Genomic DNA, 144179 nt, shown 5'->3' on the forward strand with positions numbered 1-144179 from the left:
AGCTCCTCAGCACAGAAACACAAAAAATTTTTTCTTCCTTTGTAAATCTAAGTGTTTTGAGCTGGAATTTCCTTGAATTTCTTAAAAACGGTTGAATTCGATCCATTATAGGTAAGTTAATACTTCATAGTGCTCTTAGATCTTTATGTATAAGCCCTTTATGATGCCTTTCCTCTTCAAAGATTAACATAACTGTCTTCTTTGTTACAGACAGGCTGCATTCACATTACCGTATGGGGGATGTATGTATGGCCGCAAGCCGTGACTCCACTCCATACACAGGGAAAAGTTAGGACATTCCCTATCTTTCACTTAGTACGGCCAGTACGCTGTGTATTTCAATGGACAGTTCGTGGGCATGCAGCCTAATGAGAAAAATGTCTGATTTGTGCCAAAAACACTTTTTATACATTGTAACAACTTAGCAAAAGTGGAGCGTGAGTATTTCCAAAGTGGGCCTTGTTTTGTTAAAACTTGTCAAAACCTTAGTCGTGGTATTGTGTGCCATAAATGTTCTACACATATGTCTGTGTATCACACGTGGCCCATACACATGTCTTGTAAAATGGCTATCTGCATCTGTGATTGTTGAAATGTGGCCATTTTTAGTTATAATAAAAGAAGAACCATGCTACTGGAGACCGGATGGGGAGGTGAGTAATGCACCATCAGTTAATCTGATGGTAGATTTCCTTTAACCGGTTAAAGGGGTACCACCAACTATTAAAAGCATAACTGTAAAGTTATAATGATTTTACCTAATTATTATATGTGATTCCTCCTTTGAAAACAAACAGAATGATGGCTACTTTGTGCTGCTCGTCCTTTTCTTTCCAAAGTTGTGGCATTTTCTGTTCTGAAAGTGTTTGACAAAAATCTTTCTCTCCATTGGTGAAGTGGGCATAGACTAATGTCTGTCAGCCTATGTCCTCAAGATGAGGCCAGTTAGCTTGCCCACAGATCCCATGATGCCTTGTGTTCTCTTGCAAAGTAATTTAGCATTAAATCCATTTAGCTTCCCACAAGTAAATTCACTGAACACTACACAGAGCACCTACAGGATGTATATGGTGACAGCCTGGCAGCTTCCATCTCATGGAGGAGCAGGGGACATGTACAGTACATACAGGATGTATATGGTGACAGCCTGGCAGATTCCATCTCATGGAGGAGCAGGTAACATGCACAGTACATACAGGATGTATATGGTGACATCCTGGCAGTTTCCATCACATGGAGGAGTAAGGAACATGTAATAAGTGGTAGAAATCATAAGTAAACTCGTTACATGAAGTCCATACCCTATGCTATGTGAGCACTAAGGGTAATAGCTTCTCTGCACAGAGCTGATATTGCCGATGACAAGGTGGGGGAAGAGCTGCAGCATGAGGAGCAGAGAGAGACAGAAAAAGTTCTGTAGAATCACAGACTGGAATGGAAGGACTGTTAGAGAGCAGGGAAATCTTGTACCTCACTATTCTGTGGAGGAGACATCTGTCTTGGAACACATCCAGCTCTGCTACATACAGAGAGAGCTCTGTCACATGACCTCCTCCGCTGTGAGCAGAGAGCAGCAGCCCCTTTCCTGCCAGGAGTCCGTAGAGTTTGGGCTTATCAGCACAGACAGATGAAGCAGCTCCTGCAGCACTGAGATAATCTGTGGGGAAGCAAGGAGACTGCTGCATATAGGTAACAAAGTTAATAGGTTTTACATCCCAAGAGCTATTGATTTGTGAAAAAAACCCTTTACAGTTCATCTATAAGCTATATAAAATTTTGATTGTAATGGTCCAACTTACATTCACTGTCCCAATGTCTATAGAAATGGATGGAGCCAGGTTGTTTTGGTTGTTTGTGGTCCCATCTAGAGATGAGCGAACATGCTCGTCCGAGCTTGATGCTCGGTCGAGCATTAGGGTACTCGAAACTGCTCGTTACTCGGACGAATACTTCGCCCGCTCGAGAAAATGGCAGCTCCCGCCGTTTTGCTTTTTGGCGGCCAGAAACAGAGCCAATCACAAGCCAGGAGACTCTGCACTCCACCCAGCATGACGTGGTACCCTTACACGTCGATAGCAGTGGTTGGCTGGCCAGATCAGGTGACCCTGGGATAGACTAGCCGCTGGCCGCGCTGCTCGGATCATTCTGTCTCTGGATGCCGCTAGGGAGAGAGCTGCTGCTGGTCAGGGAAAGCGTTAGGGTGTTCTATTAGCTTACTGTTAGGCAGGAGTGATTCTCAAAGAACCCAACAGCCCTTCTTAGGGCTACAATAACGTTCTACTTTTTTTATTTTAATTTGCATCTATTACCATTTTGTGAGGAATTAGCAGGGGGACTTGCTACCGTTGTGTTTAGCTCTTAGTGGCACACATATCCATAGCAAAGACCGAAGTGGGAAAATTCAGTAGGGGTTGGATTTCTATTAGGCACTAACTCAGTGTCATCTCATCTGGCATAGTAGTGTGCTTCCTTTGATACTTGGCTAGAAAATAGCCATAGGAGAATACAAACAGCTTCTTGAAGCCTACAGTAGCGTTCTATATATTTGATTTCTGGTTGATCTGCTGGTGGCTGTAGTTTCTGCAGTGCATGTACTTGCCAATTCTGAGCAATTTGTAGTGAGACTTGCGACCGCTGTGTTCTGCGCTTAGTGGCGCACATATCCATAGCAAAGGCCGAAGTGGGAAAATTCAGTAGGGGTTGGATTTCTATTAGGCAATAACTCAGTGTCATCTCATCTGGCATAGTAGTGTGCTTCCTTTGATACTTGGCTAGAAAATAGCCATAGGAGAATACAAACAGCTTCTTGAAGCCTACAGTAGCGTTCTATATATTTGATTTCTGGTTGATCTGCTGGTGGCTGTAGTTTCTGCAGTGCATGTACTTGCCAATTCTGAGCAATTTGTAGTGAGACTTGCGACCGCTGTGTTCTGCGCTTAGTGGCGCACATATCCATAGCAAAGGCCGAAGTGGCAAAATTCAGTAGGGGTTGGATTTCTATTAGGCAATAACTCAGTGTCATCTCATCTGGCATAGTAGTGTGCTTCCTTTGATACTTGGCTAGAAAATAGCCATAGGAGAATACAAACAGCTTCTTGAAGCCTACAGTAGCGTTCTATATATTTGATTTCTGGTTGATCTGCTGGTGGCTGTAGTTTCTGCAGTGCATGTACTTGCCAATTCTGAGCAATTTGTAGTGAGACTTGCGACCGCTGTGTTCTGCGCTTAGTGGCGCACATATCCATAGCAAAGGCCGAAGTGGGAAAATTCAGTAGGGGTTGGATTTCTATTAGGCAATAACTCAGTGTCATCTCATCTGGCATAGTAGTGTGCTTCCTTTGATACTTGGCTAGAAAATAGCCATAGGAGAATACAAACAGCTTCTTGAAGCCTACAGTAGCGTTCTATATATTTGATTTCTGGTTGATCTGCTGGTGGCTGTAGTTTCTGCAGTGCATGTACTTGCCAATTCTGAGCAATTTGTAGTGAGACTTGCGACCGCTGTGTTCTGCGCTTAGTGGCGCACATATCCATAGCAAAGGCCGAAGTGGGAAAATTCAGTAGGGGTTGGATTTCTATTAGGCAATAACTCAGTGTCATCTCATCTGGCATAGTAGTGTGCTTCCTTTGATACTTGGCTAGAAAATAGCCATAGGAGAATACAAACAGCTTCTTGAAGCCTACAGTAGCGTTCTATATATTTGATTTCTGGTTGATCTGCTGGTGGCTGTAGTTTCTGCAGTGCATGTACTTGCCAATTCTGAGCAATTTGTAGTGAGACTTGCGACCGCTGTGTTCTGCGCTTAGTGGCGCACATATCCATAGCAAAGGCCGAAGTGGGATAATTCAGTAGGGGTTGGATTTCTATTAGGCAATAACTCAGTGTCATCTCATCTGGCATAGTAGTGTGCTTCCTTTGATACTTGGCTAGAAAATAGCCATAGGAGAATACAAACAGCTTCTTGAAGCCTACAGTAGCGTTCTATATATTTGATTTCTGGTTGATCTGCTGGTGGCTGTAGTTTCTGCAGTGCATGTACTTGCCAATTCTGAGCAATTTGTAGTGAGACTTGCGACCGCTGTGTTCTGCGCTTAGTGGCGCACATATCCATAGCAAAGGCCGAAGTGGGAAAATTCAGTAGGGGTTGGATTTCTATTAGGCAATAACTCAGTGTCATCTCATCTGGCATAGTAGTGTGCTTCCTTTGATACTTGGCTAGAAAATAGCCATAGGAGAATACAAACAGCTTCTTGAAGCCTACAGTAGCGTTCTATATATTTGATTTCTGGTTGATCTGCTGGTGGCTGTAGTTTCTGCAGTGCATGTACTTGCCAATTCTGAGCAATTTGTAGTGAGACTTGCGACCGCTGTGTTCTGCGCTTAGTGGCGCACATATCCATAGCAAAGGCCGAAGTGGCAAAATTCAGTAGGGGTTGGATTTCTATTAGGCACTAACTCAGTGTCATCTCATCTGGCATAGTAGTGTGCTTCCTTTGATACTTGGCTAGAAAATAGCCATAGCAATAGGATAGGATTGTTTGGTTTTAAAAACTCAAAAAAAAACAAAAAACACAAAAAAAAAAAAAACCACAAAAAAACACAAAAAAAAACAAAAAGAAGTAAAAAAAAAAAAAAAGTTATAACTCTCATTTTAAAAATGTTTAACCCGAGGGCTAGGGGTAGAGGACGAGGGCGGGGACGTGGGCGTCCAACTACTGCAGGGGTCAGAGGCCGTGGTCCTGGGTGGGGTGAGACACCACCTGCTGATGAGGGAGCAGGGGAACGCCGCAGAGCTACACTCCCTAGGTTCATGTCTGAAGTTACTGGGACTCGTGGTAGAGCACTGTTGAGGCCAGAACAGTGCGAACAGGTGATGTCGTGGATTGCTGACAATGCTTCGAGCAATTTGTCCACCACCAGTCAGTCTTCCACGCAGTCCACCCATGTCACCGAAATCCCCACTCCTCCAGCTCCTGCACCTCAGCCTCCTCCCCCCCAGTCTGCCCCCTCCCAGGAAAATTTGCCATTTGAACCGGCATACTCTGAGGAACTGTTTTCTGGACCCTTCCCACAGTCACAAACCACTTGTCCGGTTGCTGCTGAGCAATTTTCCGATGCCCAGGTTTTCCACCAGTCACAGTCTGTGGGTGATGATGACCTTCTTGACGTAGTGGAAGTGTGTAAAGAGGTGTCCGACGATGAGGAGACACGGTTGTCAGACAGTGGGGAAGTTGTTGTCAGGGCAGGAAGTCCGAGGGGGGAGCAGACTGAGGGATCGGAGGATGATGAGGTGACAGACCCAAGCTGGGTTGAGAGGCCGGGTGAACACAGTGCTTCTGAGACGGAGGAGAGTCCTCGACCTGAACAGGTTGGAAGAGGCAGTGGTGGGGCCAGACGGAGAGGCAGGGCCAGAGCTGGTGCATCAGCGCCACTGTCAACTAGTGAAGCTCCCGTGGTGAGGGCTCTTGCGGCGAGGGCTAGATCTTCAGAAGTGTGGAGGTTCTTTAAGGAAACACCGGATGACCGACGGACTGTGGTGTGCAACATTTGCCAAACCAGGCTCAGCAGGGGTTCCACCACTACTAGCTTAACTACCACCAGTATGCGCAGGCATATGAATGCTAAGCACCCCACTCAGTGGCAACAAGCCCGTTCACCTCCGGCCGTGCACACCACTGCTCCTTCCCCTGTGTCAGCTGCTAGTCAGCCCCCTGCCCAGGACCCTGGCACAAAAACCCCATCGTCGCCTCCACGATCCTCCACAGCATCCACCAGCGTTCAGCTCTCCATACCCCAGACGCTGGAGCGGAAACGCAAATATAGTGCAACCCACCCGCACGCCCAAGCCCTTAATGTGCACATCTCCAGATTGCTTAGCCTGGAGATGCTGCCCTATAGGCTAGTAGAGACCGAGGCCTTTCGCAACCTCATGGCGGCGGCCGCCCCTCGGTATTCGGTCCCCAGCCGCCACTACTTTTCCCGATGTGCCGTCCCAGCCCTGCACCAGCACGTGTCAGACAACATCATCCGTGCCCTGACCAACGCCGTTTCTGACAAGGTCCACCTGACCACGGACACGTGGACGAGTGCTGCCGGGCAGGGCCACTATATATCGCTGACGGTTCATTGGGTTAACTTGGTGGAGGCTGGGACCGAGTCTGACCCTGGGGCTGCTCATATACTGCCGACGCCGAGGATTGCGGGGCCTACCTCGGTCCAGGTGTTTCAGGCCTACTATGCCTCCTCCTCCTCCCACCCCTCCTCCACCTCCTCCTCCGAACTACCATCCGTGGGCACGGCGCCATCAGTCGGTAGCTCTAGGCACAGCAGCAGTGCCGTCGCTAAGCGACAGCAGGCGGTGCTCAAACTGCTGAGCCTAGGCGACAAAAGGCACACCGCCCAAGAGCTATTACAGGGCATCACGGCGCAGACTGATCTGTGGCTGGCACCGCTGAACCTCAAGCCGGGAATGGTTGTGTGTGACAACGGCCGTAACCTGGTGGCGGCTCTGCAACTCGGCAGACTGACACATGTGCCATGCCTGGCCCATGTGTTAAATCTGATAGTGCAGCGTTTCCTCAAGACATACCCCAATCTGTCTGATTTGCTCACGAAGGTGCGCCGCATCTGTGCGCATTTCAGGAAGTCCAGCCCAGATGCTGCCACTCTCAGGGCAGCGCAGCGCCGCCTCCAACTGCCCGCTCACTGACTGTTGTGCGACGTGCCCACGAGGTGGAATTCAACACTGACCATGTTATCCAGAGTTTACCAGCAGCGCAGAGCGATTGTAGACTGCCAGATGTCAACTTCCACCAGAACTGGTAGTCAGGTCAGTCAGCTTCCTCAAGTCTACAATGAGGAGTGGACGTGGATGTCTGATATCTGTCAGGTGCTGAGTAACTTTGAGGAGTCAACACAGATGGTCAGTGACGATGCCGCCATCATCAGCCTCACCATCCCGCTGCTTGGCCTGTTGAAAAACTCTCTGGTCAGCATGAAGTCGGAAGCTTTGCGCTCGTCACAAGAGACGGGGGAAGTATATTCCCTTGTTGATAGCCAAAGCACCCTGAGGTCTGTTTCTCAGCGCATATCGGAGGAGGTGGAGGTGGAGGAGGATGAGGAGGAAGAGGAGGAGAATGTTGGCGAGACACAAGAGGGGACCATTGTTGAGTCCTTCACTGTTCAGCGTGTATGGGCAGAAGAAGAGGAGTTGGAGGAGTTGGAGGAGGAGGAAATGGACAGTCAGGCCAGTGAGGGGAGTGAATTCTTACGCGTTGGTACTCTGGCGCATATGGCAGATTTCATGCTAGGCTGCCTATCCCGTGACCCTCGCGTTCAAAGAATTTATTCCAGCACCGATTACTGGGTGTTCACTCTCCTGGACCCACGGTACAAGCAAAATCTTTCCACTCTCATCCCTGCAGAGGAAAGGAGTGTGAGAATGCATGAATACCAGCAGGCCCTGGTGCACAAGCTGAAACAGTATTTCCCTTCTGACAGCGCTAGCGGCAGAGTGCGTAGTTCTGCGGGACAAGTAGCGAGGGAGAGTAGGCGAGCAGGCAGCTTGTCCAGCACTGGCAAGGGTACGCTTTACAAGGCTTTTGCCAGCTTTATGTCACCCCAGCAAGACACTGTCACCTGTCCCCAGTCTCGGCAGAGTAGGGCTGATCTTTACAGAAAGATGGTGAGGGAGTACGTAGCTGACCATACCATCGTCCTAAATGATCACACAGCTCCCTACAACTACTGGGTTTCAAAGCTGGACATGTGGCACGAACTGGCGCTGTACGCCTTGGAGGTTCTTGCCTGCCCTGCCGCTAGCGTCTTGTCCGAGCGGGTTTTCAGTGCAGCTGGTGGCATCATCACCGATAAGCGTACACGCCTGTCGACTGACAGCGCTGACAGGCTGACGCTTATTAAAATGAATAAAGGCTGGATTTCTCAGAATTTCCAATCTCCACCAGGTGAAGGAAGCTCAACCTGAATAATTGATCCACTCCTCCTCCTCCTCCTCATTTTCCTCCTTCTCCTCCTCTTTGTACAGTAAAGCAGAGGAAAATGGCTATTTTTTGACAGGGCCCACTGGCTCTTGCTATAGTACTTCATGCATTTAATTTTTCTGGAGGGCCACCTACCCGGTCCTCTGTTTGAAACAATTTTTGTGAGTGCCACATACAGGCACTCAATCTATTCCATTTTTCTGGAGGGCCACCTACCCGGTCCTCTGTTTTAAAAAATTTTTGGGACTGCCACATACAGGCACTCAATCTATTCCATTTTACTGGAGGGCCACCTACCTGCTCCTCTGGTTTGAAACATTTTTGGGACTGCCACATACAGGCACTCAATCTATTCCATTTTACTGCAGGGCCACCTACCTGCTCCTCTGGTTTGAACAATTTTTGGGACTGCCACATACAGGCACTCAATCTATTCCATTTTACTGGAGGGCCACCTACCTGCTCCTCTGGTTTGAAACATTTTTGGGACTGCCACATACAGGCACTCAATCTATTCCATTTTACTGCAGGGCCACCTACCTGCTCCTCTGGTTTGAACAATTTTTGGGACTGCCACATACAGGCACTCAATCTATTCCATTTTACTGGAGGGCCACCTACCTGCTCCTCTGGTTTGAAACATTTTTGGGACTGCCACATACAGGCACTCAATCTATTCCATTTTACTGCAGGGCCACCTACCTGCTCCTCTGGTTTGAAGAATTTTTGGGACTGCCACATACAGGCACTCAATCTATTCCATTTCACTGGAGGGCCACCTACCTGCTCCTCTGGTTTGAAGAATTTTTGGGACTGCCACATACAGGCACTCAATCTATTCCATTTTACTGGAGGGCCACCTACCTGCTCCTCTGGTTTGAAACATTTTTGGGACTGCCACATACAGGCACTCAATCTATTCCATTTTACTGGAGGGCCACCTACCTGCTCCTCTGGTTTGAAAAATGTTTGGGACTGCCACATACAGGCACTATCCAAATTAAATTGTCTCCATAGCAGCCTCCACACGTTGTCTCCATTGCTACCTCCAAAAGTCGTCCATATAGCTGCCTCCATACATCGTCCCTTTATCAAACGAGGTGTGTCAGGCAGAAATTTGGGTTGTTTTCATGGATTCCACATCAAAGTTGTTAACTTTGTCGCCACCCTGCTGTGTTATCCACAAAATATACTGGCAAACTTTTACCATTTAGGGATATTATTTCAGCGCTTCTTGCGCATCTGTTTACATTCCCCTCACCCGGCATATCCTAAACTTATAAGAACGCTACTACACTTGATCTTATACAAAAGGTTCTTAGAAGTGCTGTTTGGGGAGTAGCCTAGAGACAGGGGCTTGGATTGGCGAAAGCTCGCCTGGCAGCGGAGCGCCAGCTCCATGCGCATCATGCGCTTCTTGCGCATCTGTTTACATTCCCCTCACCCGCCATATCCCAAACTTATAAGAACGCTACTACACTTAACTTGGTGCAGGCTGGGACCGAGTCTGACCCTGGGGCTGCTCATATACTGGCGACGCAGAGAATTGCGGGGCCTACCTCGGTCCAGGTCTCAAAGGCCTACTATACCTCCTCCCACCCCTCCTCCACCTCCTCCTCCTCCGAATTACCATCCGTGGGCATGGCGCCATCAGTCGGTAGCTCTAGGCACAGCAGCAGTGCCGTCGCTAAGCGACAGCAGGCGGTGCTGAAACTGCTGAGCCTAGGCGATAAAAGGCACACCGCCCAAGAGCTATTACAGGGCATTCCACATCAAAGTTGTTAACTTTGTCGCCACCCTGCTGTGTAATCCACAAAATATACTGGCAAACTTTTACCATTTAGGGATATTATTTCAGCGCTTCTTGCGCATCTGTTTACATTCCCCTCACCCGGCATATCCTAAACTTATAAGAACGCTACTACACTTGATCTTATACAAAAGGTTCTTAGAAGTGCTGTTTGGGGAGTAGCCTAGAAACAGGGGCTTGGATTGGCGAAAGCTCGCCTGGCTGCAGAGCGCCAGCTCCATCACAAGATCCAACTAACATAGTTGCAGCACCTTTAATCTACTACTAGTTCACTGCCTCCATAATAATAATAATCTTTATTTATATAGCGTCATCATATTCTGCAGCGCTTTACAAATCATAGGAAACAAATACAAATGTAATGTAACAGAGCACAACATTTGTATGGAACAACAGGAGTGAGGTCCCTGCTCGCCAGAGCTTACGGTTTATGAAGATGATGGGGTAACACGAGGTAAAAGAATATTTAATGGTCAAGCCATTCTTCTTAGGGAATAGAAAAAAATATAATAAATGGAATTGCTGTCGCTTGAAACACTCAGCCGTCATCTTATATACCAGGTCCAGGGTGAATGGGACTGCAGAGAAGTCTGGTGCCTGTTGGTTGCTGGATAACAAATGGGAGGACGACACAGGACGGGTTAGTAGAAGAGTTAAAACTTCATGCAGTTAATGAGTGTTATAGGCTTGCCTAAAGAAATGGGTTTTAAGAGCACGTTTGAAACTTTGGAGGTTAGGTATTAGTCTGATAGTCCGGGGCAGAGCATTCCATAGAATTGGTGCAGCTCTAGAGAAGTCTTGGAGACGCGAGTGGGAGGTCCGCACTAGGGTAGAGGTTAATCTAAGATCACTGGCGGATCTAAGAGCACGGGTTGGGCGATAGACTGAGATAAGAGAGGAGAGGTAGGGGGGTGCAGCATTATACAGAGCTTTATGGATGAGGGTTATTATTATTTTAAACTATTCGAAAGGAGACTGGCAGCAAGTGCAGCGACTGGCATGAACTGTAAGCATACATGGTCCCCTTATCAAACGAGCTGTGTCAGGCAGAATTTGGGGTTGTTTTCATGGCTTCCATGTTAACTTTGTCGCCACCCTGCTGTGTAATCCACAAAATATACTGGCAAACTTTTATCATGTAGCGATATTATTTGAGCGCTTCTTGCTCACCTCCTTTGGTTCCTCTCTGCCACCCATTGGTTTGAAGCCTGAGTCCATTTAGGGTATGTCGCCATGCCACTCTCTAGCCTGCCGCTGCTGCCGCTGCCTCTGCATGCCGTCCCCTATAGTGTCAGGGTCAATTATTGGATGTTTTAGATGCTATCTAGCTTCATTCTGTCACTCTGTCATGGCCATGCTGTTGCCCATAATTTTGGCATAATGGTGCGATTAGGCAGCCTCAGAGGCATCCATGCATGCTGCCCCTGCTGTTTCCTGTCCATTTCCGTGGTGTTTCCATCCTTTTCTGAGGTTCCCAGGTGTTTGGCCAAGCTTCCCTGTGCAGAGCCTTGGTCCCCTTGAAAAATGCTCGAGTCTCCCATTGACTTCAATGGGGTTCGTTATTCGAGACGAGCACTCGAGCATCGGGAAAAGTTCGTCTCGAATAACGAGTACCCGAGCATTTTAGTGTTCGCTCATCTCTAGTCCCATCCCATTGTATTGCAAAATAAAAAAGTTAACATTGGGTAAATGAGAAATAACTGTTGTCTGTCTGATGACTCAGGTTTCATTGGTTTACATGAAAAATTAGAGCCTAACACTTTGGGTGACTCCTAAAGGTTAACTTTATTTTTATAAAGTAAGCAGATATAGTTTGTAATAGCTAAGTCTCCAGTACCCGGGGCTACAAATGTTTGCTGATTTCCATAACTGTTTCAAAATTGCAGTAAAACTTTTCATAAGTTCAGATGCTAAAATATTTATTTTCAATTCACACCAGTTATGTATGAACTGGGGTAGTTCATCTCTCAAGGTTGTTCCTTGGAAACAAATAAACTCCAAGACCATTTCTGTGTATATTTAAAGGACATCTACCACCAGGAAGAAGGATTGTAAACCAAGCACACTGACATACTGGTGTGTGCCCCATCTGGTAGGTCTGCTCTTCTTTAAGCTTCATATGTCCTTGTTATTTAGAGAAAAAGGCTTTAAAAATCATGCAAATTACCCTCAGGCTCATTTGCATAATTTTAAAAGCTTTTTTCGGTAAAAAACAGGATATAAGAAGCTAAATGAAGAACATATCCTGCCAGAGGGGGCACACACCAGTATGTCGGTGTGCTTGGTTTACAACCCTTCTTCCTGGTGGTAGATGTTCTTTAATAGAGAAATAAAAAAATGTGTTACTGGCTTAGAAGTGATTACAAAAATGTTGATGGATAGGATCATTTATTTCAGGGCAATGGTATAATACTAGCTTTCATATCCTCGGCTTCATATGTTTCAATTATGCAGCATTATTGTACGTCTACTTATCATCACTCTATTAACCTGCACAGCAGATCAAGAATGACTTTCACACAAAGAATTTTTTCTCTATTATGGTGAAATTAGCTTTTTATTCAAAGAACTTTTTTAATCAGGGAGTTGCTGCCGCAAAATATTAAATTAGTAAACGTTTCAATAAATCTGCCTTTATTGTGCGAGTGATAAAAATGACCTTTGGGAGTAGCAATGAAAAGTTTCATGCAATATTAAAAGAAACTGTCTGACTTCTATTTATACTCGTGTACGGAGTCTACTGTGATGTGACTTACTTGGAGAAAAAAAACGTACCAGGGAGGCAACAAGCAAATGGCGAATCTGTGAAGCTTGTTGAAACATTTAGATGATTTTTAAAGGGGTATTCTCATGAAGACAAGTTTCTTACTTGTACTCTGGATAACAAAATAACACATTCTCATAAGAAAATGTAAATAATTTAATGAAAGCTAAGATATCAAAGACAACACAGATCATCACCATTTCCCATGGGGTTTGGTTATCCAGTAGATTCACTGGTATTAACAAAAATACAGCATTTTACAGTTGCCCCTGGTTTCTGCCCCTGTATCTTCTGAGTGTAGGTTCAGCAGCCATGTTGTCTGACACTGTGGAGCTGAGCTCTACTCTGCTCCCCTGCATTCCAGGATGATCTCCCACTGATACACACTGACTTCCTCCCTCAAACCACAGCAGCAGCGAGATGAGAGCTAAAAGCTACAGGCAGATAAGTTCTTTATCCTAAGAGGGGGAGGGAGGCGCATCAGATCTGACAGTGTGATAGAGCAGAGATGTAGCAGGGCTGACTGTGTCATTGGGGCACATTTACTTAGGGTCCGAACGCCACATTTCTGTCGGGTTTCGCAATTTTTTCCATTTCGCGCTGAATTGCCCCAGGTTTTTGGCGCACGTGAAGGGATTGTGTTGCATCGGTGCCGGCTTGCATGCAACACAAATTGGGGGCGTGGACGTCGGACAACCCGACTGATTGGGACAAAGCGCGGAATTTAAAAAGCACATTATGTTGCAAGATCAGCACTGACATACACTGGGAAGAAGAAGGCGAACTCCGGCAGATCTCAGCGGGGGAAGCGACACATGCAGGAAATCGAGTGCACGATCTTAGTGAATCGCGGCAGACTCGAATCCTTGTCGGACAACACACGGCGGGGATCGCGTAAGTAAATGTGCCCCATTGTGTGTAATGTGCAGATCTCTGATCTGTCTCATCTCTCTTTCTATGTGTCAGATACTAGCACAATGTTCAGAAGGAAAATAAAAGTGTATATAAACCTTGTACCCTGATAATCTAACCACATTGTCAGCACACAGCATCTCGCAGCACTAGAAGGCTCATAATGTCTTCTTAGACAGTCCCCGCCAACACTCTGGAATTTTACACTGACTATCACTGAGTGATAGGAGCTAGCACAGCAATAAAATTGAGAAACATTTTAAAGTAAGGGGTTTAAAATCTTTATTATGTAAAAATCACTAGGGGATTGAAATTTGAGAATTTTCTTTCATGGGCAAACCCCTTCAAGTATATCTATGTCTGGATCACTAGAGCCACTAAATTAATAGTATCCTTGCTAGATTCTGTCATGCAGAAAGCTTGATTGTTTACTTCCTGTCCATGGTCATGTGATGTTACACAGGTGCATGGCTCATTAGTATTACACTGCTCTGCTTACAACAAAGAGTGCACCTGTGTGATACCACATGACCATCCACCAATGTTTATAGGGAGTAAACGATGAAGCTTCCTGCTGCATGGACCAAGAAAAAAGCAAGCAGAGATCTAGGAAACGGTGAAGAATTGATGCAGAAAGTATATTGGAAAATATTATAACTTTTCATTACACAAACATAGAAATCACTTCTAACAAGATGATTGGAAATCCCTGAGGGGTCAAATGTCATGAGAGCTCTATGGAGAGGCGGGGGCTGGGGAGGGTGGGGGGTGGTTGAGTAGATCGGTCACCACCAGTTTTGAGACAACTGCAAAATGCAGAAAAAGGAGCTTCTGGGGTCTTTTGTAAATATCAAATAATATGACTTATTCTTAATCATGTACACAGGAGGAAAATGTATCTAGATATGGCACATTGGAGGGAATTTAGCATGACTCACTCACCTGATTCTGACGCTCACAATGACAATCCAGAACTTCTGCCTCATTTATTAGCTAATGCGGTAAAAAAAATAAATATATTATACCGGTGCACCAGCTTAAACTATTACAGTGTAGACTCCAACAGCCAGAGGTGGATTAAGAGGACCATGGGCCCTGGGCTGAATGAATATTATAGCCCCTACAAGTCTGGTGTCACTTCCTATATATGGTACTAGAATCAGCTTCTTGTAGAATCGAGGATGTGTCCCTTCTGCTACTTTCAATCTGTGGTTTTAGGTCCTTTGGATAATCTTCAATCATCTTGAAATGGCTCTTGTGTACATGCATATTGAGAGCAGGAACAGATGATGGGGGATTTGATGGGTGAAGGTCCTTCTCAGTATAAATTTGTTGGGTGGTTTTGGTGGCCAAGGGCCCCCTCGAAGACTTGGGTGCCAGTCTACCGCCCAGACTGACTATATTATAATCCATTATTGCCAACAGCTACTCAGAAATACTGCAGTTATATCTACGACACAGGTAATAAGTTCCCTTCATCATGCACCAGCTCTTGATATTCTTCACCTCCCAAACCTTGTACTACAAATACTAACACTCGGTACTTCTTGCATCCTTCTTTCATCCTGATGTTTATCCCGGCATAGATATTTTTAAATATGCTCTTTATTATCAGGTTGTGTCTATAATATTCCCATTAAAACACCTGTAAACTTAGCAATGTGTATTGAAAACAATAATAAAACTATACAATTTACATGAAAATCCATTGCAAATATTTGTAGCTAAATTTAAATGTAAGCTAAGGCTGTAGAATCTCATTAGGTTAAGATAAATCCACACGGTATAAATATATTCCATAAAGCTTTTAACAAAAGTTACATATAGCTCACTTGGATATATATGACAAAGTCTTTCTTCATGTTAAAGCACCTCAGACAGGGTCGGCTCCAGGTTTCAGTAGGCCCCTGGGCGACAGAGTCTTAGTAAGCTTCCCTAGTTTATCATACCAAACAGCCCCCCCATGGTTATTTTATATGAACCCTCCCTAACAGCCTATAGATTCATTAGATACAGCCCCCCTCACCACATGGATGCCTTATGTGGGCCCCCCCTCCCTAGGAGTTTTGGACCCCGGCACTTGCCAGGTATGCCCAGTGCTGGTGCCAGCCCTGACCTCAGATTTCCAGCACACATGAGTTGGTGCTCTGTATTCTAAATTTCCGGCTCATGCAGACTTAACAGAAATCAAAGAATGTCCACATTAATCAACAATTTAAAGGCTAAGTACAAATTAGAAGTCAATTATTTCTTTAAGTATTACAATGGACCAAGATTAATTCTCCAATAGATTTTCATTAAATGTTTAGCTAAATTTGTCATCTCTAAAAGATGTTTATCACTCTCATTGTTTGCAGAGAACTCCATCAGTAGTCTGATCTCTATCTTCCTTACTGGTTAAAAACACCCCACCAGCTTAATGTCAATAGATCATATTAATAACTTTTAAAGGGAACCTGTCATCAGCAATTGATCCAATAAACCACTGCTAGTATATTGTCAGGCAGTGTAACACCTTCTAGTTTTTGTTTCTTTTATCATCCAGTGTGGAGGCATCATCCAGAAAATCAACTTTGAAGTGAGATGTAAATTGGTTGTGTAAAGTCAAGGAGGAAGAGATTTTAATACTGAAGCCAAGGTGGGGGGCTCTGAAAGCCTCCTCCTCTGTAATTAAAGGGGTTATCCGGGTTTGAAAAATTTCTTATGGCCGGGCTGGGGAGGGTTATTTAAACACAATAAACATATACTTACCTCCTCCGGTGCTGCCGATGTCCCGCGCTGCGGCCCGTCTTCTCCGTGCGCTGGTTTCAGTACAAGGGCGCACAGGGAGCTTCCGGCCGGCCGGATGCTCCCATGCGCACCATCTCCCAGCGCTTACAACGCTGAGAGATAGGGACGGATGGGAGGAGCCGTCCACATCGCGGACCGGAAGCTCCCTGTGCGCGGCTTCCGTGCCCCTGTAAACAAACAGGGGCACGGATCGAAGGGACTGCGGCACAGGACATCAGCGGCGCCGGACGAGGTAAGTCCATGTTTATTATGTTTAACTAGCCCTCCCCAGCCCGGCCATAAGAGATTTTTTAAACCCGGATAACCCCTTTAACATTGGGCATCGGACTTCAGGAGATCTGGTTACTGATGTCTCTGAATGTAGGACTATTAATTACAGTGAAAGGGGCTTTCTGAGGAAGAGAGAGCTTGACTTCAGTGTTAAACTCTCCGCCTCCTTAACTTCATAGAAACAAATTTAAATCTCACTTCAAAGTTGATTTTCTGGATGCTGCCACCACATTGGGTCATGAAAGAAACATCTGGAAGTGTTCAGCTGCTTCGCAACATACTGGTAGTGGTTTATTAGGTAAATTTCTGAAAAAAGGTCCCCATTAATGAATTTTATGAACATTTTGGACATAAGAGGTACACCACAAGATAAATGGCTGTTTTTTGCTCTGCACAATTGAAAAATAACCTGTAGCGAGTGTGAGAAGAAACATTTGCAAAATAAAAACCAAGTGAAAATATTGAAGGGGTTGTCCATTTACAACTGTGTATAGGGTATAATTTACTCATTAGTGGGTGTCACAGTGGTTAAACCCCAAAGGATCACACGAAAAGGGGCCCTTTGTACCCCAAATGAATAAACTGGTAGGTCACACATGCATTCTACCACTGCATTCACTGTGTATGGTCGTCATCAGTGTCATAGAGATGGAGCAGAGAGAAAAACAGCAGGGCCCATGTGCGATCAGCTGCTCTATTAATTTGGGGTGCAACAGACCCTTGCGATCCAAGCTGGATCTATCACTGGGATCCCCATCTATCAGAATGTTAAACTCTATCCTAATGAAAACTTTAAAGGAAATTATTTTTAATAATAATAATAATTCAATGATAAAAGTTTTACCCAACAGTTTTTGCATTGCCTTTAATGTTTATATGATGGATGTATTTTAGAAATGCAAGTTAGAACCATCCCAGATGCTGATAAAAAAAAATTAGAGGGACAATAATGTATCTAAAAACTTTATTTGGTACATAGACATATTTAGAAAGCCACCAATGAAAAAAAACATTTTTATTAAATAATAATGTTAACCATATGAAACACAACATGGTCCCTCTTCTTCAGGCATCTTTATTGAAGATTTTCAGGCCGCAGAATATCATTAAATAATGGAAAATCGAATTTAAAGATTAAAAAGATTACGCTGCCATCCAAGAAAGGGCAGGGGATCTATGAACACGTTATGAGCGTAGCCTGCTGATAAATTGCTCTTGTAGAAGATCTTCTTGTGAATAGTTTTTTCTAGAAAACAAAAATATTCAAAATATTAAAACACTGTAATTAAAATATTAGAAAATTATTGTTTTTGTATTTTTATATGCCAACGGTTTTAGTACGATAAATATTCGGTTTCAAAGAAACAGAAAGAAATAAAAAATCATTGGAATGGATCCCAGTATTTAACCCCTTAACGCTGAAGCCACTTTTCACCTTCCTGACACGGCCCATTTTTTCAAATCTGCCCTGTGTCACTATAAATGGTTATAACTTTGGAACGCTTTAACATATCCAGATGATTTTTAAATTGTTTTTTCGTGACACATTGTACTTCATGTTGGTTGAGAAATTTAATCAATATGTTTAGTATTTATTTATGAAATAAATGGAAATTTGGCAAAAATTTTGAAAAAAACTATGTTTTCCAAATTCAAAATTTTCTACTTTTTGGAAAGTTGGTCATATCACTAAAATAACTTGATAACTAACATTTTCCATATGTATACTTTAACTTGGCATCATTTTTCAAACATCTTTTCCTTTTTTTAGGATGTTAGGAGGCTTATAACTTTAGGTGCAATTTTTCAGATTTTCACGAAAATCATCAAAACCTACTTTTGGAGGGTCAATTTAGTTAGAAGTGACTTTATAAGGCCCACATGACAGGAAACCCCCACAAATGACACCATTTTAGAAACTACACCCCTCAAAATATTCAAAACAACCTTTGGGAATTTTGTTAACCCTATGAACGTTTCATGAGGGTGAAAGATAAATGAAAGTGAAATTACAGAAATGTAATTTTATCGTACTATAGATTCATTGAACACTAAAATTTTCACCTTCACAATGGGTTAAAAAGGAAAATGCATTTTACAATGTTTAGGGCAATTCCTCCTGTGTATGCCAATACCCATTTTGTCACTGTACCCTGCTGTACGGGCACAGGGGGGCACTTGGAATGGAAAGAGCGTTGTTTCGTTTTTGGAGGGCAAATATGGCTGAAAAAGTTTTCATGTGACAGGATGCATTTGGAGAGCCATAATGGTACCAAAACAGTAGAAAGCCCCAACATGAGACACCATTTTGGAAAGTACACCCCTTGGAGAGTTTAGCAAGGTGTAATTTGTGTATTTGCCCCAACAGGTGTTTGATTCAATTAGGCCCCAAAAAGGAAAAAGGTGAAAATTTTCTCAAAAAAGTCACTTTTACCCCAAATTTTTGTAAGCCACAAAGGATAAAAGATGAGACAACCCCCGTAAATGTGTAGAACTATTTCTCCTAATCACAGAACTGCACCACGTTTGCATATAAAGTGTTGTATGGGTGCACAGTAGGGCTCAGAAGGGAAAGAGGGGCTTTGGCCTTTTAGAAGCCAGATTTGACAATCATCCTTTACATGTGTCAGGATGCATTTGGAGAGCCCTAGTGGTACCAAAACAGAGGGGAACCCCAACAAGTGTCACCATTTTGGAAAGTGCACCCTTTGGAGAATTTAGCAAGGTGTAATATTTGTATTTTCCCCTACAGGTGTTTGCTTCAAATAGGTCCCTAAAAGGAAAAAAGATGAACATTTTCCCATAAAAGTCACTTTTACGGCTAATTTTTGTATCCCATAAGGCATTAAAGATGAAACAACCCCAAAAAATGTGTACTAGCATTTCTCCCGAGTATAAAATTGCCCCACACATGCAAATAAAATGTTGTATGGGTACGCAGTGAAGCTCAGAAGGGAAAGAGGGGTGTTGGACTTTTAGAAGCCAAGTTTGACAGACATCCTTTACATGTGTCAGGATGCATTTAGAGAGCCGTAGCGGTACTAAAACAGAGCGGAACCCCAACAAGTGTCACCATTTTGAAAGCACACCCCTTAGAGAATTTAGCAAGGTGTAATATGTGTATTTGTCCGTAAAGGTGTTTGATTTAATTAGGACTTAAATAGGAAAAAGGTAAAAATTTTCCTATAAAGGTCATTTTACCCCTAATTTTTTAAAGCCACAAGGGATAAAAAAATGTAATAACCCCACAAAATGTGTAAACCTATTTCTCTCGAGTGTAGAAGTACCCCACATGTGTATATAAAATGTTGTATGGGCGCACAGTAAAAGGAAAGGGGGATGTTTGCCTTTTAGAAGCCAAATTTGACAGAAATGTTTGACATGCATTTGGAGAACCCTAGTGGTATAAAACAGGCACGAATCCAAAAAGTGACCCTAATTTTTGACTGCACACCCCTTAGAGAATTTCACAATGTGTAATATATGTATTTGCCCCTACAGGTGAATGATCCAATTAGGCCCTAAACATTAAAAAGGTGAAAATTTTCCTATAAATGTCACTTTACCCCTAATTTTTGTAAGCTACAAGGGATCATATATTAAATAACCCCAAAAAAGGTGTAAAACTATTTCTCCCGAGTGTAGAAGTACCCCACATGTGCATATAAAATGCTTTATGGGCGCACAGTAGAGGAAAAGAGGGATGTTTGTCTTTTAGAGGCCAAATTTGACAGAAATCCTTCACATGTGTCAGGATACATTTGGAGAGCCGTAGTGGTACCAAAACAGAGGAAAACCCAAAAAGTCACCCTAATTGTTGAATGTACACCCCTTGCGGAATTTAGCATGGTGTAATATGTGGTGTAGTGTAATACACGTGGTGAAATGAGCATTTTGAACATATAGGTGATGTGCAATGGAGTCCAAGATGGAAATTGCAATTATTTCTGGAAAGTTCAGTGCCCGTTATGTGGCGCCCGTTATGAAATAATGGAGGGGTATAGGGAGCAACGTGACCTAACAGTTGTTACAATTATTAATTTTACCGAAATTAATTCACAACTGGTTGGGCGTGAATTGTGAATGTCTAGTGCAGTGATGGCGAACCTTTTAAGGGCTGGGTGCCCAAACTAAAACCAAAACCCACTTATTTACCATCAAGTGCCAACTTGACAATTTAAACAGTAAATTTTTGCTCCATGTTCTTTCACAACAATCAATCGTATTGGACCCCTGAGTACATCAAGATAGTTGAAAGCAGGAGGGCAAATTCATACATCATTATAGCTTCTCTCCAGGGTCTCTCTGTACTGGAAGAATCATGTGGCCATCAAAAGATATTCTGGCCCTTCTCACTCTTTCTGCAGTTCTAATCAGTCAAGGATGTGTCATCTTAAAAGAGCATTGAGAGCAGCCGGAAGATTCCAGTCCTGTCTGCTAAACTCTGTCCTGGGGCAACAGCTTGGGTGCCCACAGAAAGGGCTCCGAGTGCCACCTCTGGCACCCGTGCCATAGGTTCGCCATCACTGGTCTAGTGTATAAGGAGGTAGAATATACCAGGGGACCAACTAAACTTTTGTCACTCTGGAGTTGTCGCAGGTCTCTTAGTAGTATGTAGTGTCCATCCTTAGTATATAGTGTCCATCCTTAGTATGTAGTGTCCATCCTAACTCCTCTTTTGTAACAGACTCTTTATTGAGTCCTACCTTTAGAAGCAGCAGAATTCACCGGGAAAATGCTGTCCTGGCAAAACACAGGAACATCTAAACCAGAGGTACTGGGGCCCCGTCCTTCTTGTCCCAATATTAGTTTCCTAATACCTTTCTCTTGAAAACGGAGAAATTATACAGCAGGACCTGCACATTGGAACAGCACGTAAGAGTTGTACAGCATAATCTGTACAATGTGCACGGCCAGCGCTTTTGTACCATATCTTCGTTTTAGTAGGGAATTATCGCCAAGTTTTGCTCTTATTCACCCTAGCGATGCCCATTGTGACGAATATTGCTGCTTTTGGCTGGACCAAATCGACCAGCCAATAGCGGCAAACATGGACAGAGGGGGGCAACAAAACCCCTCTGGACCGCAAGGTAAAATTGGTGGCTGTCAGGAACAGCCGCCACTCTGCCCCGATCACCGTGTCTACAGACATAGTGACCGGTATTACTGATGTCATAAGTAAATTCGCTTCTATTGGCTCGTCTGAATTGATGAGCCAGTAGCAGCGATCATGTGGGGGGGACGTAACCCTTCTGTTCCATGGGGCAGGATGGATGGCCGTCAGGAACAGCCGCCATCTTGCCCCGATCACTGTGTCTGAAACGTGTTGGCAAGTCACTACCCGCCGCACCGTTCTATAACAACGCACGTTGGCTATACAATCTTTATTTTTTAAGCAATTTAGACAAATAAGGGCTTATTTTTTGCGAGACGAGATGCACTGTAAAAATCACCTTCATTTTAGTGGGTTTTTAGCTTATTGAAGCAATTTTATTAACTTTTTACATGTGGAGGAAAATAAAATCATCAATTCTTGTTTTGGATTTTTAGCATTTTTTGGGGGGGTGTTCACTGTAGCATAACAATAATATATTATCTTTATTCTACGGATCACTACGATTACGGTGATACCTCATTTATATAGTTTATTTTATATTTGTCCAATTTTATTGAAGGAAAACTAGAATTGAAAAAATTGGATTTGTTTTAGTATTGCCATTTTTATAGCAGCATAACTAAAGTATTTTTTGGTTGACGGAGCTGGTTGTAAGCTTATTTTTTGCGTGACAAGTTGTTCTTTTCATTGGTATCATTTTGGTGCTTGTAACTTTTTCGGATAACTTTTTAGAACATTTTTTGTAAAGCAATTTGATAAAAAGTTTACATTTTTGGCAAGTTTTTGGGGTTTTTTTTTTACCACGTTCACCGAGGGGGTCCAATTATGATTAGGATTTATTGTACAGATTGTTACGGACGCAGCGATACCAAATAAGTGGGTTTTTTTGTGATTTAGTGTTTTTTATACTTTATTACTTGTGTACAGGGAAATGTGGTGTTTGGGGGGACTTTCACTTTCTTTTATTATTTATTTTTATTTTAAAAAAAACCTTTATTTATTTTTTTTACTTCTTTTACAGTATCTGACATCTTAGTTTGAACAAGTGATCTTCTGATCACTTGTTCAAGCTCTTTTACATGTTACACAGTGCAATACAGATGTATTGCACTGTGTAATGTAAGACACTGAGCATGCTGCGCATGCCCAGTGTCTTACAGCCGGGTCCTGCCAGAAGGCAGGGACCCGGCTTCCGGATGAAGATCGCGCAGCCCCGGGCACCGGCAGGCCCGGGGCTGCGATCGGAGCAGCGGACCCCCCCGGTAAGCGCCGCGGGGGGGTCCGATTCACCTTTACTAAACTTTAAATGCCTCTAACACGCCGCGGTCAGCGCGACCGCGGCGTGTTAGGGGTTAACACCCGCGATCGGAGAAATCTCCGATTGCGGGTGTTAGAGGCAGGTGTCGGCTATAATATATAGCTGACACCCGCAGCTTCTGGCCCCGGCTCCGTTCAGGAGCCGGGGCCAGAAGCTTGACGTAATAATACTGCATTTTGCGGGAACGCACCTCCCGCCATGCAGTACTATTACGTCAAATGTCGGGAAGGGGTTAATGTGATCGTTTGTAACATTGAATCGCCACAACTGAAAAATTGCTAATTATCTTAAAGGAAAAAAATATGTTTCTCTGTGATTTATCGGCATTAATTCTAAATATCTAAATTCTAAATCAGGCATAATAATACTGTTGTGGTGGTAAACATGACACTGGACGGAAGAACTCAATGGGGGTCATTTACTAAGGACTCGAATCGCGTTTTTACAGCGGGTTGCCCGAAAATTTCAGATTTGCGCCGATTTTCCTTCAATTGCCCCGGGTTTTTGGCGCACGCGATCGGATTCTGGTGCATCGTCGCCGGCGTGCACGCGATGGAAATCGGGGGGCGTGGCCGAACGAAAACCCGACGGATTCGGAGAAACCGCCGCATTTTAAAAAAAAGGTCGCTGGACACACGCTTACCTGCACCCAGCAATGGATCGTGAACTCCAGCGGACCACGGCGTACTTCAGCGCAGCTGCGACACCTGGTGGATGTCGGAGGAACTGCCGTAGTGAATCGCCAGATGACCCGAATCCACCGCAGAGAACGTGCCGCTGGATCGCGAATGGACCGGGTAAGTAAATCTGCCCCAATGATTTTACTGTTTTTCATCAAAATCCATCATGATAAACAAGGGGCACTTACCCCTAGATCCAGGCATTGTAAATGTGGTAATCTTCTTATATTTGTTATCCATGGCCTCCTTCCTTCTAAAATCAATTTTCAAAATTATGGTAGAGAGCCTGGAGGCCTCTTAGTGGTGTTACCTGACCCCCTGCGTGCTATAACTTCACAGGCTGTCCCAATCACCCCCCCCCCCCCCTCCCAACCCTCAGCACTTCACCTCTCCCTTTAGCCTTTGCATTATATCATCTTGCTGCAGCAGAGGAAGCTTCAGCACACAGTGGGAGGGGGGAAGAGCTCCTTGCATACTGTAACAGCCTGTGAATCTGTAGCATGGAGGGGCTCTGGAAACACCCCCAAAAATCCATACATATGTGACTGACCCTATGAACCGCAGCAAGCTCTCTCTTGCTCGGTCTCCTGTGTGTACTGATGTCTGGACATGTGACCCTGCTCTTATGTTGCAGAGTCACATGTCCCACCTGGCCAATCAAAACCATGCCAACAAAGGACATGTCTGTGGTTGCTAAGGGGCTGTTTTGTCTGCTCTATTTGGCTTTGGGGGTTGTGGGTGCTAATCCCACCAAATTCAAGTCCATACCCAATTTGGCAGGTCTGCTCATCACTACTCTGAATAATATCCATTTCCTCACCTAGTTGGAAAAAGAAGGCCTCTTTAGCTCTGGAGTCCTATCAGTATTTTAGTGCTAACCTAGGTTGCCATCTTGGATTTAAGTTGCCACATTGAAGCTAGCACCTTTAATAGAATTATTAGAAATTGACTAACTTTAATTAAGTTTTGCTTAATACAGGGTTAAAATAGAGAACTGGCACAGGGAAAGCTTCAGATACTGATAAGAGAGCACAGAATGTATGTTCTTTGCTTACATGACGGAAAAGAGAAACTTCTAGAAAAAGGGGTTTTAGAGCATCTGGCTTAAACACGCAGCTTATGACACATGTTTCTTCTGTATTCAGGAGCATGGTCATCTCTTGGGTGGGATAACCATTGTGTCAGAGTGTCTAAGCTGATAAACTATTCAACTAAAGTCCTGCATAAACAAGTTATTTAAGGAGTTAATAATCCTATAAAAGCCATTGGGCCACATTTACTTACAAATTCGGACAGTTTGCTAAAACTGCATTGTCTGTCTATAATGATGTGTGCGGCGATTCACTAAGATCGTGCGCCAGAACTCAATAATCTGTCTCCTCCCCGCAATGGTCCGACAGAGTTCACCATCTTTTTTGTGGTGCACCTTTAACATAGGGTGTGCTACACAATTTGAAAGTTAAATATGGCGCTCGGTCTGAATTAATCGGATCGTCCGATGGCACGCCCCCTAATTTGTGTTGCATGGAAGCCACCGCAGCAGCGCCACAAAAGGGTCGCGTGCGCCACAATCTCAGCCCAGACACTTCTTAAATACCTGTGCAAGCCGTTTTAGCCATGAAGAACGTGCACGGTCCAACAAAAGTGCAGCGCGACCCCTGTGTTATTATTTCTTGTTTTGCTACTTTACTGGGCATAAAAGTCCCATTTGAGTGGGTTAAATGTGGTAAATTTGATTTACAGGCAGTCCCCAGGTTACATACAAGATAGGTTCTGTAGGTTTGTACTTAAGTTGAATTTGTATGTAAATCGGATCTGTATATTTTATAATTATAACCACAGACAATTTTTTTTTTTTGCTCTGTGACAATTGGATTTTAAAAATGTTGGATTGTCACAAGAACCAGGATTAACAATAAATCTTCATTACAGACACCTGTGATAACTGTTATAGATGTTTACTGTAGCCTAAGACTAAAGTACAATAAATTACCAACATCCAGAGGTCCGTTATGTAAGTCTGGTGCAAGTAGGGGACCGCCTGTATAAGAACTTATTTTGTGTTGTAGTACAGGTGGTCCCCTACTTAAAAACATCTGACTTACAGACCACCCCTAGTTACAAACGGACCTCTGGATGATGGTAATTTAATGTACTTTAGCCTTAGGCTACAATAAACAGCTATAATAGGTAACAAAGGTTTCTGCAATTAAGCTTTATGGTTAATCCTGGTTCTTATGACAACGCAACATTTTTATAATCCAGTTGTCACAGAAACCACTAAAATTTTGCCTGGGGTTACAATGATAAAATATACAGTTCCGACTTATATACAAATTCAACTTAAGAACAAACCTACAGAACCTATCTTGTATGTAACCCGGGGACTGCCTGTATTTCCTTGAGTGCGGAAAACTATACTAGAGTTTCAAACTTGGAAGCCTGCCCAATCAGTGACGTGTACTTCCTGACCAGTCTTTGATAAAATAAGCCCACATTCATCCTGATGTGTTTCTTCTGCGATGAGGAACTATCATCAGTCAACCCAGTGAGATTAATAGACAAAAGGACTATGTAGGTTGTCACGGTGGTGAACTGCCTACTGCACGACAGGCCCAGTAAAAGCCTGGCAGTGACACTGACACATAGCTGTATGTGTGTTTGTTTTCAAGTGACTTATATATTTTTTAATTTTGAAGAGTTAATGTTTTAAGTATCACATACCTGGCTGTATGTACAGATAATAAGCTAATTAATAGGTGGTTTAAACAAGAACCAGAATTTTTCATTGAGCATCTCCATACGATACAATACGATACAGTACAACTTTATTAAACCTAGTTTATTAGTAATAAGAAAGTTATTTATGGCTCAATATGAGTAAAGATTTAAGATATCTTGACCTACACTCACCGGCCACTTTATTAGGTACACCATGCTAGTAACGGGTTGGACCCCCTTTTGCCTTCAGAACTGCCTCAATTCTTCGTGGCATAGATTCAACAAGGTGCTGGAAGCTCCTCAGAGATTTTGGTCCATATTGACATGATGGCATCACACAGTTGCCACAGATTTGTCGGCTGCACATCCATGATGCGAATCTCCCGTTCCACCACATCCCAAAGATGCTCTATTGGATTGATATCTGGTGACTGTGGAGGCCATTTGAGTCCAGTGACCTCATTGTCATGTTCAAGAAACCAGTCTGAGATGATTCCAGCTTTATGACATGGCGCATTATCCTGCTGAAAGTAGCCATCAGATGTACATTGTGGTCATAAAGGGATGGACATGGTCAGCAACAATACTCAGGTAGGCTGTGGCGTTGCAACGATGCTCAATTGGTACCAAGGGGCCCAAAGAGTGCCAAGAAAATATTCCCCACACCATGACACAACCACCACCAGCCTGAACCGTTGATACAAGGCAGGATGGATCCACGCTTTCATGTTGTTGACGCCAAATTCTGACCCTACCACCCGAATGTCGCAGCAGAAATCGAGACTCATCAGACCAGGCAACGTTTTTCCAATCTTCTACTGTCCAATTTCAATGAGCTTGTGCAAATTGTAGCCTCAGTTTCCTGTTCTTAGCTGAAAGGAGTGGCACCCGGTGTGGTCTTCTGCTGCTGTAGCCCAACTGCCTCAAAGTTCGACGTACTGTGCCTTCAGAGATGCTCTTCTGCCTACCTTGGTTGTAACGGGTGGCGATTTGAGTCACTGTTGCCTTTCTATGAGCTCGAACCAGTCTGCCCATTCTCCTCTGACCTCTGGCATCAACAAGGCATTTCCGCCCACAGAACTGCCGCTCACTGGATGTTTTTTCTTTTTCGGACCATTCTCTGTAAACCCTAGAGATGGTTGTGCATGAAAATCCCATTAGATCAGCAGTTTCGGAAATACTCAGACCAGCCCTTCTGGCACCAACAACCATGCCACGTTCAAAGGCACTCAAATCACCTTTCTTCCCCATACTGATGCTCGGTTTGAACTGCAGGAGATTATCTTGACCATGTCTACATGCCTAAATGCACTGAGTTGCCGCCATGTGATTGGCTGATTAGAAATTAAGTGTTAACGAGCAGTTGGACAGGTGTACCTAATAAAGTGGCCAGTGAGTGTATGTGCTCACTGTTGGGCATGAGTCAGTGGGTGGTCTAGGTAATAGGCATCTCTATGTAAATATACAAGAAAGACTATGGGGCTCATTTACTAAGGGTCCGAATCGCGCATTTTCGTCGGGTTTCCCGAATATTTCCGATTTGAGCCGAATTGCCCTGGGATTTTGGCTCACACGATCGGATTGTGGCGCATCGGCGCCGGCTTCTACATGACAGAAATCAGGGGTTGTGGATGTCGGAAAACCCGACGGATTTGGAAAAACTGCGGAATTTAAAAAAAAAATTGTGTCACAAGAATAGCACTCACATACACCGGGACGAAGAAGGTGAACTCCGGCGGACTTCAGCACAGCAGCGACTCCTAGTGGATATCGGGCGCACGACCTTAGTGAATCCCGGCAAGCTCCGAATCAAAGTCGGACAACGTGCCGCGGGATCGCGAATGGGCCGGGTAAGTAAATGAGCCCCAATGTGGCTCATTTACTCTGCACTTTCATTACAATTTGCACTTTTTTCTGGAATTGCAAGGCTTGGACAGGTATTTACAAGGTGTCTGCGCTGGTATTGTGTCACACGAGATGGTTTTTTTGGTGCAGCTGCGCTGGCTTCCAGAAATCGGGGGGCTGGCCTTTGGACGATCTGACTAATTCAGACTTAGCGCAGGATTTATTTAAGGTGAACTCTGTTGGACCTGAGCGGGGAAGCGACACATGCAGGATATCGGGCGCACGATCTTAGTGAATCGCGGCACAGTGCATTATTGTCGTACAATGCACTCTCGGTGAACACATACAGGCAAAGCTGTCAATCATATGCTATCCATCAGATCACAGCCCTCATAGACTACTATGGCTCTTGGTCCCGTCACGATGAGCACACGGTGCTTCCCTGCACTTCAGGTGGCCGCTCATCTGCCTATGGAGGGTCAGCAGTGAAGAGCGCTCACTCCTCCCACCTCCTCCTCCTGGCCTTGTGTTTGCCTGGGATCTGGTCCGGAACAGCACCTGGCTGTGTAAATGAGCCGTTAAGTATAGAATGCTGCCTATACATGTCCGAAAATGTAGAATCAGGACCCCATTCTGATTTATTCTACTGTATGAACTTGAACGCTGTATACATTAGAAGCTGTATACATTCTAAAACCTCACTTCCACTAACCACCAGTTTCTGCGCTACAGCCTGCACAAGCAACACCTCTAGAAGACAATGGCACGTGTTTAGAATTCAGAATAGTTTGTATTAATCTCAGTTAGTCTTAGATTTCTTTCAAGAAAGGCAAGAAAAATTAGATGCTGGTAATGACTGTTGCCAATGTTGCCTTGTTCATTTTCATTGGTATCTTCTCTTAAGATGAATAAATACAGCGCCAATCAAATTATGAGCTTTGGGCATTTATACCGAATCATTTTCCTCTTTCGTAATGGCCAAACAATTTCCCTCAGAGAATAAATCACTAGATTTTCCTAGCTTTTAGTTGGGGGTCATTGGAACGTCCTACAAAGTTTTACTATGATGAATGAAAGCCACTGAAAAGCAAGCCAAGAAAACTGACATTTTAGAAAATGTGGCCATGAATAACGGAGGCTTGATAAAAGATTGAATGACATTGTGAATTCAGGGACACATAGTTTTAGATTTACAATCCTCAGCGTTCGTCAATTACCCAAGTCTATTTGTAAATCTTAAAAGATAGGTTTCAGATAACATGATTAGCTGTGAGGATTCGGTAGGTCTTTGGTGGGTGTTATGACACGAGAAGTAAATAACATTTTTTAATGTATATTCAACTGCACTTGATTCATAGTTAAGTACATTTAGTCAGTGCTGAAATATGTCTATTGTGAATAAAAAGCTATAAATTATATGTGGGTGGATGCAATATTCAGAAAATGTTGTAATTATAGGATTATATGCGAAAAGGCTGTGTCCAAATCAGAGCGGAAAAAAACTCAGATACTGCACACATATAAAGGTATTGACAAACTACATATATTTGTTCCCTTTTTTTAAAACGTTAAGAATTGTTAATTATCATATCCTTCAGGGGTAGGTCCACTGGGGTCATGTTAAACTGCTATAATGTAAAGTACTTGCAACAATAACCCACATTGTAAATGGACCTACACTGTTTGTTTTCAACCCATAAGTGGGTCCATTGAGTGGCTTTCAGCCATTACAGTTTAAAGAAGGGAAGTATGCAAAAACGTTTTCCAAGGTGTTAAATGGAAAAAAGTCCAAGTAATCGTGATCTATGATCACATGTTCACAGACCTGCTCTACTCCTGGTGCGTAGACCTCCAGGAACGCCTTTCTTCACACCCAGGTGCAGTGGAAATTGATAAAGATGGCCAGAAGGTCAGAAACGCGTCAGATTTTATCCATATCTGTAATGCTGTTTTCCATGCACAAATAAAAGATACAAGTTTCGATATAAGCAAGTAAGAGTGCGGACCTCGTCTTTATCAATTTCCACTGTTAAATGGAAAATATAATGCCTTCTTTTGCTACCTTGAAAGGCAGCCCTCTTAACCCCAAGTATGATCTACAAAAAGTCGAAAGATATGGGGCGGGACTAAGCCAAACCAGTCTATCTATCTATTCCAGAAGAAACAGACTCCCAACTGTAGACAGCACTGTTTTGACCTGGTTGCGTCTCCTCAGTACAGCGTAGGGAACTGGATTGGCTGTGTGAGAGGCTATGGACTAGGGTCAGACAGTAGGTGTTCTCCTTATCGAGAGATTGCCAATTAAGGCCACCTTAAAGGCATTAGATTTCTTGTAGGTCATACTTGGGGTTAAGGGGGCTGCCTTTCAAGGTAGCAAAAAGAGGCAATGTTTTCCATTTAACACCTTGGAAAACGTTTTTGCATACTTCCCAGAATTCCCTAGTGGAGCATCTATGGCTTTAAATCTCTACATGCCTTTAGGGTGGCCTCAATTGGCAATCTCTCCATAAGGAGAACACCTACTGTATGACCCTAGTTTAAAGAAGGAGAAGATCCACTTTTTCTAAAATCATCCTGTATCCTATATCAAGTTTATTTATAATCTCCAAACAAGCAAAGGATATCAAGGTGATCGGGGCTCAACCTCCTGCTCCTAGTAGGATTCTGGAAGTCCTCATGATAGTTCCCAGCAGTTGTACCATCACCAATAACCTTGTTACTCCCCAATCTGTGGAGAGGGGACAACTTAAAAACTTGGGACAAAACCTTTAAAGGAGAAATTATCAATACATACATCATATGGACAAAAGTAGATGCCTTAGAGTAAAAACCATATTGTGGTTGAGAAGAAGTCATATCAGACTATAAGCTTTTGGAGTAGGTTGTCAAATGTTGAACTGAGTTCACATACAACCCTGACCTTTGCGCAGCTGATTGCAAGTGAGTTATCTACATAATTATCTGACCTTAGATAATTAATGTTCTTTTGGCTAAATAGAAATGAAATTGACCGTGTTAGTTTCTAAATATATTGTAGAAAACCTTCAAAGAAGAGTAGAGGCCATTCTATACACAAAAGGGGCTCTAATTCCATATTAAGACCAATGGTTCAGGAATAATTAATACAACAAGCTCATAGAGATGTTCTTTTGGCCACATAAGGTCTAAAGCTAGAAAAAGATATTGAAAAATATTTAATACCGTATTATGAATTTATATTCGACATTAACTCAGCATCAGCACACATTGTGTGCACATAATAAAAAACAGGGCTCTTTATAATATCCTCATTGAACACATCAGAACTCACACCAGAATAGAGAGTAATGGATGTAAATGCTCTGGTCATGGGTGAACTCTTACAAAATGCTGTGACATTCAGAAATGTGAAAAGATCAGGTAGTTGTCAATCTCTCATGCATAAGTATGTCAGGTGAAATGCATTATTCAGCAGAAGTTAACCATTTAACCATGACATTGTCATTTATTACGTGTTATACTGGTCTTTCAGCATGAAAAGTTGTCATTTATGACAGTTTCCATAGGAAGCATCTGATTCATCAGCAGTAAACGTTATGGATTCATTCATGTATTCTACATTCCTTTATTTTATTGACTAAATCACTCATTCTTCCACGTATTTATCCATGCAATTCTTATGCAAAATGAGAATTTATACTGTTTCATGGCAATGATTTATCGGTAAAAAGTGCTTCACACGTTCCTACATTTTCAACAAGCTGGGTTGTTATGTTTCTTCTTCGATGTTCTGGCTTTTCATGTTTAAAGGGCTCTGTCAGATGCAATCTGATTTTCAAGTAGAATGCTATAGTGAAAGAGAGTTGAGCATGTATGTCAAAAGATTAAAAAAATTTAAAAAAAATGAATAGTATATCAGGTCGGAAAAAGATGCAGGTCCATCAAGTCTGACGTATAAAATTATAAAAATCTTTTCTCCCCAGAACATTAGATTTTTTGTTCTACAGAAAGGCATTGAGGTCTCTCTTGAACGTATATATAGTATCAGCCATCACAACATCTTGTGAAGTTTATGGCGATGGTAGAACTGCCTCTCCTCTATCTGTAAAGGATGCCCCTGTCTATGGTGATGGTAGAACCTCCTCTCCTCTAGGTGTAGAGGATGTCCCCTGTCTATGGAGATGGTAGAACCCCCTTTCCTCTAGGTGTAGAGGATACCCCCTGTCTATGGTGATGGTAGAACCAACCCTCCTCTAGGTGTAGAGGATGTCCCCTGTCTATGGTGATGATAGAACCTCCTCTCCTCTAGGTGTAGAGGATGCCCCCTTGTCTATGGTGATGATAGATCCTCCTCTTCTCTAGGTGTAGAGGATACCCCTGTCTAAGGTGATGGTAGCACCTCCTCTCCTCTAGGTGTAGAGGATGCCCCCTGTCTATGGAGATGGTAGAACCTCCTCTCCTCTAGGGGTAGAGGATGTCCCCTGTCTATGGTGATGGTAGAACCTCCTCTCCTCTAGGTGTAGAGGATGCCCCCTGTCTATGGTGATGGTAGAATCTCCTCTCCTCTAGGTGTAGAGGATGACCCCTGTCTATGGTGATGGTAGAACCTCCTCTCCTCTAGATGTAGAGGATGCCCCCTGTCTATGGTGATGGTAGAACCACCTCTCCTCTAGGTGTAGAGGATACCCCCTGTCTATGGTGATGGTAGAACCACCTCTTCTCTAGGTGTAGAGGATGTTCCCTGTCTATGGAGATGGTAGAATCACCTCTTCTCTAGGTGTAGAGGATGTCCCCTGTCTATGGCGATGGTAGAACCACCTCTCCTCTAGGTGTAGAGGATGCCCCCTGTCTATGGTGATGGTAGAACCACCTCTCCTCTAGGTGTAGAGGATACTCCCTGTCTATGGTGATGGTAGAACCACCTCTCCTCTAGGTGTAGAGGATGCCCCCTGTCTATGGTGATGGTAGAACCACCTCTTCTCTAGGTGTAGAGGATGTCCCCTGTCTATGGAGATGGTAGAACCACCTCTCCTCTAGGTGTAGAGGATACCCCCTGTCTATGGTGATGGTAGAACCACCTCTCCTCTAGGTGTAGATGATGCCCCCTGTCTATGGTGATGGTAGAACTACCTCTTCTCTAGGTGTAGAGGATGTCCCCTGTCTATGGTGATGGTAGAACCACCTCTCCTCTAGGTGTAGAGGATACCCCCTGTCTATGGTGATGGTAGAACCACCTCTTCTCTAGGTGTAGAGGATGTTCCCTGTCTATGGAGATGGTAGAATCACCTCTTCTCTAGGTGTAGAGGATGTCCCCTGTCTATGGCGATGTTAGAACCACCTCTCCTCTAGGTGTAGAGGATACCCCCTGTCTATGGAGATGGTAGAACCACCTCTCCTCTAGGTGTAGAGGATGCCCCCTGTCTATGGTGATGGTAGAACCACCTCTTCTCTAGGTGTAGAGGATGTTCCCTGTCTATGGAGATGGTAGAATCACCTCTTCTCCAGGTGTAGAGGATGTCCCCTGTCTATGGCGATGTTAGAACCACCTCTCCTCTAGGTGTAGAGGATGCCCCCTGTCTATGGTGATGGTAGAACCACCTCTCCTCTAGGTGTAGAGGATGCCCCCTGTCTATGGTGATGGTAGAACCACCTCTCCTCTAGGTGTAGAGGATACCCCCTGTCTATGGAGATGGTAGAACCACCTCTCCTCTAGGTGTAGAGGATACCCCCTGTCTATGGTGATGGTAGAACCACCTCTTCTCTAGGTGTAGAGGATGTTCCCTGTCTATGGAGATGGTAGAATCACCTCTTCTCTAGGTGTAGAGGATGTCCCCTGTCTATGGCGATGTTAGAACCACCTCTCCTCTAGGTGTAGAGGATACCCCCTGTCTATGGAGATGGTAGAACCACCTCTCCTCTAGGTGTAGAGGATGCCCCCTGTCTATGGTGATGGTAGAACCACCTCTTCTCTAGGTGTAGAGGATGTTCCCTGTCTATGGAGATGGTAGAATCACCTCTTCTCTAGGTGTAGAGGATGTCCCCTGTCTATGGCGATGTTAGAACCACCTCTCCTCTAGGTGTAGAGGATGCCCCCTGTCTATGGTGATGGTAGAACCACCTCTCCTCTAGGTGTAGAGGATGCCCCCTGTCTATGGTGATGGTAGAACCACCTCTCCTCTAGGTGTAGGGGATACCCCCTGTCTATGGTGATGGTAGAACCACCTCTCCTCTAGGTGTAGGGGATATCCCCTGTCTATGGTGATGGTAGAACCACCTCTCCTCTAGGTGTAGAGGATGCCCCCCGTCTATGGTGATGGTAGAACCACCTCTCCTCTAGGTGTAGAGGATACCCCCTGTCTATGGTGATGGTAGAATCACCTCTCCTCTAGGTGTAGAGGATGCCCCCTGTCTATGGTGATGGTAGTACCACCTCTTCTCTAGGTGTAGAGGATGTCCCCTGTCTATGGTGATGGTAGAACCACCTCTCCTCTAGGTGTAGAGGATGCCCCCTGTCTATGAGAATGGTAGAGCTGCCTCTCCTCTAGGTGTAGAGGATTCCCCCTGTCTATGGTGATGGTAGATCCACCTCTCCTCTAGGTGTAGAGGATGTTCCCTGTCTATGGCGATGGTAGAACCACCTCTCCTCTAGGTGTAGAGGATGCCCTCTGTCTATGGTGATGGTAGAACCGCCTCTCCAGTAGGTGTAGAGGATGCCCCCTGTCTATGGTGATGGTGGAAATACAATATCCGTATCTTCCCCCAGATCTAGTCAAGAACTTCCTCATAGAAACCAATCAGATTAGTCTGATAGGACCGATCCATCATAAACCCATGCTGGTGACATGTCATAAGGTTATTTGCATTGAGATACTCAAGAACAGCATCTCTAATGAACCGCCTCCAACCCCCTCCTCCCAAAATGTTTTTTTTTTCACAAAACAGATGTTAACTCTTTTTGCCCTTAAACTTATTTTAAATATTGGCACCAAACTTTCTATGTGCCAGTCCATTAGAACAGAACTTGTCTGTCAGAACTCGCAAATTGTTCTGATGGGATCAGGTTTCAAGCTTCTTGCTGGAAAACCACACCCAGAGCTGCCTGTGATTGACAGCTCCATTTCTGATCCTGGGAAAGCTGGGTGTGTCTCTGTAATCGTTTTGCCTGCAGCTGCGGTTTGAGTGATGGACGGCTGAGCCAGTCAGTGCTGGAGGTAGTGTCTATTACTGCCTTATATTCTGTGCAGCCCTTCATTTAGTGCTGGTTATTGCAGTCTATCTGTGTATCTAGTGCTCTTGGGTTTCTTGCTATTCTGTGTACGGACTTCTGCTTTGCCTACTGACCATTCTATTTGCTATACGAATCTGTACCTTTGTCGCCATCTTGGTTTTGACCTGGTTTGTTTGACTCAGCTTGTCTGTCTGTATCTGTTGTTTGTCCCTCAGTATTGTTTATCTCCTAGTGTGACCCCATCTTCCTGTCTGTCTAGAGTCGTTTTCTGTTACCAGTGTGAACACTGACCTATATCTGTATTCTGGTTACCTGTCCGCTCCACCATCCAGCAGCTGCCAGATGAAGTAGGTTTTCCTGTCACTTTGAAGGGTCACTCAGGGACCGTCAGTTAGGTTCTTAATAGTGGGTTCGCCCTTTCCAGGGCGGAGTATCTGCTTTAGGCAGGGCCTTAGCCAGCCGGGATGTCGCAGGGTGAGATCCCCACCACCTACCTAGTCTGACAGCTAGCGCAAACCTTGGTTGTGGTTGCGGGGTTGATGGACAGGTACTGACATTGTCTTTAAAGAATCTTCAAATATTGAAAATACTGTTATGTCTATCAAAGTTCATAAATCCTTCAGTAGGCGGGGGTATATCATCTGTGTCTAGTGATTTATACATTTTAGTGGTTTTAAAGCATAACACTAATGTTGCATGGCCAAAAATTTTTAGCACAGCTATGGAAAGTAGTTTTAAACACTTCCAACAATTAATATGACATTTTGCTGGATTCTTCCTAGCCTGAGATGAAGCCTGGTAAATGTATCAGCTCTTCTTATAAAATCATCTCAAGGTTCTCCTGAAGGGGACAGGAACTTTCTGGTTGTAAACTAAGGCCAGAGAAGCTTAGTCCAGCCGAACAGGACACAGAATCTCAGACTGAAGCCTCTCCTCAGCATTATACAACACACATGTGACCTCAACCTGACAGATAAATTAAACATCAACATTACATCCATACTAACATGTATTACAGTTACAGCTAACTATACAGAAATTATTACACCTATGCACTGTTACACAGATAGACCTATAATGTAATACAGTCTTATAACTATAAAATCACTCTCCTCTCTCCAATCTGTTTCTTTTGTACATACTGGTTTGGCTTTAATCATGCATCATGTCATTAGGCTTCTATAAAGCCATGCTTGATGTTAAAGGTGCTGCCTTACAATGTAACAAAAGAGGCAATGTTTTTCTTATCCCATGCTGGAAAACATATTAGATATTTCCCAGAATCCCCCAATGGAGCACCAATAGCTTTAAGTCTCCACACACCTACAAGGCGGCCTTTATTAGCAATGTCTTTGTAAGGCTGCATTCACACTACCGCAAGGGGGACGTATATACGGCCGACGTATATACGGCCGATATACGTCCCCCATAGACGGCAATGGGCGCGTGGCCCCCTACGGGAGCGGTACGGTGCAGCACACGTGCGGCACCGTACTGCTCCGTGCCCCGTGAAAAAATAGGACATGTCCTATTTTTTTAGGGCATACGGCGCCGTGCACCATATATCCCTATGGAGAGGGGCGGGAGTGAGCAGCGCTCTCCACCTCCTCCTCTCCCCGTGCGCTGCCGTGTGCCCGCCGTGCTACGGTACGGCGGGCACCGGTCGTGTGAATCCAGCCTAAGGAGAACTCTTACTTCCCGACCCCAATGATGATAGAATTCTGTTGCAAATGCATTAATAAATCCCCCCTGATCAGACATAGGTGTTGGGTTATTCTATCTATAATTATATGAGATGAAATCCCTAACGAGACAACCAGAAAAATCTTTAATGTTTCTGTCTTTTTAGTACACTAAAATAGTACAATAGAATAGTTGTATGTTAAAGGGGTTGTACACTTTCTGCAAATAATTGATATGGTTTGTGTAATGAAAAGTTATGCAAGTTATGCAATTGTGTATGAATTCCTCACTGTTTTCTACATCTCTGCTTACTATCATAAAACATGAAGCTTTATTGTTGAGAGAAACCTGTCTATGGTCTTCTGATGTCACACAGGTGCACACGGTTCTGATTACTCTCTGTGATAATAACGTCTCGTGCACCTGTGTGACATCACATGACCATGGATAGATTTGTATGCACTGGAGATAAGCATAGAAGCTTTCTCGTCTCGGACCACCCGCTGACTTTAGACGTCAGCGGGAGCAGGACCTGGTCTCCGGTATCTCTGACCCTAGGGAGAAGGGAGGCGCGGTTTATTACCGCTTCTCCCTTCTCTGCTCCTCACAGCATAGCACTGAAGACGCGCAATGCACAGAGGAGCGTCCACCGGCTCCATAGTCTTGGCGGTCACGTGACCACCGCCGGGTCCACAGGGGTTAACCACAGCTGCTGGGTCTAATTAGACCCAGTCCAACTCTGATAAGAATCTCCAGTCACAGGTGGTGGTTTTCCTCTGTAACTGGGGCTCTTATAGAAGCCTCAGGTACAGAGGAAAACTTGTAAAAGAAAAAAAGTAAAAACAAAAACAAAAGTGAGGTCTTTCACAACCTCATTGGGGACATACAGTATAAAGTAAAATCACACACACACAAAAATATTAATAAATAAAATTACACACAAAATTACAATGACATTTCCTCATATAATAAAAATAAAATCCCCTCTACACAACAAAAAGCATCGCCATAGTCGCCCCATTTGCCCGAGACATTTAAGTATTATATCAAAATGACCGAAACAAATAGGGAATTCATTAATAATGTTCAGTTTAAGTTAATTTGGACATTTGAAAAAAAAGTACTATAAATTATTAAAAAGAATGTTTTAACTTTTATTACTTTTTTTTAATTAGCTCTATGTGTCCCGTAAAAAACACAGCAACATTTTTTAAGGTAGCACGCAAAACAAAAAGTTATGGCCCTTAAACCGGCACTTACAAAAATTCACTAAAAATGCCCAGTCACTAGAGCCTTTTCAGGCTGCCTTATTAAGGGGTTAAAGGCCAGAAAACAGAGGTGTATAAAACCGTGAGGAATTAATACAGAAAGTATATTGGAAAATTAAATAACTTTTCATTACACAAACAATATCAATTATTTGCTGAAAGTGAAGAATCCCTTTGAACATTCATAAATTTGCGCTGGCACGGATCACGGTTGTCAACCCTTTAAATTACAGCAAAATTACTTGGCCAGCGGCATTTAAAGGTATAGGCACCCATGATCAGTGTCGACACCAATTGCAGATGTTCACTAGAGATGAGCGAGTATACTCGTCCGAGCTTGATGCTCGTTCGAGTATTAAGGTACTCGAAACGGCTCGTTGCTCGGACGAGTATTTCCCCTGCTCGAGATCGAGCATTTAATTAAAAAAACACAGTGAAGAACAATGAAGAATAGAATAAAAACAGTGAACACAGTGAACACAGGATCATTTAAGTGAAAAAGACAGTGAAGAACACAGTGAAGAATAGATTACAGATGTTCGGCACATATGCTTACTTGTCGGAAGATACGCGCGGAACGGTGCGAACAAAATAGCATGTGAAGAACAATATATATGTGTGAAGAACACATTGAAGAACACTGTGAGCAGGACAGAGACACCGGGGAGCAGCACAGAGACATCGGGCAGCGGCACAGAGACATCGGGCAGCGGCACGGAGACATCGGGCAGCGGCACGGAGACATCGGGCAGCGGCACGGAGACATCGGGGAGCGGCACGGAGACATCGGGGCACGGAGACATCGGGGCACGGAGACATCGGGGAGCGGCACGGAGACATGAGGGAGCGGCACGGAGACATCGGGGCACGGAGACATCGGGGAGCGGCACGGAGACATCGGGCAGCGGCACGGAGACATCGGGGCACGGAGACATCGGGGCATGGAGACATCGGGGAGCGGCACGGAGACATCAGGGCACGGAGACATCGGGGAGCGGCACGGAGACATCAGGGAGCGGCACGGAGACATCGGGGCACGGAGACATCGGGGAGCGGCACGGAGACATCGGGCAGCAGCACGGAGCGGCACGGAGACATCGGGGCACGGAGACATCGGGGCACGGAGACATCGGGGAGCGGCACGGAGACATCGGGGAGTGGCACGGAGACATCGGGGAGCGGCACGGAGACATCGGGGAGTGGCACGGAGACATCGGGGCACGGAGACATCGGGCAGCGGCACGGAGACATCAGGCAGCAGCACGGAGACATCGGGGAGACTTCAGTGGAAGAAGAGCAGCGGATCCCGGGACAGCGTATCTCCCGACAAGTAAGCAGATGTGCCGAACATCTGCAATCTATTCTTCACTGTGTTTTTCAATTAAATGATGCTGTGTTCACTGTTTTTATTCTATTCTTCACTGTTCTTCACATCTGCTAACTTGTCGGGAGATAATATACGCGCGGAACAGTGAAGAATAGATTGTAGATGTTTGCATACATCTGCTAACTTATCAGAAGACCTTCTTTTTCAATTAATTAACACATTTTATTCCCGAACCATGGTCCCTTTGAAAAAATGCTCGAGTCTCCCATTGACTTCAATGGGGCTCGTTATTCGAGACGAGCACTCGAGCATCTGGAAAAGTTCGTCTCGAATAACGAGCACTCGGGCATTTTAGTGCTCGCTCATCTCTAATGTTCACCCTTTAACTGCTACCTGCATTTTCTGCGGCCTGTGGGGGCAGAATTTTAATTTTGTTTTTGGAGGGGGTGAATTTGAGTGCTGAACATGAACTTATGGCTGAAGTCCAATTTCGAGTTTGGGGACCTGAACCCGAAATGTTTGGCACAGACTGGAAGATTGTGTTTCAGGTCCTATGCACCACACAAGATGAGGTAATATAGAATATTATAGAATATATTCTTACAAGGTATGATCAGGCCTTTCTGCAAGCTTCAAAGCCTCGTGCATCCCTGCAGCAGACAACTTCCTGTTGATATTTCGGTACCTGCATTGTAACAGATTTCGATAGGTTGTTCTCAGGTCTCTGTTAAAAAAGGCATAAATGAAAGGATTGATCAGAGAGTTTGCATATCCCAGCCATAAAAATGTCCTTTCCATCCACAAGGGAATACAGCTGCACTCTGTTCCACAGATAAATGGTCTTGCAGTTGAAAGTATAAAAAAAGGTAACCAGCATACAGTGAAAGCCCCTACAATAATCCCAAGTGTTGTAGCTGCTTTCTGTTCCCTTTTAAAAATGGAAATGTTTTTTCTGTCATTTTTCAGTAATCTGGATAGATTTGTACATTCTTCCGATTCTTTGTGTATTTTTACCACTCCATTTGCCGCAATCATTCCTTCGCTTTCTTCTGATCGTGGGAATCCGGCAAACTTGTGTTTGGCTGCGCTTCGCTTAGCAGCTTTGAATATTCTGTAGTACATGAACAGCATAACCGACATAGGGATGTAAAAGGCAACCGCTGTAGAGTAAATGGTGTAACCAAAATCCTGACTGATCAAGCAGACTTTGTCGTCATTTACATTCTGAGCCCAACCAAAGAGAGGAGGTAACGTGATGGAGGCAGAAAGGAGCCAGACACATAGGATCATTTTGGCCATACATTTCCCGTTTTGCCTCACTGGGTAGGTCAGGGGTCGGGTGATTCCAAGATACCTGAAAATAAGCACAACAGTGTTAAATTATTGCAAATGTCTCATGTATCAGTTGCATCGTGACCGACGTGTGGTTTGTCTTATCCCATGGGTAGCTGGGGTACACCAAAGGCTCTACTTTTCAATTTACTTATGACATTGCTGAGAGTTTACAGATTGTAATATTATTAATTGAAGATGAAATGTAGCTCTGTAAAGTAGTTAACACTGGAGGTTAATCAGGGGACGGGGACCAACTCATTTTCTTGAATGTTGGACCTTTTACTATCCTACAGGTCACTTAACATTCATTGCTCTGCGGGCACATTGGCCTCTTGATAAAATTGGAAAGACTTTGATGATATTGGCCATGCATGATTATGCATGGATGGATACGTCTCTATAGTTAAATGCTTAATGTATTGAGTGTAATTATGTATGCACAAAATTTAGCAAAAAAAAAAAAAACTTTTTGAAGGTTGCCAAATTTGGAAAATAGATAGGATATGCCATAAATAATTACATAAACATAAATATAAACCCACCTCTGAGGATAATAGAATATTACATAAGATACATAAGAACATGTGGTATTCTTAATGGTGTGAATTGTCTTTGTTGGTGGGACATTTTTTATTTTTTGAGACTTTTTAGACACATCCTAAGACATATATGGTAATAAGTATGGGTCAATTGGACTTTTATTTGCACCTAAAAAGGTTCTAATTTGCTCAAAAATAGGGGGTGAAGAAGGTGCAAATCAAAGAAAACATCTGCCTTGCACAGATACCTTAGGAATACTGCAAAAGACTGTGGTGGGATCAAAAGAAAAATGCAAATAATCCCACAATGGGAGCAAAAAATGTGCAAAAATGAAATTAAAAAAAAATTAAAAAAGTAACATGTCCACCAAGGTGTGGAATAATCTTAAACATGCGCAAGAGAAATGGCTGGCCACCAGAGTTAAATCTCAATTCCATATAGCAAAGGGTCTCTAATGCATAGGTCCATGTAAATCTTCAGTTTTTACTTAACATATTTTCAAAAATATATAAAAGTCTGCATGGGGGATCAGGTGCAAATTGTTGAAAGGGGGGAGGGGATTTGCCAGTTTTTGACTTCAGCACTAGGAAATAATTTAAGAAAATGTGGTAGGGTGCGAAAACTTTCCAAATGTACTGCATTAGCTACCCTAAAACTGAAAAGCCTATAGTTCTGCTGCCACTTTGTTCTAGTAAGCAGTAGGGACACCAGGGCAGGCGCCAACACTATCATACCCAGAGCTGTAGGGGGGCCCACATAACCAGGCCGGCACCAGCACCTGGCTAACTTGGGCAAGGCCGGGGCTCTGGGGTATTGGAGGGGCCCACTCGGAATCTAAAAACTCACCTGTCCTGGTTCCCCCGAAGCGGCGCTCCACATGGTATGCGACGGCTCTGAAGCCGGCGCACATGATGATGGTCTTTGGATCACGTGTGCCGGCTACAGAGTCTCCTGTTCCCTAAAATATTCCCTATTTCCTTAATTTTTAATGCCGCCATGTGAGTTCACTTTAAATGGTCCCACTGAGGCTCTGTCACCTAGGGGCCTACTAAAACCATGGAGACAACCCTGAGGGGCACAACCGTCAGATACTTGCCAAATTGACACAGGTGGAATACCGGAGCCGCAATCTTGCTGTATTCCTAAGAGCAAAATTACGCCCTCCTTTACTCCTTTATTCCAGGTTAGTAAAAATGTAAATTAGATAATGTATTAAATGCTTAAATCAACTAATAAATATTCATTTTCAATGTCAGTATAAAGCCTATTCAAACAGATATTTCTGATAGCTAATATTAGCTAAAGTGTTGAATAGACATTTTCCCGAGAGATTTAACAGGTTGATATACACAACAAAAGAAGTAACGTGCTAACATTTCCTGATTGTGTCACAGCTGACAAGAATCACATTGGCTAATTCATCAAAGTCATGTCTGAATAAAATGCTCATTACCATACGTGTTCTCTCTTTAGTTTCTACCTGGCATAAGAACAGTGGGAAGCCAGGGAGACAAGAAAAATATTACTGGATACTGAATATATAGGAATAAGGCCAAGAATTCAGGCCACAGAAGACAGAATAAGAACATGACTTTCATGAAGCTCATTGTAATCTGCTGAATATACAGTAAGGAAGATGTATAGAATTTCTATATATAGGTGTGAATTTGAAATATCAATCTTATTCACTTAGAAATCATTGTGGAGTTTATAATTAAAGGGGTTATACTAAGTTTGACAGTTTTCCCTAAATCGCAAGAATTGACCCTCATCAATCAAAATAACAGGGGTCCCTTTCCCAGCACGCGCATTGATTCTCCATTCAATACTATGGCAGTGTCAGTAATTGCTCAGCGCTCAACAATGTCCAGCGCTACCATTCACTATGTGATGTAGATAGCGCTGTGCTAAGAAATTTCCAACATTCCTATAATATCGAATTGACGCATTTGACTTGCATCAGTTTGTGAGAGAGCGGGACCCCTGTTCTTGCAAGCCCCTGGGATCCCCATCAATCAGAATTTTATCCCATATCCTGTGGATAAGGGATAACAATTAAAACTGATACAATTGTTTAATGGCATATTCCATTTCCCAAAGTGCATTCTTAAGCTTAAGGTAAACATTAACATTGTCCAAACATACTGATTTACCCTGGACAAATAGTTGCGGGAAGAAAAGGGTAGAAATGTTAGGCTACATACGCAATACCGTATGCTCGCCTGGCCATGCAGGAGAGGAAGAGGGGTGACCAGTGGTCACTGACCACTGTTCACCTCTCCGCTCTCCATTGCAAACAGCGCTGTCCGGCTGTATGTACGGTGAAAGATAGAGCCGGCTCTATCTTTTCCCCATGTACGGTATGGTGTGACCCATGTGTGGCACTGTACCGCTGCCGGGTCGCAATAGCTGTCTATGGGGACATATATCCTGTCGCAAACTTGCTTGCAGTGTGAATGGAGCCTTACAGTTCAACATGCCCTAACACAAGACATGTTTGGCAGCAGTATACTCCATTGTCTCCTCTCAGGTTTGGAAAGGGTAGCCATATACAAAAAGATTCTAGAGTAGGCACTATATTCTCCTAAATCCATAATTTCATATTGATAGGTAAGTATCGTTCGCTTTTTGTTTTTGGATGGGAAAAAATGCGAGGAGATAAAAACAAAGTTGGATGTTGTTTATGGGGACACTTGCCATCTATGACCACAGTTCGATATTGGTTCAACGAATTTAAACGTGGACGACCAGGATGCCCGGCAGACACGGTTACCGAGGAAATCATTCAAAGAATCCACGACATGATAGTCGTTGATCCACAAACTAAAGTGTGCAAAGTAGCAGAGGCCGTAGTTGTGTCGACCGGAAGGGCAATTAATATTTTATATAATAAGTTGGCGATGAAAGAATTGTCGGCCCGATGGCTGCTGCGATTGCTCATGGTGGACAACAAGCGGATGCAGCTGTTAACTTGGAAGCAGTGTTTGGAGCAAAGTCAGTGAGATCCGAAGGAGTTTTTGAGTCGAGTTGTCACCGTTGATGAAAGATGGATTCATCATTACACACCAGAAAATAAGCAACAATCAAAGCAATGGAATTCTCCCGGTGAATCTGCTCCATAGTAGGCGAAGACGGTCCCATCGGCCGGGAAGATCATGGCGACGATTTTTTGGGATGTGAACGGCGTCATCCACATGGATTTTTTAGAAAAAGGAAAAACGATCAGTAGACAAAACTACAGTGAGTTATTGGACCGCTTAAACAAAAAATTGAAGCAGACACGGCCGCATTTGGAGAAAAAGAAGGTGATGTTTCACCAAGATAGCGCACCAGCACATTCATCCAGAGTTGTCACCGCCAAACTGCATGAATTGCGTTATGAATTGCTGCCGCACCCCCTGTATTCACTCGATCTGGCTCCCTGCGACTTTTTATTGTTCACTAACATGAAAAAATGGCCCGCGGGAAAAAAAATTAGCTCAAAAGAGGAAGTCATCGCTGAGACAAAGGCGTATTTTGGAGAGTTCGATAAATCCTATTTTTTGGAGGGGTTAAAAAAATGGCAGGAACGTTGGGAGAAGTGTATCTTTATAGAAGGGGACTATGTTGAAAAATATAAAAAAAAATGTTTTTTTAAATGGTGTCTTCATTTCTAACACAGGTACTTATTGAACCGTCCTCGTACATACACCATGTTCTTGTTTTGTACATATACATATAAGTTATCAAACTGAAAATCACACACTACGGAATTAATTTATAATGGTAATTTTGAGATAATTTGAAAACTGGAAAAACATATAATATACATTATAAACCCCCCACCAAAAAACTAAAAATGAAGGTCTTTTTAAAAATTTTTTTTATTTTGAGCTATCCCTTTGTGTCACTAAAAACATGGTATAAAAGGTATTGAATGAAAAAAGGAAAACAAAGAGAAAAGATTGAGATAAATGACCCCCTAAGGGTCAGCACAAAAAGAAGGTGACAGATCCATTTGTTTAGCACCGATGATGCTGGGGAACCAGTTTTTTTCCTCCAGTTTGATATTGTGGAGCCAGGTGTTATGTAAAGCCTTTCATTTTTTTTTTTTTTGTGGACATGAAAAAAAAATACAGACCAACAAAATCATAACAGATATAAAAAAGGATGTGAACAAAAAAACTGAAGCAAAGCAGAAACATAACACAACGGACACATCAGTGTAAATCTGCCTTAACTTTTCTTCTAATTTTAGATTTCAAAATATCGAAAAAAAAGAATGTCTGATATCCTTTGGAATATTGACAGGCTGTTACAGTGAGCAAGAAGCACTTCCCCCCTCCCACTGTCAGCTGAAACTTCCTCTGCTTTTGTGAAATAAAATCAGGCAGCAGTATGGGGAAGTGCAGGGGGAGCAGAAGAGGGGCTCTGGTAACACCCCCTGGAAAACTTCAGGCTCATAATTTTAATTTTAAAATGATAGAAGTTGATTTTAGAAGGAAGAAGGCCATGAATAACAAATAAGAGAAGATCACCACAGTCTCGGTGCCTGGATCTATGAGTAAGTGTCCCTGGTTTATCATAATGGATTTTGATGGTAGATTTCCTTTAACCCTTTTACGAGCTGAGCCCTTTCCATAGCCGGTAAGTCTTTGCTGCATATCGCAGCAAAGACTTACCGGTAACACCCACGATCGGTGCTAGCACCAATTGTGGGCGTTAATCCGCAAATTGCCGTTGGCAAAGCTGCATGGGCACCGCCTTCTTGCCGAGGATCGTCGCTCCCCGCGACATCATCGGGGAGCGCCGATCCATCACCATGACAGCCTCGGATCTTCCGAAGACCTGAGGCTGTCTCGTTTTTACCCTTTCATTACAATGTGGTATTAGCACATTGTAATGAATGAGGAGGAAAATCCCAATACTATGTAGTATGTAAATGTAATTGTAAATGTAAATGTATTAATGCCAGAAGATGGCAAAATAAAAAAAAGTCTACATGAGATTTTAATTTTTGTAAATGTATGAAAACATGAATGCATTTTTAATTTTTTTCACGCTTCCCAGTACATGGCAGGGAATAATAAATACCATCTCTATAAAGTGCAATTTGTTACGCAGAAAACGAGCCCTCACACAGCTCTGTACGAGTCAAAATAAAAAAGTTATAGATTTTTGATTGTGGGGAGTGAAAAATGAAAATGAAAAAAACAAAAAAGGACAAGGCCCTGAAAGGGTTAAACATAAACTAAGCTGTATGTTAAATTGTGAACATCAACTGAATAAGAGCTTTACTTCCCAGACTTGAAGAAGGGGCTATAACAGTGATGGCGAACCTTTTAAAGATCGAGAGCCCAAAATAAGACCCAAAACACACTAGCTTTTCCCAAAGTGCCAAAACGGCAATTTAGGCAGTAACAAACTTATTGGTACCAGAATCTTTGAGCTCCAATCCGACCCTGTCTACAACTTTTCACTCTTCGGACAGGACCAAGCAGCACAGGATGGGCCACTTTAAAATAGCAGGGCACAACTTGGACTACCTGAGACTGCAGGAAGGTGTCATGTCTGGCAAACTCTGTGCCTGGGAGACAACCCGTGTGCTCACAGAGAGGCCTCCGAGTGCAATCTCTGGCACCAGTGCCATAGGTTCGCCACCACTGGGCTATAAGATCTTCTTGTAAGCTATTTATCCATTTTAACCATTTAGAGACACTAATAAAAATACAATTAGGATTATATCTAACTTCACTAAGATTATCAGAGATTTTTAAAAAATCATAAAAAAGAGCCTGTGGCTAATAAGATCACATCTGTTGGACCTGCCCTAATATTAAAGATCTCTGGAAACAAGTTTTCATATTAATTACAAGATTAAGCAATAGACAGATAGACCCAAGTCCAGAATTAGCTTTGTTAAACATTGGAATAGAATTGATACCAGAAAAATACCAGCAGATGGGCAGTAAGTGAAATCTTTGCAGCTACTAGAACAGAGATATCCTCTAAATGGAATAATCTGGAGTCATCGGGGATATGAGATTTAATTAAAAGACTAGCTCCATACCGTATGCATGAATACTCACTTGTAGAAAAGGAGGTGAGAAATATAGCGCACCTCATGGAAAAATGGGAATGTCTAAAAGGACAGCAATCCCTGCTAATCAGGAATATAAACAATCATTTTCCATGGAGATGTTTTGAAATTACAATTGCTATAAACCTTTGCTTTTTTTTCGTTTGATGTCTTACTTTTGGGACTTTTGGGATATAATTTTTATATTCTGATTAATATATTTCTACAAACAGACTAAGGCTACATTCAGAAGGCCGTTGCCCACCGTACCATAAAATGACAGGCATATGGTGGCGCGCAGGGAGAGGAGGAGGAGGGAGCACCACTCACCCCCGCCCTTCTCCATAGGAATCTATCTTTCGTCAAAAGATAGGACATGTCCTATCTTTCTATGGGGTACGGAGCGGTACGGTGCCGCACCGGTTGGATGCCGTTAGCCCATTGCTGTCCCGTTTTTAGGCTGTTTTTAAGCAGTTCGTTAAAAAATGTGTGCGTTTTAAAAACGCATGCGTTTTTTTAAAAAACATATCTGTTTTTGATTGTTTTTTCCAATTATCTTAATGAGGATAATTGGAAAATGTACAAAAACGGTCAAAAAACAGATGCGTTTCAAAATGCCACGTGCGTCGCCGGCCTAAAAGGAGATGCAAATTGACCCTTATTAAAGTTGTACTTCGGGACACTACATATACACAATGCGGCACATTTACTCAGAAAGACTGAAACTTCACTAAAAGTGCTTTTTCCATGTATAATGCTTGGTGCGACCGATTCATTAAGAACGTGCGCCAGAAATCATGAATGTGTCGCTTCCCCGCACTGGCCTGACAGAGTTCACCTTTTTTGTGGTGCACCTTTAACATAGGGCGTGCAATACAATTTGCAAGTTAAAAATGGTGCTCGGTCCGACTCTGTTGTGCCGCATGGAAGCCAGCGCAGCTGTGCCACAAAAAGGTTCGCGTGCAACACAAAAGCAGCGGAGATACTTCTTAAATACCTGTGCAAGACATTTTAGCCATGGAGAACGCACACTGCCCGACTAAAGTGCAGAGCGACCCATAGTAAAGCCCGTTCGACACTTGCGAATGTGATGCGATGAACTCGCATCACACTCGCAGCGCATGCTGCCTGGATCACTCGGCCCGAATGCTGCAAACCGAAACTGAACTCAGCATGTCAGTTCACTCCCGGTTTGCAGCGTTCGGGCCGTGCAATCTGGGCAGCATGCGCTGCGAGTGTGATGCGAGTTCATCACATCACACTTGCAAGTGTGGAACGGCCCTAAATGTGCCCCAATGTAATTACCATGTTCCCAGACTGCTGCTACTACTTTAAGCGGCCAAACAGGGTGCTGGGTGTTAGACCGCCTTCTATCTTACATTTTTATCACCTATCCTAAAGACAGTTTCTGAGAAACCAACACTAGTAATTTATCCATGTTGCATTCTGAAACACAACGCAGTCGGAACAGGGAGGTTATGGGCATATGATATTTCATAAGAAAGCTCCCGGTGTTTTGCATTGTTTACAAGGTACTTATTACCAATCGGATGAGTTTCTATTGAAACACATATGTGATGGGGTTGAGCCCCCTCCCTGTTCCGTCTGGATCGCAGTTTGAAATACAATCCAAATGGAACATGTGAACGCAGCCTGAGGATTTGGACAACTAGGAACATTTTTCCTGTGTTACTCTTCTGTATCTGCTTCTTGTACAAGTTCTGCAGCCAATAACCACAATGTACAATTAATTCTCTAATTCATTTCCTGCTGCTAATAGCAGCCTTTCTAAGCATTCTTTCGTGTTGTACATTGTTTCTATGCCAAAGTTGTTTCCATGACAATTCAGAGTTAAAGAAATGCTTATTACATGGACTTAATTTTTTTCAGAACATATATAAATATTTTTTTAAACGGTTTTTATTAACATTTGCATAATATCCAACATACAGTTGTTGTTAATTTGCATTGTACACGTCTTTCGCTAATTCACTATTCCATTTGCACTTTATGAGAATATCTCATTATTGCTGGTGCTTAAATGACTCCAGGTTAGTGTGGTTAATGACATGTAATTATGCCATTTAATAATAACTAAAAAAAATAAATATTGCAGGATATATACAGTATACAGTAACTTTAAAAAAAGGAGTACATTAACTTGGCTACCCAAGAGGATGGTCCGTAATAATAATAATTCTTTATTTATATAGCACACACAGATTACACAGTGCTGACAAATCAGTCCCTGTTCCCATGGGGCTCACAATCTAAACAACCAACCAGTATGTTTTGGAGCGTGGGAGGAAACCAGAGGACCCGGAGAAAACCCATGCAAACACAGAGAGAACATACAAACTCTTTGCAGATGTTGACCTGGGTGGGAATCGAACCCATGACCCCAGCACTGCAAGTAGAAGCGCTACTCACTCAGCCACCGTGCCATACAAGGGTGTCGGCACTCCAGGTAGTGGTGGTCAGTGAGCTGAATGAACTTTTGGGTGAAAGATGCTATTTTTGTGTTTTTTGGAAGAGAGGAAGGGGTTTGGCCCAATTGCAAATGTGTTTCTAAAGAAATACATCTGATCGGTATAACGGTTTTACACGTTAACAATGCAAAACACTGAGGGCGCGTTCACACGTTGCGTTTTCATTGCGTTTGAAACGCATATACAACAGCTGATGTGAGGTAATTTGCCTAATTACATTACCGTTTACGTTTGTAAACGCAATGTTAACGCATGCGTTAACAAAACGCATGTGTTAACGCAATGTTAACGCATGCGTTAACATCGCGTTTACGATGCGTTTTGTTAACGGATGCGTTAACAGTGATGTAATTAGGCAAATCACCCCTCCTCAGCTGTTGTATATGCGTTTCAAACGCAATGAAAACGCAGGTCAAAACGCAACGTGTGAACGCGCCCTCAGGGCACCTTCCCACGTGGCGTTTTTCTTGCGTTTTTAAACTCATCTAGAACGCAAGTTGGAGGGGGGTTTGCCTGAAACGTATGCGTTCCCAATGAAACACGTGCTTTTCAATGCGAATGCATATGCCTTTTAGTCAAGCCCCCTCCTCCTTTCATTTTGGATGCGTTTAAAAACTCCACGTGGGAAGGCGCCCTAATGGGGAGCATTTAAAAAAAAATTCTGGCTTTTTTGAGACTTGTGACACATGTGGTGTTTTTGTTGCGTTTCAGCTGTGATTACGAACTCATTTATTCCGCATGCATTTTTCAAATGTTTGCTTGCGTTTGCGTTTTTTTTAAAACGCAATGACTGATGTGCGTTAATTACTTGCAGCTGTGTCTCTTGGAATTTGTAAAAATGCAGGCATCTACTCCCTTCTGTTTGTGCATGTAAGCACATGCGTTTCAAAATGCAAACCACAAATTGCTGCATTTTCAAAAACGCATTAAAAACGCACCTCAAAAAATGCAGACAAAAAAAAAACACACAAAGGAGAAAGTTAGTGCAAACAGTTAGTGCAAGACGCATATACCAAAACTTTATCCCTTACCCAGAACCATTGTCTCCAACCAAGCAAACCACCATCTCACCAACAACCAAACCACATTAAAACTCCCCCACTCAATTTCATCACAACATACAACAATAGCCACAGCAACATCAAACGCATTCTGACTAAACACTGGCCCATTCTACTCAGTGATCCTCATCTCAAACTCTCCCTACCCAACCGTCCATCAGTCACATTCAGACGAGCCAAAACCCTCCGCAGCATACTCGCTCCCAACAAACTCAAGATACCAACTAAGACCCAATCCACCACCTTTCTGACACTCAAAGGATCCTACAAATGCGGCACATCCAGATGTCTATGTTGCCTCAACATCCAACACAAAAGAAAGTCTTTCACCTCAACCACCACCGGTGAGTCTTTCGAAATTGTCTCCTTCCTCAACTGCCACTCTTCCTTTATCATCTACCTGCTTGAATGCCCATGCAACCTACAGTACATCGGCAGAACCACCCAGCAATTACACATCCGTATGAATAACCACAGGTCCAATAGTACAAACGGCTTTCTGAAACACAGCGTCTCGAGCCATTTTGCGCTCAAACACAGCAAGGACTTCAGTGACATCAGGATCACCCCGATCGAAGAGATCCCCTCCACCACCAGCAACAGATTCCAGAAACTCCGACAGCGAGAATCATACTGGATCTACAAATTGGACACCCTCTCCCCCGCTGGTCTTAACGACATGGTCGAAACATCATTCTAACCCCATGATCCACACCTCCTCTTCTTCTGGATTCCATCATTGTCGCTCTTTGTTTACCCTCTTATGGAAAATTGCAAATTTTAAATTTTAAAATTTTAAATTTGTAGATTGATTTTTAATTTAATTTAATTTGATTCATTATTAGTATTTTGTATCTATTATTTTATATTTGTATTGTTAATTTTATTTCATTTCAATCTAATTTCATCATTTATTATACTTTACCATTTAACTTATTTATGTATTTCGAAAGTCAACTAGAATTACAGCCTAACTTTTATTTTAACAAGAATTACTTGTCTTGTCCCAATTATCATTCATCATTTGGTCTTCCATTGTCATCCTGTATCTTTTCCTTACTTAACCGGTTCACTACTCATTTAACCATTCATCTTACTCACTACTTACTCTTTCCTCCTTTTGACTGTTTTCTATCACCTTCCTTTTGATAATTTCTTGTTAATTCCTTTACTCCTCCTCTTACGCGCATCCCCCCCACAATCGTTCCTGTCTCCCATGTCTTTCCATCCATCATCTCCTCTTTCTACTGCATCATTCACTTCATTTTCACTTCATTTCTTCTATCTTCCCCAATAATTCATCTTCCCACATCTTCAGTCTATCCTTTTACTCTTCTCATCCCCATACATACACACATTCCCTGCTCTCAGCACATTACATTACAGTTACTTCAAACTCACCTTGCGCTCAACCCATATCTCCGTGCCGCAACCCGCGCAGGCGCACTGCCCCCGCATCTTCCTCAATCAGCCGCCTGCCACACCAAATAAAAAACCGCGTGTCTACCCGGCGCGCTTTCTGTCCATCCCACGCCGGTGTCAGCACGCAGCCTCCCTCCCCGCTACACCGTTTGCAGCGGTAAGTAAGCGCCACTTTCTATCCCACACACTGCTTTCACTCCATCGGTCTCTTATGCTTTGTTCTCTCATCTGCATTCCCTTCCTCAGGATTGGATCCCTAGGCAGCACAGTATCTGCCCACAACACCGCAGGTCACACTGCAGGTACCTCTCCCTTCTCTCCTCCACACCGACTTTACCACACTCTCATATGTTTACTGCTTGTTTAATAATTTAATAATTTAATAATTTATTAGTTTATCTATTTATTAATTTATTTATTAACCAACTGATGTACCACACTCTGTTTATTCATTTTTTTATTGAATCTAATTATTTAATTATTTAATTATTTAATTATTGATTTTACCATCCTATTTTTAATCCTTAGCTCACTTGCTCAGACCCTCGAATATATTCACATTCACTATTACAGCCCACTACCCATCTACCGGTTCCTTTGTATTAGTGTATATTTTATTTCTATATCTGTACATTTCACAATATTTGTATTTTTGTATTTTTGTACTTCTTTATTTATGTCTGTGTCCACTAACTCATTAACTAACTAATTATGTCACCTCATGTTCTTTTACCATGTAACCCCACAGTGCTTTGACCTGATGAAGACGCCATTACGGCGTTGAAACGCGTTGTCACTTTTCCAATAAAAATAACCAAAATCAATAATACACTTTGGATGTAGCGCGTCTCACTCCTCTAACCCCGTTTTTTCTCTATTTTCTCACAAAGGAGAAAGTTAAGACACTTTAACCTAAAACCCATTGAAAAAAACTTTTGATGCTGTTTCACAAAGTTCGGCATGTTGTTTTCTATGTTTCCAGAAGTGAAAGTCTGAAAACATCTCAAATTTTGCTTAAACATTTGAGACTTTTGTGAGACTTTTCAGACAAAAGTGTCAAAAAAACAAATCACCTGACTCACCCGCATCATTTATCAAAACTAGAAGCACCCCAGGGTGCTTGTAACTGATTGCATTGGTTTCTATAGAAATCCATATAAGATTGGGCCGCACCCCTCACTGTTCCGCCTAGATTGCCTTTTGAAATGCATTCCAGACGAACATGTGAACGCAGCCTTAAACGGCCAGTGCACAGGGGGCGGGCATGCATTAACATCCCGTGTACAATGCGTTTTGTAATGTTAACAGTAATGTAATTAGGCAAATCACCTCTCCTCAGCTGTTGTAGTGCATTTTAAAACGCAATGAAAACGCAACCAAAGCGTACGGTGTGACCGCGCCCTTAGGAATCTTGTGGACAAAAGTTTTTTTTTTCTCTCTGGCCGCTAACTAAGGCTCTCTTGTCCTTTTTGAGGTCAGTGTGTCTACAGTATTTTCAGGTTTCTGAGTTGTATGTGCACAAAGACAGTCTGCAAGTCATCTGTATGTCATCTGTTTTTGTGCAAAAAACAAAAAAAATTGGCAGGTAATTGCTGCATGATTGTGCTGGCCCCCTGCACACAAGGAGGACGTGTGCTAAATGGATTTTCTACAGGTAGAACACATCCTCGTTTGCTTCTGTAGACTCATGAACAAAGCGGTGAATTTTTACAACCCAGCAGAGGAGCCGTCTGCCTGAGACGCAAAAGATAGAGCAGGTTCTATTCCTTCTAGTTTTTGTGCCCTTTATAGTTATTTTTTAATTGTCATCAACTCATCTGTGAATCACTTATCAAGGGTTTCTGTTCCATATACCTGAACACGTCTGCAAATACCGATGGCAACTGATCCGCAAATATGACACCTGTGTTTCTTCACAGGCCCCTCTATGGGAGGACTTCATTTTCTGGGACACTAGGCTCAAATATGGCGGGGCACATATACTAAGGGACCGCATTTCCGTCGGGTTTCCCGACTATTTCCATTTTGCCCCGCCTTTAACAGGGGATTTTGGCGCACGTGATCAGATTTTTGTGCAATCGCGTCGACTTTCATGCAACACAAATCGGGAGGCATGGCCGTCGGACAACCGGACTGATTCGGAGTAAGTGTGGGATTTCACATTTAAATTGTGTCGCATGTAGAGATGAGCGAACATACTCGTCCGAGCATTAGCGTACTCGAAACTGCTCGTTGCTCAGACGAATACTTCGCCCGCTCGAAAAAATGGCAGCTCCCGCCGTTTTGCTTTTTGGCGGCCAGAAACAGAGCCAATCACAAGCCAGGAGACTCTGCACTCCACCCAGCATGACGTGGTACCCTTACACGTCGATAGCAGTGGTTGGCTGGCCAGATCAGGTGACCCTGGAATAGACTAGCCCCTGCCCGCGCTGCTCGGATCATTCTGTGTTTGGATGCTGCTAGGGAGAGAGCTGCTGCTGGTCAGGGAAAGCGTTAGGGTGTTCTATTAGAATAGTGTTAGGCAGAAGTGATTCTACAAGAACCCAACAGCCCTTCTTAGGGCTACAATAACGTTATACATTTTTTTTTTGTTTGCTTGTGGCTGGGCTTGCTGGCATTAGTAGTGCAGCTAGTACCATATTGTGAGGAATTTGCAGGGGGACTTGCTACCGTTGTGTTTAGCTCTTAGTGACACGCATATCCACCTCAAACACCAAAGTGGGACAATTTATTAGGGGTTTGATTAGAATTAGGCAGAGTCTGCTGATTTATTTTTTTTTTACCTTTATTTCATTTTATAGCTCAAACTCATCTTGCAAAGCAGTGTGCTTTCATTGTAGGCTACAAAATAGCCATAGGAGAACCCCACCGGCTTACTTAGGCCTACAATAGCGTTATATTTTCCTTTTTTTTGTTTGCTTGTGGCTGGGCTTGCTGGCATTAGTAGTGCAGCTAGTACCATATTGTGAGGAATTTTCTGGGAGACCTGCGACCGTTGTGTTTAGCTCTTAGTGACACGCATATCCACCTCAAACACCGAAGTGGGACAATTTATTAGGGGTTTGATTAGAATTAGGCAGAGTCTGCTGATTTATTTTTTTTTACCTTTATTTCATTTTATAGCTCAAAGTCATCAGGCACAGCACAAAATCTAGTTGTGTGCTGTCAGTGTAGGTTAGAAACTAGCCATAGCAATAGGATAGCATCGTTTTGTTAAAAAAAAAAAAAAAATTAAAAGTTTACCCTTTTCATTTGGAAAATGTTTAACCCGAGGGCTAGGGGTAGAGGACGAGGGCGTGGACGTGGGCGTCCAACGACTGCAGGGGTCAGAGGCCGTGGTCCTGGGCGAGGTGAGACACCACCTGCTGATGAGGGAGCAGGGGAACGCCGCAGAGCTACACTCCCTAGGTTCATCATGTCTCAAGTTACTGGGACTCGTGGTAGAGCACTGTTGAGGCCAGAACAGTGCGAAGAGGTGATGTCGTGGATTGCGGACAATGCTTCTAGCCATTTGTCCACCAGTCAGTCTTCCACGCAGTCCACCCATGTCACCGAAATCAGCACTCCTCCAGCTCCTCCACCTCAGCCTCCTTCCCCCCAGTCTGCCCCCTCCCAGCAAAATTTGGCATTTGAACCGGCATACTCTGAGGAACTGTTTTCTGGACCCTTCCCACAGTCACAAACCACTTGTCCGGTTGCTGCTGAGCAATTTTCCGATGCCCAGGTTTACCACCAGTCGCAGTCTGTGGGTGATGATGACATTATTGACGTAGTGGAAGAAGTGTGTAAAGAGGTGTCGGATGATGAGGAGACACGGTTGTCAGACAGTGGTGAAGTTGTTGTCAGGGCAGGAAGTCCGAGGGGGGAGCAGACTGAGGGATCGGAGGATGATGAGGTGACAGACCCAAGCTGGGTTGATAGGCCGGGTGAACACAGTGCTTCTGAGACGGAGGCGAGTCCTATAGCAGAACAGGTTGGAAGAGGCAGTGGTGGGGCCAGACGGAGAGGCAGGGCCAGAGCTGGCGCATCAGCGCCAAATGTTGCCCGTAGTCAAGCTCCCGTGGCGAGGGCTAGATTTTCAGAAGTCTGGAGGTTCTTTAAAGAAACACCGGATGACCGACGGACTGTGGTGTGCAACTTTTGCCAAACCAGGATCAGCAGGGGTTCCACCACTACTAGCTTAACTACCACCAGTATGCGCAGGCATATGAATGCTAAACACCCCACTCAATGGCACCAAGCCCGTTCACCTCCGGCCGGGCACACCAGTGCTCCTTCCCCTGTGTCATCTGCTAGTCAGCCCCCTGCCCAGGACCACGGCCCAAACACCTCCCGTGCGAAAACCCCATCTTCGCCTCCACGATCCTCCACAGCATCCACCAGCGTTCAGCTCTTCATACCCCAGACGCTGGAGCGCAAAAGGAAGTATAGCGCAACCCACCCACCCCAAGCCCTCAACGTCCACATCTCCAAGTTGCTTAGCCTGGAGATGCTGCCCTATAGGCTGGTAGAGACCGAGGCCTTTCGAAACCTCATGGCGGCGGCTGCCCCTCGGTATTCGGTCCCCAGCCGCCACTACTTTTCCCGATGTGCCGTCCCAGCCCTGCACAAGCACGTGTCAGAGAACATCATCCGTGCCCTGACCAACGCCGTTTCTGACAAGGTCCACCTGACCACGGACACGTGGACGAGTGCTACCGGGCAGGGCCACTATATATCGCTGACGGCACATTGGGTTAACTTGGTGGAGGCTGGGACCAAGTCTGACCCTGGGGCAGCTCATATATTGCCGACGCCGAGGATTGCGGGGCCTACCTCGGTCCAGGTCTCAAAGGCCTACTATGCCTCCTCCTCCTCCCACCCCTCCTCCACCTCCTCCGAATTACCATCCGTGGCCATGGCGCCATCAGTCGGTAGCTCTAGGCACAGCAGCAGTGCCATCGCTAAGCGACAGCAGGCGGTGCTCAAACTGCTGAGCCTAGGCGATAAAAGGCACACCGCCCAAGAGCTATTACAGGGCATCACGGCGCAGACTGATCTGTGGCTGGCACCGCTGAACCTGAAGCCAGGCATGGTTGTGTGTGACAACGGCCGTAACCTGGTGGCGGCTCTGCAACTCGGCAGACTGACACATGTGCCATGCCTGGCCCATGTGTTAAAACTCATAGTTCAGCGTTTCCTCAAGACATACCCCAATCTGTCTGATTTGCTCACGAAGGTGCGCCGCATCTGTGCGCATTTCAGGAAGTCCAGCACAGATGCTGCCACTCTCAGGGCAGCGCAGCGCCGCCTCCAACTGCCCGCTCACCGACTGTTGTGCGACGTGCCCACGAGGTGGAATTCAACATTAACCATGTTATCCAGAGTTTTCCAGCAGCGCAGAGCGATTGTAGACTGCCAGATGTCAACTTCCACCAGAACTGGTAGTCAGGTCAGTCAGCTTCCTCAAGTCTACAATGAGGAGTGGACGTGGATGTCTGATATCTGTCAGGTGCTGAGTAACTTTGAGGAGTCAACACAGATGGTCAGTGGCGATGCCGCCATCATCAGCCTCACCATCCCGCTGCTTGGCCTGTTGAAAAACTCTCTGGTCAGCATGAAGTCGGAAGCTTTGCGCTCGTCACAAGAGACGGGGGAAGAAGATTCCCTTGTTGATAGCCAAAGCACCCTTAGGTCTGTTTCTCAGCGCATATCGGAGGAGGTGGAGGAGGATGAGGAGGAAGAGGAGGAGAATGTTGGCGAGACAGAAGTGGGGACCATTGTTCAGTCCTTCACTGTTCAGCGTGTATGGGCAGAAGAAGAGGAGCTGGAGGAGGAGGAAATGGGCAGTCAGGCCAGTGAGGGGAGTGAATTCTTGCGCGTTGGGACTCTGGCACATATGGCAGATTTCATGCTAGGCTGCCTATCCCGTGACCCTCGCGTTCAAAGAATTTATTCCAGCACCGATTACTCTGTATTCACTCTCCTGGACCCACGGTACAAGCAAAATCTTCCCACTCTCATCCCTGGAGAGGAAAGGAGTGTGAGAATGCATGAATACCAGCAGGCCCTGGTGCACAAGCTGAAACAGTATTTCCCTTCTGACAGCGCTAGCGGCAGAGGGCGTACTTCTGCGGGACAAGTAGCGAGGGAGAGAGGGCGAGCAGGCAGCTTTTCCAGCACTGGCAGGGGTACGCTTTACAAGGCCTTTGCCAGTTTTATGTCACCCCAGCAAGACACTGTCACCTGTCCCCAGTCTCGGCAGAGTAGGGCTGATCTTTACAGAAAGATGGTGAGGGAGTACGTAGCTGACCATACCATCGTCCTAAATGATCACACAGCTCCCTACAACTACTGGGTTTCAAAGCTGGACATGTGGCGCTGTACGCCTTGGAGGTTCATGCCTGCCCTGCCGCTAGCGTGTTGTCCGAGCGGGTTTTCAGTGCAGCTGGTGGCATCATCACCGATAAGCTTACACGCCTGTCGACTGACAGCGCTGACAGGCTGACGCTTATCAAGATGAATAAAGCCTGGATTTCTCCAGATTTTCATTCTCCACCAGGTGAAAGAAGCTCAACCTGAATAATGTATGCACTCCTCCTCCTCATTGTCCTCCTTCTCCTCCTCTTTGTACACTAAAGCATAGGAAACTGGCTATTTTTTGCCAGAGCCAACTGGCTCTAGCTATAGTACTCTATGTATTTAATTTTTCTGGAGGGCCACCTACCCGGTCCTCTGTTTTAAGCAATTTTTGGGAGTGCCACATACAGGCACTCAATCTATTTAATTTTTCTGGAGGACCACCTACCTTCTCCTCTGGTTTGAAAAATTTTTTGGATTGCCACATACAGGCACTCAATTTATTAAATTTTTCTGGAGGACCACCTACCTGCTCCTCTGGTTTGAAAACTTTTTTGGACTGCCACATACAGGCACTATCCAAATTAAATTGTCTCCATTGCAGCCTCCACATGTCGTCTTTTTAGCTGGCTCCACACGTTGTCTCCATTGCTACCTCCACACGTCATCGCCATAGCTGCCTCCAAAAGTCGTCCATATAGCTGCCTCCATACATTGTCTCCTTATCAAATGAACTGTGTCAGGCAGAATTTTGGGTTGTTTTCATGGATTCCACATCAAACTTGTTAACTTTGTCGCCACCCTGCTGTGTAATCCACAAAATATACTGGCAAACTTTTATCATCTACCGATATTATTTCAGCGCTTCATGCGCATCTGTTTGCATTCCCCTCACCCGCCATATCCCAAACTTATAAGAACGCTACTACACTTGATCTTATACAAAAGGTTCTTAGAAGTGCTGTTTGGGGAGTAGCCTAGAGACAGGGGCTTGGATTGGCGAAAGCTCGCCTGGCAGCGAAGCGCCAGCTCCATCTCAAGATCCAACTAACATAGTTTTAACTGCAGCACCTTTAATCTACTACTAGTTCACTGCCTCCATACATCGTCCCCTTATCAAACGAGCTGTGTCAGGCAGAATTTTCAGGTGTTTCACCAGATACATAGTGGAACTCGGCCCATCTGTCGCCGCCATGCTGGAGACCTGAAGTTGCAATCATAGCAGCTCAATATGGATGCCCCATACTGTCGCTCTTAATCATGGAACCATTTCCGTAAAAACAATTAAAAATAGAACCACTATGCTATTCCATTATTCCTAGGTGAAATATTCAAACGATCCGGCCTGCTTTGAAAATTATAATTTTTTCAAAGTAAACGCTTCTGGCCCCCAGGCCCATTTTGGGTGGGGAGGAGCCGAGAGACAGGGGCTTGGACAGGCGAAAGCTCGCCTGGCAGTGGACCGCCAGCTCCATCCCAAGATTAGGCAGCCTCAGAGGCATCCATGCATGCTGCCCCTGCTGTTTCCTGTCCATTTTGCCTCCACGATCCTCCACAGCGTCCACCAATGTCTCATTTCAACTTTCTATACCCCAGACGCTGGAGCACGAGAGGATATGCAGCACATCATCCCCTTATCAAACGAGCTGTGTCAGGCAGAATTTTCAGGTGTTTCACCAGATACATAGTGGAACTCGGCCCATCTGTCGCCACCATGCTGGAGACCTGAAGTTGCAATCATAGCAGCGCAATATGAATGCCCCATACTGTCGCTCTTAATCATGGAAGTCGTCTCCATGGCTGCCTCCACATGTCGTCCCCTTATCAAAAGAGCTGTGTCAGGCTCATTTTTCGGGTGTTTCACCAGATACGTTATGGAACTTGGTCACTATGTCGCCACCATGCTGTGTTATCGACTAAATATACCGTCAACCTTTTGTTCACATAGGAAATCATTTCACCTCCTTTGGTGAAACCTGAGTCCATTTAGGGTATGTCGCCATGAGACTCTCTAGCCTGCCACTCCTGCCGCTGCCTCTGCATGCCGTCCCCTATAGTGTCAGGGTCAATTATTGCATGTTTTAGATGCTATCTAGCCTCATTCGGTCACTCTGTTATGACCATGCTGTTGCCCATAATTTTGGCATAATGGTGCGATTAAGCAGCCTCAGAGGCATCCATGCATGCTGCCCCTGCTGTTTCCTGTCCATTTCCGTGGTGTTTCCATCCTTTTCTGAGGTTCCCAGGTGTTTGGCCAAGCTTCCCTGTGCAGAGCCTTGGTCCCCTTGAAAAATGCTCGAGTCTCCCATTGACTTCAATGGGGCTCGTTATTCGAGACGAGCACTCGAGCATCGGGAAAAGTTCGTCTCGAATAACGAGTACCCGAGCATTTTAGTGCTCGCTCATCTCTAGTCGCATGCCAAGCACTTACATACACCGGGAAGAAGAAGGTGAACTCCGCCATACCTCAAGAGGGAAGCGACACATGCATGCCCCAATGTGTTGTGAAAAGCCATTTATCGACATTAAAACTTAAGGATATGCAAATACAGGGGCTTTGTTTGTGAGCTAGTAGTCTCAGGCTGTATCTGCAGCATTGCAAAGGTTAAATTTTGCAGCAAGAATGTACAGCAATGGTGATTCTAAACCATTTTAAACTGCAGTTTTCTACGCAGCATGTGGATATGGTTTGATGCTGCTAGAATCCCTTCCAATTAACTGTGTCTGTAAATAGATTCCTATGGCCAGGGATACATGGTGCAGAATTGCTGGTGGCTATGCTGTAATGTTATGTTCCTGTAATGTTACATTCGATAGCCACCAACAAAGTGAATGATGCAAAAGAACTTTATAAACTGCACCATTCCAATGGCTGTGGATTCTAAGTGTGGAGTTTATTGTATCTTAATTTTTCGACAGTTATCACATCTGACCCAAGGAATTGTTTTGTTGTACTTTTGGATTGGATTTTGCTGTAGTTTTTTGATCCATAGATCGACTCAAAAGGATGGAAAATATCCATCTGATTTTTTTACAGTATGATTCCCAACAGATATATTTTTTCAAAATAGTAGCTGTCATTCATCCCATAGCCATAATCTTTAAAGTGCTTTAGAATTTGATGGCCCTATATAATATAAGTAAAGATTATTATTATAGCTGAGAAGGGAAGATGGTGCGAGGGAAAATTTGTAAAAGAATTTCTTAAAAATTATGAAACCGGATAAGAGCTTTTTTAGATCTGTATTTTAGAGAAGAAGAGGACAACTGCAGCAATATTGGTTCAGACCGATGCAATTCTTCTGTAAAATTTGTTAGAGCTGCAACAAAGTGAATCTGGCAAAATTTGCCAGAGGAGCAACAGGAACTGAACTGACATGCTGAGTTCTGTTCTGGTTGTCACGTGCTGCGAGTTGGGCGAATCACACACGCTAGAGTGTAAATCTTTGGGGGTATCTGCGCCGAGGATCAGGAGCAGCGCAGAGCATTGGGGGTGAGCATCGCCGGAGGGTGAGTATTAAGTTGTTTTTTTTTTATGTGCTTGGCTTACAGGGGGCAGGCTGGCTGTATACTACTTGGGGCTGGCTGTATACTACTTGGGGCTGGCTGTATACTACATGGTGGCTGGCTGTATACTACTTGGGGCTGGCTGTATACTACTTGGGGCTGGCTGTATACTACATGGTGGCTGGCTGTATACTACGTGGGGCTGGCTGTATACTACTTGGGGATGGCTGTATACTACTTGGGGCTGGTTGTATACTATATGGGGGCTGGCTGTATACTACTTGTGGCTGGCTGTATACTACATGGAGCTAGCTGTATACTATATGGGACTGGCTGTATACTACATGGGACTGGCTGTATACTACATGGGACTGGCTGTATACTACATGGGGCTGGCTGTATACTACTTGTGGCTGGCTGTATACTACATGGGGCTGGCTGTATACTACATGGGGCTGGCTGTATGCCACAGGGGGGTGGCTGGCTGTATACTACATGGGGGCTGGCTATATAATACACCCTCGGCTTATACTCGAGTCAATAGGTTTTCCCCAATAGGTTTTTGGTTGTAAAAAATAGGGGTCTCGACTTATACTCGGGTTGGCTTATACTTGAGTATATATCTCAAGTAGCTGTACTGCCACAGTCTATACATGTGTACAGTAACATTCCTGAACTTGAATCTTATGACTTATTGCCCATATTTTGAATGATTTTCTTTGCGGATTTTCCATGTCACTGTTTATATAAAAATATTTATAATCCTCTGGCACAATACTAAATTTCCTCGCTATGGTCTATTAGGACATGTAGAAGGGTACTATTTCATGTATCTCGGTCCATATAAATAGGAATTCTGGAGGTGATTGGAGGAATATTTAGGTGATTGCTTTTCAGAAAACAAGAAAGAGCTGGATTGTCTCGACCAGGATGCACCAGGAAATGCACTAATGTGTGTGTAAGCAACCACAGCATGTACAGTGCTTTAGGGAAAATGCAGTTATGACTTTTTAAAGTGTAAAACATTTACAGAAATATAAAATGACCAAAAGAGTCAAGATAAATATAAAGGTAAAATCCCAGGTCTGCATTTTTTTCATTTCCCTCTAAAGGGAATTAACGTTATGCAATATATTTACATGAATCCCATTTAAATATGCAACTCACCCACAAAAAACAAATTCTCATATAGCTACTTCTAAGCACACAAAAAAAAATCTTACTACTTTATGGTAATTCTGAAATGGGAAATGCCTGTGGTCCATGGCCATGGAGGTGTAAAGCTTATTCATTACAGCTTCGAGTATTTGCCACATCTTGTGTATAAATTAGAGCCAATGACCTGGGATTGCTATCGCTGGTTCCATTATTGACCAGGGCGTCTTAAGGAGGGTGTTGTTTAGTCTAAGTCGTAATGAGGTCATGTTTTTTCATTACTCCCTTTAAACACCTCCTTCGTGTTCTGCCATTGACTGACATAAAACCTGATTACGTCTTCTCCTAAACAACCCTTCAACCTCAGCTGTCAATAGAAGTCGGAATAAATTCTTCAACTAAACCAATTTTGCCATACAGTTCCTTTTATTCTTATTAAGGAAAATGTATTTTCTAGACATCAAGACGTGTCACCTTGTCAAGTGCTTGGTTTATAAGATGAAATAATCACTTCCAAAATCTCTGCAGAATTTCCTTGTCACATTGCACCGCTGTCCTGTTGAATGCAAAAAAACTGCTGCCCAAGGCAATGAGGGAGACATCTGATAGCATGGCCATCAAAGAGTAAAACTGCCTAAAGGGTCTATAATGCAGAGGTGTTCCTTATCTATTCCTTAAACATTAACTATTTAACTCTATATTTGTAACGTGACTATTATGTCAATTTTGAACACCACATTGACCCAATTGTTGAAGGAAATCTACCATCAAAATCCATCATGATAAACCAGGGACACTTAACCATAGATCCAGGCACCGGGACTGTGGTAATCTTCTTATATTTGTCAGTACTGGGTTACAATATAGCCGGTTTGGTGGTAGACAAGGGCCCAAGCCTTCTATGGGGCCCATGGCCACTCAAACTAACCACCAAATTTTATACCGCATTTTTAGGACTATAAGGTGCACAAACAATCCTTAGATTTTTTCAGAAATCAAAGGTGCGCCTTATAGTCCGGTGTGCCTTATATATGAACCGTACTTACAGACAACAGCTGCCTTAAACTGTGTACAGGTCTGCCACCTGCTGGTTATTCATCCTTATAATCAGGTGCGCCTTATAATCCGATATGCCTTATATATGAACCCAGATGTTTTAGCAGGCATTTATTGATGGTGCCCCTTAAAATCCGGTGCACCTTATAGTCTGAAAAATACGGTACTCAGAAGGACCTTCACCCAACTTGTTATACATCTGTTCCTGCTTTCAATGGTCCTCCAAAGGTTCTGAAACTGCAGATTGCAGGCAGGACGCATCCTCCATTCCCCCAAGAAGCCTGATTCTAGTACCATATGTAGGAAGTGACTCCAGACTTATAGGGGCTTTAATATTCCTACAGCCAAGTCCCCATGGTGGTCTTACTCCACCCCTGATATTTGTTATCTATGGCCTCCTTCATTCTAAACTCAATTTTTAACATTATTCTTATAAGCCTGAAGGGTTCTGTCGCTTCACAGACTGTGAACAGGGGATGAGACAGTATAACAGCCTGTGAAGCTACAGAACAGATGGCTCTGGTAACGACCCCTGAGCCCTTCTGGTTCATTATCATTAATTTGTGATGTACAGTGTGTAGTTGTACGTAAAGCAAATAGGAAATGTTAACACTTACTCCTACCGACTTCCTGAAGATGCAGTATTAGAAGTACTCATTCACAACATCAGTACAGTACATACAGTATGTAGCTGAATTTATCTGACTGTGATATACAGTATGTAGCTGTGTATATGTGACCATTGATGTACAGCATGTAGTTGTGTATATGTGATGTATAGTATGTAGTTGTGTATATGTGATGCATAGTATATAGTTGTATGTATGTGACCATGTGATGCCATGTATAGTATGTAGTTGTGTATATGTGATGTATAGTATGTAGTTGTGTATATGTGATGTATAGTATGTAGTTGTGTATATGTGATGCATAGTATGTAGTTGTGTATATGTGATGCATAGTATGTAGTTGTGTATATGTGATGCATAGTATGTAGTTGTGTATATGTGACCATCTGATGTACAGAATGTAGTCACTGCTGGTTACAAGGTCTCTTATACACTACTAAGTAGTTGCATATCTACATTCCAGGTTTATATTGGCCCCTTGATTTTTGAATAGTTATGTCACCAGTAATGTGTATCTCACAGATTTTTGGGGCCAGGGGTTCATTTGTTGGTTTTTAATATATTTCCCCATAAAACGAGTAACAAAAATGTGAACATAATGTACAAAGGAGAAAAAAAGTCCCACCTTTCCACGTCCATAGTCATAACAGCCATAAGTTTAGATTTTAACAATAGCGCAGCTTAAGAATGTATTTGTTAAGCTTATTAAGCTTTAGGATTTCTTTTTGGGAGCTACATTAAAAAAAACAATTACGTACACTATTTTTATTTATGCCATTTACCAATCACAATACCTATGGGGGCAGATTTAACAGAAGACAAGACAGTACACAAATAGATAGTTTTATTCTGATTTATCAAAGTGTCTGATCCTGTTTGTTAACGCTGTCTACTTGCTGTCTGTACCAGACACTAGTTGGCTTAGTTTATGCCTGAAAACGGAGCCAAAATTCTGGCTCATTAACAGAATTTTTGGTACACCAACTTTTTTCCTAAAAAAAAACACTCCACTCCACTTGCTTCTAATTTTTAACATGCTTTGAACCCCGGACAAATGTGATAAATCACCAACATTGGGGCTTATTTACTAAGTGCCCACTGATCACATTTCCGTCTGACTTTTTTGGGATTTGCACTGCTGTGACAGGGATTTAGAAGGGGATTGTGTCGCACAAGATCAGATTTTGGCGCAGCGGTGCCGGCTTTCATGTGACAGAAATTGGGGGACGGCCAGTCAGACGATCCAACTGATTCGGACTGAGCTCAGAATTTAACCCCTTAACGCTCTGCGTTATACACTCACCGGCCACTTTATTAGGCACACCTGTCCAACTGCTCGTTAACACTTAATTTCTAATCAGCCAATCACATGGCGGCAACTAAGTGCATTTAGGCATGTAGACAGGGTCAAGACAATCTCCTGCAGTTCAAACCGAGCATCAGTTTGGGGAAGAAAGGTGATTTGATGCCTTTGAACGTGGCATGGTTGTTGGTGCCAGAAGGGCTGGTCTGAGTATTTCAGAAACTGCTGATCTACTGGGATTTTCACGCACAACCATCTCTAGGGTTTACAGAGAATGGTCCGAAAAAGAAAAAAACATCCAGTGAGCGGCAGTTCTGTGGGCGGAAATGCCTTGTTAATGCCAGAGGTCATAGGAGAATGGGCAGATTGGTTCGAGCTGATAGAAAGGCAAGAGTGACTCAAATCACCACCCGTTACAACCAAGGTAGACAGAAGAGCATCTCTGAACGCACAGTACGTCGAACTTTCATAGTATCATAGTATATAAGGCTGGAAGGAGACGCAAGTCCATCAAGTCCAACCTTCAAGAATTAAATAAATGTTTTATCCCCATAACCCGTGATATTTTTTCTCTCCAGAAAGTCATCCAGGCCTCTCTTGAACATGTACATAGAGTCGGCCATAACAACCTCCTGCGGCAGAGAGTTCCATAGTCTCACTGCTCTTACAGTAAAGAACCTTTGTCTATGGTGATGGTAGAATCGCCTCTCCTCTAGGCGTAGAGGATGCCCCCTTGTCCTGGTCACAGGCCTAGGTATAAAAAGATTTTTGGAGAGATCCTTGTACTGTCCGTTCAGGTATTTGTACATTGTAATGAGGTCTCCCCTCAGTCGTCTTTTTTCTAAACTGAATAATCCCAAATTTTGTAATCTGTCATTGTATTCTAGTCCCCCCATTCCCCTAATAATCCTGGTTGCTCTCCTCTGCACCCGTTCCAGCTCTACTATATCCTTTTTATATACTGGTGCCCAAAACTGTACACAATATTCCATGTGTGGTCTGACCAGGGATTTGTATAAGGGCAGAACTATGTCTTTATCATGAGAATCTATTCCTCTCTTGATACATCCCATTATTTTATTTGCTTTAGCAGCAGCCGCCTGGCTCTGGTCACTAAAATTAAGTTTACCATCCACCAATACGCCCAAGTCCTTTTCAGCTTCAGTTTTACTAAGTAATTGACCGTTTAGAACATAATTATACTTTTTGTTTCCATGGCCCAAGTGCATAACTTTACATTTATCTACATTAAACCTCATCAACCATTTCTCTGCCCATCCCTCAAGCTTCCACAAATCCCTCTGTAATGCTAAACTATCGACCTCAGTATTTATTACTTTACACAGCTTAGTATCATCTGCAAATATTGAAATTTGACTGTGTAAACCCACTACAAGGTCATTAATAAAAATATTAAAAAGAAGTGGCCCCAATACTGACCCCTGTGGCACTCCACTGGTAACATCAACCCAATCTGAGAATGTGCCATTAATGACCACCCTCTGTTTTCTATCACTAAGCCAATTACTTACCCAGATACACAGATTTTCTCCTATTCCCAGCAGTCTCATTTTATATACCAACCTTTCATGTGGCACGGTGTCAAATGCCTTTGAAAAGTCCAGATATACAACATCCACAGCGTCCCCCAGATCCAGTCTTGAACTTACCTCCTCGTAGAAACCAATCAGATTAGTCTGACAGGACCGATCTCTCATAAACCCATGCTGACGCTGGGTTATAAGGTTGTGCACAGTGAGATACTCCAGGATAGCATCTCTAATAAACCCCTCAAATATTTTCCCCACCACAGCAGTTAGACTTACGGGTCTGTAGTTTCCAGGATCGCTATTTGATCCTTTTTTGTATATTGGTACCACATTTGCTATGCGCCATTCCTGTGGAACATAACCAGTCCTCAGTGAATCTTCAAATATTAAAAATAACGGTCTGTCTATCACCGTACATAATTCATGCAGAACCCGGGGGTGTATGCCATCTGGCCCAGGTGATTTATCTATCTTAGTGGTTGCGAGGCGGCGCCGTACCTCTTCCTGGGTTAAACTGTTGACATTATAAAAAGAATTTACATTATTCCTCATTGTGTCTTCCACCAGGGGATTTTCCTGGGTAAAGACAGTTGAGAAGACGACATTCAGTAGATTGGCCCTTTCCTCATCTCCTTCCACCATGACCCCCATGTTATTTCTAAGGGGACCCACGCTCTCTGTTTTTAGTTTCTTATCATTTATATACTTGAAAAATAATTTGGGATTATTTTTGCTCTCTATTTTTTGTCTCTATTTTTGCGGCCTTTATCTGTTTTTTACAGGATTTATTTTTCTCTCTATAATCCTGTAATGCCTCATCGCTACCTTCACGTTTTAGCACCTTAAACGCTTTATCTTTCTCGCGTATTGCTTTCCTTACAAGACTAGTTAGCCACATAGGCTTTTTCTTGTTCCTTTTATGCTTTTTCCCATAAGGTATGTGTTTCTCACAGGACTTTTTCAGAATATATGAGAAAAAGTCCCATTTTTGGGGGGGGCTTTTGTCTTTGAGAGCATTATCCCAGTCTATGCCTTTAAGGTCTTCCCTTAGTTGATGAAAATTTGCCCTCCTGAAGTTTAGAGTGTTGGTTGCCCCTTCACTAACGTGCTTAGTAAAGCGTAATACAAAATCAATGATATTATGATCACTATTCCCCAGGTTCCCCCCAACCTGTAGTTTTGATACCCTATCAGGTCTGTTGGTAAGGATAAGGTCCAGCAGTGCCCCCCCTCTTGTTGGCTCCAGGACTAGTTGCGACAGGTAATTGTCTTTTGTTGTTGACAAGAACCTGCTACCTTTGAAGGACCTGCAGGTTTCTGCCCCCCAGTCAATATCTGGGTAATTGAAGTCCCCCATGATAAGTACTTCACCATGCTTTGAAGCCGCATCCATTTCACTTATCAGCATTTCCTCTGCTGCCTCCATTATATTTGGAGCCTTATAACAAACCCCTAGTAATATTTTATTTTTATTTTTCCCTCCTCTTATCTCCACCCATAGGGACTCCACATTTGCGTTACTGATGTCATCTCGCAAGACGGGCTTGAGGCAAGAATTCACATATAAACAAACCCCTCCCCCTTTTTTATTTATACGATCCTTTCTAAAAAGACTATAACCATCTATAGTAACAGCCCAGTCGTAGCTACTGTCCAGCCATGTCTCGCTGATACCCACTATATCATATTTCCGTTCCAACATCAAGAGTTCCAGTTCCTCCATTTTGTTTGTGAGGCTTCTGGCATTTGTGTACATACATGAGGCAGATGGGCTACAGCAGCAGAAGACCACATCGGGTGCCACTCCTTTCAGCTAAGAACAGGAAACTGAGGCTACAATTTGCACAAGCTCATCGAAATTGGACAAAAGAAGATTGGAAAAACGTTGCCTGGTCTGATGAGTCTCGATTTCTGCTGCGACATTCGGATGGTAGGGTCAGAATTTGGCGTCAACAACATGAAAGCATGGATTCATCCTGCCTTGTATCAACGGTTCAGGCTGCTGGTGGTGGTGTCATGGTGTGGGGAATATTTTCTTGGCACTCTTTGGGCCCCTTGGTACCAATTGAGCATTGTTGCAACGCCACAGCCTACCTGAGTATTGTTGCTGACCATGTCCATCCCTTTATGACCACAATGTACCAAACATCTGATAGCTACTTTCAGCAGGATAATGCGTCATGTCATAAAGCTGGAATCATCTCAGACTGGTTTATTGAACATGACAATGAGGTCACTGTACTCAAATGGCCTCCACAGTCACCAGATCTCAATCCAATAGAGCATCTTTGGGATGTGGTGGAAACGGGAGATTCGCATCATGGATGTGCAGCCGACAAATCTGCGGCAACTGTGTGATGCCATCATGTCAATATGGACCAAAATCTCTGAGGAATGCTTCCAGCACCTTGTTGAATCTATGCCACGAAGAATTGAGGCAGTTCTGAAGGCAAAAGGGGGTCCAACCCGTTACTAGCATGGTGTACCTAATAAAGTGGCCGGTGAGTGTATATCAGACGCTGAGTGCAGTGACTTAGCGCTCAGCGTCTGATATATCGGACACAGAGCTGATGCCGGTTCAGCTCAAGATGTTTCTGATAGTTTAAGGGGTGCAGATTTGAAAATGGGTTGATTATATAGGGGGGTTTGATGTAAAATATGTAAAATTTCATTCAAAACGGTATTTATGCCCAAAATAGTAAATTCTGAAAATATGGAAAATGTTATTCAGCAACTTATTTAGTTGTTAAATCTATCTGCCTGAAAACGCAATGATTTTGAATTTCGAAAATGGCACATTTTTCAAAAACATTCATCATTTTTCCTTTTTTTTGCAAATAAATGCAAAACTTATCAACCAACATCTAACACTAAAATGAAGTACAACATGTGGGGAAAAAACTATCTCAGAATCACTTTGATAAGTAACAGTGTTCAAAAGTTATAATCATATAAAGCGACGCAAGTCAGAATCCAAAAAATGGGGTGGAGCCTTAAGCTAGAAAATGGCTGCGTCCTTAAGGGGTTAAGATTCAAATTGTGTCGGTGGACCGAAGCAGGGAAGCGACACATGCAGGATATCGGGAGCACAATCTTTGTGAATCGCGGCACAGTGCATTATACGCGGATCTCCAGCAGCCGGGTAAGTAAATATCCCCCCATTGTGTTTGTTTTGTATTTGTTGTCCTGCTGATGGCAAAAGCAAATCTATTAATTAATTTGTGTAATTACTTCTTTAGTAATTAACCACTTGCTACCACTGATCTGGTAGCAAGTGCTTAGTAGGTGGCTCAAAATCTGTTAGGATGTCAATAGGTAGCGCATGATTCACCTAAGAATCGTGGGGGGAAAATAATCCCTCAATAAGGTCCCTACTTGCTGCTACATACCAGCAGCATACAGGGAGGGTAGTACTGCAATTATAGCCATTTCACTTGATTAATTTAGTTATCTCTGCTGGGACCCTGCAGCGCTATCCATGCTGGGAGACACCCAAGGGCCTAATGAAGAGCTCCAGGTGCTGTGGTACTCGACAGTAAAAAACTTAAAAATAACTATATTTTATTTAACCAATGTATAACCATGCAAAAAACATTATCCAAAAAAATTATCAAAAAAAACATAAGCCCCATCTCCTTAAGTGGACCCTGGCACTTGCCTGAAAAAAAATTGGAATGGTGGAATATCTAGTGAAATACACATTGAATTGAGAACAAATCCAATGATACCAAACCTGGCCTTCTACCCCCATCTCAACTTTAAAATCTTACATGGAAACCCCCATTTTTTATTGATGATTTGGATTGCATAGGAAAAATTGCATTGATATGACCTATGTCTTTTCATGACAGGTGGTGCTATAACTGTCGAAAAACAAAATATGTGCAAAAACATTGAAAAAAGGGGAAATTTCAATAAATACAAATCCAAAATTTGAAAATAGATGTATGCAATATTTTCTAAAAGCTACTTAATGTTACCAAATTTGAGAACTTAATGTGAAGCATCCGATATAAAACTTTGAAGGCGACGAGAAAAATCCTCATTTTCATAATCACGGGGACTTCCATGTCATTGTTCCTGGGTTATGCTGAATGTTATATCTAAAAATTACATTCCCCACCTCAAACCTGTGGGGGAGTTGGGGGGATACAGAGCCAACTTTAGTATAATTGGTTAGATTTTGAAGAAATATTGACATATTTTTTAGTTTTTTGATCCACTTTGTATTTCTCCAGGAGATGAGGGTAGGGGGACAAGTTTGGTTTCACTTTTAGATTTTTAGATTTGTAGTTTTTCAACCCAATATGTATTTTTGTAAGATATTCCACTATCCCAACCTTTTTGTTACACCCTGTACACTAATTATAACTTTGCATTTCAAGTTCATACTGCAGCTTGCCCCTATGAATAGCCATCCACGACTGGTCTCAGCTCAGTGCCTGGTGATAGTTCCAAAGACACAACAATATCCATAGAAAAGGTTCAACCGGAACATGACAAGCAAGTAGTCGATAGTGGTGTTAATAACTGATTCCTTTTTGTTAAAATATTGCCAACATCAAAGTGGGAATAGCTTACCCACACATTTCTACTCTACTAAGTCTTAACCACGGTCCTACCTTTCTACAGAAGAGTTGAAAAGCATGGGTCAACAATTTCCAATTTGATGTTGGCTTTATTTTAACATCACTAATAAAGAGGAATCCATTTTAAGACCACAATCAACTCATATGCTGGTCGAACCTTTCCTATGGATATCGTTGAGTCTTTGGGACTATCACAAGGCACCGATCTGAGACCAGTCATGGTCATAGGTTGGAGTGAGGAATCCATTTTAAAACCACTATCGACTGCTTGCTCGTTATGTGTTGGTTGAATGTTTCCTATGGATATCGTTGAGTCTTTGGGACTATCACCAGCTATGTTCTGAGACCAGTCATGGCCATAGGTTGGAGTGAAGAATCCATTTTAAAACCACTATCGACTGCATGCTCCTCATATGATGGTTGAACCTTTCCTATGGATATCGTTGAGTCTTTGGGACTATCACAAGGCACCGATCTGAGACCAGTCATGGTCATAGGTTGGAGTGAGGAATCCATTGTAAAACCACTATCAACTGCTTGCTTGTTATGTGTTGGTTGAATGTTTCCTATGGATATCGTTGAGTCTTTGGGACTATCACCAGGTATGTTCTGAGACCAGTCATGGTCATAGGTTGGAGTGAAGAATCCATTTTAAAACCACTATCGACTGCATGCTCCTCATATGATGGTTGAACCTTTCCTATGGATATCGTTGAGTCTTTGGGACTATCACAAGGCACCGATCTGAGACCAGTCATGGTCATAGGTTGGAGTGAGGAATCCATTGTAAAACCACTATCAACTGCTTGCTCCTCATATGATGGTTGAACCTTTCCTATGGATATCGTTGAGTCTTTGGGACTATCACAAGGCACCGATCTGAGACCAGTCATGGTCATAGGTTGGAATGAGGAATCCATTGTAAAACCACTATCGACTGCTTGCTTGTTATGTGTTGGTTGAATGTTTCCTATGGATATCGTTGAGTCTTTGGGACTATCACCAGGTATGTTTTGAGACCAGTCATGGTCATAGGTTGGAGTGAGGAATCCATTTTTAACACCACCAATGACTGCCTACTCTTCATGTTGGTTGAACCTTTTCTATACTTGTCTACAATTCTTCAGTGGATCTATGGTTTCCTTATCTATTGAAAAGGAATCTTGAACAATGTGACCCAAAGACATGTTATTATAATTGTATATCAATTCATGTTATATAAGAAATGTGCCAATATTTTTAACAAAATTTGAAAGTCACAACTAGATATTTAGCTGTCTTGCTGAGAATGGCTCGGAGATCATGTGATTTTGTTAGAAGATCTAAAGCATGATGTTTCTATAACATTTAATCTGAAGACTGACAGGTCATCCGGAAGAAGCCCAATCCCATCTGTGCTGAGTAGTAACATATAATACATGTAAAGGAAATTAGCAGGTCTGTCAGATAGAGCTCCACAGGACAGATGAGATTTCGTCTGAGGTCTGACAGGGAATACTGCCAGATTTAGATGGCAGCAAATTTATTAAAAAGAGAAAAATATGTAACAGTCAGTCATAAAAATGTAGAGTTAAGATGTCATTATTGATAGATCACATTCATATTTCAAGAGGAAGTACATTTGAAAGTCATCATTGTAACTTGAGAGCTTAAATGCTTTATGTCCCTTTTTATTACTGGATAAGTATATGCACAAGAAGTCAATAGCATCAAATAAAGAGGGCAAAATTAATGGTTATGCAGTTCTCTCTATATTAAAATGCAACTTCTGTGTTCTAGCCCCAGGGGTCTTTGCTGCAGGAGGAGGTGATATAGGTTGTATCCTCCTAACAGTTTTAAAGCTTATTTTATTAAATATGTTAACGCAAAGCATACTACACAATTTTTTTGGTGCAACTGAACTATGGGGCCAATGTACCAAGAATAGAGCGTAATATGGCAACAGGGCCACCACTAGAAATTTTGGGGCCCCTGATTGGAATATTTTTGTGGACCCCCCCACCACCACCAGCATCCAGTCCCACATTGATACATAACATTTTATACATAATTTTTTTTACCAAAACATTTTTAAAACATAACAAGCTAGACTTTTATTCTACTGCATGTTCTACTGAGTATATAGATAGCTCCTGCATGTGCCCACTCGGTATATAGATAGTCCCTGCACGTGCCCACACTGCATATGGATAGCCCCTGCATGTGCCCACTCAGCATAGAGATAGCCCCTGTACGTGCCCACTCAGCATATAGATAGCCCCTGTACGTGCCCACTCAGCATATAGATAGCCCCTGCACGTGCCCACTCAGTTTATATATAGCCCCTACACGTGCCCACTCAGTATATAGATATCCCCACCAGTGAACAGTCAGCTCCCCACCAGTCCACAGTCAGCTCCCCACTAGTCCACAGTCAGCTCCCCAACAGTTCAAAGCAGATGGCCCCCTTTAATGAAATTTCCACCCAAGATGTCCCCTTTTAATTAAGTGTCCTCCCAGATGCCTGCTTTAATGAAATGCTCCCCCCTCCCCCGTTAATGTAATGTCCACAGCAGGACCCTTTTGAAAAAAAACAAAAATCACCTTTCGGCTTCTTTTCCCCGGCCCTGCAGCTCTGTCTTCTCCTTCCGTCCCCGGGCGCATCACTATGACGCCCTCCGTGTCGCGGCTGTGTTAAATTATAGTGTAAGGGCCCGCGCGGTGCATACACTATGAAGTCCTGTGGCCACAACACTGCCACATCATAGTGATGAGCCCGGGTCAGAGAAGATGGAACCGCAGGGCCGGGTAGAAGAAACCGAAAGGTGAGTATAGAGTTTTTTTTCCTAATATAGGGCCCAGGAATTGGTTGGCTAATGGGTACTGTGAGCCCCTCAGGCCCTCCTTTTGATTGAAAAATTGGGGGTACCTTGAACACAGTCCCACTAGATCCCCCATGAGGATGTGATTTCCAGACTTGTAGGGGCAAATAGAAGTTGCACCTGTATTTTTCCTGGAATTTATTTGTAGGACATCAATCATCAGTTTAGTGATGGTAGATGTGTCCTGGTAAGAAACACTGCTAGTGCTATGGGGGGAGTGCATACATTAAAATACTAGGCTCCCTGAGGCGCTCAGATGACGTAGCCTGTGTGCCCCAGACTGCCTTGGGCCCTGGGCTGTATGAATATTATATTCTTATAAATTATGTGTCTCTGTCTCTATTACATTAATGTCCAATTAAAACTTCTATTTGCTGCTAATCCCTCCCAATATTTACTGTAATTAAGATAGAATGATGTTCATAAAGTGTAAGTTCTTACTCCAATATGAGTCATCAGAAAACCCCTTTTCAAGAAATGCAGTCGCACAAATGAAACGCATTGCAGTCTCTGTTATCTCATTATATCCAAACAATGTGTCAGTCTCGAAAATTAGGTCTGAGTCACTTAATCGAACCAGAAAAACAATTGGACAGGCTTCCCTCATTGTCTTGCCCATGGAGATGCTGCCAAAAACTGAGTTGTATTGATTTTCTAATAACCAGATCTCTGAATCAGCATTTTCATTCTGTACAATTATCTTGTCTGTACAACAGGTTTCTTATTAACACATTGACCCACATTTACTATTAGTGAGGCGACCTGTACTATGTGCAGTCTTCAGCAATGTGTAGGGTCCCCCAGATTATTGAATACTGGTGCACGGTCTTCATTAATCGGGTGCACCCTGCACTGCTTAGGAAGTGGGGAACAACGTTTTTAGGTCACCTTTAACATAGAACGTGCACAATTCTGTTCAGTCGCTGTAATAAACGTGGCACGAGCCTAGTCGGCACCGGAACAGCCCGGGTGCAGAATTTTGTGGCACGGTGGACACAGTACAAGCCATTTGCATGTTATTTTAGTGCAAAGTCAGACAGAAAACTTTCACAAACCAATGAATAAATGTTGGCTATTAAAGTAAACTTACCATGAGGTAAGTACATGTGATAGTAGATTTCTCCTGCCTGTACCCTGATCTGTAATTTAGTAATCCTGGGATATAACCTAATGTGTTAAAAACATTATTTTAGTAATATTTAAATTAAGTGCAGAGGTTACTGGAGCATGTACTAGTCTTAGATCCCAGTGCCCAGGCAGGCTAGTACACGCCCCAGTAGTCTCTGCAGTTAATTTAGATACAGGTATATGGGTATATGTGTAGAAAAATGAAAAACAAAAAGAGATGCCAACAGAGCAGTCAGGCAAATTGGGTCAAAACCAAAATGATGAAAAGGTACAGAATCGTGAGACAAAGAATAGTCAAAAACAAAGCAAGGGTCAGAGTACACAGCAATCACCGCAATACAACAAGTAACAAGAGCCCGGGTTTTGCCAGCCCTGGCTACAGTGATAAGTAAGTATATATATACTCACTCAGCCCCATGATGAGCAACAAGATTCCTCTGCTCAGAACAAAGCAAAAGACCTACTGTAGGTAATCCAGCCAAAAGTGGATCAAAGAGTATGACAGCAGATATAAGGGATTTGGACTGACAACCCTATATATCTTCAGAAAAGCATCTGTAGTGGCAGGACACAAACAAGGACAGTGAACCCTGATACAGAGACCCCCAATCTGTCCCTACCTACCCCCTAAACGGAGGCCAATAACTGGGCGACGTTCCCTCCCTGGGTAAGGTGAACACTTAACAATACAGACAAACAAACACAATAAGGCAAGGTATACAATCCGATTCAGCAACAGCGGGGAATAACGGAAACCAAATCACAATCCAAATAGAGTAGTCGAGACACAGGCAAGAGATCAGAAACCAGAACTAGAGAATTGAAGAGAAACTAAAGAACACAGCAAGATAGCAGTTTGACCAGCAAGGAGTCAAAGCTGAACTGGACACTTATAGGGAACCTAGGCCCTGCCACATGTGGAAGGAGTAAGCAATTACAGATCCACAGTGTTAACTCTGGCAAGACAGAATTAGTGAGGGGAGTGGCAGATATCAGGTCAGACGGCCATAGAACCTAGTTCAGACTGCAGGATGATGATAAACTCAGTGTCTCCTAATCCTACCAGCACAGGTAGAGGAGACAGCAGGCGCAGACGTGACAGCAACATTAAACCCCTACATTTATATGATGATTGGGTTGAGTTAGAAAAGTTATCATATGCAACATATGAGGCTTCCTACTTGAATGACAATTAAACTGGCTTGTTTTTACAGATACCAATTTATATGATTAATAGATCTGCTGCCCCCAAATTAGGGCAAAGGAGGTATGTGAAAAAAAATGAAAATAAAAAATCTAGTTTAAGGCAAAAAAAGCTTTTATTACAGACTTTCCTTCTACCAGAAAATAAAATGGTGTCAGCTGACAACGGAGAATTATGGTGGGGATGCTGCACATACAAAACTGTCTGGGTGATTTATCTAAAATACTGACTAAGCAGAACATTTCAAATAAAGCAATTACTTTATTTTTAACTTTCTTAATGCTGTGGATGGTTGCCATGGAAAACTCGCAGAAATGGTTTTACCTACTATAAATCATAAAGGGCAAAGACAAACAATTACTATATACTGTACATTCGGGCTCAGATATAGAGGTTTTCATATTTTTATGGTTAACATAAGGCAGAGAACGGGATAGATTTGTCTCCACTGTGTGAGATGTGCTGTATACCTGTCAGCTATTTACAGTCATACATACAGTCTAACCAGCCAATGTACTGGACAAGATGAAGAACAATAAAAATCTATTGTTTTAGACATCTGCCAAATCAGCATTTCTTAACTGAAAAGGAATGAATTACTGGAACACATTTCCTTTTGTTGTAAGTTGTTCTTGTTTTCATATTGTAGAACTTCATCTTATTTTTAGGTGATTATAATAGAGGGTATTATGTTGCCTCTTCTCTATTAATAGCTTTTTGGGATATGCTTTACAACAACCTTGAGGATACAGTGAAAATTGCATTTCAAATCATTAACCCCATAAGGCCCTTTTTCGTTTTTGCGTCTTTATTTTTCACTTCCCCCCCCTTAAAAAATCTATAACTTTTTTATTTTTCCGTGTTCAGATGGCTTGTTTTCTGCGTAACAAATTGCACTTCATAGTGTTGGTATTTAACATTCTGTGCCGTATACTTGGAAGCGGGAAAAAAATTACGAATGCAGTGAAAATGATGAGAAAAAAACATTTGCGCCATTTCTTGTGGGCTTGGATTTTACGGCTTTCATTGTGCGTCCCAAATTACAGGTCTACTTTATTCCTTGGGTCAGTATGATCACGGGGATACCAAATTTGTATAGGTTTTATAAAGTTTTCATACATTTACAAAAGTTAAGACCTCCTGTACAAAAAAAAAATTCTTCATTTTGCCGTCTTCTGGCGCTAATAAGTTTTTTATACTTTGGTGTACAGAGCTGTGGGTGGTGCCTTTTTTGCGATTTTGATGATGTTTTCAATGCTTCTATTTTTAGGACGATACAAATTTTTGATCACTTTTTATTGAATTTTTAATATTTTTCAAAATGGCAAAAAAATGCCTTTTGCGACTTTGGGGGCTATTTTCCGTTACAGGGTTAAACGCAGTGAAAAATAAGTATTATATTTTGATAGATCAGGCATTTTCAGACACGGTGATACCTAATTTGCTTATGATTTTTACTGTTTATTTATATTTATATGACTTTAAGCTAAAGGGGGGTGATTAAAATTTTTCGTTTTTTTTAATATAACTTTACTTTAATTTTTTACTTATTATTTTTTACTATTTTTAAGACTCCCTAGCGTACTTTAACCCTAGGTTTTCTGATTGGTCCTTCCATATACTGCCATACTACAGAATGGCAGTATATAAGGATTTTGCACATCATCTATTATAATGTGCAAATCGCACATTGTAATAGATAGCCTAAAACATGATAGCCTCAGATCTTTGTGTGACCCGAGGCTGTCATGACAACGGATCGCCGATCCCTGATGATGTCACTGGGAGCAACGATTGGAGCCAACAGTGATCAAAGGGTTAACACTAGAGATGAGCGAGCACTAAAATGCTCGGGTACTCGTTATTCGAGACGAACTTTTCCCGATGCTCGAGTGCTCGTCTCGAATAACGAGCCCCATTGAAGTCAATGGGAGACTCGAGCATTTTTCAAGGGGACCAAGGCTCTGCACAGGGAAGCTTGGCCAAACACCTGGGAACCTCAGAAAAGGATGGAAACACCACGGAAATGGACAGGAAACAGCAGGGGCAGCATGCATGGATGCCTCTGAGGCTGCTTAATCGCACCATTATGCCAAAATTATGGGCAACAGCATGGCCATGACAGAGTGACAGAATGAAGCTAGATAGCATCTAAAACATCCAATAATTGACCCTGACACTATAGGGGACGGCATGCAGAGGCAGCGGCAGCAGGCTAGAGAGTGTCATGGCGACATACCCTAAATGGACTCAGGCTTCAAAGCAATGGGTGGCAGAGAGGAACCAAAGGAGGTGAGCAAGAAGCGCTCAAATAATATCGGTACATGATAAAAGTTTGCCAGTATATTTTGTGGATTACACAGCAGGGTGGCGACAAAGTTAACAACTTCGATGTGGAATCCATGAAAACAACCCAAATTTGTGCCTGACACACCTCGTTTGATAAGGGGACGATGTATGGAGGCAGCTATATGGACGACTTTTGGAGGTAGCAATGGAGACAACGTGTGGAGGCTGCTATGGAGACAATTTAATTTGGATAGTGCCTGTATGTGGCAGTCCAAAAAAGTTTTCAAACCAGAGGAGCAGGTAGGTGGCCCTCCAGAAAAATTAAATAGATTGAGTGCCTGTATGTGGCAGTCCAAAAAAGTTTTCAAACCAGAGGAGCAGGTAGGTGGCCCTCCAGAAAAATGGAATAGATTGAGTGCCTGTATGTGGCAGTCCAAAAAAGTTTTCAAACCAGAGGAGCAGGTAGGTGGCCCTCCAGAAAAATGAAATAGATTGAGTGCCTGTATGTGGCAGTCCAAAAAAGTTTTCAAACCAGAGGAGCAGGTAGGTGGCCCTCCAGAAAAATGGAATAGATTGAGTGCCTGTATGTGGCAGTCCCAAAAAGTTTTCAAACCAGAGGAGCAGGTAGGTGGCCCTCCAGAAAAATTGAATAGATTGAGTGCCTGTATGTGGCACTCCCAAAAATTGTTTAAAACAGAGGACCGGGTAGGTGGCCCTCCAGAAAAATTAAATGCATAAAGTACTATAGCTAGAGCCAGTGGGCCCTGTCAAAAAATAGCCAGTTTCCTCTGCTTTAGTGTACAAAGAGGAGGAGAAGGAGGAAAATGAGGAGGAGGAGGAGTGCATAAATTATTCAGGTTGAGCTTCCTTCACCTGGTGGAGATTGGAAATTATGAGAAATCCAGGCTTTATTCATCTTAATAAGCGTCAGCCTGTCAGCGCTGTCAGTCGACAGGCGTGTACGCTTATCGGTGATGATGCCACCAGCTGCACTGAAAACCCGCTCGTACAAGACGCTAGCGGCAGGGCAGGCAAGAACCTCCAAGGCGTACAGCGCCAGTTCGTGCCACATGTCCAGCTTTGAAACCCAGTAGTTGTAGGGAGCTGTGTGATCATTTATGACGATGGTATGGTCAGCTACGTACTCCCTCATTATCTTTATGTAAAGATCAGCCCTACTCTGCCGAGACTGGGGACAGGTGACAGTGTCTTGCTGGGGTGACATAAAGCTGGCAAAAGCCTTGTAAAGCGTACCCTTGCCAGTGCTGGACAAGTTGCCTGCTCGCCTACTCTCCCTCGCTACTTGTCCCGCAGAACAACGCACTCTGCCGCTAGCGCTGTCAGAAGGGAAATACTGTTTCAGCTTGTGCACCAGGGCCTGCTGGTATTCATGCATTCTCACACTCCTTTCCTCTCCAGGGATGAGAGTGGAAAGATTTTGCTTGTACCGTGGGTCCAGGAGAGTGAATACCCAGTAATCGGTGCTGGAATAAATTCTTTGAACGCGAGGGTCACGGGATAGGCAGCCTAGCATGAAATCTGCCATATGCGCCAGAGTCCCAATGCGCAAGAATTCACTCCCCTCACTGGCCTGACTGTCCATTTCCTCCTCCTCCAACTCCTCCAACTCCTCTTCTTCTGCCCATACACGCTGAACAGTGAAGGACTGAACAATGGTTCCCTCTTCTGTCTCGCCAACATTCTCCTCCTCTTCCTCCTCATCCTCCTCCACCTCCTCCGATATGTGCTGAGAAACAGACCTAAGGGTGCTTTGGCTATCAACAAGGGAATCTTCTTCCCCCGTCTCTTGTGACGAGCGCAAAGCTTCCGACTTCATGCTGACCAGAGAGTTTTTCAACAGGCCAAGCAGCGGGATGGTGAGGCTGATGATGGCGGCATCACCACTGACCATCTGTGTTGACTCCTCAAAGTTACTCAGCACCTGACAGATATCAGACATCCACGTCCACTCCTCATTGTAGACTTGAGGAAGCTGACTGACCTGACTACCAGTTCTGGTGGAAGTTGACATCTGGCAGTCTACAATCGCTCTGCGCTGCTGGTAAACTCTGGATAACATGGTTAATGTTGAATTCCACCTCGTGGGCACGTCGCACAACAGTCGGTGAGCGGGCAGTTGGAGGCGGCGCTGCGCTGCCCTGAGAGTGGCAGCATCTGGGCTGGACTTCCTGAAATGCGCACAGATGCGGCGCACCTTCGTGAGCAAATCTGACAGATTGGGGTATGTCTTGAGGAAACGCTGAACTATCAGATTTAACACATGGGCCAGGCATGGCACATGTGTCAGTCTGCCGAGTTGCAGAGCCGCCACCAGGTTACGGCCGTTGTCACACACAACCATGCCTGGCTTCAGGTTCAGCGGTGCCAGCCACAGATCAGTCTGCGCCGTGATGCCCTGTAATAGTTCTTGGGCGGTGTGCCTTTTATCGCCTAGGCTCAGCAGTTTGAGCAACGCCTGCTGTCGCTTAGCGACAGCACTGCTGCTGTGCCTAGAGCTAGCGACTGATGGCGCCATGCCCACGGATGGTAGTTCGGAGGAGGAGGTGGAGGAGGGGTGGGAGGAGGAGGAGGCATAGTAGGCCTTTGAGACCTGGACCGAGGTAGGCCCCGCAATCCTCGGCGTCGGCAGTATATGACCAGCCCCAGGGTCAGACTCGGTCCCAGCCTCCACCAAGTTAACCCAATGTGCCATCAGCGATATATAGTGGCCCTGCCCGGCAGCACTCGTCCACGTGTCCGTGGTCAGGTGGACCTTGTCAGAAACGGCGTTGGTCAGGGCACGGATGATGTTGTCTGACACGTGCTGGTGCAGGGCTGGGACGGCACATCGGGAAAAGTAGTGGCGGCTGGGGACCGAATACCAAGGGGCGGCCGCCACCATGAGGTTGCGAAAGGCCTCGGTCTCTACTAGCCTATAGGGCAGCATCTCCAGGCTAAGCAATCTGGAGATGTGGACATTAAGGGCTTGGGCGTGCGGGTGGGTTGCACTATATTTTCTTTTCCGCTCCAGCGTCTGGGGTATGGAGAGCTGAACGCTGGTGGATGCTGTGGAGGATCGTGGAGGCGACGATGGGGTTTTTGTGGCAGGGTCCTGGGCAGGGGGCTGACTAGCAGCTGACACAGGGGAAGGAGCAGTGGTGTGCACGGCCGGAGGTGAACGGGCTTGGTGCCACTGATTCGGGTGTTTAGCATTCATATGCCTGCGCATACTGGTGGTAGTTAAGCTAGTAGTGGTGGAACCCCTGCTGATCCTGGTTTGGCAAAGGTTGCACACCACAGTCCGTCTGTCATCCGGTGTTTCCTTAAAGAACCTCCAGACTTCTGAAAATCTAGCCCTCGCCACGGGAGCCCTCGCCACGGGAGCTTCACTACGTGACACATTTGGCGCTGATGCACCTGCTCTGGCCCTGCCTCTCCGTCTGGCCCCACCACTGCCTCTTCCAACCTGTTCTGCTATAGGACTCTCCTCCGTCTCAGAAGCACTGTGTTCACCCGGCCTCTCAACCCAGCTTGGGTCTGTCACCTCATCATCCTCCGATCCCTCAGTCTGCTTCCCCCTCGGACTTCCTGCCCTGACAACAACTTCACCACTGTCTGACAACCGTGTCTCCTCATCGTCGGACACCTCTTTACACACTTCTGCCACTACGTCAAGAAGGTCATCATCACCCACAGACTGTGACTGGTGGAAAACCTGGGCATCGGAAAATTGCTCAGCAGCAACCGGACAAGTGGTTTGTGACTGTGGGAAGGGTCCAGAAAACAGTTCCTCAGAGTATGCCGGTTCAAATGCCAAATTTTCCTGGGAGGGGGCAGACTGGGGGGGAGGAGGCTGAGGTGCAGGAGCTGGAGGAGTGCCGATTTCGGTGACATGGGTGGACTGCGTGGAAGACTGACTGGTGGACAAATTGCTCGAAGCATTGTCGGCAATCCACGACATCACCTGTTCGCACTGTTCTGGCCTCAACAGTGCTCTACCACGAGTCCCAGTAACTTCAGACATGAACCTAGGGAGTGTAGCTCTGCGGCGTTCCCCTGCTCCCTCATCAGCAGGTGGTGTCTCACCCCGCCCAGGACCACGGCCTCTGACCCCTGCAGTAGTTGGACGCCCACGTCCACGCCCTCGTCCTCTACCCCTAGCCCTCGGGTTAAACATTTTGAAAATGAAAGTTATAACTTTAATTTTTTTTAAACTTTTTTTTGTGTTTTTTTTTTTTTTTGTGTTTTTTAGTTTTTAAAACCAAACGATGCTATCCTATTGCTATGGCTATTTTCTAGCCAAGTATGAAAGCACACTGATGAGATGACGCTGAGTTATGAAAAAATAAACGTAAAATAAAAAGGAAATGGCAGACTGTGCCTAATTGAAATCCAACCCCTAATAAATTTTCCCACTTCGGTCTTTGCGATGGATATGTGCGTCACTAAGCGCTAAACACAGCGGTCGCAAGTCTCACTCCAAATTCCTCACAATTGGCTAGTATATGCACTGCAGCAAGGACAGCCACCAGCAGATCAACCAGAAATAAAATATATATAACGCTATTGTAGGCGTAAGTAAGCCGTTTGGATTCTTCTTTGGCTATTTTCTAGCCAAGTATGAAAGCGCACTGATGAGATGACGCTGAGTTATGAAAAAATAAACGTAAAATAAAAAGGAAATGGCAGACTGTGCCTAATTGAAATCAAACCCCTAATAAATTTTCCCACTTTGGTGTTTGAGGTGGATATGTGTGTCACTAAGAGCTAAACACAACGGTAGCAAGTCCCCCTGCAAATTCCTCACAATATGGTACTAGCTGCACTACTAGTGCCAGCAAGCCCAGCCACAAGCAAACAAAAAAAAAAAAAGTATAACGTTATTGTAGCCCTAAGAAGGGCTGTTGGGTTCTTGGAGAATCACTCCTGCCTAACAGTAATTTACCTGCACACTAACGCTAACCCTGACCAGCAGCAGCTCTCTCCCTAGCGGCATCCAGACACAGAATGATCCGAGCAGCGCGGGCAGCGGCTAGTCTATCCCAGGGTCACCTGATCTGGCCAGCCAACCACTGCTATCGACGTGTAAGGGTACCACGTCATGCTGGGTGGAGTGCAGAGTCTCCTGGCTTGTGATTGGCTCTGTTTCTGGCCGCCAAAAAGCAAAACGGCGGGAGCTGCCATTTTCTCGAGCGGGCGAAGTATTCGTCCGAGCAACGAGCAGTTTCGAGTACGCTAATGCTCGAACGAGCATCAAGCTCGGACGAGTATGTTTGCTCATCTCTAGTTACCACATATCTTATGTGGATGTAGAATTTGTATTTCTTTACAAACTGGGGGTTCATTTAAATCTCAGGACCTTGACCTACTTCAAAGACTCCTCATGAAAGGGTACCCAGATTTACTAAAATGTGTTAGCTAAAAATCGGAACCAACTCCTTACGCAAGTTGAAAAGACTGAGACCTCTCACACATGTCCTTATTACCATCTTCAATAACATGGATGGGGGAACGGAAGAAGATTCTTTCCAAAGACTGGAACATTCTTATGATAGATTCAGACATTCAGGATGCACCCCTATTGACATAGAGAAGGGGTAAGTGATGAAAGAACAGACTGGTACATAGCCACTATGTGAACCCCATTGTGAAGACATGGCTACCCACTCCACTGGGTGTTTCAAGTCCAGTGGACGTAAATCCTACCCAATTTCTCATGATGGTAAACAACTTGTATCTGAATGTTAATATCAATGTTTAATATTAATAATTTCATTACAGGGAGTTATCTATAGGGCAGTCTTGTAGTGTGGTATTGAATAAATTATATGACCAGCCGTAAGTTACGCAGACAGGTGGAGTAGCACATTGGTGATATTGAACACAAGAGGGAAAGCCCCATCACCCGAAACACATTCATTCCTGTCCTGTAGACGACTCTGTGTTTCTTTACAACTAGATCTTACTAACACCACTAAAAGAAGTATTTTCTTTTTTATTTATGGTCCTTTATACATTTCCTAACTTAACCCCTTCCTACCCCAACCCTTTTTCATTTTTGCATTGACAATTTTTGCCACTGTCTTTAAAAACCTTTTTTATTTTATTTTTTAGGGTTTGTTTTCTACGTAACAAATTGTACTTTCTAGTGGTATTTCAAGCCATGTAAAGGAAGCTGGAAAAAATGTAATTGTGCTACAGACGGCACCTGTCCTGTATGAGAATACATCCTCAAGATACAAACAAACAAACAAACAGATTTTAATAAATTAAATTATTGACTTAGGGTGTTTTGCAGAGTGTCATTATCAGAACATGTTTTCATTTGTACCAATTTTTGGACTGCATAACCTTTTGGTCTATTTAAATTTTATTAGTTTCAAAATGGAGAAAAAGTAGTGAATAAGGCATTTGGGTGTTATTTCCCATTACAGGATTCAACTTCAGGAATAATCACTTCAGCTATACCTAACATGTTTTTTTTGTTATTTATTATTATATCAGTTACAGGGAAGGGAGAGGGGGGGGGGGGTGATTTAAACTTTCCATTGCTGTATATGTAGACCACACTTGGGGGGGTGATTTCTTCTACAATATACTGCAGTACTAAAGTAGTATTGCAGTTTATGGTGGTTTTGATGAAGATCCATTATAGTGTGCCACCTGCACACTGTGACAGACCTTCAGAAATGACAAGCCCAGCAGTCTTTGCATACTCCAGACTTTGATGGCCACAGACCAACCCTCCCCAAAGACAAATAGGGGAGCGACAATCCCTGCAAGATAGCTGTGCCCTTGCGCCACAAGAATGTAAATGCTGCTGGGTCCCTTAATGATGAAATTTATCAAGTTGACACCAGTAATTGGTACCAGTACTGGTCACTGGTGTTACCAGTGGGTGTTTTATGCATAATGCAGCAAATGCCCACTATGTATGAATAAGGCTTAGCTTGCAAGCCCTCTTTAAGCAACCTTAACAGCACTGTGACATACTAATGCGACACAGGTCAATAAGGTATTAAATACAAACTAATTGATTTACTTTATACACCTAATTCACTATTTACACCATTGTTACAAAATACATTAAAGGATACAGGTACATTTGATTGGCAACAAAATAGCAAAACATATACTAAGTGGGGAGATCTATCAAGGCTTGTATGCCTTTTCTAGTGCACAAGCATTGAAATTATTGCAATTCATTGTGTACAGTCAAGAATTGCGATTATTTTCCTCTAGTAGACATGCAGGGGAATTGATGGGGCCGTGCCAGACTAGCTATAGCCTGTGCCCATTCAGGGCAAGGATATATCAGGAGGCTGTAGCAACCCTTGTTTCTGTGTAGGAGTGGAGTTTACATCATACATTGGTCCACGATGTGCCAGACCCAATGATTCTACTATAAAAGTTCTTATGTATCCTAGGAGTCCATGTTCCAGTTAATATAAGAGTGGCAGTACATAAAATCCTAATATCCTACACTTTGTGTAGTCGCCTACATATGTGAAAGTTGCCGGCTGATTTTATTTCTATACCAGGTAGGGTTGGGTGCAGGAATAAATGCTGCGCGGGACCCTGCCTGATACATCAAGAGGCTTGAGCTGGATGCTCGGCAGGGCAATGCTACAACAGTGCACGAGCACCGTATGACAAATAACCGCCTTTATCTCTGCTAAATTTTTCAGTAGAAGTCATTAGGGCACATTTACTAAGGGCCGTCTGCTTGCACTGTTATTTAAAGAGGACCTGTCACCCAGAAATTGGGCACTAGGAGCTGCTTACTAAAGTAAACAGCTCCCAGTGCTAAAACAAATGCAGCGGTGTTACAATGATGAAACTTCCGATAACGCTATCTAACACCGCTGCAGAGTACAATGGAAACGCCGGACCGCTCTAAAACCGGTCTGGCATATTCATAAAGGGGTGGTCCGAGGCGCTACCTCTTCCCTGGACCGCCCTGCTCACTCCATGGCTATCGGTGACTGCCACGTGTCATGCGGCAGTCACTGCCCCTAATCCCTCCCACAATCCCGCTTTGAGAACGGTCCAAAGTTTATACTGTACTCTGCAGTGTGTTAGATAGCGTTATCGGAGGTTTACAATAACGCTATCATTGTAACACCGCTGCATTTGTTTTAGCATTAGGAGCTGTTTACTTTAATAAGCAGCTCCTAGTGCCCAATTTCTGGGTGACAGGTCCTCTTAAAGAAGTGTCTGCACCACACTTGTGTCACACTTGACTGTTTGGTGGCGCAGCTGCACTATACCCTATGCAACACAAATTAGGGGGTGTTCTGATGCTCAGTCGGACCTTGCACCACACTTAACATGCAAAGTCCCACAGAATTGTGTTGTAACAAAAAGGAACAATAAAATAGTACTTTTATAAATTAAAAAACAAAGGGTAGTGTTTTTTTTAAAACAAGAGGAAAAAATAACTCCCACATAGAGTTATTTTTGCTTCGAAATGTCCAAACTTCTACCTTTCATAGGAAAAACTAGTGTGAATTGCAGAACAGAACATCCATTGTATGAATTATATCAATTCAGAAATCTTTTGGGCCGTGTAGATGAAAAAGCCCCATTGTTGTTATATTAAAGACATAATTTCCCTCTGAAACTCTGGGGATTATCTTAATTGATCAATGTGCTATGTAAAAACGTGTCTTTTAAGTTGCAGTGGCAGAATTTATACGCCATTTCCTTGCTAATTTACTTCACTCACAATTATATTAAAAGTTCTTTCTTGTGCCGTGTACTGCGAAGCTGAAAAAAAATTCCAAATGTGGAAAAATTCCACGTTCTTGTGGGCTCAGTTTTTACGACTTTGACTGTGCGCTCAAAATAACACCTCAGCTTTATTCTTTAGTTCAGTGCAATCGCGGTGATACCAAATTTATACAAGTTTTATTGCGTTTTACTACATTTTCAAAAATTAAACGAATATGTTTAAACGAATATCTTCTGACGCTAATAACTTTTTCATACTTTGGCGCACGGAGCTGTGTGAGGTGTCATTTTTTGTGAAATGAGACGTCGTTTGCATTGCTATCATTTTGAGGTCTGTGCGACATTTTGATCATTTTTTATGTGATGTAAAAAGGTGTAAAATTCGCATTTCGGACATTTGGGCGCCATTTCCCGTCTCGGAGGTCACCGCCGACCGTAAGCGTTTTTATATTTTGATAGATCGGCCATTTTGGTATGCGGCGATACCTAATGTGTCTGTGATTTTTACTGTTTATTGTGTTTTATATCAGTTCTTTCGAAGGGGGGGGGGATTTGAATTTTTAATATTTTATTAATTTTTTTCTTTTTTTTCTTTTTTTTTTTCTTTTTTTTTGACTAATTCTTAGACCATCTAGGGTACATTAACCCTAGATGGTCAGATCATTCCTACCATATTCTGCAATACTTCTGTATTGCAATATATGGCATTTTTGCAGCTCATTCATTACAATGAGCCACTGGCTCATTGTAACGAATCTGCAGAAGCCAGATAGCCTTGGGTCAAACGAAGACCCGAGGCTACCATGGCAACTGATCGCCGCCCCCCGATGATGTTCGGGGGCGCGGCGATCGTAATAAAGATGGCGGCGCCCACGCGCCGCCGCCTTTTAAATGCCGCCGGCAATGAAAGGGTTAATAGCCGCAATCGGTGCAAGCACCGACCGCGGTTATCAGCGGTGGGGGTTTGCTGCAATATGCAACAACCCCCACCCTTGTATGAAGAGGACTCAGCCCGTGAGCCCTCTTCATACATTCCCTATACCTCTGCGCCGTAGAGCTACGGCCGCAGAGCGTTAAGGAGTTAAACAGGAATCGTCATTGTTTACTTCCTGTGAGGTCATGTGATGTCACACAGGTGCACGACTCATTATAGCACAGAGAGCAATCAGAGCTGTGTGTTATAACGAGCCGGGCAACCGTGTGACATCACATGACCAGGGACCAGTTTTTAAATTCTGATGTAAATCTGTATATAACCATGGACATACTGTAGGTGGGTGAAGCAGGCATCATAGACATATTCCAGAGTCCTGGGAATATCTGATACTTTCCATCAAAGTACTGAAAATGGTACTTGCCTTATTGTGAAAAATGGAATTACAATTGCTAGAACATTTAACCTCTTACGGACATGTGACGTATATGTACATCACACATCGGCTCCCCCTGAATGGAGAGGGCTCATGGGCTGAACCCTCTAAATACAAGGTGGGAGTTTGATTCATATTGCAGCAAACACCCACTGGTGCTGGCACCGATGGTAGGTATTAACCCTGTAAATGCCTCAGCAAAGCTTCCGGAGGCATTTTTATCCCGGAGGCATGTGGGCACCATCTTGGATTCGATCGGCACCCCCTGTGAAATCATCGGGGGGCGGTGATCAGTTACTATGACAGCCTCAGGTCTTACAAAGACCCGAGGCTTTCTGATTTTAACTCATTCGTTACAATGTGCGATTTGCACATTGTAATAAATGATGTGGTAAATCCCCATATACAGGGGTCCCCTACTTAAGGACACCCGACTTACAGACGACCCATAGTTACAGACGGACCCCTCTGCCCACTGTGACCTCTGGTGAAGCTCTCTGGATGCTTTACTATAGTTCCAGACTGCAATGATCAGCTGTAAGGTGTCTGTAATGAAGCTTTATTGATAATCTTTGGTCCCATTACAGCAAAAAAATTTGAAACTCCGATTGTCACTGGGGCAAAAGTTTCAACTTACATACAAATTCAACTTAAGAACAAACCTCCGGACCCTATCTTGTACGTAACCCGGGGACTGCCTGTACTACCATACTGTAGTATGGCAGTATATGGTTGGATTAAACAGACAACCTAGGGTTAAAGTATCCTAGGGTTCTGAAAAATAGTAAAAAAAAAAAAAAAAAAAATAAAAAGCTAAAAAAAAGCAAATCACCCCCCTTTCCCTAGAATTGATATAAATATAAATAAACATTAGAAATCACAAACATGTTAGGTATCGCCGCGTCCCACAATGTCTATCAAAATATAACAATGCTTTTTCCTGGCATTTTACCTCCTAACGGAAAGTAGAACCCAGAGTTGAAAATGCCACTTTTTTGCCATTTTTAAAAATAATAAAAATTCAATTAAAAGTGATCAAAAAGCTATATGGTCCTTAAAATAGCTGCATGGAAAACGCCATCAAAAGTCACAAAAAATTATACCACACACAGCTCTGTATACCAGTATGAAAAATTTATTAGCGCCAGAAAATGTAAAAAAGAAGATTTAGGTTTTTTCGTACAGGAGGTTTAAATTTTTGTAAATGTATGAAAACATTATAAAACCTATACAAATTTGTTATCCCCGTGATCGTACCGACCCAAAGAATAGAGTAGACCTGTCATATGGGGCACACAGTGAAAGCTGTAAAATCCAAACCCACAAGAAAATGAAGCAAATGCGTTTTTTCACTAATATCACTGCTTTTGTAATTATTTTTCCCGCTTTCAGTACACGGCAGAGAATATTGAATACGGTCACTATGAAGTGTAATTTCATACGCAGTAAAAAAAAAAAGCCATCACACAGCTCTTTACATGGAAAAATACAAAAGTTATGGTATTTGGAAGGTGGGAAGTGAAAAATGAAAATGCAAAAAAAGGCCTGGTCGTTAAGGGGTTAATGCAGTAAAAACGATAATCTTTATTTATATAACCCGACTGTGTTCTGGTTTACTTTACAATTTGGGAAATAACAAACAAGGAAATAAATCAAAGCAAATAAAGAAACATTGAGACAGGGGAAAGACAAACATAATGGAATAGTAATGGTGCCAACTTTTCCAGGGGACAAACCAATGTATTGGCAAGGGGAATACAAATAAAGCTTTATCAGCCGGACTGACATGGATAATAGTGGATCGACTTTTCTGAAATATATCCTGTGTATAATACATAGTTTCAACAAAGAAGGTTGTGACTATGGAAAGAACATTTGTATGTTTAGTTGCGTATGCTACTATTTTTTTTATATGTGTCATTTGTGTGAATTCCAATTTTCCATGATGAAAGTGGGCGCTCAGATTTACCCATTTCTTTCCTTCTATACCACGATAATGCATGTTATAATAGTAAGAATGCATAGGAAACAGGTACACTAGCTGTGTAGTAGTGGACAACATGGATAAGGGTGGGTAACAGTGGTGTAACTAGGAGAGACAGGGCCCCCTAGCAGACTACTGCATGGGGCCCCATAGCAGGCTACTGCATGGGGCCCCCCTTCCCACTTAAAAAATATACATATTAGTATACTCACACATGCGAGTTACAATCACATATAAATACACTCATGTGCATATACACACACATACAGTGCCATATGCAACCTACTCACATACAGTGTATACAGACACCATATATACATCACAGATACTGCATATATACATCACAGTATATGTTGTATACATATTATACTGGACACGTGCAGTACAATATAGATATAATGGTGCCCATCCTCCATTCTTTATTGTGTCAGGTCGGATGACGCGGCCCCCTGACACTGCGAGCCCCATGGCTGCTACCGCTGTAGTTACACCCCTGATTAGGTTGGTAGATGGGCGGTAGTTGCGGTAACATAGAAACTCACAAGATCTAGCATTCTAGAATCCTTTACTCCTCAAAAACATTCCTCTGGTTAATGTGCCGGAGTACTCTGGGGGATAGTTGAGGAAGAATATTGGTATGAAGGGGGAGATGCATGGAGAGCCACCTTCTTGACAGTTGGCTTTGATAGAGTAAGAGGCATAGTGACGGGACAAGGCTGAGCTTGTGTCCATGTACTCCGGAGGGGTAAAACACTGACTGTCCCAGGTCACTGGGAAATATTCCAATATGTTTTCCAGTATGGTATAAGGAAAACATTGCTTCTTAGCTATATTTTAAGGCAGCTCCCTCAACATCAAGCAAGGTAGCCTTTTCTGGCAAAGTCTCCGTAAGGAGAGCTTTCACGTCCCAGGCACAGGTCACCTGCATTTCAAATACTTCCTTGTAGATCCACCAGTATTATGCTGCTAAAACACATTAAAGACTACCCCTTAAAGATGAATAATATAGCACTATATAGATTGGTTCTGTATTATGATTCTATGTAACTCTCAAGTTGTATGTCAGAATCTCTCGGAACGGTCTGTTGGGTTTAAAGCTTGTCAGCAACACCCAGGGTTGCCTTGCTGGGAGCTGATTGACAGTTGGCTTTCATTATCTAATCCATGGTAAGTTGACCTGTAGGTTGAGTGATGCAGGGCTTAGCTAGTCAACTGCGTGGGTGGCTTCCATAATATGTATAAAAAGTAAACCCTCAGTTCACTCAGTGCTGGTTATACTTTCTTCTGTGACTTGCAGAACTACTGTCTTACTACTGTGGGTTTTTTTTTTACCTTAAACGCTGAACTTGTACCTGAGCCTTTATCCAGCACCCCAATCTTAACTGGAACCTGTATCTGAGCCAGTATCCTGAACCCCAGTCTAATCAGGAACCTTGAACCTGTATCTGAGCCTGGATCATGCCTGATCCAAAACCCTAATAATGCGGAACTCTGTATACTGTCTGTTTTGTATTCTTCCTCATCTGGAACCCTGTATCCTGTATGACCCTGAACTCTCCATTGTGCTTGATCCATGAACCTTGTAACCTGCCAGTTCAGGAATCCTGAACCCTGTATTATGCCTGATCTGGAACCTTGTACCTCCAACGTGATCCAGAACCCTGCACCTTGGATCTTTCCTGAGCCTATTATTGTCTGCATATTTCTCTGACCATGACATTGTAGAGAGGTAACATACACTTGCAGCAATGGTGACTAAGGCAACTTCTGATTTTCACAAAGTTCCAATTTGCCTTAGATATGCATTGTGATATTTGGACATCAGTACATACAGTAACATAGGAAAATAGCATTCTGTATAATTCATTGTTAACATTTTTTCTTTTCATCCTTCATTTATTTTTTAAATTTTAATAATAACTGCTGCTTTCTTGCACGGGAAATGGTATGGATTTTGGATAGCTCTGACAGACTGCTGGGAATAACCACTTAATAAAAATCACAACATTTTTGCTTTGTGAGCCATGACAGACTGATTCAGCTTCTTCTCGCAGCATACTCTTAAGTATTCAAGGTTGTTGGAGTTATAATATATCACAAAAGAAAAACCATTAAGAAAACTGAAATAAGGAATACAATGTACTACCTGTCTCTTACGTAACGCGGTGGGGGATAATAACTCTAGAGAATAAAAACTTAAAGAAAATCTACCATTTGATTTCATGCATTAAGAACCAAACATACCTTGAGAAAGCTGTAGCTACACTGATGCAGAAACAAATGTTGTTTAATCTCTGAGCTGAGTGGTTTTGCTGAAAAACCAATTATAAATTCAGGAACTTGGGAAAGCTGGATGCCTACATAAACACATTACATAAGGAACTGTCCAGACAGAACTAATCAACCTAATCAACCTCACTCATACACGGCAACTGGGGGATGGTGCAGCAATTGATTATTTCTGCCTCACAGGGATAACATAGTGATTACATCATTCTCTGGTGCAGTGCATAACTAATGTGAGAGGGTAATCTCTTAGCCAGGCAAAGGAGGGAGAGAGCTTAATTATCATAATGTTATTATTGTTTTTTCATCAAAACCACTCAGCAAAGGGATTATACAAGATGTGTTTCTGCATCAGTGTAACTACAGCATTCTCAAGGTATGTTTGCTTCATAATTAGAGATGAGCGAACATGCTCGTCCGAGCTTGATGCTCGGTCGAGCATTAGGGTACTCGAAACTGCTCGTTGCTCGGACGAATACTTTGCCCGCTCGAGAAAATGGCAGCTCCCGCCGTTTTGCTTTTTGGCGGCCAGAAACAGAGCCAATCACAAGCCAGGAGACTCTGCACTCCACCCAGCATGACGTGGTACCCTTACACGTCGATAGCAGTGGTTGGCTGGCCAGATCAGGTGACCCTGGGATAGACTAGCCGCTGGCCGCGCTGCTCGGATCATTCTGTCTCTGGATGCCGCTAGGGAGAGAGCTGCTGCTGGTCAGGGAAAGCGTTAGGGTGTTCTATTAGCTTACTGTTAGGCAGGAGTGATTCTCAAAGAACCCAACAGCCCTTCTTAGGGCTACAATAACGTTCTACTTTTTTTATTTTAATTTGCATCTTTTACCATTTTGTGAGGAATTAGCAGGGGGACTTGCTACCGTTGTGTTTAGCTCTTAGTGGCACACATATCCATAGCAAAGACCGAAGTGGGAAAATTCAGTAGGGGTTGGATTTCTATTAGGCAATAACTCAGTGTCATCTCATCTGGCATAGTAGTGTGCTTCCTTTGATACTTGGCTAGAAAATAGCCATAGGAGAATACAAACAGCTTCTTGAAGCCTACAGTAGCGTTCTATATATTTGATTTCTGGTTGATCTGCTGGTGGCTTTAGTTTCTGCAGTGCATGTACTTGCCAATTCTGAGCAATTTGTAGTGAGACTTGCGACCGCTGTGTTCTGCGCTTAGTGGCGCACATATCCATAGCAAAGGCTGAAGTGGGAAAATTCAGTAGGGGTTGGATTTCTATTAGGCACTAACTCAGTGTCATCTCATCTGGCATAGTAGTGTGCTTCCTTTGATACTTGGCTAGAAAATAGCCATAGGAGAATACAAACAGCTTCTTGAAGCCTACAGTAGCGTTCTATATATTTGATTTCTGGTTGATCTGCTGGTGGCTTTAGTTTCTGCAGTGCATGTACTTGCCAATTCTGAGCAATTTGTAGTGAGACTTGCGACCGCTGTGTTCTGCGCTTAGTGGCGCACATATCCATAGCAAAGGCTGAAGTGGGAAAATTCAGTAGGGGTTGGATTTCTATTAGGCACTAACTCAGTGTCATCTCATCTGGCATAGTAGTGTGCTTCCTTTGATACTTGGCTAGAAAATAGCCATAGGAGAATACAAATAGCTTCTTGAAGCCTACAGTAGCGTTCTATATATTTGATTTCTGGTTGATCTGCTGGTGGCTGTAGTTTCTGCAGTGCATGTACTTGCCAATTCTGAGCAATTTGTAGTGAGACTTGCGACCGCTGTGTTCTGCGCTTAGTGGCGCACATATCCATAGCAAAGGCTGAAGTGGGAAAATTCAGTAGGGGTTGGATTTCTATTAGGCACTAACTCAGTGTCATCTCATCTGGCATAGTAGTGTGCTTCCTTTGATACTTGGCTAGAAAATAGCCATAGGAGAATACAAATAGCTTCTTGAAGCCTACAGTAGCGTTCTATATATTTGATTTCTGGTTGATCTGCTGGTGGCTGTAGTTTCTGCAGTGCATGTACTTGCCAATTCTGAGCAATTTGTAGTGAGACTTGCGACCGCTGTGTTCTGCGCTTAGTGGCGCACATATCCATAGCAAAGGCTGAAGTGGCAAAATTCAGTAGGGGTTGGATTTCTATTAGGCAATAACTCAGTGTCATCTCATCTGGCATAGTAGTGTGCTTCCTTTGATACTTGGCTAGAAAATAGCCATAGGAGAATACAAATAGCTTCTTGAAGCCTACAGTAGCGTTCTATATATTTGATTTCTGGTTGATCTGCTGGTGGCTTTAGTTTCTGCAGTGCATGTACTTGCCAATTCTGAGCAATTTGTAGTGAGACTTGCGACCGCTGTGTTCTGCGCTTAGTGGCGCACATATCCATAGCAAAGGCTGAAGTGGGAAAATTCAGTAGGGGTTGGATTTCTATTAGGCACTAACTCAGTGTCATCTCATCTGGCATAGTAGTGTGCTTCCTTTGATACTTGGCTAGAAAATAGCCATAGGAGAATACAAATAGCTTCTTGAAGCCTACAGTAGCGTTCTATATATTTGATTTCTGGTTGATCTGCTGGTGGCTGTAGTTTCTGCAGTGCATGTACTTGCCAATTCTGAGCAATTTGTAGTGAGACTTGCGACCGCTGTGTTCTGCGCTTAGTGGCGCACATATCCATAGCAAAGGCTGAAGTGGCAAAATTCAGTAGGGGTTGGATTTCTATTAGGCAATAACTCAGTGTCATCTCATCTGGCATAGTAGTGTGCTTCCTTTGATACTTGGCTAGAAAATAGCCATAGGAGAATACAAATAGCTTCTTGAAGCCTACAGTAGCGTTCTATATATTTGATTTCTGGTTGATCTGCTGGTGGCTGTAGTTTCTGCAGTGCATGTACTTGCCAATTCTGAGCAATTTGTAGTGAGACTTGCGACCGCTGTGTTCTGCGCTTAGTGGCGCACATATCCATAGCAAAGGCTGAAGTGGCAAAATTCAGTAGGGGTTGGATTTCTATTAGGCAATAACTCAGTGTCATCTCATCTGGCATAGTAGTGTGCTTCCTTTGATACTTGGCTAGAAAATAGCCATAGCAATAGGATAGGATTGTTTGGTTCTAAAAACTCAAAAAAAAACAAAAAACACAAAAAAAAACAAAAAACACAAAAAAACACAAAAAAAAAAAAAAAAAAGTAAAAAAAAAAAAAAAAGTTATAACTCTCATTTTAAAAATGTTTAACCCCAGGGCTAGGGGTAGAGGACGAGGGCGGGGACGTGGGCGTCCAACTACTGCAGGGGTCAGAGGCCGTGGTCCTGGGCGGGGTGAGACACCACCTGCTGATGAGGGAGCAGGGGAACGCCGCAGAGCTACACTCCCTAGGTTCATGTCTGAAGTTACTGGGACTCGTGGTAGAGCACTGTTGAGGCCAGAACAGTGCGAACAGGTGATGTCGTGGATTGCTGACAATGCTTCGAGCAATTTGTCCACCACCAGTCAGTCTTCCACGCAGTCCACCCATGTCACCGAAATCCCCACTCCTCCAGCTCCTGCACCTCAGCCTCCTCCCCCCCAGTCTGCCCCCTCCCAGGAAAATTTGCCATTTGAACCGGCATACTCTGAGGAACTGTTTTCTGGACCCTTCCCACAGTCACAAACCACTTGTCCGGTTGCTGCTGAGCAATTTTCCGATGCCCAGGTTTTCCACCAGTCACAGTCTGTGGGTGATGATGACCTTCTTGACGTAGTGGAAGTGTGTAAAGAGGTGTCCGACGATGAGGAGACACGGTTGTCAGACAGTGGGGAAGTTGTTGTCAGGGCAGGAAGTCCGAGGGGGGAGCAGACTGAGGGATCGGAGGATGATGAGGTGACAGACCCAAGCTGGGTTGAGAGGCCGGGTGAACACAGTGCTTCTGAGACGGAGGAGAGTCCTCGACCTGAACAGGTTGGAAGAGGCAGTGGTGGGGCCAGACGGAGAGGCAGGGCCAGAGCTGGTGCATCAGCGCCACTGTCAACTAGTGAAGCTCCCGTGGTGAGGGCTCTTGCGGCGAGGGCTAGATCTTCAGAAGTGTGGAGGTTCTTTAAGGAAACACCGGATGACCGACGGACTGTGGTGTGCAACATTTGCCAAACCAGGCTCAGCAGGGGTTCCACCACTACTAGCTTAACTACCACCAGTATGCGCAGGCATATGAATGCTAAGCACCCCACTCAGTGGCAACAAGCCCGTTCACCTCCGGCCGTGCACACCACTGCTCCTTCCCCTGTGTCAGCTGCTAGTCAGCCCCCTGCCCAGGACCCTGCCACAAAAACCCCATCGTCGCCTCCACGATCCTCCACAGCATCCACCAGCGTTCAGCTCTCCATACCCCAGACGCTGGAGCGGAAACGCAAATATAGTGCAACCCACCCGCACGCCCAAGCCCTTAATGTGCACATCTCCAGATTGCTTAGCCTGGAGATGCTGCCCTATAGGCTAGTAGAGACCGAGGCCTTTCGCAACCTCATGGCGGCGGCCGCCCCTCGGTATTCGGTCCCCAGCCGCCACTACTTTTCCCGATGTGCCGTCCCAGCCCTGCACCAGCACGTGTCAGACAACATCATCCGTGCCCTGACCAACGCCGTTTCTGACAAGGTCCACCTGACCACGGACACGTGGACGAGTGCTGCCGGGCAGGGCCACTATATATCGCTGACGGCACATTGGGTTAACTTGGTGGAGGCTGGGACCGAGACTGACCCTGGGGCTGCTCATATACTGCCGACGCCGAGGATTGCGGGGCCTACCTCGGTCCAGGTGTTTCAGGCCTACTATGCCTCCTCCTCCTCCCACCCCTCCTCCACCTCCTCCTCCGAACTACCATCCGTGGGCACGGCGCCATCAGTCGGTAGCTCTAGGCACAGCAGCAGTGCCGTCGCTAAGCGACAGCAGGCGGTGCTCAAACTGCTGAGCCTAGGCGACAAAAGGCACACCGCCCAAGAGCTATTACAGGGCATCACGGCGCAGACTGATCTGTGGCTGGCACCGCTGAACCTCAAGCCGGGAATGGTTGTGTGTGACAACGGCCGTAACCTGGTGGCGGCTCTGCAACTCGGCAGACTGACACATGTGCCATGCCTGGCCCATGTGTTAAATCTGATAGTGCAGCGTTTCCTCAAGACATACCCCAATCTGTCTGATTTGCTCACGAAGGTGCGCCGCATCTGTGCGCATTTCAGGAAGTCCAGCCCAGATGCTGCCACTCTCAGGGCAGCGCAGCGCCGCCTCCAACTGCCCGCTCACCGACTGTTGTGCGACGTGCCCACGAGGTGGAATTCAACACTGACCATGTTATCCAGAGTTTACCAGCAGCGCAGAGCGATTGTAGACTGCCAGATGTCAACTTCCACCAGAACTGGTAGTCAGGTCAGTCAGCTTCCTCAAGTCTACAATGAGGAGTGGACGTGGATGTCTGATATCTGTCAGGTGCTGAGTAACTTTGAGGAGTCAACACAGATGGTCAGTGGCGATGCCGCCATCATCAGCCTCACCATCCCGCTGCTTGGCCTGTTGAAAAACTCTCTGGTCAGCATGAAGTCGGAAGCTTTGCGCTCGTCACAAGAGACGGGGGAAGAATATTCCCTTGTTGATAGCCAAAGCACCCTGAGGTCTGTTTCTCAGCGCATATCGGAGGAGGTGGAGGTGGAGGAGGATGAGGAGGAAGAGGAGGAGAATGTTGGCGAGACACAAGAGGGGACCATTGTTGAGTCCTTCACTGTTCAGCGTGTATGGGCAGAAGAAGAGGAGTTGGAGGAGTTGGAGGAGGAGGAAATGGACAGTCAGGCCAGTGAGGGGAGTGAATTCTTACGCGTTGGTACTCTGGCGCATATGGCAGATTTCATGCTAGGCTGCCTATCCCGTGACCCTCGCGTTCAAAGAATTTATTCCAGCACCGATTACTGGGTGTTCACTCTCCTGGACCCACGGTACAAGCAAAATCTTGCCACTCTCATCCCTGCAGAGGAAAGGAGTGTGAGAATGCATGAATACCAGCAGGCCCTGGTGCACAAGCTGAAACAGTATTTCCCTTCTGACAGCGCTAGCGGCAGAGTGCGTAGTTCTGCGGGACAAGTAGCGAGGGAGAGTAGGCGAGCAGGCAGCTTGTCCAGCACTGGCAAGGGTACGCTTTACAAGGCTTTTGCCAGCTTTATGTCACCCCAGCAAGACACTGTCACCTGTCCCCAGTCTCGGCAGAGTAGGGCTGATCTTTACAGAAAGATGGTGAGGGAGTACGTAGCTGACCATACCATCGTCCTAAATGATCACACAGCTCCCTACAACTACTGGGTTTCAAAGCTGGACATGTGGCACGAACTGGCGCTGTACGCCTTGGAGGTTCTTGCCTGCCCTGCCGCTAGCGTCTTGTCCGAGCGGGTTTTCAGTGCAGCTGGTGGCATCATCACCGATAAGCGTACACGCCTGTCGACTGACAGCGCTGACAGGCTGACGCTTATTAAAATGAATAAAGGCTGGATTTCTCAGAATTTCCAATCTCCACCAGGTGAAGGAAGCTCAACCTGAATAATTGATCCACTCCTCCTCCTCCTCCTCATTTTCCTCCTTCTCCTCCTCTTTGTACAGTAAAGCAGAGGAAAATGGCTATTTTTTGACAGGGCCCACTGGCTCTTGCTATACTTCATGCATTTAATTTTTCTGGAGGGCCACCTACCCGGTCCTCTGTTTGAAACAATTTTTGTGAGTGCCACATACAGGCACTCAATCTATTCCATTTTTCTGGAGGGCCACCTACCCGGTCCTCTGGTTTGAACAATTTTTGGGACTGCCACATACAGGCACTCAATCTATTCCATTTTACTGGAGGGCCACCTACCTGCTCCTCTGGTTTGAACAATTTTTGGGACTGCCACATACAGGCACTCAATCTATTCCATTTTACTGGAGGGCCACCTACCTGCTCCTCTGGTTTGAACAATTTTTGGGACTGCCACATACAGGCACTCAATCTATTCCATTTTACTGGAGGGCCACCTACCTGCTCCTCTGGTTTGAAGAATTTTTGGGACTGCCACATACAGGCACTCAATCTATTCCATTTTACTGGAGGGCCACCTACCTGCTCCTCTGGTTTGAAGAATTTTTGGGACTGCCACATACAGGCACTCAATCTATTCCATTTTACTGGAGGGCCACCTACCTGCTCCTCTGGTTTGAAAAATGTTTGGGACTGCCACATACAGGCACTATCCAAATTAAATTGTCTCCATAGCAGCCTCCACACGTTGTCTCCATTGCTACCTCCAAAAGTCGTCCATATAGCTGCCTCCATACATCGTCCCTTTATCAAACGAGGTGTGTCAGGCAGAAATTTGGGTTGTTTTCATGGATTCCACATCAAAGTTGTTAACTTTGTCGCCACCCTGCTGTGTTATCCACAAAATATACTGGCAAACTTTTACCATTTAGGGATATTATTTCAGCGCTTCTTGCGCATCTGTTTACATTCCCCTCACCCGGCATATCCTAAACTTATAAGAACGCTACTACACTTGATCTTATACAAAAGGTTCTTAGAAGTGCTGTTTGGGGAGTAGCCTAGAGACAGGGGCTTGGATTGGCGAAAGCTCGCCTGGCAGCGGAACGCCAGCTCCATGCGCATCATGCGCTTCTTGCGCATCTGTTTACATTCCCCTAACCCGCCATATCCCAAACTTATAAGAACGCTACTACACTTAACTTGGTGCAGGCTGGGACCGAGTCTGACCCTGGGGCTGGTCATATACTGCCGACGCAGAGAATTGCGGGGCCTACCTCGGTCCAGGTCTCAAAGGCCTACTATACCTCCTCCCACCCCTCCTCCACCTCCTCCTCCTCCGAATTACCATCCGTGGGCATGGCGCCATCAGTCGGTAGCTCTAGGCACAGCAGCAGTGCCGTCGCTAAGCGACAGCAGGCGGTGCTGAAACTGCTGAGCCTAGGCGATAAAAGGCACACCGCCCAAGAGCTATTACAGGGCATTCCACATCAAAGTTGTTAACTTTGTCGCCACCCTGCTGTGTAATCCACAAAATATACTTGCAAACTTTTACCATTTAGGGATATTATTTCAGCGCTTCTTGCGCATCTGTTTACATTCCCCTCACCCGCCATATCCTAAACTTATAAGAACGCTACTACACTTGATCTTATACAAAAGTGCTGTTTGGGGAGTAGCCTAGAGACAGGGGCTTGGATTTGCGAAAGCTCGTCTGGCAGCGGAGCGCCAGCTCCATGCGCATCATGCGCTTCTTGCGTATCTGTTTACATTCCCCTCACCCGGCATATCCTAAACTTATAAGAACGCTACTACACTTGATCTTATACAAAAGTGCTGTTTGGGGAGTAGCCTAGAGACAGGGGCTTGGATTGGCGAAAGCTCGTCTGGCAGCGGAGCGCCAGCTCCATGCCAAGATCCAACTAACATAGTTTTAACTGCAGCACCTTTAATCTACTACTAGTTCACTGCCTCCATACATGGTCCCCTTATCAAACGAGCTGTGTCAGGCAGAATTTTGGGTTGTTTTCATGGCTTCCATGTTAACTTTGTCGCCACCCTGCTGTGTAATCCACAAAATATACTGGCAAACTTTTATCATGTACCGATATTATTTGAGCACTTCTTGCTCACCTCCTTTGGTTCCTCTCTGCCACCCATTGGTTTGAAGCCTGAGTCCATTTAGGGTATGTCGCCATGACACTCTCTAGCCTGCTGCCGCTGCCTCTGCATGCCGTCCCCTATAGTGTCAGGGTCAATTATTGCATGTTTTAGATACTATCTAGCTTCATTCTGTCACTCTGTCATGGCCATGCTGTTGCCCATAATTTTGGCATAATGGTGCGTTTAAGCAGCCTCAGAGGCATCCATGCATGCTGCCCCTGCTGTTTCCTGTCCATTTCCGTGGTGTTTCCATCCTTTTCTGAGGTTCCCAGGTGTTTGGCCAAGCTTCCCTGTGCAGAGCCTTGGTCCCCTTGAAAAATGCTCGAGTCTCCCATTGACTTCAATGGGGTTCGTTATTCGAGACGAGCACTCGAGCATCGGGAAAAGTTCGTCTCGAATAACGAGTACCCGAGCATTTTAGTGTTCGCTCATCTCTATTCATAATGCCTGGAGAGGAGGGGGCTCGAGGGATCCCGAGATACCCCGTGTGGAGAGGAGACACAAGCGGGAGCGCAACCTCGTGTGATACAGTTAACCACTAGAATATATGTAAGATTGTCCGTAGACTCTCACCTGGTGGTTAGTTTAGTAGGGCATGTCACAGAAGTAGATCGGAGCAGCCGGTCTCGATGAACCACGCTTCGGTATGCAGGACCAGGATCCCGGAGGCGTGTAAACCAAAAAGCTAGATGAGTCCCGAGGGATGATGGATTGTTGAGCCGGCGCTTCCTACGTCTTAGTTCACACAACGTAATGTGTTTAAACAAGGTTTCTTTATTAAAAATGCGACGTGTTTCTGCTCCGAACCGGAGCCTTCATCAGGCATAACATAAGAAATGGTAGTGACGTGATGATGACGTCACTACCATTTCTTATGTTATGCCTGATGAAGGCTCCGGTTCGGAGCAGAAACGCGTCGCATTTTTAATAAAGAAATCTTGTTTAAACACATTACGTTGTGTGAACTAAGACGTAGGAAGCGCCGGCTCAACAATCCATCATCCCTCGGGACTCATCTAGCTTTTTCATAATGCATCAAATCAAATGGTAGATTTCCTTTAACTTACTGCCTTACAATACTTTTATAGCATCTTTGAATAATAAACAGAATTCCCTGAAATGTCAATCCCAGCACTTAAATATTGAACACTGTATAATAAACAGCAGAGCATTCCAAAAATTCCTGTGGATGTTTTGTGCATTGGATGTCCAGTTATAGAGAGTGTTTGAAAAAAAATTTTTTTTTATTTTGTAAACAAAATTGTAATCCACTGCCTTATAAGTAGCTGGACCCCTAAATATATTATATTTGTTTCTAGACGTTAGAGGTCTTCTTGCTAGACGATCTGTTTTAAGAAGGGGTTTTAAGCAGCAGAACATTTTTTGTTTTTCACTTTAAAAAAACTTTTTAAATCTTCTCCGTTGCCAGACTATTTAGAGATTTAAAACATGTCCTAAACTCTAAGGGCACTGGAGAACAACATATTAAATTGATGGCTACAAGAGCACATAGTATAAAGCTTTGGGGGCAAAGAAGCAACTGTTCTATATAAGTGTCTTAAAGGGGAGTTGTAGTATATTAATTATTATTATATATTAATTGTAGTGGTGATACTCTTACAGGATAGTGGTCAAAATTTTTCATAGTACATACTGATGATTTCTAGTCAACCTTTCTGAAGTTTTTTTGATACATCTGATTACAATCAGAAAACAAAATGATTAAGAAAACAAAACACATCAACCTTCCAATAAATGTCGGATTGTACCATATCTTGAACAACCAGCTGATTTGTCTTTCTACGTTGAAGTCTATATAGCTTGGATAGCACTGGGATGCTTCAGACTTGAAGCTCCTCCCTCTCTTCTTTCCTCCATCCGCCCTCGTCTACCACTTTGAGTCTTTTAGGCCGGGACAGGGGCAAAATCTGTCTTTTGAACCCTGCCCTCGACCCCAGCAACATGGACCACTCTTCTTCCCTTTTAGGTATTTAGAATTTCTTTTTGCTCATTTGTCATATATTTATTTTAAAAAACTTCTTGCTTCTCATTTGTGGTTTCTGAACTTTTATCCTTTCCTGTGAATATTCTCTCCAGAATTGTGGACGTACATTTGGATTGTTGAAATGTTGATGTTTTGTGCCGCGGCCTGCGTGCCGTTTGATTTTTCCTTACACATAGTTACAATAGCATGTGGCAAGACCTTGTCACTACCTTAGCTCCGTTCATTTTGTCAGCAGTCAAACCAAATAAGACATGTCCTCCGCAATCACGAATCTAAAGGCATTCGGTGACACACAGAACATTTTCACAAAGCTGTGGCTGACCCCCGCATTTTTTCTTCAATAACAAGGTGTTATTTATTGAATTCATTCGGTTAAATGCATCAGTATTAGGTGGAGGGGAATATTTTGGATTGGTTAATAGTGCCTTGGTGCCACCAGTCTAGCTCTACAGGGTTAATAGGGAAGATGTAATTTACATTAAAAAAAAACATATGCCAGGCCTAGAACTGTCCATTTTTTCTTAATTAAGAGTAAATTCAGTGAATTGACATAAATTAAGTCAATTAATTACCCGAGAAAAGGTGTTATCTTTCTGTTAAAATGAATCAAACTTCACTGTCTTTTCTCCACTTCCACCTGCTTTTTGTAGGAGGTCTTAACAACCGAACATATTGGGGCACATTTACTAAGGGTCCGTCGGACACATTCTCGTCAGATTTCCCAATTTTTCCTTTTTGCCCTGAATTGCCCCGGGTTTTTGGTGCATGCAATGGGATTGTGGCGCACCGGCTTTCATGCGACACAAATCAGGGGACGTGGCCATCAGACAACGCGACTGATTCGGACAAACCACAGAATTTAAAATTGAAATTGTGTTGCAAGATCAGCGCTCACATACACCGGGAAGAAGAAGGTGAACTCCTGTGGACCTCAGCGGGGAAAGCGACACATGCAGGAAATTGGACGCACGATCTTAGTGAATCACGGCAACTCCGAATCCTCTTCAGACATTCCGGATGTAAAGCAAATGTGCCCCATTGCCTTTTTTAATATCCTAATAGGGGACTTTAAGATTACTTATTGGAGCTTGTAGGTGATATTATTGGGAGCTGTGGATTGACATCCCTTACTGGGGCAATGGAGACATTACTTACTATGTTAAACATTACTGGGGCTGATGGGGACATTACTTATTGAAGGTTGTGGGGGACATTATTGGGAGCTGTGGGTTGATATCACTTACTGGGGGCAGTGGGGGACATTACTTACTGTATTAAACATTACTAGGGCTTTGGGGGACATTACTTAGTGGAAGCTGCACAAGACTTTACTGGGGGCTTTGGGAGATGTTGATTAGTGAGGCTTGTGGGGAACATTACTGGGGCTGAGGGGGACATTGCTTACTGGGGTAGTGGGAGATATTAGTGAGAGCTTTGGGGGGACATTACTTACTGGAAGCTGCGCAAAACATTACTGGGGGCTGTGGGAGACTTTAGTTAGTGAGGATTGTGGGGGACATTACTGGGGGCTAAGAGGGGCATTGCTTACTGAGGGCAGAGGGCGACATTAGTGAGGGCTGTGTAGGGACATTACTTACTGTGGGAGACAGGGGCATAACTTAAGGGGTTGCAGAGTGTGCAGTTGCAACTGGGTTCAAGAAACTCAGGGGGGCTATAAGGTGTCACTGATCTGTTTTTGGTATGCCCCTACACAGTAAAATTATTGGTTTGGGAAAGATTTTGATAGAATCCCTTTTAATGAGATACATGTGATCATTTTTGCTCATATTTTCTACATTCTAATTAAATTCCTGGAACAAGCTGTGCCACATTTCATGAATCCATTAGTAACATTAGTAAAAATCCTATATTGTTTCTGTTCCGTATACAGTATATTATATCATTCTATCGGTGCTATTCTTGATAACTGTGAGCCAAATGTGCGACAATATGAATCAATGACAGAGCTCAGATACAATAAAACAATTTGCCAATCAATATTAGGTTTATTGAAAAGGTTAACACAATAAACTTGGAGCAAAGTCAATAGAATATAATTCTTTCAAATGTAGGCCATTGATTCTCATTTTTCCCAGTGGACTTGATTGAAATGTGTAAGGTCTATAAAAATTCTTTATTCGGGGTAAAAATAGATACTGGTGGTTCATACATAGAATAAAATGCATCTCAAAGATCAAGGCATGAGCTATATAATTTGTCCTCTGAAATCATAGATGACATTCCTGAACACGAGCCTCATTCTAATAGCGCTGGATCTTATCCTGTCTTTGGTATTTTAACATGGCCAAGTGGTAGAGCACGGTGCCATATGATCTCTGTCAGTCAGTTATGTGTCATTGACTGCATAGAGAGGGAATCCCATTTTTTTCATGGTTATTACATTTGGAATTCAACTTAAAATTACCTTCTGTATTTGTTCATTTTAAATGATAGGCACCACTATAGTCCTACTATGGGTCCATACAAGTTAGAGATCTTTTATAGTTTTGTATCATTGCATAAGCCTCTAATACCAATATGACAGGTCAGGTGAGTATAAAAATGTCTCCCATTTATAGATATAAATATATTTGCTTTCAAGGCAGTTGACCCACTTTTGTGCCCATTTATATTACCCTCCTTACATAGTGCCCCATATACAAATAATGTCCTCCTTTAAATGATTCTCCAATGTATAAATATTGCTTCTCTTTTATAATTCCTCTTATATTGTCCTTGAATCTAATGCCCCTATATATAGCTCTAGACCCCATATATAATGTCCCCTAGGGTCCCCCAAAATTGCTCACCTCCAATCTATGACAAGCTTAAGCCTTCTGCCCTACCATGGGCAATATCATCTACAGAAACGAATGCAACCTAAATTGGCTAGTGATAGCTAGTGATAGTCCTGAGGTTGGGCCAAAAAAGTCCTGGGGCATGGAGTCACTGTACCTCTTGCTCAACCTAGACTCCAATCTAATCCAATCTCCACTTGGGCTTGACACTCAGGTGCACGAGCCATAATTATGACAGAGAGTATGATTAGTTAACCTGCACGTCCATCACAAGACCAGGAACAGATTTCTATCCACTGCAAGTTGACATAGAAGCTTCCTATAGCAGGATAGCAAGCAGAGATCTAGAAAACTGAGGAATTGGCGCAGAAAGCATATTGGAAAATTGTATAACTTTTCATTCCAAAAACCAAAGGGGTGTAACTACAGCGGTAGCAGCCATAGCGGCTGCTATGGGGCCTGCAGTGTCAGAGGGCCCCGGCATCTAATCTGACATACAAAATAATGGGGGATGTGCACCATTATATACATATTAACCTGCACAGTGTACATCATATGTATATAATAGTGAAATCAGTATACAGTCAGGAACTCAGATAAGAAATGTAGGGGAGGGGGCGGCAGTTTTAGGAATCTCTCATCTCTAGCTTTCTGCTGTCTACTTACTCCAAGTGGTCTACAGTTACTTGAGTGGCCACACCCCCCCTGGGATAAGAAGACTGCCTTGCACAGGGGGAAGGGGGCCCCATTCAGAGGTCTGCTATGGGGCCCAACCTCTCCTAGTTACGCCCATGACAAACCATATCAATTATTTGCAACATCATTGAGCAGTAAGTTTATTGTAGGGCACAACTGATCCTCCAATTTGAGAAATGACCTTTATAACTGGTCTACCATCCTGACCAAGAGATGAGGACCCAAATTCATGAACTGAGGTTCCACCTCTCTTTTCTATTAATGCAAGTTTTGATGGGAGATTGCTTAAAATCACACTCAGGACTTTATGACTGAAGGCAGATCACCTAGTGACCAATGTGCTTCATTGGCTTCATGATGCCGTCACAAAGATGTGAATTGACACTGCACATGGTTTATATCTGAATGTTATAAAAATGCTTTATCCCACGTTCACAGTTTGAAGTCATATACAATGATATAATGATATACTATGATATAAATTGACCTAAAAATCTACAGTTGAACACAATTACCAAATTGACTCAATCTTGGTAAAGTATGTATCATAGTTATTTCATATCATATTGAGTTGTCATGACCATAAAACAAGTTTATAGGATAGACTTTGTGGTTGTAGCTTTGTCTTTAATGGGAATCTACCATCTGATTCTGATCCATACCTTATAAAGCGGAGTCAGGGGCGTAACTTGAGGGGGTTCGGAGGTTTCGGTCGCACCAGGGCCCAAGAGGTTTAGGGGGCCCTTATGGTGTCACTTTCCCATATAAGAAGACTATTACTATAAACCATACATTATAGTCGGGGGCCTGGCACAGACTTTGCACTGGGGCCCATCAGCTTCTAGTTACTCCACTGAGCAGAGTCACTGACTGAATCCACTTTGCACCCTGATGCAGCATAGTTTTTTATGGTTTCTTTTTCCTTAAAAAAAGTTGTTTTAAAATATGCTAATAATGTACAAGTGCTTCAGGGGCATCACCAGAACCCCTCCAGGATCCTACTACACAAAATAACACCTCCTGGAGCACTTGTATTGTCATTGGCATATTTTTAAAGCATAAAATCTATTACAGGGCCAGAGTGGAATCAGTAAGTGACGATGCTTTTTAAAAAAAAATTATTATTTCTTTATTGATATAGCACACACAGATTACACAGCGCTGCACAGAGCTTGCCAAACCAGTCCCTGTCCCTGGGCTCACAATCTAGCTGTATGTTTTGTAGTGTGGGAGAAAACAGGAGGACATGGAGGAAACCCACACAAACACGGAGAGAACATACGGATGTTGACCTGGATGGGACTTCAACCCAGGACCCCAGTGCTGCAAGGCTGTAGTGCTAACCACTGAATCACGTGTTGCTTTATGAGGTATCTATTAGATGGTAGATTTCCAAAATAGATGCAAGATATGCAAATCATATTTTTGTGCTTCTAGTTTTACTGAAAATAGTGAATATATGTGGTTGAGCAGGCAGTCCATATAGATCCAATCGGAGTTGATTTCTGCTGATTAAACCTAAATGGGATTATTAGAATACTACAGGATCCTTGATTTGGTCAAAGCTGTAACCTAATATTTCACCACAGATTTTCAGTAGAAGACAGCTCAGTTTGGATGCCATGATTGTGATTTTTTTAAGGTTTGATGGAAAACAAATTGTATAAAGAAAGAAGGTGCGACACTCAGCGATAAAATGCAGTCCATTTTATTTCATCCAGCGATAAAAATCTGGCAAAAAAAGTATGGGAGTGGGTTTCAGGCGACGAAACCCCTATACAGGGCGAAGCGGCCAGAACCACCTGCCATACCTCTTTTCTGCCCGATGATGTTACAGATTTTTATGGTTGGATGAAATAAAATGGACTGCTTTCAATTGGTGAGTGCCGCACCTTCTTTCTTTATATAATCAAGTTTTATTGAGTGTCTTTGCTGTTTGGAGCAGAGCACTACCGTCAGTACCGCTTTTTGGTCTCGGTCACCCTCTAGGACAGTGATGGCGAAGCTTTTAGAGCCCGAGTGCCCAAACTTCAACCAAAAGCCACTTATTTATTGCAAAGTGCCAGCGCAGCAATTTAAGCAGTAATTTATTTCTCCTTGTTCTTTGACAACTTTCAATCGTTCAGCCTCCTAAAGACACCAACGCAGTTGAAAGGAGGAGGGCAAATTCGCTATTCATTGTAGGAAGATTCTGTAGGAAGATTCTTTGAGTCCTGTCTGGTGAACTTCATGCTGGCGTGATGGCCTGGGTGCCCACAGAGAGGGCTCTGAGTGCCGCCTCTGGCACCCGTGCCATAGGTTCGCCACCACTGCTCTAGGATTATCCTGATAGCCCCTCATGTGAAAGTGCCCCTCATTTCAATTTCTTGGACTGTCAATTTTGATGGAAAACAGACCTCAAGAATAATTTTATCTTGTGGGTCAAAGGAACCCCACTCCAACATAGGAGATGGGCATACCCAAGTCTTCTATCAAATGGTCCGGGGCCCCACAAGAGACAAAAAAAGAGACAAAAAAGGTTTTGTTCAAAATGACTGCAACAACTTAGTGACCATCTGTATACTGTATACATACTTTTGAGACACTTATGTAACATGCCCTGTTTATATATATTTTATCAACCACACAAAAAACAACTACAAATACTCACCTCCGCTCTTCTTCCTCTTGTCTCTGTGCTCCGTGCTGCTAATTATAACTTGTAAATTATAACTAATTATAACACAGAGAGAATTGAAACAGAATGTAATATGAAGGCCAAGGTCAATACACACATGTACAAAATCATGCAAGCAAGGGTCAAACATGTACAACAGTATGGCAGTATATCGAAATTTTACACATCATCTATTACTGTGTGCAAATTCTATATTGTAATATGTAATGTGCTAAAACTAGACAGCCTCTGGCCTTTGTATGATCCGAGGCTGTCATGGCAACAGATCGCCTCTCCCCTATGATATCACAGGGAGCGATGATCAAAACAAAGCCATCAGCAGCAATCAAAGCGTTACTACCCAGGTGTTAGCAGTGGGTGTTTGCTGTAAGATGCAGCAAACCCCATGTCTATATGAAGAGGGCTTCATTTCTTTTAGCGCTCCATGATATACTAGTACATCATGGAGTGTGAAGAGGTTAAATCTAACACTATCTTTGTTTGAACAGAAAACTTCTGTTGTGCGATTACATTACCTGATCATTATTAATAATGAATTCTTCTCCAGTTGCCTCATTAATTTTTAATTGACTCCTAAGTAAATTTTTGCATTGTACTGTACCTGTTGTGCAGAATGAGGCACTTCTACAAAACACTTTATCAGTTGTGTTCTACTGTGACAAACATTCCTACTGTTAATTAATTGGAAAGCTATTTTTATGTGTTTTTCTTTCATTTTTTAAAATTATCTAAATTATAAAGCATCCCCACACTATCACACCTCCTCCTCCATGCTTCTCTCTGGGAACAATACATGCAGAAACACCCTCTCATCTTTACTGCATGAGAGTTGCTACCAAAAATAGTTTTTTCCCGTGGTCTAATGTCCATATAATCGGGCACATTTACTAAAGGTCCGAACGCTGCATTTTCACCAGGTTTCGTGATTTTTTTCCGTATTGCCCTGAATTGCCCCGGGTTTGGCGCACGCGATCGGATTGTGGCGCATCGGCTTTCATGCGACACAAATTGGGGGGGTGTGGCCGTCGGACAACCTGACTAATTCAGACAAACAGAATTTAAAATTCAAATTGTGTCGCAAGATCAGCACTCACATGCACCGTGAAGAAGAAGAAGGTGAACTCCGGCGGACCTCAGCGGGGAAGTGACACATGCAGGAAATTGGACGCACAATCTTAGTGAATCGAGGCAGCTCCGAATCCTCGTAGGACATTCCGGATCGGGGATCTCGACGGGACAGGTAAGTAAATGTGCCCCAATATGTTTCTTGGCCCAAGTCATGCTCTAATTTTTGTCATTGTTCGTCATTAATGGTCCATTTAAAGTTTCTATTAATAGCTGATGTTGTGGTGTCTCTGTTACTAGATACTTGTGAAGGATCTGTGTGGCCTGTAATCTAAGGTGCAGTTTTTGCGTTTTCTGACACATTTAACTCTAAAGAGCCTTTTTCTCTTTCCTCCATGACAGCAAAGTTCTTAGACTATTCTGGATACAAAGGGGGTCATTTACTAAGGGCCCGATTCGCGTTTTCCCGACGTGTTACCCGAATATTTCCGTTTTGCGCCGATTTCCCCTGAATTGCCCCGGGATTTTGGCGCACGCGATCGAATTGTGGCGCATCGGTGCTGGCATGCGCGTGACGGAAATCTGGGGGCGTGGCTGAACGAAAACCCGACGGATTCGGAAAACCCGCCGCATTTAAAAAAAAAAAAAGTGTTGCGAAGCTTGCACTTACCTTCACTCAGCCCTGCTCGGTGTATTCCAGTGCGTTGCGGGGAACTTCAGCGCATCAGCGCCACCTGGTGGACGTCGGAGGAACTGCCTTAATAAATCCCGGCCGGACCCGAATCCAGCGCAGAGAACGCACCGCTGGATCGCAAATGTACCGGGTAAGTAAATCTGCCCCAATGTTATGGATTATTTTTTACTTTGTTGAGGGGTTTGTGCCATACTGTGGATTAGAACAGTAATTTAATAGGATTATAAACTGTAAGGAAGTGATGCTATGTCTGTGCAACACAACTGAACACATTTTGAAGCCTTGAAATTTCACAGAGGCAGTTTGTTCTATAGGCAGTCTACTCAGCAGTGGATATATTGTCCAACCCCATTATGTACACAAAATGAATGAGGCTTACGAATCAATGGGAATTTATCATATTATTGATAAAGGCCATGCCCCTTATGTTCCGGTGGATATATCAAGAGGCTTAGACCTCTTGATTAGAGATGAGCGAGCACTAAAATGCTCGGGTGCTCGTTACTCGAGCCGAACATTTCCAGATGCTCGAGTGCTCGTTTCGAGTAACGAGCCCCATTGAAGTCAATGGGAGACCCGAGCATTTTTCAAAGGGACCATGGTTCAGGAATAAAATGTGTTATTTAATTGAAAAATAATGTCTTCTGATAATTTGCAAACATCTGCGATCTATTCTTCACTGTTCCGCGCGTATATTATCTCCCGACAAGTTAGCAGATGTAAAGAACAGTGAAGAATAGAATAAAAACAGTGAACACAGTGAACACAGTGAACACAGGATCATTTAAGATAAAAACACAGTGCAGAACACAGTGCAGAATAGATTACAGATGTTCGGCACATCTGCTTACTTGTCGGGAGATACGCGCGGAACGGCGCGAACAAAATAGCATGTGAAGAACAATATATATGTGTGTGAAGAACACATTGCAGATGTTTAAATACATCTGCAATGTGTTCTTCACACATATATATTGTTCTTCACATGCTATTTTGTTCGCGCCGTTCCGCGCGTATCTCCCGACAAGTAAGCAGATGTGCCGAACATCTGTAATCTATTCTGCACTGTGTTCTGCACTGTGTTTTTATCTTAAATGATCCTGTGTTCACTGTTTTTATTCTATTCTTCATTGTTCTTCACTGTGTTTTTTTAAATTAAATGCTCGATCTCGAGCAGGGGAAATACTCGTCCGAGCAACGAGCCGTCTCGAGTACCCTAATGCTCGACCGAGCATCAAGCTCGGACGAGCATGTTCGCTCATCTCTACTCTTGATGTATCAGGTGGCCAACCACGCCATCCGGCAAAATCAGGTATGACCTTAGCTGGTTTTTAAAAGTATTCAGGCATGGGGCAGGAATACCCTGTGCCTGCCCACTCCACTGACATCCACGCCCTTCCCCCCCCCCCATGCATCCACATGGCGTGGAGTTGGCGTAGTTGCACAATCATTACACATTTTAGCTGTGAATTTGTGATTATTTCACTGCTTCTTCACCAAAAAACTGGTGTAGAAGCAGGGATAAATAACAATGGCGGTAGTTACACCATTATCTGACATGCTACAGCTCAATGGATAAATCCTTGTGTCCTATTCCTGACCCATGTCTATGACCTATCACACAGAAAACCAGTCATCGTCACTTCACTTATGAGAAGCAAAACACTCTGCAGAGTCTTTTCAATCTGGAAAATTTACCAATGTGGTTCCAATCCTAAACCATGTCTCAAAGTTTGATGGAGGTCAGGCTTTGACTTCTAAAGGGTTACCTTCCAAAAAGTGACACTAGCAGTTTTCTTCCAGGAAAGCTGCATTTTATTTCCTATTAAGAAAGTGAAAGTGAAGCACAGCACATGTGTGACCCTATATTAACATAATTATACAGTCATGGCCATAAGTTTTGAGAATGATCAAATGTTAATTTTTACAAAGTCTACTGCATCAGGTTTTATAATAGCAATTTGCATATACTCCAGAATGTTATAAAGAGTGATCCGCTTAACAGCAATTAATTGCAAAGTCAATATTTGCCTAGAAAATGAACTTTTTCCCCCAAAACACATTTCGACTTCATTGCAATTGCATTGCAAAGGAGCAGCTAACATGGTGTCAGTGATTGCTCCAGTAACACAGGTGTGAGTGCGGATGAGGACAGGGCTGGAAATCAATCTGTCATGATTAAGTAAGAATCACACCACTGGACACTTTAAAAGGAGGCTGGTGCTTGGCATCATTGTTTCTCTTCTGTTAACCATGGTTATCTCTAAAGAAACACGTGCAATCATCATTGCACTGCACAAAACTGGCCTAACAGGGAAGAGTATCTCAGCTAGAAAGATTGCACCTCAGTCAACAATCTATCACATCATCAAGGAATTCAAGGTGAGAGGTCCAGCAAGCACCAGGACTGTCTCTTAAAAGTGTTTCAGCTTCGGGATGGGGCTACCAGCAATGCAGAGCTTGCTCAGGAATGGCAGCAGGCAGGTGTGAGTGCATCTGCACGCACTGTGAGACAAAGACTCTTGGAACAAGGCCTGGTGTCAAGGAGGGAAGCAAAGAAGCCACTTCTCTCCAGAAAAAACATCAGGGACAGACTGATATTCTGCAAAAGGTACAGGGAGTGGACTGATGAGGACTGGGGCAAAGTCATTTTCTCTGATGAATCCCCTATCCGATTGTTTGGAACATCTGGAAAACAGCTTGTTCGGAGAAGATAAGGTGAGCGATACCACCAGTCTTGTCTCATGCCAACTGTAAAGCCTCCTGCAACCATTCATGTGTGGGATGCTTCTCAGCCAAGGGAATCGGCTCTCCCACAGTCTTACCTAAAAACACCTCCATGAATAAAGAATGGGACCAGAATGTCCTCCAAGAGCAACTTCTCCCAACCGTCCAAGAGCAGTTTGGTGATGAACAATGCCTGTTCCAGCATGATGGAGCACCTTGCCATAAAGCAAAGGGGAGAACTAAATGGCTCAGGGAACAAAACATAGAGATTTTGGGTCCATGGCCTGGAAACTCCCCAGATCTTAATCCCATTGAGAACTTGTGGTCAATCATCAAGAGACGGGTGGACAAACAAAAACCAACAAATTGTGACAAAATGCAAGCAGTGATTGTGCAGGAATGGACGGCTATCAGTCAGGATTTGGTCCAGAAGTTGAGTGAGAGCTGCCAGTGAGAATTGCAGAGGTCCTGAAGAAGAAGGGACAACACTGCAAATACTGTCTTGCTGCAGTAACTCCTTCTAACTGTCAATAAAAGCTTTTGTTAATCATAATATGATTGCACTTGTATCTCTGTATGTGATAAAAACATCTGACAAACCAGAGGGCAACAGATCATGTGACAATATAATATTTGTGTCATTCTCAAAACTTATGGCCAGGACTGTAGTGTATGAAGATTATACCTTTGTATTCAGTCCTTCCGGTAACCAACTGACCTTCCCCTCTATGTCAAGGTAGAGCATTTTATTTTTTCCACCATAAGCACGTACCATATTTCCACATGAAGAATCTAATCTCTGGGACCCCGATAGTGGTGCTCCATATAAAAGATGCACTTTTCTGATATAAGTAATAACAATAATAGTAAATGGAGTGCTGGTTATACATGAATCTCTTGGGGGACTTTGAAACTCCCATGCTCATGGTCACTGATGATCCTAATAGTTGGATCCTAAGCCAATGGACACATAGTGGAACAGCCGCTTTAAGTAGATACACTGCAACACACCCAGAAGCTATGTGGGAAGTGATAATTCCCGCCTCTGAATGTGAAATGAAGTTCACTACATTTACTACCAGATCAAGGAACTAGTATTGGCATATGAGTATAATAGTATGTTTCTTAACTGTTCATCATCCAACGACTGAATGGAAGCATCTTCTTTACTTTCAGACATCTCAATAGGATAACAATGAATAGCTGAGTTCTGAATGAAGGAATCGTGCCAATCTTCTAAGTGTCTGTACTTTTGAAGTACGTTGCTGGTGCATCCACTGATACAAGGTATTATTGTCCTTCTGAATTACATCTATATTGATTTTGACAGGAATGCTGTCATCTTGGGAACATGGAAATCACAGCACTTTGCATGTCACTGATGCCCATTTATTCGAACACTTAAGGGGTCAACCACCCATAGTCACCAACCAATGCATCAATGAAAAAGATGAATACGAGTAACAATACTTCCGACCCTACATACATTAAACCATCAAAGTCCTCCATTCATTGCCTTGCCTGAAATGCTGTCATATTAGTCCAATAACGTTATAGTCTAATCTAGAATAAATTATGTCTGCCCATGAATAATTCATCCTCCTAATGCCCTTTTCCTAACTAGAACACCTGCAGAGATGAGTAATATTCTGCTGATTTTTATTAGACGTTGAGCTGCAAAGATGTCGTGGCTGGAAAAGTTATTAGAGCTGTTAATTATCATTAAGAAGAAGAAGTACAGGCATTGACTTCTCAAGGAACATTCAATGTATTGTCTGCAGTTCAGTACCAATAATAGATAGTTCTGACCTCGACTATTGGATGTCGGAGTATAGGAGTCACACTGCCGGTGATATGGTTTAATTACATGAATTAATTACATTAATTACATGACAACACTTATGGCATCAAATACAAAGAAGGTGCAGAAAAAAAGACTTTGGATGCTTGGAATGGTCTTACCTGTCAATGCTAATGACACATAAGGTCATTATAGAAGCTGTGCAGCACATCACATCCATTGCTATGAAGACATTGCAGAAGAAGTGCCCAAAAATCCATTTCCCACCTATGAGGTCGGTGACACTGACAAAAGGCATGACAGCTATGGCAACGGATAAGTCAGCCAAAGCCAAAGAAACAATTAGATAGTTGGAGGGTTGCCGAAGTTTTTTGACAAAACAGACTGAAATGACTACTAGACAATTCCCTGCAATGGTTAGTAGGGTGATGAGGGACAGGATGGCTCCTATGATCAGTTTTTCTATGTGCCCATAATTAAGGATCTGCTTGCCACACTGCGTGTCATTTTCACTTACGAAGCTAGAAGTGGGCAATAGACTGCTGGTGGTGGCATCTTGGATGATTTTCAGTAGAGAAGGGTTGAAAGAACCGGAAATCATTATAGAAGTGCTGAGATCCTCCAAATCTTCTATAACGTAGGACCGGATGTCACTGTATATGTGGCTGCTGTTGATAATGATGACCATCGTGATTTGTGTAGCCCATGTGTAGAGCCCCAAAGACTTTGGGTCCAGCAATTACCTTGCAGATACCGGAATGAAATTACAAGGCATTTCTCAGCCCCATCTGCTACTGGAGTAGATATTCATCCTGGTCCTAAAACTAACCTTGTCTAGGTGTCCATCTTGATGGTCCCAACTTCCATTAAATTCCCAAGCAGTGGTCCTCTACCATCATTCCTCTACTGTCCTCTCAGCAGTAATTCAGTAGTTAGTCATTGGAATTTATTCAGAATATTCTAGTCCCATAAATCCAAGGAAAATGTACGAGTCTTAGACAAGTTCCAGAAGATGGAAATAGTTGTTGGGAGAATTCCTTTTATCGGTGCTTCTAAGTGCTTATTGCTGGTGGAAGAAAAAAAAATCACTTCTGCCTGCCCTGTGAATTTAGACGTTTCAAGAGTCTTTCATGTCTTCGAAGCAACTCAAAGGCAGAGTGTGTAGTTTCCGTACTGAAGCTGAAAGCATCCAACCTCTCCTCTCCATCACACAGCGATACAGCGCAGACCCCAGGATGCTTCATCATAACACTGACATCTAGTGGACATCCCTGGCACTGTTCACACATTGAACTTGGAAGAGATGAGTGAATGATTGAAAATTTGATGTGCCCCTTTCGTCTCAAATGCCAAGTTTCCTTTTTTTTGAATTACGTATAAGTCAAATTGTAATACAGATTATTAATTCATCCTCCATGGTCTTTTATACAGCTAATACTTGTAATTCTGTTTGTGATAATGTATTTTAAGGAAATAAAACCGATGGAACCATGATACAGACACAGAAATCCTACAACATTCCTTGTTATCTGAGCTTGCTCTTTTAATTTTGTTATTATAGTAGGTGTAGTACAGTGAGCTGATGTTTATAGCAGATTTTTATAGGATTATATCTGTTGAATATGCAGTTCTACCCCATTATAAGTCATAAGAGTGATGGTCACAGCCCCCGTAAGTGATAGTGACCATGGGAGGTTGGTAGCCATGAGTGACAAAAACTAATGATTCAGGAAAGATATATTCCCTAGCTTTACCTTCTTGAAATCAACAGCTTTGACTTATAGTAAAGTACAGTAACCCTATCCTAAAGCTGTCCATGGCTTCATAAAAAAAATACTTGCTTAGTTCCTGGGGTTCCAGCGCCTGTGCAGTTCTTAATCAGACATATCTGTAGGTAAATATATGATATATATTATCATATGGGGCATAGTAGCGCAGAGATTAGTAATGAGAAGATCAGTTGAAGCTTGGGTTCGGTGAGTTTGGCTACTTGAACTTGTCACCGACAAGTTGTAATTTTATCACCCAAAATAGTTGTGAGATGGGGTAGAATGGGCTGCAAAATGGAGTAATAACAGGGCAATGGACCTGCCAACAATGGGCTAGAGAAAGTACTTAAAATAATAACACAACAAAAATAAAAAAATACATTTAAACCAAATAAAATGCTGTGCTAGAACACGGTATGAAAATACACACACAGGTAATGTGAATGGGCAGTAAGATGCTATGGATATTCAGACACATTTTCCCTATGCTATAGGATTGACCATTGACCATTTCAGATTAGACATGCGGTAACTGTGATGTGAGACCGTTTGACATTAGAGAGTTAGTGACTGCGTATTAGACTGTTTGAGATTAGAAATGCAGTGACTGCAGTATATGACTGTTTTACATTAGACAGTGACTGCAGTATATGACTGTTCTACATTAGACAGCGACTGCAGTATATGACCGTTTTGCATTAGACAGAAAGTGACTGTGCATTCCACCATTTCAGATTAGACATGCTGTGATTGCAGTATGAGATTCTTTGACGTATGAGAGTCAGTGACTGTGTGTAAGACAATTTGACAAGCAGTGACTGTAGTATGAAGACCCAGTCACTGGCAACATAGTTCAGTATCGGTATACACATGCAGGTCTTCACACTGCCCTAAAAAGGGCAATTTTTTCAAATTTCGAGCTATGACACTATATAACATCCTTCCTTCCCTACCTAGCTGCCCTGCAAAGGGCCATTGTTAAAGCTTTCATTCACTGCCTGTCTGTCCGTATCTCCAGCAGCAGCCGCCTTTCTTCTCTATATCTCCTCTCGGTAATAGCAACGGGACATGTGAACCTGGCTCTTTGAAGGTTCTCTATTCCCCAAGAAGCTTGACTCTAGTAGCATATGTAGGAAGTGAATTCTGGGCTTGTAGGGCCTATAATATCCATACAGCACAGGACCAGAGATGTTTCTAGGTAATTTGTTTGGGGTGAATCTCCAAAAATCTGCCTCCCCTTTGGTCATTAAAATATAAACAATGAACCTCAATTTAAGCATAAACAGCTTCTCCCCCACCAATTTTAAAATATTAGAGACACGCATGTATGTTAGCTTACACATGCTTCCTCAAATTAATTCTAACATATAGTGCCCTCCCTTTTATTAAAATGTACAGTGTCTGTCAATTATTATAATAACAATGTACATATATACTTCACTAGAACAAAGCTTAGTACAATATATATTATATATATACAGTCTGTCCATGTAATTCATACCATGTATTATGTAATGAATATAGATATATAATGTGTCTCCTCTTTGTTAGATATGTACTGTGCTCCCCTCTATTAGATATATATATATATATATATATATATATATATATATATATGTGATGACACATCTGTTTACATATCAATGACTGACCCCCATTGATCACACACTGTATACCACTATGGCATCACCCCTGCAGGATGGGAGTGTTGCCCTGGTAACCACAGGGAGAAAACTAAAGAATCTAAACAATGAATATTCAGAACAGTGGCTTAAATACATGATAAAAATCCCCCAAGTATATAGGAAGCCAGCACACTGCATCCCCCCAGTATATACATAGCTAACACACTCTCCCCCAGTATATAGATAGCCAGCACACTACCCCCATATATAGGTAGCCAGCAAATTGCTCTCCCAGCAGTATATAGGTATCAAGCACTCTGACCCCCCCCCCCAGTAAATGGGTAACCAGCACACTGCACCCTCCCTGAGTATATAGGTAGCCAGCACACTGCACACACCCAGTATATAGGTAGCCAACTCACTGCAGCCGCCCCCCAAAGAATATAAGTAGCCAGTACACTGCAGCCACCCAGTATAAAGGTAACCAGCATACTACAGCCTCCACTATATATATATATATATATAGCCAGCACACTGCATCCCCCACTTTATAGGTAGTCAGCACACTGCAGCCCCCCCAAGTATATAAGTAGCCAGCACACTGCAACCTCCCCGAGTATATAGGTAGCCAGCACACTACAGCTCCCCCAAGTATTTATGTAGCCAGCCCCCTACCCACAATGTATAAGTAGCCAGCACACTGCCTCTAGCACATAAATCAGAACTCACTACACACAGCTCATCTTCTTCCCTCTATTTTCAGCAGTAGTGCAGGCGGATCCAAGTTTGTGCACTCTGCTTGGTGCCTCATGACATGTGCATACCGGCAGATCGCAGCAACCTGGCTACAAAAAGAAGAGGGGAGAGAATGGGCACCAGAAGTTGAGTACTGATTTTTTTTTTACTGTGCCCCTCGCTTTCTCCACAGGATGGTGCCCCGTGCCGTGGTCCATCCCACTTAGTGGAAGAAACGGGCCTTCCAAAGACAGTCTAAATCCTCCCTTGACCAGCATGTATCCAGCATGTACCAATAAACTAATGTGTTGATGTGAAGTCCCTACACTTTGCCGATTTTACACGTGAGGTGATTTATGAGCTGGTAGGCTCCCTTTATAATGTGTAGCCTTCCATCAACTCAAAATATAAGAATCTTCAGCACATTGGAAATAAATTTGTGAGCATTGATATACAGAAAGAGGATGTTAACATTGAAGATATACATTTCTTAGGAAGTTCCCCAAGCAAAGCAAATTAATGTCTTAATTTCTCTCCTAACATCACATCACAATTTCACTCTAATCATGTAAAAAAAATTATATTTTATTGTATTTCAAAGAAAACTTCCTTGGCCATTTAAAATCCATTAGAGGCAACAATATTTGTGGACAATATTATTTTATTATTAACAATTGAACATTTTTTTATTATTGTTTTATTTTACAATGACAGGGTGATTGTATAAAATATTTGCCAGTCTGTCGTAGATTTTTAGTACATCATGAGGAAATTCTAGATAGGACATGACAGGATCCCTTTAACCCGTATTAATATGCCACACGTCGGCTGCGGGTGTACGGAGAGGGCTAACGGGCTGAGCCCTTTCCATACAAGGTGGGTTTTTTGCTTCATATTGCAGCAAACACCCACCGGTAACGTCAGTGTTAACCCTTCGATCAGCCAGCTTTACCAGGCGCTGCCCTATTGGCTTAAATGGTTGCTCCGTGTGATGTCATTGGAGAGCGACTATCTGTTACCATGACAGCCTCGGGTCATACAAAGACCCAGGGTTTTCTTGTTTCAGCCAATCTATTACAATTTGCACATTATAATAGATAATGTGGAAAATCCCCATATCAGTGGTGTAGCTTGAAGCTGATTGGCCCCAGTGTATCGTTTATAGTACTAGTCTTCTCATATAGGAAAGTGACAACTTATGGGCCCCCTAAACCTCCTGGGCCTGGTTGCAATCCCACCCTCTGCACTGCCCTCAAGTTACGCCCCTGCCAGATATACTGCCATACTATATGGTACGATCAATCAAACAACATAGGGTTAAAATACCCCAGGGGGTCTGAAAAATAGTAAAAAAAAAATTCAAAAGAAAATAAAAAAAAGGCCAAAAGCCTGCTAAGTCCTCATTATGGTAGCATTGAAAACATAATCTCATCATCTGATGTATGAAAAAGTTATTAGCGCCAGAAGATGGCAAAATGAAGATATTTTCTTGTACAGAAGGTTTTAATTTTTGTAAATGTATGAAAACATTATAAAACCTATATAAATTTAATATCCCCGTGATCGTACCGACCCAAAGAATATAGGAGACATGTCATTTGGGGCGCACAGTGAAAAACGTAAAAACTAAGCCCACAAGAAAATGGCACAAATGCCTTCTCATTACCAATTTCACTGCATCTCAATTATTTTTTCCAGCTTCCCAGTACATGACATGGAATATTAAATACCATCACTATGAAGTGCAATATTTGTTACACAGAAAACAAGCCCTCGCACAGCTCCGTACATGGAAAAATAAAAAAGTTGCCTTCTGTTCATTTTTTACTAAAAAAAGATGTAATAGGTGCCCATGGGGCATAAATTGTCATAAAACTAATAAAAAAAAATGTTTAAATAAAAAGAAAATTTAAAAAGTTATAGATTTTTGTAGGTGGGGAGTGAAATATGGAAATGCAAAAACAAAAAAAAGGCCTGGTCGTTAAGGGGTTAAAGTTACTTTAGATGGAGACTGTATGCTCACCCTGAATAAAGTTCATTAATGTGATACTGTATATATGGTACATTGTATAAATTGTTCTAATGAAGCAGCTGTAGGCCTGTGCTGTGTGTCTGTGCAATATTCATTGTCATCTCTTTTATTATTTTATACAAAGTGGAAGGTAACTTTTCTTTCCAGCTGCAGATCTGAATAAGATTGGATTAAGCGCAAATATTAGATGTCCATTACCACTACATGGGGATATTTAAGGTAAACCTAGATGCAGATGTACAATGTGGTTCATTTACTTGCTACATTTACATGTAATCCTTATTTCATTTAACTGACCATAATGATGGGGCACATTCACATAACAGCAATTTACAGATTGTCAGGTACAGCACGGCATTAGGGCTGTATGAATATTATAGCCCCTCCAAGTCTGGAATCACTTCCTACATAAGGTACTAGAATCAAGAGGGTATTTCCCTTCCACCTGCTTTCAATCTGCGGTTTTCAGGACCTTTGAAGGACCTTCAAAGGTCCTAAAATGGCTCTTGTTTACATCTGTATTGAGAGCAACAACAGATGTATGAGGAATTCTAGGTCTTTTTAGGAATTTTTAGAACATTTTTAGAAAATGTAAATTTAAAAATTTTTAGTTTTTAGGAACTTTTTAGGAATTTTAGGTCTGTCTCACAATAAAATGAAAAAAAAAATTCTTTATTAACATAGGGCATACAAATTCCACAGCGCTACAGTCCACAGTCCCTGCCCTTATGGGGCTCACAATCTCATCAACCTTCCAGTATATTTTGGAGTGTGGGAGAAAACCGGAGGACACTCACACAAACACGGAGACAACATACAAAGTCTTTGCAGATGTTGACCTGGATGGGACTTGAACCCAGAATCAAAGCGCTGCAAGGCTGTGGTGGTGGTTTGGGTGGCCAAGGGTTTTAACTAGAGATGAGCGAACACTAAAATGCTCGGGTACTCGTTATTCGAGACGAACTTTTCCCGATGCTCGAGTGCTCGTCTCGAATAACGAACCCCATTGAAGTCAATGGGAGACTCGAGCATTTTTCAAGGGGACCAAGGCTCTGCACAGGGAAGCTTGGCCAAACACCTGGGAACCTCAGAAAAGGATGGAAACACCACGGAAATGGACAGGAAACAGCAGGGGCAGCATGCATGGATGCCTCTGAGGCTGCCTAATCGCACCATTATGCCAAAATTATGGGCAACAGCATGGCCATGACAGAGTGACAGAATGAAGCTAGATAGCATCTAAAACATCCAATAATTGACCCTGACACTATAGGGGACGGCATGCAGAGGCAGCGGCAGCAGCGGCAGGCTAGAGAGTGGCATGGCGACATACCCTAAATGGACTCAGGCTTCAAACCAATGGGTGGCAGAGAGGAACCAAAAGGAGGTGAGCAAGAAGCGCTCAAATAATATCGCTACATGATAAAAGTTTGCCAGTATATTTTGTGGATTACACAGCAGGGTGGCGACAAAGTTAACATGGAAGCCATGAAAACAACCCCAAATTCTGCCTGACACAGCTCGTTTGATAAGGGGACCATGTATGCTTACAGTTCATGCCAGTCGCTGCACTTGCTGCCAGTCTCCTTTCGAATAGTTTAAAATAATAATAACCCTCATCCATAAAGCTCTGTATAATGCTGCACCCCCCTACCTCTCCTCTCTTATCTCAGTCTATCGCCCAACCCGTGCTCTTAGATCCGCCAGTGATCTTAGATTAACCTCTACCTTAGTGCGGACCTCCCACTCGCGTCTCCAAGACTTCTCTAGAGCTGCACCAATTCTATGGAATGCTCTGCCCCGGACTATCAGACTAATACCTAACCTCCAAAGTTTCAAACGTGCTCTTAAAACCCATTTCTTTAGGCAAGCCTATAACACTCATTAACTGCATGAAGTTTTAACTCTTCTACTAACCCGTCCTGTGTCGTCCTCCCATCTGTTATCCAGCAACCAACAGGCACCAGACTTCTCTGCAGTCCCATTCACCCTGGACCTGGTATATAAGATGACGGCTGAGTGGTTCAAGCGACAGCAATTCCATTTATTATATTTTTTTCTATTCCCTAAGAAGAATGGCTTGACCATTAAATATTCTTTTACCTCGTGTTACCCCATCATCTTCATAAACCGTAAGCTCTGGCGAGCAGGGACCTCACTCCTGTTGTTCCATACAAATGTTGTGCTCTGTTACATTACATTTGTATTTGTTTCCTATGATTTGTAAAGCGCTGCAGAATATGATGACGCTATATAAATAAAGATTATTATTATTATGGAGGCAGTGAACTAGTAGTAGATTAAAGGTGCTGCAACTATGTTAGTTGGATCTTGTGATGGAGCTGGCGCTCTGCAGCCAGGCGAGCTTTCGCCAATCCAAGCCCCTGTTTCTAGGCTACTCCCCAAACAGCACTTCTAAGAACCTTTTGTATAAGATCAAGTGTAGTAGCGTTCTTATAAGTTTAGGATATGCCGGGTGAGGGGAATGTAAACAGATGCGCAAGAAGCGCTGAAATAATATCCCTAAATGGTAAAAGTTTGCCAGTATATTTTGTGGATTACACAGCAGGGTGGCGACAAAGTTAACAACTTTGATGTGGAATGCCCTGTAATAGCTCTTGGGCGGTGTGCCTTTTATCGCCTAGGCTCAGCAGTTTCAGCACCGCCTGCTGTCGCTTAGCGACGGCACTGCTGCTGTGCCTAGAGCTACCGACTGATGGCGCCATGCCCACGGATGGTAATTCGGAGGAGGAGGAGGTGGAGGAGGGGTGGGAGGAGGTATAGTAGGCCTTTTAGACCTGGACCGAGGTAGGCCCCGCAATTCTCTGCGTCGCCAGTATATGAGCAGCCCCAGGGTCAGACTCGGTCCCAGCCTGCACCAAGTTAAGTGTAGTAGCGTTCTTATAAGTTTGGGATATGGCGGGTGAGGGGAATGTAAACAGATGCGCAAGAAGCGCATGATGCGCATGGAGCTGGCGCTCCGCTGCCAGGCGAGCTTTCGCCAATCCAAGCCCCTGTCTCTAGGCTACTCCCCAAACAGCACTTCTAAGAACCTTTTGTATAAGATCAAGTGTAGTAGCGTTCTTATAAGTTTAGGATATGCCGGGTGAGGGGAATGTAAACAGATGCGCAAGAAGCGCTGAAATAATATCCCTAAATGGTAAAAGTTTGCCAGTATATTTTGTGGATAACACAGCAGGGTGGCGACAAAGTTAACAACTTTGATGTGGAATCCATGAAAACAACCCAAATTTCTGCCTGACACACCTCGTTTGATAAAGGGACGATGTATGGAGGCAGCTATATGGACGACTTTTGGAGGTAGCAATGGAGACAACGTGTGGAGGCTGCTATGGAGACAATTTAATTTGGATAGTGCCTGTATGTGGCAGTCCCAAACATTTTTCAAACCAGAGGAGCAGGTAGGTGGCCCTCCAGTAAAATGGAATAGATTGAGTGCCTGTATGTGGCAGTCCCAAAAATGTTTCAAACCAGAGGAGCAGGTAGGTGGCCCTCCAGTAAAATGGAATAGATTGAGTGCCTGTATGTGGCAGTCCCAAAAATTCTTCAAACCAGAGGAGCAGGTAGGTGGCCCTCCAGTAAAATGGAATAGATTGAGTGCCTGTATGTGGCAGTCCCAAAAATTGGTCAAACCAGAGGAGCAGGTAGGTGGCCCTGCAGTAAAATGGAATAGATTGAGTGCCTGTATGTGGCAGTCCCAAAAATGTTTCAAACCAGAGGAGCAGGTAGGTGGCCCTCCAGTAAAATGGAATAGATTGAGTGCCTGTATGTGGCAGTCCCAAAAATTGTTTCAAACAGAGGACCGGGTAGGTGGCCCTCCAGAAAAATTAAATGCATGAAGTACTATAGCAAGAGCCAGTGGGCCCTGTCAAAAAATAGCCATTTTCCTCTGCTTTACTGTACAAAGAGGAGGAGAAGGAGGAAAATGAGGAGGAGGAGGAGGAGTGGATCAATTATTCAGGTTGAGCTTCCTTCACCTGGTGGAGATTGGAAATTCTGAGAAATCCAGCCTTTATTCATTTTAATAAGCGTCAGCCTGTCAGCGCTGTCAGTCGACAGGCGAGTACGCTTATCGGTGATGATGCCACCAGCTGCACTGAAAACCCGCTCGGACAAGACGCTAGCGGCAGGGCAGGCAAGAACCTCCAAGGCGTACAGCGCCAGTTCGTGCCACATGTCCAGCTTTGAAACCCAGTAGTTGTAGGGAGCTGTGTGATCATTTAGGACGATGGTATGGTCAGCTACGTACTCCCTCACCATCTTTCTGTAAAGATCAGCCCTACTCTGCCGAGACTGGGGACAGGTGACAGTGTCTTGCTGGGGTGACATAAAGCTGGCAAAAGCCTTGTAAAGCGTACCCTTGCCAGTGCTGGACAAGCTGCCTGCTCGCCTACTCTCCCTCGCTACTTGTCCCGCAGAACTACGCACTCTGCCGCTAGCGCTGTCAGAAGGGAAATACTGTTTCAGCTTGTGCACCAGGGCCTGCTGGTATTCATGCATTCTCACACTCCTTTCCTCTGCAGGGATGAGAGTGGAAAGATTTTGCTTGTACCGTGGGTCCAGGAGAGTGAACACCCAGTAATCGGTGCTGGAATAAATTCTTTGAACGCGAGGGTCACGGGATAGGCAGCCTAGCATGAAATCTGCCATATGCGCCAGAGTACCAACGCGTAAGAATTCACTCCCCTCACTGGCCTGACTGTCCATTTCCTCCTCCTCCAACTCCTCCAACTCCTCTTCTTCTGCCCATACACGCTGAACAGTGAAGGACTCAACAATGGTCCCCTCTTGTGTCTCGCCAACATTCTCCTCCTCTTCCTCCTCATCCTCCTCCACCTCCACCTCCTCCGATATGCCCTGAGAAACAGACCTCAGGGTGCTTTGGCTATCAACAAGGGAATATTCTTCCCCCGTCTCTTGTGACGAGCGCAAAGCTTCCGACTTCATGCTGACCAGAGAGTTTTTCAACAGGCCAAGCAGCGGGATGGTGAGGCTGATGATGGCGGCATCGCCACTGACCATCTGTGTTGACTCCTCAAAGTTACTCAGCACCTGACAGATATCAGACATCCACGTCCACTCCTCATTGTAGACTTGAGGAAGCTGACTGACCTGACTACCAGTTCTGGTGGAAGTTGACATCTGGCAGTCTACAATCGCTCTGCGCTGCTGGTAAACTCTGGATAACATGGTCAGTGTTGAATTCCACCTCGTGGGCACGTCGCACAACAGTCGGTGAGCGGGCAGTTGGAGGCGGCGCTGCGCTGCCCTGAGAGTGGCAGCATCTGGGCTGGACTTCCTGAAATGCGCACAGATGCGGCGCACCTTCGTGAGCAAATCAGACAGATTGGGGTATGTCTTGAGGAAACGCTGCACTATCAGATTTAACACATGGGCCAGGCATGGCACATGTGTCAGTCTGCCGAGTTGCAGAGCCGCCACCAGGTTACGGCCGTTGTCACACACAACCATTCCCGGCTTGAGGTTCAGCGGTGCCAGCCACAGATCAGTCTGCGCCGTGATGCCCTGTAATAGCTCTTGGGCGGTGTGCCTTTTGTCGCCTAGGCTCAGCAGTTTGAGCACCGCCTGCTGTCGCTTAGCGACGGCACTGCTGCTGTGCCTAGAGCTACCGACTGATGGCGCCGTGCCCACGGATGGTAGTTCGGAGGAGGAGGTGGAGGAGGGGTGGGAGGAGGAGGAGGCATAGTAGGCCTGAAACACCTGGACCGAGGTAGGCCCCGCAATCCTCGGCGTCGGCAGTATATGAGCAGCCCCAGGGTCAGACTCGGTCCCAGCCTCCACCAAGTTAACCCAATGTGCCGTCAGCGATATATAGTGGCCCTGCCCGGCAGCACTCGTCCACGTGTCCGTGGTCAGGTGGACCTTGTCAGAAACGGCGTTGGTCAGGGCACGGATGATGTTGTCTGACACGTGCTGGTGCAGGGCTGGGACGGCACATCGGGAAAAGTAGTGGCGGCTGGGGACCGAATACCGAGGGGCGGCCGCCGCCATGAGGTTGCGAAAGGCCTCGGTCTCTACTAGCCTATAGGGCAGCATCTCCAGGCTAAGCAATCTGGAGATGTGCACATTAAGGGCTTGGGCGTGCGGGTGGGTTGCACTATATTTGCGTTTCCGCTCCAGCGTCTGGGGTATGGAGAGCTGAACGCTGGTGGATGCTGTGGAGGATCGTGGAGGCGACGATGGGGTTTTTGTGCCAGGGTCCTGGGCAGGGGGCTGACTAGCAGTTGACACAGGGGAAGGAGCAGTGGTGTGCACGGCCGGAGGTGAACGGGCTTGTTGCCACTGAGTGGGGTGCTTAGCATTCATATGCCTGCGCATACTGGTGGTAGTTAAGCTAGTAGTGGTGGAACCCCTGCTGAGCCTGGTTTGGCAAATGTTGCACACCACAGTCCGTCGGTCATCCGGTGTTTCCTTAAAGAACCTCCACACTTCTGAAGATCTAGCCCTCGCCGCAAGAGCCCTCACCACGGGAGCTTCATTAGTTGACAGTGGCGCTGATGCACCAGCTCTGGCCCTGCCTCTCCGTCTGGCCCCACCACTGCCTCTTCCAACCTGTTCAGGTCGAGGACTCTCCTCCGTCTCAGAAGCACTGTGTTCACCCGGCCTCTCAACCCAGCTTGGGTCTGTCACCTCATCATCCTCCGATCCCTCAGTCTGCTCCCCCCTCGGACTTCCTGCCCTGACAACAACTTCCCCACTGTCTGACAACCGTGTCTCCTCATCGTCGGACACCTCTTTACACACTTCCACTACGTCAAGAAGGTCATCATCACCCACAGACTGTGACTGGTGGAAAACCTGGGCATCGGAAAATTGCTCAGCAGCAACCGGACAAGTGGTTTGTGACTGTGGGAAGGGTCCAGAAAACAGTTCCTCAGAGTATGCCGGTTCAAATGGCAAATTTTCCTGGGAGGGGGCAGACTGGGGGGGAGGAGGCTGAGGTGCAGGAGCTGGAGGAGTGGGGATTTCGGTGACATGGGTGGACTGCGTGGAAGACTGACTGGTGGTGGACAAATTGCTCGAAGCATTGTCAGCAATCCACGACATCACCTGTTCGCACTGTTCTGGCCTCAACAGTGCTCTACCACGAGTCCCAGTAACTTCAGACATGAACCTAGGGAGTGTAGCTCTGCGGCGTTCCCCTGCTCCCTCATCAGCAGGTGGTGTCTCACCCCGCCCAGGACCACGGCCTCTGACCCCTGCAGTAGTTGGACGCCCACGTCCCCGCCCTCGTCCTCTACCCCTAGCCCTCGGGTTAAACATTTTTAAAATGAGAGTTATAACTTTTTTTTTTTTTTACTTCTTTTTGTTTTTTTTTGTGTTTTTTTGTGTTTTTTTTTTTTTTTTGTGTTTTTTGTTTTTTTTTGAGTTTTTAAAACCAAACAATCCTATCCTATTGCTATGGCTATTTTCTAGCCAAGTATCAAAGGAAGCACACTACTATGCCAGATGAGATGACACTGAGTTAGTGCCTAATAGAAATCCAACCCCTACTGAATTTTGCCACTTCGGCCTTTGCTATGGATATGTGCGCCACTAAGCGCAGAACACAGCGGTCGCAAGTCTCACTACAAATTGCTCAGAATTGGCAAGTACATGCACTGCAGAAACTACAGCCACCAGCAGATCAACCAGAAATCAAATATATAGAACGCTACTGTAGGCTTCAAGAAGCTGTTTGTATTCTCCTATGGCTATTTTCTAGCCAAGTATCAAAGGAAGCACACTACTATGCCAGATGAGATGACACTGAGTTATTGCCTAATAGAAATCCAACCCCTACTGAATTTTGCCACTTCGGCCTTTGCTATGGATATGTGCGCCACTAAGCGCAGAACACAGCGGTCGCAAGTCTCACTACAAATTGCTCAGAATTGGCAAGTACATGCACTGCAGAAACTACAGCCACCAGCAGATCAACCAGAAATCAAATATATAGAACGCTACTGTAGGCTTCAAGAAGCTGTTTGTATTCTCCTATGGCTATTTTCTAGCCAAGTATCAAAGGAAGCACACTACTATGCCAGATGAGATGACACTGAGTTATTGCCTAATAGAAATCCAACCCCTACTGAATTTTGCCACTTCGGCCTTTGCTATGGATATGTGCGCCACTAAGCGCAGAACACAGCGGTCGCAAGTCTCACTACAAATTGCTCAGAATTGGCAAGTACATGCACTGCAGAAACTACAGCCACCAGCAGATCAACCAGAAATCAAATATATAGAACGCTACTGTAGGCTTCAAGAAGCTGTTTGTATTCTCCTATGGCTATTTTCTAGCCAAGTATCAAAGGAAGCACACTACTATGCCAGATGAGATGACACTGAGTTATTGCCTAATAGAAATCCAACCCCTACTGAATTTTCCCACTTCGGCCTTTGCTATGGATATGTGCGCCACTAAGCGCAGAACACAGCGGTCGCAAGTCTCACTACAAATTGCTCAGAATTGGCAAGTACATGCACTGCAGAAACTACAGCCACCAGCAGATCAACCAGAAATCAAATATATAGAACGCTACTGTAGGCTTCAAGAAGCTGTTTGTATTCTCCTATGGCTATTTTCTAGCCAAGTATCAAAGGAAGCACACTACTATGCCAGATGAGATGACACTGAGTTAGTGCCTAATAGAAATCCAACCCCTACTGAATTTTCCCACTTCCGTCTTTGCTATGGATATGTGTGCCACTAAGAGCTAAACACAACGGTAGCAAGTCCCCCTGCTAATTCCTCACAAAATGGTAATAGATGCAAATTAAAATAAAAAAAGTATAACGTTATTGTAGCCCTAAGAAGGGCTGTTGGGTTCTTTGAGAATCACTCCTGCCTAACAGTAAGCTAATAGAACACCCTAACGCTTTCCCTGACCAGCAGCAGCTCTCTCCCTAGCGGCATCCAGAGACAGAATGATCCGAGCAGCGCGGCCAGCGGCTAGTCTATCCCAGGGTCACCTGATCTGGCCAGCCAACCACTGCTATCGACGTGTAAGGGTACCACGTCATGCTGGGTGGAGTGCAGAGTCTCCTGGCTTGTGATTGGCTCTGTTTCTGGCCGCCAAAAAGCAAAACGGCGGGAGCTGCCATTTTCTCGAGCGGGCGAAGTATTCGTCCGAGTAACGAGCAGTTTCGAGTACCCTAATGCTCGACCGAGCATCAAGCTCGGACGAGCATGTTCGCTCATCTCTAGTTTTAACCCTTACAGGTCTCATGCTTTTTCCATTTTATTACTTCCCACCTTTCAAAAACCATAACATTTTTTATTTCTGATTCCGAGGAATCATAACTTTTGTATTGTTCTGTATAGAGCTGTAAGGTTTCATTATTTGTGGGATGAGCTGATGGTTTCATTTATAGAAGTTTGGGAGCAGTACACCCTTGTGATCACTATGGCTCTTACATGTAAACAACTATTACCGTTACAGAATTCACTGCATTTTAGGATGTGGCGATAACAAACATGTTTATGATATGATTTGTTTATTTATTTATATTTGGGTTCTTTGGAATGTGGTTTCAAATTTTCTTTTTCCTCTAATGTAAATTTAAAGATTTACATAAAATAATTATTTGCACTGAACTAAAGCAATCTTTCATGTTTTATTAGCTTACATTAACCCCTTCTCTCCGAGGCCCTTTTTCTTTTTTGCCCTTTCATTTTTCCCTCCCCACCTAGAAAAATCTGTAACTTTTTTATTTTTCCATGTAGAGAGCTCTGTGGTTGCTTGTTTTCTGTGACGGTATTTAATATTCCATGCCGTGTACTGGGAAAAAAATTCGAAATGCAGTAAAAATGGTGAAAAAACGTGTTTGAGCTATACTCTTGTGGGCTTGGAATTTATGGCTTTCACAGTGAGCCCCAAATGACACACAGCTCTACTTAACTCCTTCCCGCTCAGCGTCCGATATATCGGACACTGAGCAATAAGTCACTGCAATGACACTGCTAATACCCTGCAATACACCAGTATTGCAGAATATTATTACGAAATTATTGCTTGTTTATTTCCCATGGTGGAAACTGTAAAAAAGTTTACAAAAAAGTTTTTCAATAAAAAATAAAGTAAGAATCAATAAAAATGCCCATAAGCCCCATAACATATAACGAGACATGTAACGCAAAAAAAGTCTAAATCATAACACAAACCCCACATATATAGTATCACCGCGTCCATAACAATCCATAGAATAACAGTAAATAATTATTGAACCCTCACGATGAACACCGTAAAAAAAACTGTTATAAAGCCTGCAAAAATTATGAATTTTACCTATTCAATTCCACAAAAAATGCTATAAAAAGTTATCAAAAAAACATATGTATTCCAGAATGATACTGGTGCAAAGTACAACATGTCCCACAAAAAACAAGCCATGAACCAGCTCCACAGCCAAAAGAGTAACAATGTTATGCCATATGGCCCCTCCTTTACTTCTGCGCCTTGCTGTGCACCCATAAAACAAGAAAAGACCACATGTCGGGGGTTCTCTGTACTCGGGGGAACTTGTAGAACAAATTGTATGGTGGGTTTTCTCTTTTTATATTTTGGAAATGTGTAAATTTTAGGGCTAAATGAACGTAAAACCGTCACAATTTGACCATGCTAAATTTCACCTCCATTTTGATCTCAAGGGGTTAACAATCTTCCTAAAAGCTGTTTCTGATAGTTTGAGGCGTGCAGATTTGAAAATGGGTTGATTATATAGGAAGTTTTGATGCTAAATACTGTATATACTCGTGTATAAGCCGAAAATGTTCTTCCGTGCGGCTCCTCTTCTTTCTTCTGTCTTCTTTAACTACCGGCATGGACACGGCTATGTTATCTTCCGGCCGGCACATAGTATGACGTCAGCAGTGGCAGCATCATAGTATGCGCCTGCTTGAAGAAAACATGGACGCGTCCAAGCCGGCTGTTAAAGAAGATAGAAGAAAAAGAGAAGCCGCACGGAAGAAAGAAGACGAGCCGTGCCGACATCGGGGAGCCACGCTGAGCATCGAAGGGTGAGTATATAATTATAGTTTTTTTAAGTGCTGGCTGTATACTACTGGGGGCTGACTGGCTGTATACTACTGGGGGCTGGCTGTATACTACTGGAGCTGGCTGGCTGTTTACTACTAGGGGCTGGCTGGCTGTATACTACATGGGGGCTGGCTGTATACTACATTGGCGCAGACTGGCTATATACTACTGGGAGTTGGCAGGCTATATACTGGGGGCTTGCTGACTATATACTGGGGGGGGGGGCTGTGACCAAAGCATTTCCCACCCTCAGCTTATACTCGATTTAATAGTTTTTGCCAGTCTTTGGTGGTAAAATTAGGGGTCTCGGCTTATACTCAGGTCGGCTTATACTCGAGTATATACGGTATGTAAAATTTCATTCAAATCTGTATTGATCCCCAAAATAGTCAATTCTGAAAAGTGATATTCGGTGTGTAAGCCGCGTGATGTCAAAATAAATTATCCAGACATTTCAAAAATTATGAAAATGTAAAGTAGACATGGGAAATGTTATTCAGCAAGTTATTTAGGTGGTAAATCTATCTGCCTGAAAACGCAATGATTTAGAATTTTGAAAATGGCAAATTTTTCCAAAAATTCTTCACTTTTTCTTTTTTTTGTAAATAAACGCAAAACTTATCAGCCAAAATGTACCACTAAAATGAAGTACAACATGTGGGGAAAAAACAATCTCACAATCGCTTTGATAAGTAACAGTGTTCAAAAGTTATAATCATATAAAGCGACGCAAGTCAGAATCCTAAAAAATCGGGCTGAGCCTTAAGCTACAAAATGGCTGCGTCCTTTAGGGGTTAATTCTACTTAATTCTTTGGCTCGGTGCGATCACAGGGATACCAAAAATTCTTCATTTTGCCATCTTCTGGCACAAATTATGTTTTCATACTTCAGTGTACATATCTGTGTGTGGTGTCATATTTTGCGACTTTTTAAGACATTGGTACAGATTTACTTACCTGTCCCGGCGCGATCCCCGCTGTGCATTCCCCGACGAGAATGAACAGCTGCCGCGATTCACTACCAACGTGCGCCCGATATCCTGCATGTGTCGCTTCCCCGATCAGGTCCGCCGGAGTTCACCATCTTCCTCCCGGTGCATGTAAGTGCTTGGCTTGCGACACAAATTTAAATGTTAAATCCTGTGCGTAGTCCGAATCCGTTGGATCGTCCGACAACCCGCCCTCCGATTTGTGTCGAATGAAATCCAATCCAACCGCGTGCGACACAATCCCGGTCCCGATTCTCGAAAACGTTGGAAAACCCGACGAAAATGCACCCGCGGGACCTTCGTAAATAAGCCTTATTTTGAATGCTTTGGTTTGTAAGGCTTTGATTCTTTTTTATATTTTTCAAAATTGCAAAAAAGTATTATTTTGGACTTTAGATGCTATTTTCTGTTACCGGGAAACGCCGGGAATAACCCTTATTATATTTTGATAGATCAGACATTTTGGGATGCGGCGATATCTAACATTTTTATGATTTTTACTGTTTATTTTATGCTTTTTTAAAAAATATAATTAAACCCTTTCCATACCCCCGCAGTTGGCCTGTGAAGTAATACTACGTCACATGTCTGTAAGGGGTTAAAAGAGTGACAAGTTGATGCATTTCGGCCCTTAGTCCGATATATGTCAACTTGTCTGCATTTATGTTGTCACTCTTTTAATGTAACCTAATAAAACATTGAAAAACTTGTTCCATTGCATGGACCTAAAATGTGATCGGACCCACAGCCACAAGGATCTCCAGGAGTGAGCTCTATTGGACTTTTTTTCAATATATTACCTTGGGAAAATACTGCTCATCTATAGGGAATATAATCAAATGAGCAAATTTGAAGACTCAGAGAGGCTCCGGCTTTCATTGCAACTGATCAGCGTCACAGTGGATGGTAGTTTTGGTGACACAATTTGGTGCTTTTTTGGTACCACATTATTTTCTTTAAATTAATAAAATATGTTAACTTGAACACTCTAGTCAAAGCTAATTCATTGAATAATGACTGGTGCAGGGCCTGAAGGAAGGAGCAGGACTCATTTTCATTATATTCCTAGAACCTTGCTAGAACTTGGAGTCATGCTCCTCCCTTCAGGACCTGCACACAGTATAATTCAATGAATCAGCTTCGACTGGAGTGTTCCTTTAACTAGAGTAACAATGGGCCAGATGTATCAACCAGGGGTGTCACTCAATATGGGTGACCAATATGTGAGAACCACCTCCCGTGCTGGGAGAGCAATTCATGCTTCTCGCATGATGTTACCTCCCTCTCCCAGTATTGTCCCCACGCTCCTGGCTGCTAATTATAAGTCTTTTTACTAGGTGATCCTGACGTGTCAACATTAACCCCTTACCGACGCGAGCCGTACTAGTCTCGGTGCTTGGAGAGGGCTCGCGGGCTGAGGTCTCTCCATAGCCGCTAAGTCTTTGCTGCATTTTTCATCAAAGCGCAGAGACAACTCCGATCGCGGGTGCTTAACCCGTTAAATGCCGCGGTCAGCGCGACCGCGGCATCTAACATGTATCTGGGGGATCTTTCCCCCACGATCGGCCCCCCCGAACCGTTTTCGGGGTGCGCCGATCGTTGCTATAGTAACTCTGGGGTCCGATCTGGACCCCAGAGTTACCTGCAAGAATTGCCAGTAAGATGGCGTCTGTGACGTCATCTTACTGGCACAGTGCCAGCCTATGCAAGTGTATAGGCTGACACTGATAATACTCTGCAATACATGAGTATTGCAGAATATTATCATGAAGAAGCAGTCAGATGATTGCTTGTTCATGTCCCATGGTATAAAAGTGAAAAAGTAAAAAAAAAAAAGTTATTCAATAAAAAAATAAAGTCATAAATCACTAAAAATGCCCCAAACCCCCAAAACATATAAAGAGACATATAACTAAAAAAAAAGTCTAAATCATAACACAAACCCCACATATATAGTATCACCGCGTCCGTAACAACCCGTAGAATAAAAGTAAATCATTATTGAACCCGCACGATAAACGCCGTAAAAAAAAACTGTTATAAACCCTCCAAAAATTATGATTTTTACCTTTTCAATCCCACAAAAAATGCTATAAAATGTGATCAAAAAAACATGTGTACTCCGACATGATACTGGTGCAAAGTACAACATGTCCCGCAAAAAACAAGCCATCAACCAGCTCCGTAGCCAAAAAAGTAACAAAGTTATGCCACTTGGAAGACGGCAATACATAAATGATAGATTTTTCCCCACATTAGGGTTTTGTTTGACAAATTTAGTAAAACGTAAGAAAATATATTCATGTCTGGTATCCCCGTAATCGTATCAACCCATAGAATAAAGATAACATGATTATTAGTCTATACGGTGAACACCAAAAAAAAAGAAGTAAAAAATCCAGTACAGAATTGATGCTTTTCTACTCCTGTCCTCAAAAAACGTTCCTAAATTTTCAACAATAGGTGATACAAACCCCAAAATGGTAACATTGGAAAAAGCATCTCATCCCGCAAAAAAAATGGCATCACATGGCCCCAATAACGAAAAAGCGAAAATTTTATAGCCTTCAAAAGGGGCCAATGAGGAAACTAAAATCCTGGCAGCTGCAGCGCCCTCCTTCCCTTCTGCACCTCGCTGTGCCCCCATAACACAAGTCACAGCCACATGTGGGGGGTCTTTGTACTCAGGAGAAATTGCAGAACAAATTGTATGGTGGGTTTTCTCTTTTTATCTTTTGGAAATGTGTAAATTTTAGGGCTAAATGAACATATAAGGGAACAATATGACCATTCTAAATTTCACCTCCATTTTGATTCAATTACTATGAAGATCTCAAGGGGTTAACAATCTTCGTAAAAGCTGTTTCTGATAGCTTGAGGGGTGCAGATTTGAAAATGGGTTGGTTATATAGGGGGGTTTTGATGCTAAATATGTAAAATTTCATTCCAAACTGTATTTATCCCCAAAATAGTCAATTCTGAAAATCCGGAAAAGCGATATTCTATTTGCAAGCCGCGTGACATCAAAATAAATTATCCAGACATTTCAGAAATTATGAAAATGCAAAGTAGACAAATGGGAAATGTTATTCAGCAACTTATTTAGGTGGTAAATCGATCTGCCTGAAAACGCAATGATTTTGAATTTCGAAAATGGCAAATTTTTCCAAAAATTTATCATATTTTCTTTTTTTTTGTAAATAAATGCAAAACTTATCTGCCAAAATTTACCACTAAAATGAAGTACAACATGTGGGGAAAAAACAATCTCAGAATCGTTTTGATAAGTAACAGTGTTCAAAAGTTATAACCGTATAAAGAGACGCAAGTCAGAATCCAAAAAATCGGGCTGAGCCTTAAGCTACAAAATGGCTGCGTCCTTAAGGGGTTAAAGCCTTAATAGGACTTGTCATTAAGTTGTTAAAACATAGTCAATTAGTCAATTAGAATTCATTTATCTGGTTACACGAGTAGAAATATTTTTTTTGCTGCATGCAACGCCACTGTGATTGGGCATGTATATCTTGTTATTACAGCATGGAAAGAGTTACCTAGCGGAATTCAGAGGTATCGATCCACCATTAGACCATGGAGGCAGCAGTTTACTATAGCAGTGCAGTTTTATTGTCCATACCACAAGAAAAATGGGGCACACTTACTAAGGGTCCATCGGACACATTTCCCTCGGGTTTCCTGACTTTTTACCGTTTTGCCCTGAACTGCCCCGGGTTTGTGGCATATCGGCGCCGGCTTGCATGTAACATAAATCAGTGGGGGTGGAAGTCGGACAAGCCAACTGATTCGGACAAACCGCGGAATTTAAAAACGAAATTGTGTCACAAGATCAGCACTCACATGCACCGGGAAGAAGAAGGTGAACTCTGGCGGACCTCAGCGGGGAAGTGTCACATGCAGGAAATTGGAAGCACGAATTTAGTGAATCGGGGTAGACCCGAATCCTCGTCGGACAACGCACAGCTGGGATTGCAATGGGATGGGTAAGTAAATGTGGCCAAATGAGTATGTTTTTCATGATGGAATCAGATAAAAATGAAATGGAAAAAAAATCTAGATGATATAAAGTACATTTTTTATGTGGTTTTGAAATTATTTTTATGAGGCTAAATTCCTACAAAGCTTCATTTGCTCAAATCCACCTACCCAGATAACTGTGATTAGTAATCCTTACTGTGGATTATAGATAAAATATACACATTTGGCAGGACTGTACAAGAATTTCCTCTACGGCCGTATCATTTCCTTAAGGCTTTTCTTGTTTGCCATCAATCTCTTTTATGTACTACATCTCCAGATCCTATATGACAATTCTTCTGACTGGTTTGTCGGAATACCCAGACTTCCTTCCTCTGTTTTAAATATTAAGATTGCTGGATGTCAAACATTTCCCAGTGTCAGGGAGATGATTCATACATTACAAGCCATCATTTTCACACATGCTGCTTCATTTCTTCATTTTTTAATGGCTTTTAAAAAAAAAAATTATAAACGCAGCTTCATTATCTTAAATTCAAACATAATTCAAACACCACAAAATATAAAATTTTCTTTACATTAGTAATATCCTACGTACATTCCACATCTCATATTTAGATACAGACCAACCCACCAGTTCCTGAGTTGTATGTAATACTATGTACATATGAATATTTATTCCCACCCTCTAACCACCCACCCACATACCGATGAAGGCAAAAGAGAAAAAAAAATGAATTTCTTCATTTAATGATCAATAATATAAAATAATAGAAATCAGTACAAAGTGGGTTGGACTAGCTGAGGCGTAGTACCACCAGGTCGTTCCGCAGGCGTGACTTGTCTGCAGTGGCGGCCAAGGTCAAAGTACAGAAACGGCAGACAATCTCGTGGTCAGGTAATAATAATAATAATACTTTATTATCCCAAACGTGAACTTAAAGTGTCACACCCGCAAAACAACAATTTGACAGAAAACATCACATATATAAAAAGTCACATAAAAACACATATACCATAAAACAAAAAGAGAGCACAGGTACACATAAATATACATTTCACCGGATTTACAATAAATAGTTGTTGTCCAGGCAATATAGGTCCAGGCACAGAGTCAGGGCAGGCGGCAGAGATGCAACGTCAAAGTCCAATCCGGGGTCAGCAACGGGATGTCCAGGCAGATGGGTACGGGAACACGGCACACAGTACAGCAGCATGGAGGAATACTGGTAACACAGGAACACGGAGGGACTCAGGTAGACACAGGAACACGGAGGGACTCAGGAATGCAGGAGACACTGCAACAGAGGGACACTGGAACGCAGAATAATCGCTATAGAGCTTTCTCTCAGGCTATGAGGCACAAAGATCCGGCAAAGCAGGAAGGAAGTTGCTGGATTTTTAAAGGGGAAGTGTGCTCTGGCCCTTTAAATCTTCTGAAGACGCCGCGCGCCCTCTAGGTGACGGAGACGTACGCGCACAGAACTCGGCTGAGGGTCCGGAACGAGGAGAGGTGAGTGGCGCTGGCGCCGCATCTGCGAGCCCCGGGTTGCAAGACCACCCGTGACAATTACATGATGTTGAAGTGGGAAAAACAAAACCTCCTGGAGACATAACCCAAGACCCGAGCTAATTGTAATGGGGAAGCCAGTTCTTCTGGACAAATATTGGAAAACAGCTATGCAGACAAGAGGAACCTTAGCGTTTTCAAGCAGACCCACCGTCAGGTCTCCCACTGCTTATTGATCTCCTAAGGGCTCCCAGCAGTTGTGACTAGAGATGAGCGAACATACTCGTCCGAGCTTGATGCTCGTTCGAGCATTAGCGTACTCGAAACTGCTCGTTGCTCGGACGAATACTTGCCCGCTCGAGAAAATGGCATCTCCCGCCGTTGTGATTTTTGGCGGCCAGAAACAGAGCCAATCACAAGCCAGGAGACTCTGCACTCCACCCAGCATGACGTGGTACCCTTACACGTCGATAGCAGTGGTTGGCTGGCCAGATCAGGTGACCCTGGAATAGACTAGCCCCTGCCCGCGCTGCTCGCATCATTCTCTGTCTCGATGCCAGTAGGGAGAGAGCTGCTGCTGGTCAGGGAAAGCGTTAGGGTGTTCTATTAGCTTACTGTTAGGCAGGAGTGATTCTACAAGAACCCAACAGCCCTTCTTAGGGCTACAATAATGTTTTATTTTACTTTTTTTTGGTTTGCTTGTGGCTGGGCTTGTTGCCATTAGTAGTGCAGCTAGTACCATATTGTGAGTAATTTGCAGGGAGACTTGTGTCTAGCTCTTAGTGACACACATATCCACCTCAAACACCGAAATGGGACAATTTATTAGGGGTTTGATTTGAATTAGGCAGAGTCTGCTGATTTATTTTTTTTTTACGTTTATTTCTTTTTAGAACTCACAGTAATCTGCCAAAGCAGTGTGCAATGAGTGTGGGCTAGAAAATAGCCATAGGAGAACCCCAACGGCTTATTTAGGCCTACAATAGCGTTATATTTTCCTTTTTTTTTGGTTTGCTTGTGGCTGGGCTTGCTGGCATTAGTAGTGCAGCTAGTACCATATTGTGAGGAATTTGCTGGGAGACTTGCGACCGTTGTGTTTAGCTCTTAGTGACACCACCTATATCCACCTCAAACACCGAAGTGGGACAATTTATTAGGGGTTTGATTTGAATTAGGCACAGTCTGCTGATTTATTTATTTTTTACGTTTAGTTCTCTTATAACTCAAAGTCATCTGGCACAGCACAAAATCCAGTTGTGTGCTGTCAGTGTAGGTTAGAAACTAGCCATAGCAATAGGATAGCATCGTTTTGTTTAAAAAAGAACACAAAAAAAAAAAAAATTTGAAGTTTACACTTTAATTTTGAAAATGTTTAACCCGAGGGCTAGGGGTAGAGGACGAGGGCGTGGACGTGGGCGTCCAACTACTGCAGGGTTCAGAGGCTGTGGTCCTGGGTGGGGTGAGACACCACCTGCTGATGAGGGAGCAGGGGAACGCCGCAGAGCTACACTCCCTAGGTTCATCATGTCTCAAGTTACTGGGACTCGTGGTAGAGCACTGTTGAGGCCAGAACAGTGCGAAGAGGTGATGTCGTGGATTGCGGACAATGCTTCTAGCCATTTGTCCACCAGTCAGTCTTCCACGCAGTCCACCCATGTCACCGAAATCAGCACTCCTCCAGCTCCTCCACCTCAGCCTCCTTCCCCCCAGTCTGCCCCCTCCCAGCAAAATTTGGCATTTGAACCGGCATACTCTGGGGAACTGTTTTCTGGACCCTTCCCACAGTCACAAACCACTTGTCCGGTTGCTGCTGAGCAATTTTCCGATGCCCAGGTTTTCCACCGGTTGCAGTCTGTGGGCGATGATGACATTATTGACGTAGTGGAAGAAGTGTGTAAAGAGGTGTCGGACGATGAGGAGACACGGTTGTCAGACAGTGGTGAAGTTGTTGTCAGGGCAGGAAGTCCGAGGGGGGAGCAGACTGAGGGATCGGAGGATGATGAGGTGACAGACCCAAGCTGGGTTGATAGGCCGGGTGAACACAGTGCTTCTGAGACGGAGGCGAGTCCTATAGCAGAACAGGTTGGAAGAGGCAGTGGTGGGGCCAGACGGAGAGGCAGGGCCAGAGCTGGTGCATCAGCGCCAAATGTTGCCCGTACTCAAGCTCCCGTGGCGAGTGTGAGATTTTCAGAAGTCTGGAGGTTCTTTAAAGAAACACCGGATGACCGACGGACTGTGGTGTGCAACCTGTGCCAAACCAGGATCAGCAGCGGTTCCACAACTACTACCTTAACTACCACCAGTATGCGCAGGCATATGAATGCTAAACACCCCACTCAATGGCACCAAGCCCGTTCACCTCCGGCCGGGCACACCACTGCTCCTTCCCCTGTGTCATCTGCTAGTCAGCCCCCTGCCCAGGACCCTGGCCCAAACACCTCCTGTGCGAAAACCCCATCTTCGCCTCCACGATCCTCCACAGCATCCACCAGCGTTCAGCTCTCCATACCCCAGACGCTGGAGCACAAAAGGAAGTATAGCGCAACCCACTCACACGCCCAAGCCCTCAACGTCCACATCTCCAAGTTGCTTAGCCTGGAGATGCTGGTAGATAGGCTGGTAGAGACCGAGGCCTTTCGAAACCTCATGGCGGCGGCCGCCCCTCGGTATTCGGTCCCCAGCCGCCACTACTTTTCACGATGTGCCGTCCCAGCCCTGCACAAGCAGGTGTCAGAGAACATCATCCGTGC

At 43.7% G+C, this 144179-nt stretch overlaps 1 protein-coding gene across 2 annotated transcripts; it reads right to left on the reverse strand.

The window, feature by feature from the left end:
- Positions 1-17522: 17522 nt before the first annotated feature.
- Positions 17523-118916, reverse strand: HTR7 (5-hydroxytryptamine receptor 7). Of its 2 annotated transcripts, none has more exons than XM_072130050.1 (3): positions 117875-118913; positions 40317-41066; positions 17523-17793 (listed from the first exon to the last, which is right to left on the reverse strand). In XM_072130050.1, the coding sequence occupies exons 1-3, from the start codon at positions 118399-118401 to the stop codon at positions 17733-17735; spliced, it is 1338 nt and encodes a 445-aa protein (XP_071986151.1). In that variant the 5' UTR covers positions 118402-118913; the 3' UTR covers positions 17523-17732. The 2 variants fall into 2 exon arrangements, with proteins under 2 accessions (XP_071986151.1, XP_071986152.1); XM_072130051.1 differs by lacking the exon at positions 17523-17793 and adding an exon at positions 31556-32053 and having other exon boundaries at positions 117875-118916.
- Positions 118917-144179: the final 25263 nt, after the last annotated feature.

The sequence above is a fragment of the Engystomops pustulosus genome, chromosome 11 (genome assembly GCF_040894005.1).
Source record: "Engystomops pustulosus chromosome 11, aEngPut4.maternal, whole genome shotgun sequence".
NCBI classification, from domain to species: Eukaryota; Metazoa; Chordata; class Amphibia; order Anura; family Leptodactylidae; genus Engystomops; species Engystomops pustulosus.

Bases quoted from the DNA above. Each gene is read 5' to 3' on its own strand.
- HTR7 (XM_072130050.1), bottom strand. From the start codon at position 118,401: ATGGTCATCATTATCAACAGCAGCCACATATACAGTGACATCCGGTCC. The intron at 41,067-117,874 runs GTAAGACCATTC...GCTTATTTTCAG, and splicing joins TGTGTCATTAGCATTGACAG to GTATCTTGGAATCACCCGAC. The intron at 17,794-40,316 runs GTAAGAATATAT...TTTGTTTTCTAG, and splicing joins GAAAGGCCTGATCATACCTT to AAAAAACTATTCACAAGAAG.